Source organism: Xenopus laevis, chromosome 9_10L, assembly GCF_017654675.1.
Source record: "Xenopus laevis strain J_2021 chromosome 9_10L, Xenopus_laevis_v10.1, whole genome shotgun sequence".
NCBI lineage: Eukaryota > Metazoa > Chordata > Amphibia > Anura > Pipidae > Xenopus > Xenopus laevis.
The window spans coordinates 2568434-2710538 of record NC_054387.1 but is presented as its reverse complement, the minus strand read 5'-3'; the positions used below and the strand labels follow the sequence as shown (position 1 = coordinate 2710538).

The 142105-nt window shown below is 42.3% G+C and overlaps 9 protein-coding genes, 2 long non-coding RNA genes and 14 other non-coding genes across 26 annotated transcripts in view; 10 read left to right on the top strand and 15 right to left on the bottom strand.

Moving 5' to 3' along the window:
* The window catches only part of LOC108700788 (importin subunit beta-like), a 13144-nt gene extending 976 nt beyond the window's left edge, over nucleotides 1-12168 (top strand). Inside the window, exons 3-22 of one of the 2 annotated variants that reach the window (XM_041577479.1) lie at nucleotides 2299-2481; nucleotides 2966-3166; nucleotides 3361-3513; nucleotides 3968-4027; nucleotides 4311-4400; nucleotides 4492-4602; nucleotides 4707-4808; nucleotides 4906-5130; nucleotides 5378-5569; nucleotides 5669-5799; nucleotides 6159-6306; nucleotides 6397-6468; nucleotides 7841-7985; nucleotides 8336-8418; nucleotides 9000-9107; nucleotides 9331-9474; nucleotides 9722-9827; nucleotides 10174-10288; nucleotides 10568-10729; nucleotides 10812-12168. In XM_041577479.1, the coding sequence (XP_041433413.1) occupies nucleotides 2299-2481; nucleotides 2966-3166; nucleotides 3361-3513; nucleotides 3968-4027; nucleotides 4311-4400; nucleotides 4492-4602; nucleotides 4707-4808; nucleotides 4906-5130; nucleotides 5378-5569; nucleotides 5669-5799; nucleotides 6159-6306; nucleotides 6397-6468; nucleotides 7841-7985; nucleotides 8336-8418; nucleotides 9000-9107; nucleotides 9331-9474; nucleotides 9722-9827; nucleotides 10174-10288; nucleotides 10568-10729; nucleotide 10812 (2532 nt within the window). In that variant the 3' untranslated portion in view covers nucleotides 10813-12168. Of the gene's footprint in view, nucleotides 1-2298; nucleotides 2482-2965; nucleotides 3167-3360; nucleotides 3514-3967; nucleotides 4028-4310; nucleotides 4401-4491; nucleotides 4603-4706; nucleotides 4809-4905; nucleotides 5131-5377; nucleotides 5570-5668; nucleotides 5800-6158; nucleotides 6307-6396; nucleotides 6469-7840; nucleotides 7986-8335; nucleotides 8419-8999; nucleotides 9108-9330; nucleotides 9475-9681; nucleotides 9828-10173; nucleotides 10289-10567; nucleotides 10730-10811 lie in introns of those variants that run through there. The other variant, XM_041577480.1, reaches the window with a different exon arrangement.
* A 10697-nt stretch (nucleotides 12169-22865) lies between these two features.
* On the top strand, nucleotides 22866-36152 carry tbkbp1.L (TBK1 binding protein 1 L homeolog). Its single transcript, XM_018234738.2, has 9 exons — nucleotides 22866-24274; nucleotides 28524-28619; nucleotides 28804-28908; nucleotides 29763-29913; nucleotides 30234-30430; nucleotides 32505-32566; nucleotides 33049-33158; nucleotides 33829-34454; nucleotides 34584-36152. Exons 1-9 carry the CDS (start codon nucleotides 24047-24049, stop codon nucleotides 34710-34712), a joined length of 1704 nt encoding a protein of 567 aa, XP_018090227.1. The 5' UTR covers nucleotides 22866-24046; the 3' UTR covers nucleotides 34713-36152.
* A 3111-nt stretch (nucleotides 36153-39263) lies between these two features.
* psmb3.L (proteasome subunit beta 3 L homeolog) lies at nucleotides 39264-44122 on the top strand. The gene is made up of 6 exons (XM_018234740.2): nucleotides 39264-39454; nucleotides 40124-40308; nucleotides 40428-40535; nucleotides 41581-41758; nucleotides 42798-42892; nucleotides 43984-44122. The coding sequence occupies exons 1-6, from the start codon at nucleotides 39452-39454 to the stop codon at nucleotides 44030-44032; spliced, it is 618 nt and encodes a 205-aa protein (XP_018090229.1). The 5' UTR covers nucleotides 39264-39451; the 3' UTR covers nucleotides 44033-44122.
* A 345-nt stretch (nucleotides 44123-44467) lies between these two features.
* Nucleotides 44468-56370, bottom strand: pip4k2b.L (phosphatidylinositol-5-phosphate 4-kinase, type II, beta L homeolog; the record flags this gene model as incomplete). The annotated part of the gene is given in 10 exon segments (NM_001090785.1): nucleotides 44468-45768; nucleotides 46619-46722; nucleotides 47946-48198; nucleotides 49506-49619; nucleotides 50312-50350; nucleotides 51835-51981; nucleotides 52102-52254; nucleotides 52893-52989; nucleotides 53249-53346; nucleotides 55881-56370. Coding segments are annotated over 10 exon segments (1251 nt in total). The 3' UTR covers nucleotides 44468-45687.
* A 1510-nt stretch (nucleotides 56371-57880) lies between these two features.
* trnac-gca lies at nucleotides 57881-57952 on the top strand. Its single transcript has one exon. It is a non-coding gene; the product is annotated as a tRNA-Cys (tRNA).
* A 435-nt stretch (nucleotides 57953-58387) lies between these two features.
* On the top strand, nucleotides 58388-64630 carry cwc25.L (CWC25 spliceosome-associated protein homolog L homeolog). The gene is given in 10 exon segments (NM_001087666.1): nucleotides 58388-58455; nucleotides 60199-60371; nucleotides 60475-60711; nucleotides 61022-61091; nucleotides 61522-61649; nucleotides 62031-62100; nucleotides 62342-62433; nucleotides 62588-62683; nucleotides 63106-63264; nucleotides 63969-64630. Coding segments are annotated over 10 exon segments (1158 nt in total). The 5' UTR covers nucleotides 58388-58437; the 3' UTR covers nucleotides 64084-64630.
* Nucleotides 64631-65171: 541 nt separating this feature from the next.
* rbm34.L (RNA binding motif protein 34 L homeolog) lies at nucleotides 65172-73681 on the bottom strand. Its single transcript, NM_001091803.1, is given in 11 exon segments — nucleotides 65172-65461; nucleotides 65934-66052; nucleotides 67214-67256; nucleotides 67340-67403; nucleotides 67785-67868; nucleotides 68293-68336; nucleotides 68790-68849; nucleotides 69524-69731; nucleotides 69841-69971; nucleotides 72386-72554; nucleotides 73518-73681. Coding segments are annotated over 11 exon segments (1245 nt in total). The 5' UTR covers nucleotides 73562-73681; the 3' UTR covers nucleotides 65172-65182.
* A 1664-nt stretch (nucleotides 73682-75345) lies between these two features.
* On the bottom strand, nucleotides 75346-75417 carry trnac-gca. Its single transcript has one exon. It is a non-coding gene; the product is annotated as a tRNA-Cys (tRNA).
* Nucleotides 75418-76472: 1055 nt separating this feature from the next.
* trnac-gca lies at nucleotides 76473-76544 on the bottom strand. Its single transcript has one exon. It is a non-coding gene; the product is annotated as a tRNA-Cys (tRNA).
* A 385-nt stretch (nucleotides 76545-76929) lies between these two features.
* Nucleotides 76930-77001, top strand: trnac-gca. Its single transcript has one exon. It is a non-coding gene; the product is annotated as a tRNA-Cys (tRNA).
* Nucleotides 77002-77450: 449 nt separating this feature from the next.
* trnac-gca lies at nucleotides 77451-77522 on the bottom strand. Its single transcript has one exon. It is a non-coding gene; the product is annotated as a tRNA-Cys (tRNA).
* Nucleotides 77523-77946: 424 nt separating this feature from the next.
* Nucleotides 77947-78018, top strand: trnac-gca. Its single transcript has one exon. It is a non-coding gene; the product is annotated as a tRNA-Cys (tRNA).
* Nucleotides 78019-78468: 450 nt separating this feature from the next.
* Nucleotides 78469-78540, bottom strand: trnac-gca. The gene has a single exon. It is a non-coding gene; the product is annotated as a tRNA-Cys (tRNA).
* A 260-nt stretch (nucleotides 78541-78800) lies between these two features.
* trnac-gca lies at nucleotides 78801-78872 on the top strand. The gene has a single exon. It is a non-coding gene; the product is annotated as a tRNA-Cys (tRNA).
* A 378-nt stretch (nucleotides 78873-79250) lies between these two features.
* On the bottom strand, nucleotides 79251-79322 carry trnac-gca. Its single transcript has one exon. It is a non-coding gene; the product is annotated as a tRNA-Cys (tRNA).
* Nucleotides 79323-79707: 385 nt separating this feature from the next.
* Nucleotides 79708-79779, bottom strand: trnac-gca. Its single transcript has one exon. It is a non-coding gene; the product is annotated as a tRNA-Cys (tRNA).
* A 72-nt stretch (nucleotides 79780-79851) lies between these two features.
* On the bottom strand, nucleotides 79852-83247 carry c17orf98.L (chromosome 17 open reading frame 98 L homeolog). Its single transcript, XM_018234739.2, has 6 exons — nucleotides 82910-83247; nucleotides 81882-81978; nucleotides 81408-81655; nucleotides 81019-81118; nucleotides 80142-80295; nucleotides 79852-79982 (listed from the first exon to the last, which is right to left on the bottom strand). The coding sequence occupies exons 1-5, from the start codon at nucleotides 83045-83047 to the stop codon at nucleotides 80144-80146; spliced, it is 735 nt and encodes a 244-aa protein (XP_018090228.1). The 5' UTR covers nucleotides 83048-83247; the 3' UTR covers nucleotides 79852-79982; nucleotides 80142-80143.
* A 1046-nt stretch (nucleotides 83248-84293) lies between these two features.
* On the bottom strand, nucleotides 84294-89579 carry LOC108700787 (60S ribosomal protein L23). The gene is made up of 5 exons (XM_018234742.2): nucleotides 89428-89579; nucleotides 88592-88675; nucleotides 86957-87085; nucleotides 86653-86766; nucleotides 84294-84416 (listed from the first exon to the last, which is right to left on the bottom strand). Exons 1-5 carry the CDS (start codon nucleotides 89438-89440, stop codon nucleotides 84334-84336), a joined length of 423 nt encoding a protein of 140 aa, XP_018090231.1. The 5' UTR covers nucleotides 89441-89579; the 3' UTR covers nucleotides 84294-84333.
* Nucleotides 86026-86159, bottom strand: LOC121398584. Its single transcript, XR_005964405.1, has one exon. It is a non-coding gene; the product is annotated as a small nucleolar RNA SNORA21 (small nucleolar RNA).
* Nucleotides 87308-87441, bottom strand: LOC121398585. Its single transcript, XR_005964406.1, has one exon. It is a non-coding gene; the product is annotated as a small nucleolar RNA SNORA21 (small nucleolar RNA).
* A 6491-nt stretch (nucleotides 89580-96070) lies between the features above and the next one.
* trnac-gca lies at nucleotides 96071-96142 on the bottom strand. Its single transcript has one exon. It is a non-coding gene; the product is annotated as a tRNA-Cys (tRNA).
* A 257-nt stretch (nucleotides 96143-96399) lies between these two features.
* On the bottom strand, nucleotides 96400-96471 carry trnac-gca. Its single transcript has one exon. It is a non-coding gene; the product is annotated as a tRNA-Cys (tRNA).
* Nucleotides 96472-96820: 349 nt separating this feature from the next.
* Nucleotides 96821-122617, top strand: lasp1.L (LIM and SH3 protein 1 L homeolog). The gene is given in 7 exon segments (NM_001087193.1): nucleotides 96821-97076; nucleotides 111221-111315; nucleotides 117698-117782; nucleotides 119385-119492; nucleotides 120054-120204; nucleotides 121276-121364; nucleotides 121452-122617. Coding segments are annotated over 7 exon segments (771 nt in total). The 5' UTR covers nucleotides 96821-97007; the 3' UTR covers nucleotides 121626-122617.
* Nucleotides 110242-115994, bottom strand: LOC121398314. Its single transcript, XR_005964238.1, has 3 exons — nucleotides 115663-115994; nucleotides 113499-113704; nucleotides 110242-110328 (listed from the first exon to the last, which is right to left on the bottom strand). It is a non-coding gene; the product is annotated as an uncharacterized LOC121398314 (long non-coding RNA).
* Nucleotides 122618-127348: 4731 nt separating the features above from the next.
* On the top strand, nucleotides 127349-132170 carry LOC108700790. The gene is made up of 2 exons (XR_001933045.2): nucleotides 127349-127952; nucleotides 131549-132170. It is a non-coding gene; the product is annotated as an uncharacterized LOC108700790 (long non-coding RNA).
* Nucleotides 132171-142105: the final 9935 nt, after the last annotated feature.

Below are 142105 nucleotides of genomic sequence, written 5' to 3'. Positions count from 1 at the left end.
TTAAATTATTTGCCTTCTTCTTAAGGATCAAGACACACGGTCAGATTCGGGGAGATCAGTGGCCCGGCGAAAAAATCTTCAGGCGACTAATCTCCCCGCCGGCTAAAGCGGAAATCACCGGCGGGACGGCTCTCGAAACGATTCCTTTTTCTGAAATGACCTCACAAGGAAACTTCGGAAAACGAATCGCTCCGAGTGCCGTCCCGCCGGTGATTTACGTTTTAGCCGGCGGGGAGATTAGTCGCCTGAAGAAGAGATTTGTCGCCAGGCCACTAATCTCCTTGAAGCGTTGGATGAAAAAGGCAACTCATTCAAAAACTAAAAATTAATGTCAACGGAGAAACTGCTAAATGGCTAATTCTATGCAACTTTTTAATTGGCCATTTTTTTATATATATATATTTATATTTGTTTGCCATTATCATCTGGCTCTTTCCAGCTTTAAAGCAAGTGTCACTGACCCCATCTATAAGACAAATACTCTTTAAAGCTACAAATGTATTGTTATTACTACTTTTTATTCCTCATCTTTCTATTCAGGCCTCTCCTATTCATATTCCAGTCTCTTATTTAAATCAGTGCATGGTTACTAGGGTGGTTTGGACCCTAGCAACCAGACTGCTAAAATTACAAAGAAGAAAGCTGCCGAATTAAAAACAAAACTCAAACCACAAATAATTAAAAACCAAATGCAGATTGTCTCAGAATATCCCTCTACAACATGCCAAAACAGAATAAAAAGGTCCAATTTGCCATTTTATTACCCTGTCAAAGGGGCTTCCAAACACGTTTTCCGATAATTAACCAGAAATAAAGACTTTTTTTCAATTGCTTTCCATTTTTGATTTGTTACAGTTTTCCAAAATTAAAGCGTAAACTTGAGTTTTTCTGTCTCTGGTGTTTCAGTCTGGCAGCTCAGTGATCCAGGTGTAGATTCTGAACTGTTACATTTAATTGGAACAATTCTTATCATTTGCTACATTTAAATGACACATGCTGCATCTTTGGAATATTAGCAACTATAGTATCACTTATAACAGTTGCCTTTAATGAAACTCCAGGATTCTGCTCAGAAGGGACAAACATAAGAAATGTATCAACTTAATGTAACAGTTTAGAACAGTTTACAGGGTCGGCGACTCCCCCTCTCTCAGAGCATCTTCATAAGGTGAAAAATTAACCTTTTAGATTTATTATAAGAAAAACAGTTTCAAATAGAAAGTCATTGAAAAAATTCTTTATTTCTGGTGAACAATCTGAGATCAACAGAATTGGGGGGGAAAAAGAGTTGGAAGGTGAACGACCCATTCAACAGAAGGCCAACCCTACTGAAATTTTTCCAAAAATTGTCCAGCATGGTGATGTGTTCTCTACAGGCCACACAGAATGAATTTGTGATTGAATCATTGGCCCTTGATCTGATTGGCCAGTTTTGGCCCTGCCTGCGGGTGATCAAATCCACTTGTTTGGCCTGTCTAATGGTCTATGGAAAGTTGGTAGGGATGTGTATGATAAGTGAAAGGTAGGGATTTGAGACTAAAGGTAGCCCTTATATAAACTTATTATTATATAGCTGCAAAATCAATTCAAGAGTGTGCTGCATAGCCAGACTTCTTACTTAGATGGATCTATTCATTAAACCTAGATAGCCTTGCATATAAATGATCATTTGGCCATCCGCATAAGTCTTAATGTGGCGCAAATAATGCGGTTAACCACAGGCCATGCGGTTTTTGCAAATGCAACTTTTCCTTTTGACATGATTTCCAAACTTTTGCTGCCCCCCTTCCCAGAGGCCCTGAGCAGTAGAGAGGGTGTTTAAAGGAACAGTAATACTGAAAACGAGTGCCCCATTCAAGCTGAACAAGTCACAGCTTTACATAGCTGAGAACAGAGAATCTCCATCGGATATAAGTGAATGATACAGAGCTCATATGGCAGCTATGTAACTGTTAATTAAAGATCAAATTGGATAAAATGTGATGGCCAGTGCTTATTATAAGGCAACCTCGATCATATGCGCTTTTAAAAGGGGGCCTCTCTTCTTTTTCCATGGGGGGGAAAAAGCAAGAAATTTGCCTTTTTAGCATAAAGCTAATGTGTTCTGCAGTTCTTTCTTGTGTAATACAGTTCTATATTTTATAGATAGAAATAGAGAGACATAAGGTGCACACCATAGACAGTTGCTTCATCTGGGTGCCTGAGCTAAGCATATATATCTATAGTTTAGTTTACTTTGTTTATTCAGTTTAGTGCACTTTGAAGCCTTACCAATATTCCTGTTCAACTTTGTTTCAGCCTACGTTTGTGGTGGAGCTCTCGAAAGTCCTTGCAAACCCTGCAAACAGTCAGGTGGCCAGAGTTGCAGCCGGCTTACAGATCAAGAACTCCCTGACGTCGAAAGATCCAGATGTAAAAGCACAGTATCAGCAGCGATGGCTAGCGATAGATGCCAATGCCCGTGGAGAAATCAAAACTTATGTAAGATATTTGCAGCCCAACCAATATTTTAATGCTCTGTGTACTAGAGATGATTGTTTTAAAATGTATTAAGTGCTTATAGCGCATGAAATAGTGTGATTAGATTGAGTGACCGCATCAAGTTGGCCTGGTCTACATCCCCTATCTTGATGTATATAGTTTTAGGAGTCTAGCATGTTCCCACCTGAAAAAGTTGAAGCTTTCAACTTGGCTGTTGCAATGCAGATCAGCGTGTGGTTAAATATTATTGATCTGATTGGGCCAGTGATCTAAATTCGGTTCATATCCGACATGAACCAAATTGAAAGGGAGCGGCTTTTGTCTCCAGATATGACCATGTTCCACATTAAAGATGACATATATTGTTATATTGTCCTATAGAAAGGCTAAAGTGTGAAAAGCATTTGTTTTTTAGAATTTATTTAAGGTAGAATGTTGGTCTGTTTGCAGTACTTGAATGGCATGTATTACTTTTTATTTCTAGGTTCTGCGAACACTGGGCACGGAGAGCTACAGGCCAAGTTCAGCATCACAGTGTGTTGCAGGCATAGCATGTGCGGAGGTACCCGTGAACCAATGGCCTCAACTAATACCGCAGCTGGTTGCCAATGTGACCGACCCCAACAGCACAGAGCACATGAAGGAATCCACATTGGAAGCCATAGGATACATCTGTCAGGACATAGTGAGTGTGCTCCCGATTCCTGTAAATCTGTGCTGCAGTAGGGCTAATCTGCTTCATTAAGTATCAATTAACCTGTTTTATATTTCTGTTGAAGGGTAAACTGAGGCAGAAAGATTCTGCAAGCTGTATTTATTTATATCCATCATTTGCATTTGTAGAAAGATTTCAACCTATGTTCTTTATCTTCTGGTTAGGACCCAGAACAGCTCCAGCACAAGTCAAATGAGATCCTGACTGCCATTATACAGGGCATGAGAAAGGAGGAGCCGAGCAATAATGTTCGACTGGCAGCCACCAATGCTCTGCTTAACTCCTTGGAATTTACCAAAGCCAACTTTGACAAAGAGGTAATCAATCGATTTATATATGAGAGGTAGGGTTGTAGAAGAGTCTCCCCTTATTTATATAATGTTTGTATCAAACCTCCTGATGTCTGGGAATTTGTAGAATTTGTTGTGCTGAGCTGACCCCATTCATTTGGGTCTATAAACAGATTCAGAAGTCGATCTACGTGGTTGTTCATGTCCCCTTATCGACCTATGAAGTCACAGCCTTATTCAGCACTTTTGTTGTACAGTTGGTGGCTCAGTCCCAGCTGTAGATGCAAGTTAATCTGTCCCCTGGAGCTCTTTTGAAAAGAGCGATGCCTAAAGCAGAAAAAAAACATGTCCGCTTCAGCTCCAAGGAACTGGTTGGGCATAAGCACAAAAAAACCCTGGAGATACTCTCCTCCTGCTTAATGTTTACTGATATTTTTGCTGTTAATGTGTTTTACCTGAAAAATGCTTTGTTTATTTTCAGTCTGAAAGGCACTATATTATGCAAGTGGTCTGTGAAGCTACTCAGTGCCCTGACACCAGGGTAAGTATTTCCACAGTAAAAATTCTAATTAGTTTTATCTTGAAGGGAGTTGGGAAGCAGCAATAACTAAAGTTTTAAAGCTGAATAAATAAGGTGCATCTTATTTATAATGAAAACAAATAGGCTGGGGTTTTTATTGTGCATTCATTCTAGTCTTGCAAGAGGGTTTTATGGAACTGGATATTTCAGCAGTGTCTTTCTCTGCTGAAACATCTCTCTAAACACTCTGCATGATAATTCTTTGGAAAATGGTTCTCTGTGAAAAGTTATTCTTCTCCTGCAGGTGCGAGTGGCTGCATTGCAAAACCTGGTCAAAATTATGTCTCTGTATTATCAATACATGGAAACCTACATGGGTCCTGCGCTGTTTGCAGTAAGTTCATACACAACAGTGCATTTTCTTGGCTGGTGGAGTGTTTTGACTTCCATTGGCTCATTTTTATTTCCCCTCCTTCACCCCAAAGATCACTGTAGAGGCAATGAAGAATGAGATAGATGAAGTTGCTCTGCAAGGTATTGAGTTTTGGTCCAATGTGTGTGATGAAGAAATGGACCTGGCTATTGAGGCATCGGAGGTAACGTTTTCTACTTTAGGTTACATTGACTCGTTTCCTAATTATGCCTCAAATGTGAAGTGACTTCAGTGCTATTGACCACATTTTTGCACTTTTCATAACAGGCAGCGGAACAAGGGAGGCCTCCAGAGCACACAAGCAAATTCTATGCCAAAGGGGCTTTACAGTATTTGGTTCCTATTCTGACACAAACGCTCACAAAACAGGTAACAATATCAGTCATAACACATTCTGATTCCATCCTGTTTTAGAAGGAAAATGCTCTAAAATAGTACTGACTGGATTGGTTCGATGTTTCCTTAGGATGAAAATGATGATGACGATGACTGGAACCCTTGTAAGGCTGCAGGAGTGTGTCTCATGCTTCTTGCAACCTGCTGCGAGGATGACATTGTCCCCCATGTGCTGCCATTTATCAAGGAGCACATTAAAAATCCAGACTGGCGTTACAGAGATGCAGCAGTCATGGCATTTGGCTGCATTTTGGAAGGGCCAGAGTCGTGTCAGCTAAAGCCTCTTGTTATTCAGGTAAGGAGCCCAGACTTCTTTCCAGCCAGTTTAGAGTTTTAACTGTCTAAGGATGACCTGTTCATGCACCACTCAGAATACTCTGTGTTGATTATGACTCTCTGAAGACTTGGTGGCAAAGCAAGATTGGAGATCATCTTGAACTGTTTGTTTTTGAAAGTTTTCCACTTTGTTTGCATTGGCTGTCTTAAGCCACAGGACTACAGACTGGGTGGATGTAACACCATTGCTAATCTGTTTTCAACAGGCAATGCCTACTTTGATTGAGCTAATGAAGGACCCAAGTGTAGTTGTGAGAGACACTACAGCCTGGACAGTGGGGCGAATATGTGAGCTGTTACCTGAGGCCGCCATCAATGACGTGTATTTGGCGCCCCTTCTTCAGTGCCTCATCGAAGGCCTTGGAGCAGAACCTAGGGTGGCATCAAATGTCTGCTGGGTAAGATCGACGGGTTGCTATTTGCTTGCTTGAGCATGTGGGGACATAAAGATGAGATGTAATGATAGATGTAGAGAATTTGTAATCTTGCTCTTTCAGGCTTTCTCTAGTTTAGCTGAGGCTGCTTATGAAGCTGCTGATGTAACTGACGACCAGGAGGAGCCATCTTCATACTGCCTGTCTTCCTCGTTTGAGGTGATTGTACAGAAACTGCTCGAGACAACAGACAGGTGAGGTGATTGTTTTGAGAGAAAAACACAGGCCCACTCATGACATGAGTGTAAATATACAATGTTTAGGTTACATTTTTTGCACCACACTCCCTTAATGGAATAATATAGAAGATGTACTTGCGGTTGTCTGAGGATGACAAGTTCATGCACCACGCAGAAACTCCTGTGTTGATTATGACTCTCTGAAGGCGCCAAAAACTGCAGATCTGCATACCATATTTGTATGTAACTACAGTTCTTTTTAGATCATGTCCAATGTAGTGACCTTAAAGGGAAGGAGGCTGAACCCATTAACAGTCATATCCATACTGTATTTCAAGTTTGTAACTGTGTATTAATCAGTCTTTAAATCTCAGGCCTGATGGACATCAAAACAACCTGCGAAGCGCTGCCTATGAAGCTCTAATGGAGATAGTTAAGAACAGTGCCAAGGATTGCTACCCCGCAGTACAGAAAACCACTCTAGTAATAATGGAGCGGCTGCAGCAAGTCCTTCAGATGGAGGTAGGAGTTGAAAGCATCTGCTGCGTGAGACTACTTTGTTTTTGTAGCCAGTAGAGCTTTTACATATTCCACCCTCCTTTCTCTCCACAGTCCCACATACAAAGCACTTCGGATAGAATCCAGTTCAATGACTTACAGTCCCTGCTATGTGCTACCCTTCAGGTAAGGACTTTATAGGTGTAAGAGCTTGTAAGTGACTGGGTGGTGAGATGTCGAGGGTGAGACACAAGGCTGGACTTTACCATACTCATGTGCTACAAATGTGCCATACTCATGTGCTACAAATGACTGCTACATTCAGTAAAGTTGCTAATCCTTCTCAGTTTGATAATCTATACCTGTATAATAATTAAAGGCTGGGACCTTTAAGTAGAGGCGTACAATAAGGACATACATTAGGTCTTGGCGTTTTCCTAGCAAGTATGGAACTTAAAAGGGCAATAGAATCTTTAGAAACACTACTATAGTTTTTATAAGTAAGCTGCTGTGCACAGGTTACATTACAGATAACCGTTTATATTTGGTTATCTGCTCTATTACCGTTGCCGTTTCTTCTTTATCATAATGATTGTCTAGAAACACTGCTATAGTATTTCTGAAGCAGTTTTGTTGTGCATGGCAACATGCATTAATTTACTGTAAAAACTCTTTTTGGTGTTACTGTTCCTTTAAGGGGAGTATGCTATCTGCACTTTATGTTCCCTGGCAGCTCCACTTGACAACTTGAAACGCAAGCTGCCTGCAGTTCTGCAGCAAGATCTTGCATGGTGACTCATTCTGTCTGGATCTGTCAGTCCTTCTTAGCATAAATATCCAGCTTTGTGATTAATACGGTTATTTATGCCCTGATTTTTAAAAGGTGTGAAGCAGCCAGATTAGTTTCCTGCAACCTCTGTTGATCCCAACCCCTTCCCATCTAAATTCCACATTTGTATGGAGTTGTAAATGTCATTCTGGCTAGTTTTACATGGACTCAAAAGCACCAAACTACAATACACTTATCTGCAGAATATTTGAATGGCAGTCAATAGAATCTGAGGAAATATGAAAGCATAATATCTTTGTGCACTCAACTACATTCATTGCCCTGGTACCTTTTTGTTCAAGCGGCCTTGAATATTCAGGACAAAACTAAAAATGTCTTCCAAATGCCCATTATGCGATAACCCCAAATCTCACCTGAATACCTAACCTCCAGATTACGTGGAGACGTGGACTCCAACTAATAACTCTCAGGCACCTGGTAACTGTAGAAATTCGAACTCATTCACACTTGGTATTGCTATGAAAAAAGGCCTGTATCAAAATTGTTCTTGATTGTGCATAATCTAAATTAAAGGCAGCTGTTCTAATTGATACAATAGTTGCAAATATTCACAATGTATCACGTGATGTAGCAAATTGTAACCGTTCACAGTGGAAACCCTACAGACAGGAACATTCAACTTCAATTTTGGAAAAGCTGACAGTTTGAAAAAAAGTCTTTCTGGTGAACGATCTGAAAATAAGTTGTTTTTTTTTTTTTTTTTTCTAGAATGTACTGAGGAAGGTTCAACACCAAGATGCCCTACAGATATCGGATGTTGTGATGGCTTCATTGCTCCGCATGTTCCAGAGCACTGCAGGTTCAGGGGGGGTACAGGAAGATGCCCTCATGGCAGTCAGCACCCTAGTGGAAGGTAATTGGATATGATTTGGTTGCATCTCCATATATAGGCCGGCTCTTAGACACCATTCTCTACTGCATTGCAAAGTTTGGCACATTGAAATGACCCAGGGCAATAAAAGAGTTAACTTATTGTATGGTGACATTCTTACAGAATCGAGTCTGTTTTTGTTTGCAAAGGCAAATAATGGCTTCATTGTAGACTTCCCGATTTTGTCTTTATTTAAGGCTGCATCTCCCAAGTGACAGGCTTCCAAAATTCTGTTCTCCCTCTGTATTGTATTAAAAGCCAGGGGGATGCCACAATGACTTGTTCTTAAGGTTATTGTTTCATTAAGTGGGTTTTGTGTTCCTGCTTTTTAGTGCTTGGAGCAGAATTCCTCAAGTACATGGAAGCTTTTAAACCATTCCTTGCCATTGGACTAAAGAATTATGCAGAGTATCAGGTAAAATGGCAATTATTCATTCTTCCACCTATGCCCAGACTGTTAAACTGTAGCCAGAGGCTACTGTAAGAAATCAAACACTCTTTTATTGGGCCTCTGTGTGCTTTAAATACCATGGCCTATTTTAAACTGGCCGCACTCCTTTTTCTTGGCCCCAGAGCTTTAATCCTGCCCTTAAACCATTAGCAGTTTAATATCCCTTCTCCCATCTCTAATATCCCTTCTCCCTTCTGCTGCTGAAGTTAATGAATTTTTTTACTGCCCATGTTTTTAATCTAATTGAGCTCAAAGGGTATATTATGTATATTTTTGCCAATAACTTTCTCTTAGTCATGTACGTGTGTTCTCTGAAGTCCTAAACATGTCTGCTTGCTAAAGAGTCTATGGATGACAAGTTCATGCACCACACAGAATAAATGTTCTGTTGATTATGATTTTCTGAAGACTCATTCCAGACTGCAGTTTGATATCAATCTTCAGCATTTTAGGACCTCCTTTTGTCACACTTAGTGCCCTTTTGCATTACTCCCCCATTGGTTTGTTGCATTTGTGTAATAGGCTTCTGCAAATCCTATTCGCAGGTGTGTCTCGCTGCAGTCGGACTTGTTGGTGACCTGTGCCGTGCTCTACAATCCAATATCTTGCCATTCTGTGATGAAATGATGCAGTTTCTGCTAGAGAATCTAGGGGTAAGTATAAAATGAACAATGAAATTGTGAATATAAAGGAGTATACAGCAATTGCAATTCTGTTAATATGAATAAAGTCTAGGAAAACAAGCCACCATGTCTTATATCTGTTTGTTCGAGCATACTTTGCATCTAGGAAAATTAAAGGATGCTGTTGTAAAGTTTGTGTACTTTTCTTTTCATTAATGCTTAATGTGCATTGTTCTTTGGATTTTATTACCAGAATGAAAATGTTCACCGCTCAGTGAAGCCTCAGATCCTTTCTGTATTTGGGGATGTTGCTCTGGCCATTGGAGGGGAGTTCAAAAAATACCTAGATGTTGTGCTTAATACACTACAACAAGCATCCCAAGCTCAGGTAGACAAGGTAAGCAGCAGCATTGTTCACCAGAAGCAGCAGGAATTATTTCCATAATCCAGAGCAGCACAACGGGCAGAAGCTGTGTCTAATAATGCTGATTATTCCTGTGCTGCTTTGCTGGTTGAGTAATCTAGAGAATAACGTTTTCCACCATGTATTTTTGGCCTCCTCCACACCATAACTCTTTAAAACTGTGTCTGTTATGGGTTCGAGGAGTGACTCTCCCCAACCCTCTGTGTCTCTTCCCCTGCAGTCAGATTACGATATGGTGGATTATCTAAATGAGCTGCGGGAGGGCTGTTTAGAAGCCTATACAGGAATAATCCAGGGGCTCAAGGGAGACCAAGAAAATGTCCACCGTAAGTATTGCAGAACAATCTCTTGTTTACTGTCCAGTCATAATTTGAGTGGAATATTTTAATAGTTGCAGAATACTTCAAGTTTTACCACAACCTAAAGAATTGGTTATTGCTTGTGTGTGCCTGGGTAAACAAAGGGTACATTTCCCAGCCGTTCTATATTGCTTTAGCAACCAGCATGGATACCTCAATATATAGACCAGAGGTTAGTTTTATTTTAAGTTCCACACTATCTGCTCTAGACTTGCAATAGACAAAACAAATTAAAACATTATAGCAGCCATTTTGGATTTGTAAATTCGTATGCTGTATATGGCATAGGATGTCATGGTAACCTCTCTTGCAGCCGATGTGATGTTGGTGCAGCCCCGCGTAGAATTCATCCTGTCGTTTATTGATCACATTGCGGGTGATGAGGATCATACTGATGGCGTGGTGGCCTGTGGAACTGGTCTTGTAGGGTAAGTGGTGGTCTGTTTTCTGCACAGTTGAGTGTGAAGCAGATTAATAGTTAACAAACCATTAAATCTGTCCATTTTTAATATCAAAATAAGTGTGTACTCTATAGAGCTGCGTATGTTTCACAATCGGCGATTGAAATGTTGTAGCTGGTGTAAAGGAATCGAGGGCATGTCATCGTGTTGTGGTGGATTTTTCGTGGGAAACTAAACGTCCAGTTACCCTGGTTTTTGGGAATCTGACTTGGTGACATCAGACTTCTCTTTTTCTGCCTTTAAAAGAGACTTGTGCACAGCCTTCGGAAAGGACGTCCTGAAGTTGGTTGAGGCTCGGCCTATGATCCATGAGCTGCTCACAGAGGGGAGGAGATCAAAGACAAACAAGACAAAAACACTTGCTACCTGGGCGACCAAGGAACTGAGGAAGCTGAAAAACCAAGCCTGGTAAGAATCGTTTGTTTTAGCACTGTGTGTATCCAACGCTGAATGTCTGCTCCTAAACCTCATCTCCTCTCTTCTTCCTCAGACCTCACTGGCTGTATGAGGCCCGAAATCCCACTGGAAATCTCCAATCTATTTGAAAACAAAATTATATCCCGGAAGTGAGGAGTATATGAGCGGATACGTGAATGTTTGGGAATGAGAGGATGAGTGAGTGAGGCTTCAAACATACCGCATGGATGATGCAACCACAGCAGTGCTGTGAGAAGAGCAGACTTCCTGGGAGAGAGAAGGGAGAGCCATAACATTGTCTGCCCCCTCAAGAGGAGCGAGCACAGTGGACCTCCACTTACTGGTGTCTGCTTTCACTGCCTTGGGGCAGAACAGAAGTGACTAGTATAACTTTTTTTTTTTTTTAATTTCATTAACATCTGCCCCTTTACCTACTTTCCACTTTTTATTTTATTTTTTTTGTTAACCAACCCAAGAATGTGGGTGCCCCTTGTCACTTGTGCACACCAGAGAGCAGGGGGGGGCCCCCAAGCGGAAGGATTCTCAGAGTGAGTGTGTGTGAGTGCGGAGGTACAGCAGTGTCTACACAACAGCTTCATTTGCAGTCTATTCTGATCCTGAAAAGTTTTATTGCTCTCTGTGCTTCTGGACTAGTGGAATAAAACTGATCCCGTCACCAGACGCACAGAGCAAGGATCCGAGGTCTTCTCTAGTGTCGCTCTTGGCACTTTTCCTGCCACAGGCCTCTGTTGTTTAATGAGGGATTCAGGAACCTATGGCAGGAAAGTTCAGCAAGAAAAACACTGATCTGGATGTCCAATAGTAAAGTAGTAAGTGAGCTGCCTTTGGCATTTACTTCCTTTTGTTTAATTGCAAGAGGATTAGGAAGAAGTTGGGGAAAGAAAAAATAGCCCGTAATTGTCTCACCCTTTATACAAACCGTTGCTAAATTTAAAGGGTACAATTTGCATATTGGGGGACCAATAGCATCTATACCCCCCCTGTCCCTTTAATGTGCCAAAGAATCAAATCCTTAAGTCTGGAATGTGAATGAACGTTTTCTGCACTGACGGGGCCTCGCAGAGCATTGCTCTGCAGGTGGTGTGTATCTTGCTATGCAGTTCGCAAACAGTGGCCTCCTCCAAGCTGTAAAATGGTTACACCAACAAGATTAAACAAAAAAAAAAAGTGACTCTATGCCAGAGCTACGCTGACTTTTATTTCACTGACTAATGTGATATTCGATCTCCTACTGCACTTAAACTTAAAAAAAAAAAAAAAAAAATTGCAAAAAAAAAAAAGTAAATAGTTTAAAGAAAAGTTTCGAAGTATATTCTAGATACGGACTGGATGCGCGTTGGACCATGGCACTTGTACGAGGTTCTATTTTTTCACTGCAGTTAAAGATAAATAAAATGGTGTCAAACATCCCCAGCCCTTCATCTTGTGTTCTTCATGTTATTAGATGTTGATGATGATGATGATCCCTCCCCAAATTTTTTAGCTGCAGCTAAAATCTTCACGCTTCCCTAATCCTGGCCTTGCCAGAGCCAAGCTTAGGTGGAATGTTTGTAATGTCATTGGGTGGATGACTATGACCGGAATAGGATCAGGCACGGAACCATGGTTCTGGGTCAGCATTTGCCCAGTTACAAGAACCGTTTGATTGTGGACTGGTCAGTTGGGTAAATTAGATTTAGAGTTTTTGGGAGTCAGTCTGAGTCTAATCTACAGTTGGTTTGTAAATGGTAAACTATTGTGAAAATGAATAATATAAGCTTCAGCATACTGAAATAAGACGTTTTCTAAACATAATCAATTAAATAGTCTGTACTGTTTCTGAAATAATCAAGTTTATCTTCAATATCTGTTTCTCTTCATTCTGTCTTCATGCAGCAGTTGGGTGTCAGATATTCACTGACAGTTAGATCCAATATATCTTATAGGGGGGCTCCTTTTGCCTAGAAGATGTATTAGAGGTCACTCTATTAAACTCACCAGACATCATGCCTCTCTACATGCAGGATTTGTGCAAAAGGCAGTTATTTTGTTTTCACTGGAGTCCGTTATATGTGAGCTTGAATACATCTGATAGGAAAGAAAACCTCCATAAAGATATATTGGATCTGTCAATGAATATCTGACACTCAACTGCTTCATGAAGAGAAACGCATAGTGAACATAAACTTAATTATTTCAGAAACAATGCAGAATATTTGATTGTATTTAGAAAGTTTCTTATTTCAGTATGAGGAAGCTTATTACACTTTCATTTTTGCAGTCGTTCCCCTTTAAGTATTGTAACATGCATTGAACAATTGGTTATTAGGTGTGCATGGAATCTAGTGTGAACGACACAGGTTTTAATAGGTTGCAGGTTCTCATTTTAACCCCTATGTATAAAAATAACGGGGGCCTTTTGGTGGTGTTGTGGTGACTAACTCTGCACAAAGAAATTGGCTCAACTTCTATGGCTTTACTCACAGGGATAGAGACTGCATTTATTTTGCTTTCTGTGGTTAATTGAGAGCACCGAGCCATGTGGCCTCCTGGAAGGCACTGACTAACATGGACTAAATGATCCAAATTTGGCAATATACCACAGTTTATTAACGGCCACATGACTAGGGCAGTGTTGATGTTTGAGTTTAGATACAAAACATGTTCTATTGATGCGGCTGCCATCGGACCAGTAACCAATGCTGCCCAGCACTTCTATTCGAATTATTTCAGCGCTTCTGTTGGTTCGAGCAGAAGGTTGTGCTGAGCTTCTTTCCAGTGTTCCATGTGTAGACTGCAAGGAGAATAAACAGTGATTCAGCGATGCAAATGAACTCTTGTGTGTGTGGTGACTGCTTGTAGGCAATTATTAACCACCTCTTCGTTTGTTCTGTGTTGCTCATTAATACTGGGGCCAGATATTAGCAATGCCCTGCTGCTCTTTTTGCCTTTTCAACCTTGGGCAGATTTACATGCAAAATGTCTCATTTCCAGTGCCAAAATCCACCACATGTCCCTGCAGCCGAGCTGAAACCAGCAGCGGAGATCCAACATCGTCTGGCCTAAAGCTGCCCATAGATGTTGAGATTTTTAAAAGATCAGATCCACTTAGTGAGACCATGATCTTCTCAGAACGATCGTACGAATTTACCATCAACTAAAAAGACCAATTTGGCAGGAAAACAAAGGGGAGCTGCAGACATAGATACATTGCACTGGGACCAACAAAGATTTTTTGACTTGGCCGATCAATTTCCTGACAGATGTCGGCCGAAAAATCGTAAGATGTACGATCGTTCCAATCCCACTAAGCGCACGATAATTTCGAAGGATTAGGTCCGGCTTACCTAAAATCGGTCGCGTCTATGGGGAGCTTTACACCTTTTATATAAATCAATAATGGGTTAATTATATCTCAATACTTAACTTTCAAGGACCTGGTTGTTGTCAAATTTGTCTGAATATTTTTCTTCATCCAGGTCATTATATACAGTAACTAGTAGCATTTAAGTTAACTTTTAGTATGTTATAGAATGACCAATTCTAAGCAACCTTTCAATTGGTTGTCACACTTTTTATTTATATTTTAGTTTATTTGCTTTGTTCTTTGGACTCTTTCTAGATTTCATATAGTGGCCACTGACCATCCTAATAACAAATACTCTGTCAGGCTACAAATGTATTGTTATTGCTACTTTGTATTGCTGATCTTACTATTCAGGCCTCTCCTATTCATATTCCAGTCTCTTATTCACATCAATAGAGATATAATAATAAAGGGGATGAGTTCAATCGTGTCCTCTGCCTGTAGGTCTATATAGTGAATGGCCAGCACCCACCGTTGTTAGTGGTATAACAAAAAACTGTTTAGCTGACATTAAACCTATGAAGGGAAGTGTAATCGGTCACCTGTGTGTTTTGAGCATACCAGAGGGTGCAGAGTCCTTAATGTGAGAATCAACATTTCCGTATGCTGTTCATATGAATGGGAGTCTCGTATGGCCTTGCAACTGCCAACTTCAGAGAATCCACAGGCTGGAAAGAGGGAAGAAGGACTTGCTGCATTTAGCCATCAGCCTCCAAATTACAGGGTTTCTTTACATCTTCCTGTGGTCTTAAATCCTGTTCAATTCCTTGTCCTCAATTGTCCCAAGGAGAAATCACTGCTGTATTTGTTAAAGACATCGACTTATCAAGTAGGATTCTCTCCTTACAGTTGTCTTTAAGTTCTGATCTTCTTGCCAACTAACTGGAGGGAGCCGGTGGGACGTAGAACGTGAGGCAGTGAGTCTGTTGAAGCAGATGACTACTTGTTTTCCTTATTGGCTCCCATTCTGCTAACCATGGAACTTGCTCTTTCTCTAGTCGGCCCTACTGTCAGTGCAGACGTTAGGGTATTTGTCTTCATCACCTCTGGAGGCAGGACAGAAGAATTGATGTCTCTTGGCCCCTCCTACTGGTTATATGAGCTGGCTCCACCTCTCATCCTCAGTTCTTTTGTCCTGCCTCGGAGGTGTAGGACAGGCAATATTTTCTCTCTTATTTTTATTTTTTCTCTTCCTTTTGTTTACAGCTTCATTTTTATTACCCTGTACTGTTAGGCACGCAGAGCTGCCGTTTTCAGGGTACAACAGGAACCAGGAGGACGTGGATTGCAGGCTGACACTCAAACTGAACACGCAGAGCTGTTCATGAGCAGCCTAGCAGACATGCAAAATCGTGCATGCGGGACCCAATGACACGCAGAGCTGTCTAAATGGGTTGCCTCACATAGGCTCCAGGCATTTACACGTTTGGGGCACTATAGACGCGTATTTTCACTATATGGAGGGTTCGCACAATGTTCCCCTCTATGCGCCAATAACACTACAGGGCGCGGCTCACGCTCCAGGGGCGCGGATTGCTAGGCAACGCCAGAACGCCGTAGACTCCATGCGCGAGTCTTTCGCGCCATTCCCGGCGCGTGTTAGACGTACTGACGTCAATGTCGGGCGCCATTTTAGTTAACCGCAACTTGATGTACAGCGCCTCCGGAGGCAGCCAACGCTTCCTCCTGCTCATTACACGGCCGTTCTGACTTGGCGACAGACTCTAGCACACTCAGATTACCACAGACGGTTGCAGGCACTGCTGCACTCACGCACACCAGCCTGCTAGAAACGTGAGTCCATTCCATTTACACAATATGGAAAAAGCTGATTCTCTGAGGGAACTCAGGGACGAGTTACTATCCACTAAAAAGGCAAAGAAGCCTGACAAACAGCCTAAATGCAAAACTTGCAAACATTCCTTACGGAAGTCTGAAAAAATATACTGCTCAGACTGTAAGAAACCTAGGACAGAGGAGACACAAGAACCACCTGTGCTTTCCCCACAACCTGCTCAAGCCCTAGCTTTAGAGGGATCCAATTCTGCCCCAAATACCCCTCCACCAGCCATTCCTGGTACTTCACAACCTAGAGTGGAGACTTCTCCAGCCATGCCTTGGGAACAAGTTAATCCATCCCCTGTACATCCACCTGCACCACCACAACTGGGAGAGTTTTTGCAGTGGATCATGCACACTGTTCAGAATCCACAGGTTCAGACAGGAAAACATTCTAAAAAATGTAAAAATCGAGTTCCTGAATCCTCAGCCTCAGAATCTGAGGAGGGGTTAGCCTCAGACTCAGAGGAAGATAAACCCCCCTTTTTGGAATCCAAATTATCTGATCATGCACATTCATCCGACTCTGACTCTGATGATGATACTCCATCTGCAGCAAATCCAGATATGTCCAAAAAATTACTTAGGGAGATGCTACAAACTTTAGAAATCAGAGATGAGACCGTCACTCTGTCTAAGGCTGATAAATTACTGGGAGTCCATAAAAAGCCCAAGCAAACCTTTCCTGTTTTCGGTGCTATTACACAGGCAATTGAGACCGAATGGGCTCAACCAGACAGACGCATTGCTCTCACCCAGAGATTTTTCAAAACGTATCCTGTACCCGAGGATTATCAAAAGAAATGGGATAAAGCCCCTAGGGTAGACTCAGCGGTTGCTCGCCTATCCAGGCAAACCGCACTACCTGCGGAAGAAGCCGCATTCAGAGATCCCCTAGACCGCCGCATGGAATCTACTTTAAAAAGAGCATATGTTCAGGCGGCAGCAATTTTACGCCCGGCCGCAGCATCGGCGGGACTATCTCGCACGGCCAAGCATTGGGCACAGGAACTTACGCTACACCCACCGTCATCTCACCAACAACTTCAATCTGAGGTAGATAGGTTGAGTTCTACTCTAGCATTTTTAGCGGATGCTGCTATGGAGGTAGTAAAGTTGGCGGCCAAATCAACTGCCAACATTGTTGTGGCACGTCGTGCACTCTGGCTACGACATTGGTCGGGGGACACCGCTTCCAAACTAAGACTACTGTCACTTAAATTCGCAGGAGATTCGTTATTCGGCCCAGACTTGAAGCAAATTATTGCAGAGGTCACAGGGGGTAAGAGCACCTTTCTACCCACTGGAAAAAGACAGAAATTTGAGATGTCAAACCGAAAACCAACCCAGACGAAACTGGACCTCTCAAAGTAGGCCCTTTCGGTCCACCTACAGGTCAACACCATCAGATCAGGGTAACAAACGGCCCAGACCCAACTGGCACCAACAAAGCCGCACAAATAAGAAACCAAACACACCTAAACCCAACTCCGCCTGACTCCCAGCAGGGACTCAGTCCACAACAACTAGGGGGCAGACTTCAGAGATACCTAGGAGAATGGCAAACACATGTATCAGATTCTTGGGTACTCAGCATAATTTGTCAGGGTTACAGAATTCCTTTCACTCCTCATCTACCACAAAGAAGGTTTCTTCCGTCTTCCACCGCTCCACACAAAGAACACTTGCTTCAACGAGCAATTACAACACTGTTGAACACTGGGGTCATAGAGCCCGTACCAGAAATCCAAAGGTACAGGGGGTTTTACTCAAACCTTTTTCTAGTACGGAAGAAGGAAGGAACCTTCAGACCAGTTCTAAATCTCAAGCCACTGAACCCTCTAGTTGCAAATCAAAAATTCAAGATGGAATCAGTCCGAACAGTAATTGCAGCCATGGAACCAAATGTGTTCATGACCTCGATAGACTTACAGGACGCATACTTACACATTCCTATTTATCCGGAATCCCGCAGATTCCTACGGTTTGCCGTCAAAGACTCACACTATCAGTTTACGGCATTGCCCTTTGGGCTTTGTACTGCCCCACGGGTATTCACCAAAGTGCTATCACCAATAGTGGCTTACATCAGATCGTTGGGGATCCACATAATCCCTTACCTGGACGACCTTCTCATTCTGTCCCCTTGTGCTTCACAGGCAGCCAACGACACAACAACATGCTTACGAGTCCTTACTCAGCATGGCTGGCTGATAAACTACCGCAAAAGCAATCTCACTCCAAGCCAGAACATTCTTTTTCTAGGCCTCCAATTCAATTCAATCTGCCAGAAGGTGTTTCTTCCATCAAACAAGGTGGAAACTTTGATCTCCACCACTCAAGCTTTCCTGACCGCGACAACGGTTTCGGCAGAGGACTGTCTTCGTCTTTTGGGGTTCATGGTCTCCAGCCTGGAGGCCATTCCATTTGCCAGGTTTCACATCAGACCACTTCAACGCAACTTCCTTGCTTATTGGAACAAGAACCACAGGGATCTACAGCAGCAAATTCCAATCAGTTCGCTCACCAGAACCAGTCTAGTATGGTGGACAGTACCAGACCATCTACGACAAGGTCGAAGCTGGGCAAATCCCTCGTGGGAGATAGTAACTACAGATGCCAGCCTACGGGGCTGGGGGGCAGTCTACAAACATCACACGCTTCAGGGCCTGTGGACGCCAGAAGAAGCGTCCCTACCAATCAATATCTTGGAGCTTAGGGCAGTTGTATTAGCTCTACAGGGATGGACACCCCTACTACAGTCCTTACCGATCAGAATTCAATCGGACAATGCCACAGCAGTAGCCTATATCAACAAACAGGGCGGAACCCACAGCGCAAGAGCTATGCAAGAAGTATCACACATCCTGAGTTGGGCAGAACAGTACGTTCCCAACATATCTGCAGTATTCATCCCAGGAGTCCAAAACTGGGAAGCAGACTACCTCAGCAGAACGACAATAGATCAAGGAGAGTGGTCACTGAACAACGAAGTGTTTGCCCGCTTAACTTACAAATGGGGCATGCCGGATATCGACATGTTGGCTTCCAGGCACAACCACAAAGTCCCCCTTTACTGCGCCAGAACAAGAGATCCGGGGGCAGCCTTTGTGGACGCACTCGTCATTCCGTGGAATTTCAGACTAATATACGCATTTCCACCATTGGCCATCTTACCAAGGGTAATCAGAAAGATCAAACTGAGCGAGGCCACGGTGATTCTCATAGCACCAGACTGGCCCAACAGAGTGTGGTACACAGATCTGATTCGACTGTCCATTGCCAAACCTTGGAGGCTGCCACTCCAACCAGCTTTGCTCTCTCAGGGCCCTCTCAAGCATCCACATCTACCCCTTCTACGTTTAACGGCGTGGCTCTTGAATCCGCATGGTGGACCCAACAGGGGTTCTCACAGACAGCTGTAGACATTTTATTGAAAGCACGCAAACCATCTACAGCCAGAATATACCATAAGGTGTGGAGAACTTTCATTGCTTGGTGTGACCGACATCAGACCCCTTGGCAAAAGGTGTCCACCAATCACATCATCGAATTCCTAACGGATGGTTTTCAGAAAGGCCTCAGCTTACGCACTTTAAAGACTCAGGTGTCGGCCTTGTCAGTGCTCACACATAGTCGTTGGGCGGACGATACCACCATCCAACAATTCTTCAAGGGAGTGATTCGATTCAGACCACCTCTCAGGGAACCGCTACCACCATGGGATCTCCCCTTAGTCTTGGATGCCCTGCAAAAATCACCGTTTGAACCACTCAGTACGTGTGATCTCAAATGGCTTTCGCTCAAGGTTACCTTTCTTATTGCAGTGACGTCAGCTAGACGAGTCTCTGAGATTGCAGCATTCTCATGTAAAGAACCGTGGTTGGTTATACATCAGGATAAGGTGGTTCTGCGCACTACTCCCACGTTTCTATCCAAGGTCGTTTCTGACTTCCATTTGAACCAGGACGTCGTTCTGCCGTCCTTCTGCCCTAATCCACAAAATGATAAAGAGGCAAAATTGCATACATTGGATGTCGTCAGAGCTGTTAAGATTTATTTGAAACGGTCAGCACCGTACCGTTCTTCCGACTCTTTGCTGGTCTCTTACTCGAAGGCTTATAAAGGAAAAGCTATTTCTAAAAGAACTGTGGCACGCTGGCTTGTGGAAACTATCCATTCTGCTTATGATAGACAACAGAGACCTAGACCATTTGCTGTGAAGGCACATTCCACCAGAGCTCAAAGCACATCCTGGGCTCTTTTCAATTTGGCATCACCTGCACAAATCTGCACTGCCGCCACATGGGTTTCACCCAACACTTTCATTAAGTTTTACAAGTTAAATGTTTTTGCTTCACAATCTGCCATTTTTGGCCGAAAAGTTCTTCAAGCTGCAGTAGCTCAATAGCTAGTTCGATCTGCAAAATTCAGTATTGATTACCCACCCAGTTCACGGGACAGCTTTGTTACGTCCCCTAACGTCTGCACTGACAGTAGGGCCGACTAGAGAAAAAGGAATTTTGTACTCACCGAAAAATCCTTTTCTAGTAGGCCCGTACTGTCAGTGCAGTAAGTCCCACCCAGGCTGATTTTAGTATGGGCCACGGGACCTCTTTCTCGCTATCCTTTCTGCCTTTTGTCTCTTGCCCTTCTTTCTACTCTTTCTGTCTCCACCAACTGAGCTTTACAACCGAACTGAGGATGAGAGGTGGAGCCAGCTCATATAACCAGTAGGAGGGGCCAAGAGACATCAATTCTTCTGTCCTGCCTCCAGAGGTGATGAAGACAAATACCCTAACGTCTGCACTGACAGTACGGGCCTACTAGAAAAGGATTTTTCGGTGAGTACAAAATTCCTTTTTTGGTTCTTATGATGGTCTGAGCTGTCCTCTTATAGGTGTGAGTTCTTCAGCATCACAGCACTTTATTTTTAGGTTCTGAGCAGGTAGATCTTGGATAAGAATAAGCTTTAAGTAGAACTTGAGCCGATCTTGGATTAGAATGAGCTTCAATTAGGATATGAGCCAATCTTGGATTAGAATGAGCTTCAAGTAGGATATGAGCCAATCTTGGATTAAAATGAACTTTAAATACAATTTGAGCCAATCTTGGATTAGAGTGAGGTTCAAGTAGGATTTGAGCCGATCTTGGATTAAAATGAGCTTTAAATAGGACTTGAGCCGATTTTGGATTAGAATGAGTGACCGATCTTGGATTGGAATGAGCTTCAAGTAGGATTTGAGATGATCTTTGATTAGAGTGAGCTTCAAGTAGGACTTGAGCCGATCTCGGATTAGAATGAGCTTTAAGTAGGACTTGAGACAATCTTGGATTTGAGCCAATCTTGGATTTAGAGTGAGCTTCACGTAGGACTTGAGCCGATCTTGGACTAGAATAAAATTTAATCTTGGATTAGAATAAGATTTAGAAGAATTTGAGCCAATCTTGGATTAGAGTGAGGTTCAAGTAGGATATGAGCCAATCTTGGATTAGAATGAGCTTTAAGTACAATTTGAGCCGATTTTGGATTAGAGATGAGCTTCAAGTAGGACTTGATCTGATCTTAGCCGATCTTGGATTAGAGTGAGCTTCAAGTAGGATTTGACCTGATCTTGGATTAGAGTGAGCTTCAAGTATAACTTGAGCCGATCTTGGATTAGAATGAACTTCAAGTAGAACTTGAGCTGCTGCTCTACCTTGAGGGTCACTTCCAAAGAGACAACTTCTTCCCCTTTTGAATCAGCTAATCCATCCCCGTCCCTTATACCACTGTTCCCTTTAAACTGATTCTGTTTGAATCCATATTTCCATCCTCCCTTCTCTTTGCGGCTCTTTCATGCATGGTTAGGCCCCCATCTTCTAAAGTAAACCCCAAGGCTGCTGTCTTTGTTCAGGACTTGGTTGTAGAGATGTTGCCTGAATGACTTTAAACAAATGTCTCAACCCTTCTCTTTCTGTATTCATGTTCCCCAGGAACAGCAGTCTAAAAGCAGAAGATGTGGCCTACACCATGTTCTCCCTACTGTTTTTATTAGGGAGACTTGTATGTGCCTCCATGTATCTGTAAAGAAGAAGGCAAATAATTCAAAACTTTAAAAATAAAAAAAAAAGCCCAATTGAAAAGTTGCTTAGAACCACCCCTTTAAATGTGAAGGGGGGTTGCTTCTTCCGCAGTAACCATGTATGGCTTACTCGTCTCTATTCAGGCCTCTCCTATTCATATTCCAGTCTCTTATTCAAATGGTTGCTAGGGGAATGTGGATCATACCAACCAGATGACAAATTACATAAAAAAAGTCAAAAACCACAGATAATAAAAAATGAAAACCATCTGCAAATGATCTCTGAATAACCCTCTCTGCATCCTACTCGTGGTTAATTTAAAGGGGAACAACCCATTTAAAGGCAATGCCCTGTCACTGCTTGCTAAGGCCACATTCTGGCCAAAATCCGATGACAGGCGCTTGCCAAGTCAATGACTGTATTTATAAAGATCAAGGCAAAATAAAATGATAATCTCTACCCCGGTGTTCAACGACCGATGCCCTTAAATAAAAATGTCCCTTTCATTTCCAGCAAGGAAAAGCAGATAAAACGTAGCAACTGTCGCTTGAATGAGTTAAATCTTCTCTCCATAGACGAGTGCAAGACGGGCAGTGCCCCCGCCATCTCCCACCCACACTCTCTCTGTCTTATGAGAATGTATATACACTGGAGAATTATATACTGTATATATTATATATACTCAGCTCTGCACCGGAGCACTCGAGTGGGAGTCACTTCACTACTGCTTCTCTGCACATTTGCAATTAATTAGATATATATAATATAATGTATGACCTGCCCTAGGGCAAGTGCAGATATGTAGAGTAGCACCCATTGCTTTCAAGCTATTGCTGAACTGCAACTCCCAAGTTACTAATGGGAGGAGGGGGTGGCTGCCATTGGGAGTTGCAGTTCAGCAACAGCTGGAGGGCCATTTGGATGCTGTAGGGTGTAAGGAGATCCAGGCAACTTATAGCTGGGATGCACCAAATCCAGGATTCCATTCGGGATCCAGAACCAAACCCTACAAGTCACATGACAATTCTTTTTTTTTTTTTGTTCACCAATAATGTCATTTTTTTTTAAATTATAAATGCAAATTAGGCATTCGCAAAACCTTCCAAGGGTTCTGTGTTGGCTATACATATTTCACATATTTTATTTGACGTTCAGATAAACAAGAGAAACGAATATGACCCCAAATACCTTGCAGGCTCGGAAGGATGTGCTGTAATAGGTACAATGGCATCTTATTTGCAAAAATGAATAGATAAAAACATAGACAAACTGACAAAAGCGAACTAAACCAGTGGATTGGCTGTGTCCCTTTCTGCACTGCCGGTTCTAACTCTTGAAACAATGTAGCTGATTTCAGCCTTGCATGCATCATTACAGGATTATCCCTAATTACATATATCTATATTTATATATATATGTGTGTGTGTGTGTTTCAATGACCTGTGCCCATAAAGTACGGGGAATGATGTGCCTTGGGAGGGCTGTTGTGCACTCGGCAGCCCCTGAAGCAGTGATTCAGAGGAACTGATGTCATTGTATGACGGGGTGTGCGGGTGAATAGAGAAGAGGAGGGCTCTGGGAAGAGGAGGAGGAGGGAGCATGGTGATACAGCAGGACAATACCAGGCAGAGCTCATCATAACAAGGCAAGTGACTGAGCGAGGCGAGTCAGGGAGAGAGGCTGCATTCAGCATCCAGAGCAATGGGAATGGGAGATGTAGCCGGTGACCGGGGCTGGAATGTCAGCTTGTCTGCACATCACCGTGTCTGCTGCACCCCAGGCTTAGAGAGAGGCCTCCAGGCTTTACTGGTGCAATAAGGCATCTGCCCCTGCTAATCATTTTGCATCTGTCTGCAGGCAACCTGGAGTATGATCTCCCTTCCAGACCACAAGTGAGCAGATAAACACCCGCAGGACTCCTGGCTGCAGCACACGGCTGTTGTTGGAGGAAAGTGTCCGGAGGAAAACTGCCGTCCCCACAGGGTGCCGAGCGCAGAGGGCCCCACATTGGCTGGTTCCTCCCCCTGCGCCTGGCCATGGACTCTGTATTCAGCCATGATCTCAGCATCATCACCCATGAGACCTTTGTGCAGGACGATGAGGAGGACTGGGTGGACAGCCCCAACACCGACCAGTCCGGAGACATGTGCTCGGCCTCTCACTTTGCCCTAATCACCGCCTACGGCGACATCAAGGAGCGTCTGAGCTCGCTGGAGAGAGAGAACCTCACGCTGAGAAGGAAACTCAAAGTCTATGAAGTCAAGGTGAGAGCTCATTATACACATATATATAATATATATAGATTATACAAACATATATATATATATATATATATATATATATATATATATATATATATATATATATATAGATTATACACACACACATATATATATATATATATATATTTATTATACAGATACATAATATATACATTATACATAAGCCTTAGTAGGGATAGCAGCCTGTAAAAGGATACCGCATGGTGAATTTCCCTGTATACGAGGAGCAGAAAATGCAGAGGATCTGAAAAATGCATCTACAGGGCAAACATGCAATGGCACCCTAATAATAGCACAATGTAAGGTGGTGCGTGATGGTATTTAAATGTAAGAGCATTGGCATTATGTAAGTGTACTGTAACAGAGAGATGGGGGCAGGCTGCTCATTAAAAGTAACATGGGTATAGGGCGAGGTAAGAAATGCAGGGCATTTATAGGGTAATATTTCCCCTAGCAGGGCACCCATAGATACAGGGCACCCATAGATACAGGACACCAATATATACAGGGCACCCGTAGATACAGGGCACCAATAGATACAGGGCACCCGTAGATAGAGGGCACCCGTAGATACAGGGCACCCACAGATACAGGGCACCCGTAGATACAGGCCAACCATAGATACAGGACACCCGTAGATACAGGGCACTCGTCAATACAGGGCACCCATAGATACAGGGCACCCACGGATACAGGGCAATAGTAGATACAGGGTACTCATAGATACAGGGCACCCATAGATACAGGACACCCGTAGTTAGAATTTCTCATGGCAGTGCAGTGTAAAGTGCTCCTGTGCTTGAGGTAAGGTTAAAGGGTAAGGTTTTTCTGCAATTGTTCATCGATAGATACAAAAGAGGACACTGGGTGAGATGCCCAAGAATGTGCAGGACCATTAAGGACATTGGTTTATTTAAATATTCAGCCATAGAAAGTGCACAGCAAAATGTCCAGACAGGTTAGTTCCCATATTGAACCTAAAACTCAAAATTTGCCTAATTAAGGAAATGTAACCCTAGGCAACTTTCTAATACACATTAATTCCACATTTTCACTGGTTTTAAAGTTGCTTGTAAATATAATTGCTATTGACATCAGCAGCATGTGTCTGTCCCTTTCTGCACTGCTGGTTCTGTCTTTTGAAACAAAGCAGCAGAAGTCATGGCGGGTCCGTTATTCATCTGGCGTCTGCCTTGGCGGTTCTGACTTGTGAGACAATGTAGCTGAGACCAGAAAGGGACAGACAGATACGGCTTTCAATAGCAGTTGTGTTGACAAGTAACTTTAAAACCACTGAAAATGTTCATTGATGAGTGTCCCGGAGTTACGACTACAATTCTCTTTAGGACAATCATAAAGTGACATTTTGTAGGATTAATCAACCATATTCGTGGATTCAGTTCTGCATTCTATAGTGCATAGATGAGTGCAGTTCTTTCATAATGAGATGGATATTATAGAGGAGCAGCAAGAGGTATAGAGCAGTACCATGGAATCTTCTGACATCTTGGGTTTGAGCTCCAACATCAAGTCAGGTTATAAGTGAGCTAGAACTAGAGTAAGAACTAGAGTAAGGCAAGGATATACTTAATAGCAAGTCTTTGCTCCAAATCTCACCCTCATTTTACTTCAGACTGACCTTTTACAGATATCAGGGTGAATGCCAAGTGCCGGTTCCTAATTTTCAGGGTAGTAGGAAGCTGTTAGTTTTTAAAATGTTGGTATTCAAGACAAGTTCAGGGTTTAAGGTGCTGAGAAGATGATATAGAGGGTAATACTGGGGGTACCAGGTGCTGAGAAGATGATATAGAGGGTAATACTGGGGGTACCAGGTGCTGAGAAGATGCTATAGAGGGTAATACTGGGGTATCGGGTGCGGAGAAGATGCTATAGAGGGTAATACTGGGGGTACCAGGTGCTGAGAAGATGCTATAGAGGGTAATACTGGGGTATCGGGTGCGGAGAAGATGCTATAGAGGGTAATACTGGGGTATCGGGTGCGGAGAAGATGCTATAGAGGGTAATACTGGGGTATCAGGTGCTGAGAAGATGCTATAGAGGGTAATACTGGGGTATCAGGTGCTAAGAAGATGCTATGGAGGGTAATACTGGGGGGAAAAGCAATATGTATAATTTACTGGCATATATATGAATTGAGGAGGATGAAACAATACTGGTATGAAGCTGGTGTAGAGGGTATTTAGAGGGTAAGTAGTGTATAATGTAGCGCAGTTCATTAGTATAAGGGGTATGAGTGCTGGACAGAGGGCAGGAGAAAAGGTGTGAGTTTGGTAAGTAAAGAAGGTCAGACTTTTGGGGTCAGGACTGCTCTCAGCTCAAAACATTATTACAGAGATATAAAAGGGATTACAGAGATGACACTGCTCTTGTCCTTCCCTATCCAACTTTTTCTGCTCCTCCTTAATGTGGATCCATATGGGCCCCTAGGAAGGCTCCTGTCTGTACTTCAGATATTATATTATTAAATCTTGTTGAGATTGTCCCTTTAAGCTTATGTATTTGCTTTGGAATGGGAGGCCCGGGATGGGTGCAGAGCCAGGGAGCCCACTCAGACAGCTGCATGTGGGGCTTATCTGTGCGCTGCAAAGCTGGAATAGATCCACCCACCCACTGTGCCAGATACTTGTGGTGGGCTGAAAAGGTGACGAGAAACCCCCACGGTGTATTGCAGAGCAAAATTGGAGTCTGGGAAGAAAACAGGCAGTTGCATCATATACACAGAGGATCATTCAGGAGCAAAGCTGTGATGGAATTCTATTATGTTCTGTAACAGGAATGGGAGAATATTCCCCGTATATGTGACCTCCGACAGGTCAGACCCCACTCAATGACATTTCATACAACACTGTTTCTGGAGAAAAAAATAAATCCTGGGTGAGAAAGTTTTCCAGGTTTTGCTAAATCTCTCCTTTATCATTCCTGAACCCCCCCCCCCCCACATGTACAGCTTTGAGTATAAATAGAAAATCTATATATAGGTATAATATTAAACCCCCCTGAGAACTGTACTGGGACTGACTGACCCAAAATCTGCTTCTGTTCTCAATGAACGTCCTACACATTCTTCACCCGCTAATGGCACCCAGTAGAACATCTCCTCCTCGTGTCTTTTATTTCCTATACATTTCTGCTTCAGGGAATAAACCACCGAGTCCAGTGTCTGAAAATCAAATTCTAATTGCTCAGTATCTAACTGATCTCTTACTGACAATTCCGAATATCCTTAAAACACGATGAAACATCAGCTCTATAGAATTCACCTCTATGAGAGATGGAACCTCCCCTTTTTAATGTTTCAATGATAACCCCATGGTTAGCTTCTGAATCCACACTGAGCATGTGCAGTGCCACTGACACTCAACCCATGGCCTAACAAGGTCTAGGAAAGCCATATTCTTTTTATTAGACATCTTTAAAGGGATACCGTCATGGGAAAAAAAAAATTTTTTTCAAAATGAATCAGTTAATAGCACTGCTCCAGAAGAATTCTGCACTGAAATCCATTTCTCAAAAGAGCAAACAGATTTTTTTATATTCAATTTTGAAATCTGACATGGGGCTAGACATATTGTCAATTTCCCAGCTGCCCCAAGTCATGTGACTTGTGCTCTGATAAACTTCAATCGCTCTTTACTGCTGTACTGCAAGTTGGACTGATATCACCCCCCTCCCTTTTCCCCCCCAGCAGCCAAACAAAAGAACAATGGGAAGGTAACCAGATAACAGATCCCTAACACAAGATAACAGCTGCCTGGTAGATCTAAGAACAACACTCAATAGTAAAAACCCATGTCTCACTGAGACACATTCAGTTACATTGAGAAGGAAAAACAGCAGCCTGCCAGAAAGCATTTCTCTCCTAAAGTGCAGGCACAAGTCACATGACCAGGGGCAGCTAGGAAATTGACAAAATGTCTAGCCCCATGTCAGATTTCAAAATTGAGTATACAAAAATCTGTTTGCTCTTTTGAGAAATGGATTTCAGTGCAGAATTCTGCTGGAACAGAACTATTAACTGATTCATTTTGAAAAAAAACCATTTTTTCCCATGACAGTATCCCTTTAAGGTTAACTTCCCTTTAAGCCCAGTGCTGAAAGATTGAGCGGAGTCCATCAAACAGTCTATGGAAGGATATCAGTGGTCACTATGCCTAGAAAGTGTCACATAGTAACAAGTAACATAGTAACAATGTCTTTCCCTTGTGCCCAGTATCCCATTATATCGGAATTTGATGATGATCAGAACTTCTCTCCCTATGACTCCAAAGAAGATTCGCTGCTGAGGACAAAGACCTCACAACACGAGGTAAGAAGGTTCCTATACATGGGTATCAGTATTTTTAACTGTTAGCTCTTGGGCACGGTCTCTCCAATCACTTTAATCACTTTACCACCACAGCACCCAGTTGATTGGTTCCCAGCAGCACCCATATCTCTGCTCAAGTCAGTTTATGGGTCTCTAATGGACAGAATCGTTTTAATTTTTGCAGCTTCAGAAATGTCAGGAGAACGAGGAGAAGATAGAAGAGATGGTCCGAACATGCGAGAAAATGTGTGCGGAGCGAGGCGATATGCAGGAGGAGCTGAGTGAAATGGTAAGAGGTGCAGGGAGTTGTGACTCTCTTCATTCTGTCTTCATGCAGCAGTTGGGTGTCAGATAATCACTGACAGTTAGATCCAATAGAGCTTATAGGGGGGCTCCTTTCCTAGCAGATGTATTAGAGCTCACTCAGATAACTGATTCCAGTACAAACGACTAAAATCTATCAAAATAACTGCCTTTTGCACAAATTCTGCATGTAGAGAGACATGATGTCTGGTGAGTTTAATAGAGTGAGCTCTAATACATCTTCTAGGCAAAAGGAGCCCCCCTATAAGATATATTGGATCTAACTGGCAATGATTTTCTGACACCCAACTGCTGAATGAAGAGAGAATAAAGAGAAACAGATGCTGAGAGAGGAATAGTGAAGGTGAACTTGATTATTTCAGGAACAGTACAGAATATTAAATTGATTGCATTCAGAAAGTTTCTTATTGTCGTATGCTGAAGCTTATATTAAATGTTCAATTTAAGAAATAGTTCCCCTTTAAACTGGCTCCATGCTGTTTATTCGTCCACTTGCCAAATCCGTACTTGCCCGTCCAATAATGAGAAATCACAAAAGAAGTGGAAATGTTGCACTAGGGTCATAACCTGATATTCATATCATGAGTCATGAACAAAACTGTCAGCTGAAGATCATTGCCGACGGTTAGTCCAGTTGAATTCTCGGCTTTCTCCGGGGCTCATTACTCCAACGTGCTGCATCTAGGGACATTTGCTGTATAGAGACACTTTTTCTTGGCACACAACATAGGATAATGGGGAGATTAGGGGTGTCTGAGGCCTGGTGTGTCTGTATGAAGAGGGTGAGTGTATATCAGTGAGTATTTTCCTCTTTTACAGAAAGGTTTGGTTCTGACCCATGTGGCCCACATCCAGTCTCTGGAGCAGCAGTTACAGATGTGCACAGAACCTCATCCCTTTCCTGGCTCGGCCCTAACGGATCCAGACATGCAGTATCTGTCACTTCATCACGGCCACGACATGTCACACGGTGAGGCACCTCTATTTGTTCATCTTGTGTTGTTCCTTAGGGTTGACCATAACTACAATAACATTATAACATAGGGTAAAGGAAAGATCTAAGTCTGGTCACAGGCTTTTCCATGACATTTTGACTTTATAAATTATTTTAAATATCCTTTATCTCTTACCCCCTACTTATTAAATGTATATTGAATTAGTAGCGTGTTTCAGAAGTCAGCAGCCATTGCCCGGCCCATACTGGAGTCTGACAGTTAGGGAAGGTGGTTCCCAGGCACAGTCATCAGGACCTTTTTACTGAGACGGCTCTCACCCTGTTCCTCCCACCAGTCCTTGACCATGCCATGAGCTGGCATGCCCCCCGTAGCCTGGACCTGCAGCGGGAAGTTGGGGTGCAGAGACGAGATGCCGAACTGGAGGAAGCGCGGAGAGATCTGCAGAATGCACAGCGCAGAGAAAAGCAGCTAAAGGAAGATGTGATGCGTCTGGAGGAAGAACTGAAACAGCTGCAGGAGGCCCGGGACCAGGTCAGAAGAACCCAGATTTCCTTCCAAAAAAACCTCCAGTCATTGTGTTAACATCCTCCACCACAGACAACCTCCACTGCACCCACCATTCCCTTCCAGTCTATCCATAGCCAACTGGATTACTGCACCACGGCCTGTGCACAACTGCATGTTCATTACCTCCTGCTCCATGTTCTGCTTGCCTTATATTCTCATTATTCCATTCTGTTACTAATCACCATTCCTTCTGTGCTGTCATAACGATCTGTGTGAGTTCTTCTCCCATTGGAAACTATTAACGTCTCTAAGACACCCTGCAAGGAATAACCATTCAGATGTTGTGGGTACGGTATATAGGGTAGACGGGATTGAACAGAGAACCACGTTGATGGCACCAAAAAGACCAAGCAGCTCCTCTAGGTTAAAATTCTCAGGGTCACCTTGAACTATGGCCTCCTCAATCTAGAGCTGGATAGGCAAGGTCCAGCCAATATTTTATTTTATTCACATATTCTTCAGATTTGGGCATTTAGAAAGCTCCCAGATGTCCTGGCTGTCTGTTCCTAATGAATGCGCTGGGCTTGTGTGACAGAGCCGGGGCTTTATTTTGACATCAGCTTTGATATTTGGATACAGAAGAGGAAATGACCCTAATCCTTCCAGATTCTATTATATAAATGGGTCTCCTCTCCGGGGTACAGGAAGCGCTAAGTGACAGCTCCTCTTTATTCTCCATGCGCTGGTGTTAGACAGCTGCAATTTGGTATAAAAGAGACACTATTTGCCTTCCTCTTTCAAACACAAAAGCCACTTTCTGACAGACCTAGTGATGCATCAGTCCAAGACTTTATAACATGTCAGCAATGTTCCCTTTGTGAAACAATAAACACCCCGCACTGCCCTTCCTTCCTGGCTGCAAATCCGGCCGACAAAACAAGGAGGGGGTTAAATATAAGCAACGGTCTAGTGGAATGCAAAGCCTGTATCTCTAACAGAGGGTCTCTTCCCAAGGCTGAACTATCAGTTCTACCTACAACTACAGCTGTTGCATACTCAGGGGTGCAGGGAACTGTAATAAACCCAAAGCCAAAATATTTTAGGTTAAACATGATGACCATGAATACTGGTTAGAAATTTTTCCTTGCGGAGGGGCCCGGCCCCCAAGGTTACACCACTAATTAAGCGTTGCTCGTGTGCTGCTGCTCACTCATAACAAACCCTAACTGCTGTTCCTGTCCGTTGCTTTCACAGACAGTCTGCAACTGAGCAGTGAGTCTTCTCATTTTATATACTGTTGGCCATATAGTGCGGGTATATAATAGGGTATATAATAGACCCCCTGTTGCAAAATAAAAGGGTAGTAGGAGGCAATAGGGATTTCCATGACCATATAAATGAGAGGTTTTTCTAGAGGTCATGTATTAGGTGCTAGGAGCCTGAAGAATGGAGCTGTTGTATTCTATATCATCATGTGATATTAACCCAGAACTCTCACTTACATTCAGCTCTTCCTATTAGGTCCGACTGACCTGATACCATGAATAAAGACGTGGGACAACAATATGGGCACCTATGGGTGCTAACCTACAGCTCACTGATCCAAACTTCCCGGCCCTGACCTCTCCCCAAAAATTAACCAGAGCAGCATAAATGTCTTAGTTCTTTACTAAGCCTTAGTTTTTCATTCATATGAAAAAACAAAGGTTTTCTTCCCAGGCTTGAACAGCGGGGTGGCCATAAGGGAAGTCTTGGTGACCCAGATATGAAGCCATTAGCGGCTCTCCCACTGATATTTGTGCTCACAGACAAAACAAGGGTGTCAGTAAGGCACGGCTCGCTTATTTTAATCACTGCAGCCATCATGTTCATCAGTAGAAAGTATATTCAACTGTCAAATGCCATTGAAACTGGTGGAACTGCTGTAATATATTATATATACTGTAAGTTGCCTAACAATTAGCTGTTCCCAGAGTGGCCACGGCAGCTGACACTTAAAAGGTTTAATGAGACACAAAATACAACAATTCTGGAGAGAAGAAGCTCTATTGGCTATTGTCGTTAATAATGACTTGTCTCTATGTTGTTGTTAATGTAGGAGCTGGTCACTGGACAGACCCAGCGGGAGATGGCCTGGCTCAAGGAAGTTGGGGATGACCAGTGAGTTCTCTATATTTCCATAACTTACCTGACATTTTTCACTGGTTGTGTTTTTTTGTTTTTTTTCCATAGGTTGCCAAGTGGCCCCCAAAACTCTCATTTAGTTTTTTATTGCCATTTTAATAACCATAAAACGCCCTAAATTTCTCTGCTGCTAGCAATTCTTTTATTCAGTTGAATTCACAGCCAGTGAAAGAAGAGAAAGGGAAACTAAAACCAGCTAAGGGCTCATTTATTAAATGAGTGCCATGTTTTTACCCACAATGCACCGGCCGCGCCATGTGAATACCAGGCCTCTAGTTGGATAGGGTGGATATAAGGATTAACAAACCCCCCTATCATTAAATATAAGGATAGTCCTAGTGCACACCTGCATTTTATTAACCCCTTAGTTGTAGTAGACTAGTTGTAGTAGACTAGTAGGGAAGGGACAATGGTCTATTGTCGGTGTGTAAATGTTTTATCCTCTTGTCTCCTACCAGGGTAAATCTAGCTCTGGCTTATACTGAACTTACGGAGGAATTGTATCGTCTCAGAGACCTCACTGCTTTACAGAGCCGGATCCTGAGGACACTGCTAGAAGAGCAAGCAGGTAGGAAGATGCAATAGAAAGGTTCAAAATTGCCCTGCTGTATAATAATGAGTTGCAGCATGTATACAAATGTACATTTAAATAGCTCTACATATACACAGCAATGTGCATTTATATTTAGGTATCCATTACTAACTAGCAGGCATCTAGTATGTAGGGTTTGTGTATTTACGCTCCCTCTGAAAGTTGGCGTTTGTACTAAAATTGGGGGCTAGATAGAACATGCTTCATAGTTCCTGAGTATTCATTAAGGCAGGAGAGCCTGGACTATACTAATGCGGGGTCTACTTCTGGTGATGTCCCATTATAATCTACACCCAAAATATCACTGTTCACATTCTGTTCCATGGAAAATATTACTTAAATATTATACTGATCTATAAGAGAATTGATATTGCTATATTTAAGAAACGGAATGAAACAGGAGGGTGATTTAGACAAGCTGTTTGTTGACAATGTCTTGAGATCTACCAACTACTACTGGTAAATCCCGATCTACCTTTTGGACACGCCTGCATTAAGGTTGGACAGTGTTTATTCTTGACTCATATCAGCTGCTTTGATCCGCTGAGCACTAAAAGGAAACACTCAGCACTGACTGTATAGCTGTACAAGTATTGATGTGTCTTCCTTTATTGCAGTGTAATCCTTCTTTCTTCATTCTCATCAGGTCAGAGGCATTCACCTCCACATCATCACTCTCCTTGTTCCCTGCGACATTCCCCTTCCTCCCTCCGGCACTCCCCCTCTTCCCAGCGACGCTCTCCTGCTCCACAATGCCCCTCTCCAATCCTTCAGCGGAGGTCCCCTGTCCCGCAGTCTCCAGCCCACCAGCGACGCTCACCAGTGCCATCTTCTCCATCACGACGGTCTCCTGTCCCAATCTCTTGCCCTTCCCCTGGACCAACTGATGTTTCCTATTCCAAGCCGGCAACCCATGAGGTAAAGGCCTCTTTCCAGGCCCGGCGTAGCTACTCTGAGATCAGTGAGGCTACTCTGTACCCACGAGCACCTCGTTCCCTGTGGATGCCCACTGGCACTGCTACCTTGCCCAAGCAGCGTTCCTACAATGAAGGCTATGCAGGCAGCCCCCCAGCACTCCATTGTTTCCAGGATGCTTCGCAGCAGTCCTCCGATGAAGACGAATGGAGCCCCCCATCACCTCCTAGTCCTGAAACTGGAGCAGTACGCTGTGCATCTTTTTGTGCAGGGTTTCCCATCCCAGACATTGGCAGCAGGAGAATGTCGGCATCATATTCGCGGGCAGAGCATGCACAGTCCTGGCCATCTATCAATGTGAGTGTTAGGCCTTTAGCTTGGGTCCTCTTTCTTTTCAGTTCTAAAAGTCATCCTTACTATTCCCTTAAGTTTTTCTCCCTTATAGAAAATCTTATTTATTTCCTGACAACCTCTCTCCTTCTACAGCTGCTGATGGAAACGGTGGACTCTGAAGTGAGAAGCTGCCCTCTTTGTCAGCTGGCCTTTCCCGTCGGGTACCCAGATGACGTCCTAATCAAACACATAGACTCCCATCTGGAGAACAGCAAGATATAAAGAGGAGGAGGAGGAGGAGGCGTTTTTATCCCAGTCTTGGCCAGTGAGGTGTGACACTAAAACTAGACACTAATTAAAACACGAGACAAAACAGAACACAACCTGGTTAGTTATAAAGATTGCGAGTGGGTACCAAGTATGTAAACACTGCAAATAATCTCACTGCACTCTGTATTTGTCTATAGGCCTATAGTGAACACAAAACCACACTGTCATATACTACTTTGTATCTATACACTGTTATCACTTGCACTGCACAGTATAATGATGCTGAGTATCTTTATACATGAATGATGCAATGTATAAGATGCTGAGTGTCTGCATACTCATTGTGAACACATAACACTGTATTATGATGCTGTTAACAACATAAGAAACTGGAAAAATACCATGATAGCGGAAATACGATACTTTTCAACCAGATACGGGAAATTGTACTTAAGGACTCCCTGCACTTTACACCTTGAACATAGTGGCACCGTGTGCTGTATTCTAAGACCCTTTTAGCCTCCTCCTCTCCTTGAAGGTGGGTCGGAGGAGCCCTTCTTGTGCCTGCTTGAGTTGTCCTGCTTCTGTTCTGTGTCAGGTTGCGAAATATCTCCTTTGGGGGCTCCTGCTGTCACCCATGGGAACGAATGAATCTGACCTTCCTGGGAAAGAGGAGAAACCGACCTTCCAGAAACATTACAATGATATACTGCTGCTCTCACTACCTTGTATTGTGGCGGCCATCTTTACGTCTGGGGGGGGGGGAATACCCTCAGACAAGTAGCAGTGTGAGGAGCAGACGAGGAAGAGACCATATCACTAAATAACGAATGTGCAATTTAAAAGACTAACAAGGCTCTTGTTAACCCTCTCACTGCCAGATCAGCCTGATGAGCACTGCCGTGAGTACTCTCCTTTGCATGCAGAGAAATATCCTGGCCAGGCTATGGCATATAGGGGGTTAAATATTATTAAGCTTCCTGAAGGGAGTGATTTCTCCCTGACATGTTATACCTCAGCCCCAATCCTGTGTGTGATATATGTGTCTGTATATATATATATTTATATTTATATATATATATATATATATATATATATATATATATATATATATATATACATGCACATAACATATATTTGTTTGTATAATATCTACTTGTGTATAATCATCGAGCCTGCATAACAACATCTGTACTTCTGGCTCTGCTGGTCCAACGTCTTCCCACATTGTCAGGTTCGGTGGCGTTTTCGTGAGTGGGGGCGGTTGTGCAGAACATTGTGTGATGTGCTCTGCATGACACCGATGTGACGCGTTGCACTGCTTGTTGTTCCACCGTGAAGTTGCGCTTTGCAGCGTGTGTGCTGCTCTCTGTACGATGCTGCGCTGCAGGTTACTCTGCTGCCCTCACTTCTGTCCTCAATAAATCAATTAAAGTTTTCCTTTTTTTCTAATTCTCAAGCCTCCTTGTCTGTCTGTCTGTCTCTCCTTGGGGATCTCTCCTTGGGGATCCTGCGTAATGTCTGGTGGCACTTTAGTCGTCTGCAATACTTATTGTTGGTTCTATTTGCTGCTGTTGCGGTGAAGCTCTCTCGCCCGTTGTCCATAATGTATGATCTTGCCCCTATTTGTATCTGTCATTCTGATGATTAAATGTGGTTTCCAATGATGAGAGAAACATGAAGCATTTCCCTACAGGCATTTCAATGTGGATTCTGCAATTGCCGGGTAAGTTGGGCATTGGAAACTTACGACTGGAGGTGGACAGGGGCATAAACAATGCTGCACAGAATAAAGAATGACCACAAGAGGGTGGGTTTGAAGGTGGACACAGTAACTTTAACCACATTCACAGGTTGACAGGTCAAATAATTTTTCAGGCCCCCAAAATGTCTAGAGGTTCATCTGTTTTACCAGTTTTTATTAAAGGAGACATTTTGTCTAAAAAATAAGAACGTACCAGTGCATTATACTCATTTAGATATAGAAGAATTGTGCTTAAAAAGTAGTGTTTCAGGCTGATTTATTGAATATTTCTGCAAAAACCCTAATAATCCCTCCCTTCTCTTCCACTTGCTGCTCCCTGAATTCCCAGGTTGTGCACTCAGCTCCCTGCACTGTAGGACAGGAACCAATCAGCTGCTAGCAGGACCTGATAGGGAACTGAAGCCTGTCTGTACTTGAGTGACTGCAGGGCTGTGATTGGCTGTCCCCGCAGGGACCGTTAGGACACGCCCACCCCTCATTTGAAACACAGACAGGGACCAGAGACCATCTATAGGGAGCTCCAATAAAGGAGCTATTTTTTAAAGATAATATTTTTTAGCATCATGTAAAAGCAACACCATATATTACTTATAATTGCCTACAAAGTAGTTTTTTTTTAAATTTATCTTATATGTCTCCTTTAAAATTGGGTATGATCTAGGGCCTTGTGGGGCCCCTATACCTCCCTGGCCCCCCTGCAGCCGCAGGGTCTGTTTTCTTTATAGTTACGCCTCTGCTTCCCTGCCTCCTTCCCATAGTCTGGCCCCCTCTCTCCCCTGCTGTGGACTGTGAGCGCGGGACTATTAGGTGCAGTAAGGTTGCCAAGGGCGCCTGGTCCGGCACTGCATAGGCATGCCGCCAAAACTGTGGGTGTGGCCTGTTGGGATTCCCTGGTGACATCACTGAACGCTCACTGCACATGCGCTCAGTCCTCTCTTAGGGTCGCCACCTTTCCTATTTATTTATCTTTTTTCGCTATTAATAACATTGGGATCAACCATCATTTTTAACGGCCAGGCCAGTAAAATACCAGCCAGGTGGCCCTGTCACCTCATTATAGCTCACTAGACCTTCCTTACTGTCAGCACTGCATTCAACAGGGCCACAAAGTGAGGCTGAGACAAGGGGAACATCACAGGCCTAGCTGTCATAAATATCCCCTGCTTATCTGCAAGTGTCACATTCATTTTACCTCACTGCAGGGCCTGTGCCATAAATGACTAAATTCTGAGGTAAATTTTACCTCACATCATCAGACTGGGCACTGAATCCTAAAGTATAATGGCTTGTCAGATATTGGCAGCTGATTCCTCAAGCTTAAACAAGTAAAAACGATGCAAATATTTCGAGTTATTAACTCTTGTTTCTATGGGCTGTTTGGAATACAAGAAGCAGAGCTGACTAGTTGTGCTGTCTGTGAGGCCTTGCAGGGTGCTGAGCCTAGCTACAAGCATTGATCAGTGTTTCCACATTAGAACTCACTGTTCCACTTACTCTAATTCACTTCAAGTCTTTCACCTCAGTAGAAGCCCGTTCATATCTGGGACAGTCACTGTTATTTACTACAGGCCCTGTCACCTCATTATAGCTCACTAGACCTTCCTTACTGTCAGCACTGCATTCAACAGGGCCACAAAGTGAGGCTGAGACAAGGGGAACATCACAGGCCTAGCTGTCATAAATATCCCCTGCTTATCTACAAGTGTCACATTCATTTTACCTCACTGCAGGGCCTGTGCCATAAATGACTAAATTCTGAGGTAAATTTTACCTCACATCATCAGACTGGGCACTGAATCCTAAAGTATAATGGCTTGTCAGATATTGGCAGCGCATTCCTCAAGCTAAAACAAGTAAAACCTGCAAATAAGGAGATTTTGTGTACTCACCGTTAAATCTCTTTCTCTTCAAAATCTCCTTTTCTCCATTGTCAACTTGGGGGACACAGGAACAGTGGGGATGTAACAAAGCTGTCCCAAAAGATACGGGCGGGAAGAGAGGCCCAGGTGGAACTTGCCACTGCGCTTGAAGAACCTTCCTGCCATAGCGGGTGTCGGATGCCGCAAAAGTGTCGAATTGGTAAAATTGAGCAAATGTATGAATGGATGTCCAGGTGGCAACCCGATGTACAGGCCTGGCAAGTAAAAATGATGGCTGATCCCAATGTTATTAAGAGGGAAACAAATATATAGGAAGGCCGGTATTTTTTCCCTGTTACCCACAAGTCACAGCTCCCAAGTGAGGGAACAAGTGTTTAGTCGCATTGCGACATGTCGGCTCCAATCGCTTTGTCTAGTCCTCATTTATTTAATTATTTAAGAGATTATAATACGGGCCAATTGTTCTTTTGGTCTCCTTTAAACCTGGATGAGGAGAACATTGAAGAGGAAGAAGATTTCAGAGGAGTTTGTAGAGTTTTCTAACAAATATTATCAAGTAGAGATTCTAATGACTGAGGGGCAATTATTATGACAAGAAGCTTCACACAGAGACTGGAGAGGCAAATAAATGGCACTTGTCTGGGCAACTTTACTCTCCTCACAGGGATAAGCCCCTCACACTCAGTCACTAATAAGGTTCTTATTGGCTCCTTTTATTAAAAAAAAACCCACCAGGTTTCAATAAAATCACTAAATCATGACTAAAAGCAGGAGCTCAAATCAGTGTTTTGCTTCACAGATGCGGTTTTTAACATCAACTAATCCGCCAATATCCCACAATGCAACCCGGTTCTCTATGGTCATCCAACATCCCGCCATGCTTTGCGTCTCCCCCATGACTGCGCATTTCCATCTTCCTTGTCTCTTACTTTAGAGCTGCCGGCCAATCTCTGCTGAGGTACGGAAAGCGGTAGCCAATCAACAAGTACTTCCTGTCGCGTTGCCTCCAATCAGCGTCGTAGAGGGCGTAGCGAGCTTTCAGCGTTGCAGGAACCGGCTGCTGCTTTCGGTTTTGTGTCCGGCTGAGGCAGAGAAGCGTCGCAAACATGGTGAGTGGGAGGCTCGGGCAGGTCTGAGAGATTTGTGGGGAGTTAGGGGAGAGAAGTAGAGGCTTCAATAGGCCCCAGTAATGTGAAGTGACCGCTCTCTGTCTCCTCATAATGACTGGGCCCTTGAGCTTCTTTTTAAAGGGAAAATCCACCTCCCTTTTTGACAGGAGTTTATTCAATTCGGTTTATGTAGAAAAGAGGCCTAAACATTTCATTTAATAAATGTATTTCATCCTGCTGGTCTCTAGGCAACTGCCATTTCATTTCTTTGTTTATTTTACACAGACTTCATTCCCCTTAGGCTCACAGAGTCCCCCAACCCCTTTCTCACCTTGTTCCACGGTGAAGTGATGGATTGTGGGATTTGAAGTTTTTCCCTATTGGTTAATACAAAGATTCTCTGGTTGGCGGAGGGACTTCAAGTCCCACAATCCATCACTTCTCCATGGAATAAGGTCGCAGGACACTATGATCTTAAGGCGTATGGGGAAATAGTTCTTCCCACGGGTTTCTTTTTAAACTATGTCTGTGTAAACAAATATATATTGATATAACTTGTGGCTCATCAGTCAGCACAGATAACAGGAAAGTGCAAAAGTATTGGGGCCTCTTGAGTATTTTTGGGCAATATTACCTCTTTTTTTTATTTGTTCTTTTTCTCCTGATCAGTCGATTATGTCGTATAACGGTGGGGCCATCATGGCCATGAAAGGGAAAGACTGCGTGGCCATTGCTGCAGACCGTCGCTTCGGGGTACAGGCGCAGATGGTAACCACAGACTTTCAGAAGATCTTCCCTATGGGGGACCGCTTATACATTGGATTGGCCGGCCTGGCTACAGATGTTCAGACTGTGTAAGTGGAGGTGCAGATGTTACAACCCAATAGAATGTGTGTGTAATGGTCGGGCGCAGTGCAGAACCCAACTCTAATGGCTGTTGTTTTCTTCTGCTGTCCATTAAATCGTCCACCAGGTCCCAGCGCCTCAAGTTCCGACTCAACCTCTATGAGCTGAAGGAAGGACGTCAGATTAAGCCCAAGACCTTCATGAGTATGGTGGCCAATCTGCTTTATGAGAGGAGGTGAGTGATGTTCATGAGTATGGTGGCCAATCTGTTGTATGAGAGGAGGTAAGGGACGTTCATGAGTATGGTGGCCAATCTGTTGTATGAGAGGAGGTGAGTGATGTTCATGAGTATGGTGGCCAATCTGTTGTATGAGAGGAGGTAAGGGACGTTCATGAGTATGGTGGCCAATCTGTTGTATGAGAGGAGGTAAGGGACCTTCATGAGTATGGTGGCCAATCTGCTGTATGAGAGGAGGTAAGGGACCTTCATAAGTATGGTGGCCAATCTGTTGTATGAGAGGAGGTGAGGGACGTTCATGAGTATGGTGGCCAATCTGTTGTATGAGAGGAGGTAAGGGACCTTCATGAGTATGGTGGCCAATCTGTTGTATGAGAGGAGGTAAGGGACGTTCATGAGTATGGTGGCCAATCAGTTGTATGAGAGGAGGTGAGTGATGTTCATGAGTATGGTGGCCAATCTGTTGTATGAGAGGAGGTAAGGGACGTTCATGAGTATGGTGGCCAATCTGTTGTATGAGAGGAGGTAAGGGACCTTCATGAGTATGGTGGCCAATCTGCTGTATGAGAGGAGGTAAGGGACCTTCATAAGTATGGTGGCCAATCTGTTGTATGAGAGGAGGTGAGGGACGTTCATGAGTATGGTGGCCAATCTGTTGTATGAGAGGAGGTAAGGGACCTTCATGAGTATGGTGGCCAATCTGCTGTATGAGAGGAGGTAAGGGACCTTCATGAGTATGGTGGCCAATCTGCTGTATGAGAGGAGGTGAGGGACGTTCATGAGTATGGTGGCCAATCTGTTGTATGAGAGGAGGTGAGGGACGTTCATGAGTATGGTGGCCGATCTGTTGTATGAGAGGAGGTGAGGGATGTTCATGAGTATGGTGGCCAATCTGCTGTATATAATAAAAAAGCAATAGAAAATGAAGACCAACTGAAAAGTTTAATTTAGATGGTTAGAGGAGTATCTCACCCTTTAAATAAAGTGTAACTCTAGGAAGTAGACTGTTTGTCTTTATGTGCAATGTGTCTCTATCCACAAGGTTTGGCCCTTACTACATAGAACCCGTAATTGCTGGCTTGGACCCCAAAACATTCCAGCCCTTCATTTGTTCTCTGGATCTGATTGGCTGTCCCATGGAGACGGAAGACTTTGTGGTGAGCGGAACGTGCTCCGAGCAGATGTATGGAATGTGTGAATCCTTGTGGGAACCAGACATGGTGAGTATTCACTTGAGTTCCATTGCTGCACCCCGAGACTTCTCTTATGCCATGTGCTGTACCCCAGCTTCTACTAGCTTTGTACTAGGGGAATGCTCACAGGGGCATAGTAATAGTACAGGTATGGGATTGGATATCGGGAAACCTGTTATCCAGCAAGCTCCAAATTACAGAAAGGCCGTCTCCCATAGACTCCATTTTATCCAAATAATCCAAATGTCTAAAGATTATTTCCTTGTTCTGTGTAATAATAAAACAGTCGCTTGTACTTGATCCCAACTAAGATATAATTAATCCTTATTGGAGGCAAAACCAGCCTATTGGCTTTATTTCATGTTTATATGATTTTCTAGTAGACTTAAAAGGTTATTCACCTTTAAACAACGAGTTGTTTTCCGATAGATCACCAGAAATAACGACTTTTTCCAATGACTTTCTATTTTCTGTGTGTCATTGTTTTTCTATTATTGAAGTGTAAAGTGTCTATTTTCACCTTCTAAAGCAGCTCTGGGAGGGGGGTCGCTGACCCTGTAAACTGCTCTAAATTGATTCTGCTGAGCAGAATCTCTGGGTTTCATTACAGGCAGCTGTTAGACTTGATACAATAGTTACTGATACTCCAGAGATGCTGCTGAGAAATGGATCAACTAAATGTTATAAAATTGTAACAGTTCAGAATCTGCACCTGAATTACTGAGCTGCCAGACTGAAACACCAGAGACACCAACATTCAACTTTACACTTAGATTTTGGAAAAACTGTAAAAACTGGAAAGTAATTGAAAAAAGTCTTAATTTCTGAAAACAAACTGAAAAAGGTGTTTGGAAGGTGAACAACCCCTTAAAGGTATGCAGATCCAAACTACAGAAAGATCTGTTATCCAGGAACCCCCAGGTCCCAGGCATTCTGGATGACAGGTCCCGTACATGTAGTAGCAGCTCCAGTTACTGCCGGTGGAGCTCCCAGGGTTCCTTTCAGTACAAACATAACCGTTTGGGAGGGGCAAAGACTTTATTCCTTTTTTTTGTGTCCCTTAAAGGAGCCGGAGGACCTGTTTGAAACGATCTCTCAGGCGATGCTGAACGCTGTGGATAGAGACGCGGTGTCAGGAATGGGAGTGGTCGTGCATGTGATGTAAGTAATGCGCCGGAGGAGGGGCCAATATTCTCTATGTTCTGTCTACTGGGGCAACTGAAACATTATAACCGCGTCTCAATTAAGTCCAATGGTTTCATGTTGTGCCTCCCCAGAGCTTACAGTCCTTCTTAGGCTACAACTACAGGGGCCATTTCAGGTCCGACGCCATGCGAAGAAGATACGTTTAGTTGTAGGAATATCAGATGTAGTGGCAGCGTGCATCTCACATGACTGCCGCCGTCGTGTTGTCTCATATACACGCTGCCACTACATCCGATATTTCTTATCTTATTTCCGACGCCATTGTTTTGTCGTGTGGGGTCTATCGGACCTAAATCACCCCTGTAGTTGTAGCCTTATTCCTCTGCATATAAATTCCACAAAATTGCCATCGTCTGTTGAAGGGGATCAGACACGTGGGATTTATAGCCAATGAAATTGATTTAACTCTCATCCCCAGGGATGTTGCCCATAGCAACCAGACCTTTGCTTTAGTGACTGTTAATCTATTTGCTGATTGGTTGCTATGGGCAACATGACTGGTGATGGTTTTTCTCCAATGTTTTTAGGTCCCAATGTATTTTTTTTTATAAATGTGCATCTTATCGCCCAACCCCTTTTTGTGATGTCATCGGCGGGGCTATAAATGGAACATGGAAGTCGCGGGTGGGTTATGGTGTGGGTAAAAACAGACCCGGGCATCACTAATGTGAATATAGTTTATGTAGGTTTGTCAAGAAAAAAGATAAAATCACTTGAAGGTTCCCAATTGTTAGTCCCCCAGTTATTTTAATCACATACCCAGAAACTGCACCAGGTCCGGGTATTTCTATAGGAGCACAGAGCCGCCATCTTTATTTTTCTGTTTCTTTCGCTCCGGGGCCAACGCCCAGTAGTGAAAAAGCTTTTTTTTGTGCTTAAAGTTGAGCTTTTCCCTCTACTGCACTTGTTACACTTGCTCCATGGAACTTGGGGTGTCATTAAGTGATAATGACAATGAGTTCAACATCGCCTTTAAAGGGGAAGTAGCAGAGATATTTAGCATTGAATAGAAACACATGGGACTAAATGACCTGTCATTTTTACAGAGAAAAAGATAAAGTCACAACAAGGACCCTGAAGGCTCGTATGGATTAACTCTCTACTTGCCCCCCTGGATTCTGCCTCTGTTCAATGTCGTTTGCTTTTCTTTTTTGTTTTTTAATTAAACAGCTAAATATCTTCAAACGCCTGCTCTTTGTCTTTAAATAAGTAGGAAAAGCTCTGCCAGTGCTGAGTGTTTCTTCTAGGGATTCACCAAATCCACTATGTTGGATTCGGCCAAACCCCCGAATTTTCTCAAAAGATTCGGCCGAATACCAAACTCGAATCCTAATTTGCAAATACAAATTAGGGGTGGGAAGGGGAAAACATTTTTTACTTCTTTGTTTTGTGACAAAGTAATTTCCCTCCCCTAATTTGCAAATTAGGATTCGGATTCAACCCGGTCAAATCGTGGATTCGGCGCATCGCTAGTTGCTTCTATATTATTATAGATCTGTCGCCTGTAGAAGAAGCTGCACAGAGAGGAAAAACAATATCACTCACTTTATTAAACTGAACATTTTGATTGGATCGGAGGAATGGTAAAACTATTAACCCCTTCACTGCCGCACTGTGCAGTTGGAAGTTGGGCAATAAACTCCGCCCAATCCCGTGTCTCCCCGCCCCATCATGTTTTAAGGATAAATTTGGGAGGGACAAATGGTCAATATTCGCATCCAGTCCACAAGTCATTATTTAAAAATAAAAACCACAGACAACCAGATAAACAATGATTAATATTTCTTAAATACATACAATGTTTCCAAAGTAAAAGATGACCTAAGAGATTTGAACAAAAAAAAAATGCATAAAAATCCCTTTTTCTTACAAAAAAAAAGTTAATAAAACAATACTGTCTAAACAATGAGCATTTGTAACAGACGCTACTTTATATGTAAACAGATTACAGAACACTTACGGTCACGGCTTCCTCTATACAACTCGCTAGTCTGCAGGGGGTTAAACGCACTCGCTTGACTGCACGGCTGGGAGCTGCGCTGGTGGTGGGCGGAGCTACTAAATAAAGATTTGTAGGAGGAATATGTTGTTGGGGGCAGTGTTTAAAAATCCATTATCTCCCAAAAAGTGCACTGGATACACTTTAGTAAGGGCACAAGTCAAAGGTCATGTAAAGGGCAAGACCTGTCACTTATTGGGGGTTTGGATTATTTGGAAGAGCTTTGTCCTTCTATAAATCAAGTAAAATAAGAAACATTTGAAACCAGAAAACGACTTTACAGCTACAAAGCTACGTGTGTGTGTTTGATGGATCTCCCCTCATAGCAGATATTATTCTGGGGGGATATACGTGAAATAGGAGGGGGATCGATCTACTGCCAAACCAGAAAATGTAAGCGGCTTAAAGCCAAATTGTCTTAAAACAACAAGTTGCAGAACTGTAACTCTCAATCCTATACGCAATGGGCTGGCGGTTGCAGTGAATAATAGTTCAGTAACAGGCCAATCCCTACTGAATACATTGTACGTACTGACCTCTCTAGCGGCTGTATCAGAATGACCTTTACTTTCAATATTAAAATCATGTAAAAATGCAGAAGGGATAAGTGACAGGATCCTCCCCAGGGTGCCGGGAGTTGCTGGAAACAGGACATGCGGCTCATTCACACTCATGCAGACTCTCTCACACCGGCTCAAGGCCTCACGCTAATCTCTCTGGGCGAAAGGGTGTGAGGAAGAGGAGGACGGCGCTACATGAGGATGTTGGACATAAACTCAATGAAGCGTTTGGAATACTGCTCCGGATTCACCGTGGAGATTTCTGCTCCGGCCTGAAATGGGAAAATGCAAAGTTTATTCACTTTTAATGTAGCGATTGCCGTGATTATGTTTATCAGACAAATGAGCAAAGGACAGAGACCGAGAGAGAGAGGGCAAAGGGCAGAGAGAGAGAGAGAGGGCAAAGGACAGAGACCGAGAGAGGGCAAAGGGCAGAGAGAGAGGAAAAAGGACAGAGAGAGCAAAGGACAGAGAAAGAGAGAGAGGGCAAAGGACAGAGAATGAGAAAGGGCAAAGGACAGAGTGAGAGAGAGGACAAAGGACAGAAAAGAGAGAGAGGACAGAGAATGAGAGCAAAGGACAGAGAATGAGAGAGAGGGCAAAGGACAGAAAAGAGAGAGAGGGGGCAAAGGACAGAGAATGCGAGAGAGCAAAGGACAGAGAAAGGTCAAAGGACAGAATGAGAGAGAGCAAAGGACAGAGGGTAAAGGACAGTGAATGAGAGAGAGGACAGAGAATGAGAGAGAGGACAAAGGACAGAGAGAATGAGAGAAAGAGGGCAAAGGACAACGAAAGAGAGAGACGGGCAAAGGACAGCAAAAGAGAGAGACGGGCAAAGGACAAAGAATGAGAGAGAGGACAAAGGACAGAGAATGAGAGAGAAGACAAAGGACAGAGAATGAGAGAGAGCAAAGGACAGCGAAAGAGAGAGACAGGGCAAAGAACAAAGAATGAGCGAGAGAGCTCTGTTACATAAGATGGGTGTAATGTGCGTCTCTCTCGTGCCATTAGGAGACTGGGGGTTTGTATTGGGACAGCTGGAAGGCCACACACTGGGCAGTCCCCGTCCAATAGAAGGAAATAAAAGAGTAAGTAATAATAATAATATTGGCTCAAACTCACCCCGTGCTTTACAGTTTTGGCGGCGTGTGCAGCTTTCTTCTTGGCATCATAGGGAGTGAGAATGTCTATAATGGCCATGAAATACACTTCCTTCCTGGGAGCATCTGTACATCATAGAGATAGAAATAATATACAATATGTTCTTATTGGTCCTATCAATGCAGGAGACTCATGTCTGCTCTTCCTGTACCACCTACCTCTTCTTTGTTCCCACAATTTCACCTACACTAGATCCACTCTTCTAATGTTTCTAATTAAAGGGGTTTTTCACCTTCCAACACTTCAGTTCAGTTGCTTTCAGACAGTTCAGCAGAAATGGACGTTGTCCAATTACACCTCAATATCAGGGAAAAAAAAATCAAACATAGAAAATAGAAAGTAAAGGGTCATTTTCACCTTCTAAAGCGCTCTTGGAGAGGGGGTCGCCGACCCTGTAAACTGATCTAAATTGATACATTTAGTTGATACATTTGTTATCTTTGTCCCTGCTGAGCAGAATCCCTGAGTTTCATTAAAGGCAACTGTTAGACTTGATACAATAGTTGCACTTATATTTCCCAGTATTGATACAATAGTTGCACTTATATTCCCCATAGATCCTACTGAGAAATCGATCAACTAAATGTTGCAAAATTGTAACAGTTCAGAGTCTGCACCTGAATTACTGAGCTGCCAGACTCCAACACCAGAGACACAAACATTCAACAGTAAAAAATGGAAAATAATAATTGAAAAAAAAAAAAGTCTTTCTGGTGAACAATCTGAAAACAATTGAACTGAAAATAGTGTTTGGAAGGTGAACGACCCCTTTAAAAAGTGTAATAAAAGAGGACTTATTTATTCTGCGAGACAGAATCACCTGTAAAGATTCTTCTTGAGTTACATACAGTATTAAATAATTCGGGAGGCACAGGCCAATTTAAGGGAAGGTTTTGGTCCTTCTTAAACTCAAACAGCCTTCAGATTGGTGCCAGATGCCCCGGCTCATAAGAAAGAGAAAAGCAGAAAGTTCACCCGTATGATGTCCTAGGCAAGTGTGGGGGTCGTGGGCACATGCATTGTGTGTTTCACCCAGGGTTTAGCAGCGTTTGGGGGGCAGCTAGGGGTTTAGAACGTAATAATGAAAAATGAAAGCAAACATCTGATTGGCTGCTAAACCTGAGCAAATCTTACCGTACCCTGAATTCTACTTGTTTTTGGTTGAAATCATCAACGATTGGACAATGGAGGCTTTATCCAAATAAAGTCACATCTCCTAAACACCCACCTACAATTCCCCCTACTCCCCAGTGCTTTTCAGACAATCCTCCATCTCTGTGCAACTCACTGTCATGGCTCCTCATCGCATACACATCCACGGACGGGTCAAACTCTCCGGGTCCAAAGAACCGCGGAAAGTTGAGGAGGTTTCCAGGACTGTCCGGGGGGGTTCCATAGGAGCAGATGGGGTTCCCTGAGCCGTCCTCACACTCCTCCTCTTCTGCCCTCTCTTCCACCTCCATCTCTTCTTGCTCCGCCCGCTCCACATCATGGAGCCCGACTAACAGGCTGTAATCCATGATCTTCAGCACCGACAAAAACTAACGGGAGAACAAGCACATTTTAAAAAGAGTTCTGTGTGTGATGAGCACTGCTACAGATGGGGGGGGCACTGCTACAGATGGGGGGCACTGCCAGGGTCAAACATGGATACAGGGTCACCCAATCAAAAACCTAGAATAAGTCTACTCAGACTGTTTTTGACTCCCTGCAAAATGCAAAGAAGCTGCTTACACTGCTAGTACAAGATACTTGAGAGACTGCACCTTTAATTGTTCCCTGCCTAAAACAATATTGAAGGGGAAGTTCACTTTTACATTAAAGAGGAACTATTGCGAAAATGAAAATTTAATATAAGCTTCAGCATACTGAAATAAGACATTTTTTAAATGCAATCAATTAAATATTCTGTACTGTTTCTGAAACAATCAAGTTTATGTTCACTATTCCTCTCTCAGCATCTGTTTCTCTTCATTCTCTCTTCATGCAGCAGTTGGGTGTCAGATAGTCAGTAACAGTTAGATCCAATATATCTTATAGGGGGGCTCCTTTTACCTAGAAGATGTATTAGAGGTCACTCTATTAAACTCACCAGACATCATGTCTCTCTACATCCAGAATTTGTGCAAATGGCAGTTATTTTGTTTGTACTGGAATCAGTTATTTGAGTGAGCTCTAATACATCTTCTAGGCAAGGAGCCCCCCTATAAGATATATTGGATCTAACTGTCAGTGAATATCTGACACCCAACTGGTCAGTGAATATTATTTTAGAAATGATGCAGAATATTTGATTGTATTTATATATATATATTTTAATTTCAATATCATGAAGCTTGTATTAATTTTTGTTACGATAGTTCCCCTTTAACTTTTAGTATGATGTAAGCGGTGACAATTTGAAATTGGTCTTCATTTCTTGTGGTTTCCGATTTGGCTTTTTGTTCAGCAGCTATCCAGTTGCTAGGGTCCAATTTACCCAGGCAACTAGGCAGAGATTTAAATGAGAGAATTGGAAGATGAATAGGAGAAGGGCCTGGATAGAATGATAAATAATAACACTGACAATGTAGCCTCGCAGAGCTGCTGGGGTCAGCGACCACCATTTGAGGCAGAAGATGTGAAATTGCACCTTTAATGATAACTGTAGAAAAGGGGATGAGAAATGCATGGCAAGGCCTTCCAGTAGATGTGGTATCAATTGACTGAGTGTAAACAAGCATGAGCTTTAAGAGCTTTAAAATACAAAAAAAAAGTATTTTTGGGCAAACCAGATGAAAAAGTAATCCAAAAAAATAAATATATATTCTGTATGAGACAAGTTTATTATATTCTGCAGAATTCTCACCTCCACATCTCGCTTCAACTTCTCCAGGAAGATCTTCTTGTTCTCCTCCCCAACGTGCAGCTTCTGCCCCTCGTTCAGAAAATCGTTATCTTTTAACGTGGGCAGGTCCTTGGCCTGTAAGTTTCATGCGAGAGATTAGAATAAAGCAACACTGACAAATTAATGACCCTGACATTCAAAGCACTTCATAACTCTGCCCCACCCTACATCTCTGAACTCATCTCTATATACTCACACAACCACTTACTACGCTCCTCCACTGACCTGCTACTCAACTCTTCTCTCATTACCTCCTCACATGCTCACATTCAAGACTTTGCAAGGGCTGCACCCCTCCTCTGGAATTCTTTCCCACGGTCTGTCCCACTTTCTCCCAACCTTTCTGCTTTCAAGAAATCTCTTAAAACGCACTTCTTTCGAGAAGCCTCCCCTCACTCTGCTTAACTACCAAACGCAACACCACATACAGTACCACATTTCTCACCCACTTAATTCAATCTTGCCACTCCCACACCTTGTGTATTACTCCCTTCCCTTTAGAGTGTAAGCTCTTTTGCATAGGGCCTTCCTCACCTTTTGTACCTGTATTGATTGTGATGTATGTAACTCCATATGTTCTATGTATGTAATTCATGTGATGTAGTTGTATAATCACATTTACTTTACAGTGCTACGCAATATGTTGGCGCTATATAAATACATGTTAATAATAATAATGGGACCCTCCAAGAGATCTTTAAGACTCCCCCCAGGCTATGCACAGACATCTCTATATGAACTAGAAGACGACGTGCAACAGAACTCACCTTTTCTTTGTCACTGGCTTCTCTAGAGACAGTAGAGCCCTGAAGAGGAGGGAAAAAGGGCAGGAATATAAGGGCACTTCCCACCAAAATGTTCTTTGTGCTCCCCCAATTAAAGGACAACCCCACTGTGCTGCCCCACCCCAGAGGCCAAAATAGCCCAAACTGATTTCCCAGTGGCTGCCCCCCGTCTCTTGAACCTGGGCTTTAAATTCGGAGACGTACAGACAGTTTGGCGGCTTTCAGATCATATTCAGTGTGGAGGCTCCCTGGTTGTCATTAAAGGGGAACTACCGCAAAAATGAAAATTTAATATAAGCTTCATTGTACTGAAATAGGAAACTTTCTAAATACAATCAATAATAATTTTGTACTGTTTCTAAAATAATCAAGTTCATCTTCACTATTCCTCTCTCAGCATCTGTTTCTCTTCATTCTCTCTTCATGCAGCAGTTGTGTGTCAGATATTCACTGACAGTTAGATCCTATACAGTATATCTTATAGGGGGGCTTCCTTTCCTAGCAGATCTTCGATTCGATCTCATTATATTAAAGGGGTTGTTCACCTTCACACACATTTTCCAGTTCAGTTCACCATAAACAAAGACTTTCTCTAACCACTTTCTATTTGTGACCCTTTTTCTAATAATGAAGTTTAATTTTTCACTCTCTAAAGCAGCTCTGGGAGGGGTGGGTCGCCGACTCTTTAACTGTTTTAAATGGATACATTTAGTTGACACATATTTTTATCTTTGGCTTTACTGAGCAGAATCTCTGAGTTTCATTACAGGCAGCTGTTAGACTTGATACAATAGTTGCTGATATTCCACAGATACTGCTGAGAAATGGATCCACTAAATGTAATAAATTGTAACAATTCAGATCACTGAGCTGCCAGACTAACCACTAGGGACAGGAACATTAAACTTTAAAATTCAATTTTGGGAAAACTGTAAAAAATAAAAGATGGAAAGCAATTTGTCTTTGTTTATGAACAATCTGAAAACAACTGAACTGAAAAAGTGTTTTAAAGGTGAACGACCCCTTTAAAAATCACCAGAAATCCCGTCTCTCTACATGCAGAATTTGTGCAAAAGGCAGTTATTTTGTCTGTACTGGAATCAGTTATTTGAGTGAGCGCTAATACATCTGCTAGGAAAGGAGCCCCCCTATAAGATATATTGGATCTAACTGTCAATGAATATCTGACACCCAACTGCTGCATGAAGAGAGAATGAAGAGAAACAGATGCTGAGAGAGGAATAGTGAAGATAAACTTGATTATTTCAGGAATGATGCAGAATTTTGAATTGATTGTATATAGAAAGTTTCTTTTTTCAGTATGATGATGCTTATATTAAATTTTCATTTTCGCAATAGTTGCCCTTTAACAACTAGAATACCCTGGCCTCCTGTACACACCCCGAAAAAGCCACAGTCCAGCTATGAGCCAGTCAAACATGTCTAACCCTATCCTCGCAGCTGCCTTTCTCACTGTTGCTCCCCAGATATTTTTACAGCGTTACCTTCAGGTCGTACTTGCGATGAACCCCAAGTCGATGACTGAATACATTTCTGGAGACAACCATGTAAGTCTCCACTCCATCCACTGTGAGTCTGTACATCCCCAGGAACTGAGGCAGCAGAGTATTGCCGTGACACTCCACTATAAACTGGGGGAAGAGGAAGAGACAGCAAAGGGATAATTCTGCGTAGATTCAGGGGACATGTTCCTGCACATACAGAATGTAACTGAAATACATCCCCATTATCCCTGGGGAGCGAGTACCCACCTGGTGGTATTTCTTCAGGATATTGTGCATCTCTGCCACATCCTCGCCCGAAATTGTTTTAATGACAAAGCGCCGGTCGTAAGTGGTAAGAAAACGGGAGCCGAATCGGCCTAGATTCTCACTGTTTACTGGAGCACTGCGGGTCAGTGAGTTCTGAAAGAGACAGACAGAAATACACTGGGTGAGACTTACCTTACACCTTAGAAGATCGTGTAGTAAAAGAAAACAAAGCACAGCTACGTTCTGAATGGCAGGAATTGGTTAAAGGGGAACTAAAGCAAAAATCACTGTGGGGTTCCTATTTGTTAGGCACTGCCCCCCTTGCCCCAAACTGTGCTGTTGTGTGTATTATACAGCTGCAAGGAATGCCTGGCAACAGGGTAGAAAAGGGGGAGCAGTGCGGCCAGTGGGGAGCAGGGCGGCCAGTGGGGAGCAGGGCGGCCAGTGGGGAGCAGGGCGGCCAGTGGGGAGCAGGGCGGCCAGTGGGGGAGCAGGGGGGCCAGTGGGGGAGCAGGGGGGCCAGTGGGGGAGCAGGGGGGCCAGTGGGGGGAGCAGGGGGGCCAGTGGGGGAGCAGGGGGGCCAGTGGGGGAGCAGGGGGGCCAGTGGGGGAGCAGGGCGGCAAGTGGGGAGCAGGGCAACAAGTGGGGAGCAGGGCGGCAAGTGAGGAGTAGGGTGGCAACTGGGGAGCAGGGTAGCAAGATCAGGTTGGGAAGTGGGAGCCTTTCATCCCTCCCAGTGAATTTGGCCTTAGTCCTGCTGAACTGCGGGTGCCTCCGGCACGGTCACACACCTGATAATCCTGATCGTCGATACCAAACCTCTCCCGCAGGTTTCTGAAGACCATGGGACAATATTCCTTGAATTTGAAGCGGCTCGGCAGGTTCTCCCTACAGACACAGGAAGGATTTTATTAAATACCTTAAAGAGACAGCTCTCCTTTCTGCTATAGGCTACATTCACCCCGGCAGCTGCGAATATTCATAGTATTACGTGGTTCCAAAAAATGTCCTTAACAGCCCCCCGACAAGCACAGTGAGGGCAAGTTTAGCTCAGGGTCCCCTAAACCAGACTTGTGGGACCAGCATCTCTTTCTGCAATGAATATGGGTTGCTTAGCAACCAAGGGAGCGTTGGCCTAGTAACTTACTTGTTGAAAAGGTGATTGTCCACTTTAATTTTGCTATAGGCTTTAAAGTCATCCGGCATCAGCATGACCGGAACTGGCACGTTACTCAACTCATTGACCTGAAATGGGAAAAAATATATATATATATTTGGGATGTTGCTCATCTCATTACTCACCAATGTTCATCCCCATGTAAATACCTTTCATGTTCAGCTTTCATAATGACATACCCCCCAAAAATCCCTCCCCTTAAATTAACTTTTGGTATGTGAAAGATTATCCTATTCTTAGCAACTTTTCAATTGGCAGCGTTTTATTTTCTTTAATAGTTTTTCCAGCTTTCAAATGGGATGAGGAGGGGGTCACTGACCCCTGATGCCGATAACTATTACTTAGCGAGCCAACGATTTTCACAGTGATTGCTCCTTTGTGTTCCTTATCTTTCTATCCAGGCCCTCTCCTACTCATCACACAAACCACTCAAACAAAAAGGGGTAGTGGGAGCAGTTACTGGTCGCCTCACGATCATCCCATGTGCTTCACTACGATCCCAGCAGTCATCCTTGATTAGTAAAACAGTCCAATGATGGGACCACAGGGGTGTGCTGTCATTTTTTCTATTTTTAATTATGACGGAATAAAACTTCATTTTTTAAAATATTTTCCGGTCTCTCTGGTGCTCCATCATTCGACTGTTTTACTTATCACGCAAACCACTGCCTGGTTGTTAGGGTCAAATCAACCCTAGCAACCTGCTAAAGTGGAGAGATGCTGAACATAAAGCTAATTAAATCAAAAAGCACCAATGTCACATTAAAGGGTAACTATCCCTTTAAGCAGCCGTACTTGGAGACAATATGAAATTGTGGGGAATAGTTTAAAGGGATACTGTCATGGGAAAAAAAATTGTTTTCGAAAATGAATCAGTTAATGGTGCTGCTCCAGCAGAATTCTGCACTGAAATCCATTTCTCAAAAGAGCAAACAGATTTTTTTATATTCAATTTTGAAATCTGACATGGGGCTAGACATATTGTTAATTTCCCAGCTGCCCCAAGTCATGTGACTTGTGCTCTGATAAACTTCAATCACTCTTTACTGCTGTACTGCAAGTTGGACTGATATCACCCTCCTCCCTTTCCCCCCCCCCCCGCAGCAGCCAAACAAAAGAACAATGGGAAGGTAACCAGATAGCAGCTCCCTAACACAAGATAACAGCTGCCTGGTAGATCTAAGAACAACACTCAATAGTAAAATCCAGGTCCCACTGAGACACATTCAGTTACATTGAGAAGGAAAAACAGCAGCCTGCCAGAAAGCATTTCTCTCCTAAAGTGCAGGCACAAGTCACATGACCAGGGGCAGCTGGGAAATTGACAATATGTCTAGCGCCATGTCAGATTTCAAAATTGAATATAAAAAAATCTGTTTGCTCTTTTGAGAAATGGATTTCAGTGCAGAATTCTGCTGGATTATCACTATTAACTGATGCGTTTTGAAAAAAACATGTTTTCCCATGACAGTATCCCTTTAAAGGAGGCAAATAGGACAGAGAGCAGCTGCTCGGTGGTGTAACAGAAACAGATGCCACTGTGTGAATTGGAAAAGCCAAAATGTAGCAAAATGGGTGTCCATGGCCTGTGTTTAAGGCTCCCCTTGCACAACCACTGCCTCTGTACATAATGGGGTAACATGCTTGTAGCCTTATTAATAAATGTTGGGCTGATTCTGGATCTGACATTGGTCTCTACTCCATTCCTCCCATGCAATGATACCAGGGTTGTTCCCCTTTAAATGAACTGTTGATGTAGAGAGGGATATTCTGAGACAATTTGTAATTGGTTTTCATTTTTATGGGTTTTGACTTATTTAGCTTTTTATTCAGCAGCTCTCCAGTTTGCCATTTCAGCAATTTAGTCGCTAGGGTGGAATGTACCCTAGCAACCATGCAGTGATTTGAATAAGAGACTGGAATATGAATAGGAGAGGCCTGAATAGAAAGATGAGGAATAAAAAGTAGCAATAACAATACATTTGTAGCCTTACAGAGCATTTGTTTTTTACATGGGGTCAGTGACCCCCATTTGAAAGCTGGAAAGAGTCAGAAGGCAAATCATTCAGAAACTATAAGGACAGAAACACCTGGCCAGATTCGGGGAGATTAGTTGCCCGGTGACAAATCTCCCCAAACTGCCTTCCCACCGGCTAGAATGTAAATTGCCTCATGAGGAAATTTCGGGCGACTTCGGAAAACAAAGCACTCTGAGTGCCATCCCCCCAGCAATTTACATTGTAGTTGGTGGGAGTCAGTTTGGGGAGATTAGTCGCCCGAAGAAGAGGAGATTTGTCACCGGGCGACTAATCTCCCCGAATCTGACCAGGTGTCTCTTCCCTTAGAAATAAGAAATGAAGACCAATGGAAAAGTTGCTTAGAATGAGCCATTGTACATAGTAAGAGTGAAGTGAAAGGGGAATGACTCTTATGAAGTTGCTCTGGGGACCCAACTGGGCTGAATACAATTCCCATGAGCCTCAGCGAGTAAGTGGAGCTGGGGGAGGGGTTAGAAGACACACACATATATATATATATAATATAATATAATATCCACAGACACAGGCAGATATAAACAGAGTAAGTAGAGGCCCAGACAGACCGTGTGGTTGACCCCCCACATGAGGACACTGAGGAGCGGCTCACTGGCGCGGAACAACTTCACTTTCTGACACACGAAATGTTTCTTCTTGGTTTTCGTTTTACTGGCGCTGCCAATCACACAGATCACTCCGCCTCCGCCGCTGCTGCTGCAGTTCGAGGCCATAATGTAGTCCCGGGAGATGTCCCTCCGCCGCTACCGGCTCCTCAGTCTCGCGCTTCCACTCAACACCGGCCCCTCCTCCCTCCCGGGGAACCGCTCATACCCCCGGTCCCCCGGCCTCTCCTCTGCCGCCTCAATTCCAGTTCGTCTCCTGCCCCGGGCTCCCCGTGTGACGCCTCCTTCCCTCTCTCTCTCTAGCCCCAAAATAATCCCGTTGTCCGTCCGGCGGCTGCTGACAAATTCCCGGCGGATATTTACGTCCCTCCCGTTTGTAGCCGAAGTCTCGGTCCAATGGTTCCGGTGGAGGCGGCCCGGCCCCCAGATCCGGACAAGATGGCGGCCAGCAGAGAGGCGGGACGGGCGGCGGCACCGCACTGAAGAAAGAGGGGTGCTCTGTAATTGCGCGACACACGGACTGAGGCTTTGAGAAGCAGAAGCAGTCTGTATTAAATCAGTCAGAGGCCTCGGACTAGTTAGTGGAGCCCAGAACCAAGTGCTTAAAAACAGTGGCCACAAGAGAGCAGAGTGAGCTCCCCCCGCCCGCTCAGGCGCAATGGAACGGTCCGGAGGAAACTGACAGATTGAGCGAGATGTGGGCGCCTGTGACTGACAGGAATCTTTCCTCTGATCCTCAGTCTCTTCTCAGTCTCCTCATCTCCTCATCTCTCCTCAGTGTTTCTGCAGTAGAAGCACATAATAAATAACAGTTACATCCACAAACCGGCTGCGTCTGTGTCTTCCCTGCAAAACCACTTATAAATAAATAAATAAATAAATCTATACACGTCATGGGAGTCTTCCCTGTCACTGACACCAACAAATCACTGACCCAGCACGACCCCCCCTCCAATGGACCCAAAGCTTAAAAATACCCCCCAACATATTGATTCCTTTCATAATCATTTCCTAATGCTTTTCTCTTCTTTCTCTACTAATGACGCTGCCCCATTAATAAGACTTTACTCACAAAAAGATCTCACATGTTATGTAACGAAGCGGGGGGAATGGACTGGGTTTAGGGGTCGCAGGAGGCAATGGAGTGGGTTGAAGGGGTAATAGACTGAGTTTAGGGGTTGCAGCAGGGAATAGAGTGGGTTTAGGGGTCGCAGGAGGGAATGGAATGGGTTTAGGGGTTGCAGGGGGGAATAGAGTGGGTTTAGGGGTCGCAGGGGTAATACACTGAGTTTAGGGCTTGCAGGGGGGAATAGAGTGGGTTTAGGGGTTGCAGGATGGAATGGGTTTAGGGGGAAATAGACTGAGTTTATGGGTTGCAGGAGGGAATAGAGTGGGTTTAGGGGTTGCAGGATGGAATGGAATGAGTTTAGAGGTTGTAGGGGGGGTGGAGTGGATTTAGGGGTTGCAGGAGGGAATGCAGTGGGTTTCAGGGTTGCATGGGGAAAGGTATTGGGATGAAGAGAAAAGGTGGGGGAGAGGCACAGACAGATGTGTAAGTGAATGTAGGTAAATAATATACACACTAAGATATTGTAGGATTTGTAGAAGAGGATTTGGGATTTGTGGGGTAAAATAGAGATGATTGGGATCTGTAGGGGGAGACAGAGGATTATGGATACAATTGAAATATGTTATTTTATGGATTATTTACATTATATTATTGATCTTTAGCATTATTAGACTTTAAAGTGGGAAATGACTAAGAATTGGGGGTGGGGGAAGTATTTTATTATATCAATTAATTAATTTTAAAGTGACATTTTGGCCTTTCTACTGCATAGAGTCCCAGATAAGTGCAGCCAGACTATGAAACACCCACAGAGTATGTCTATCTTTTATTTCTTTGACATAAATACGTGAAGAGAATGTGAGCTCACATGAGAGGGGGTATAGCTCAGTGGTAGAGCATTCGACTGCAGATCGAGAGGTCCCTGGTTCAAATCCGGGTGCCCCCTCACATGTTTTGCTTTTCTTCCCCCTTAGTTCTCCCTCTTTACTACAATAGATATAAAACGACACTGACAGTACTGTCTGTAATATTTACTCATAATTCTATTATTTTAAAATCGTAGCCGCGTCACGTGACCACAGCCCATCAGCACTGGGGGGAAAAACTAAACACCCTCGTCTCTCCGTGACTCGTTTCATTACACATCGGTATCTACCCGTTATTGTGCAACATTATGCGACCCCCTCTGCATTTCATCTTTTGTTTTTATTTCCTTCACTGAAGATGTTGAAGGCCTTTAAATGCCCACGTGATCCCATTCGGCGTTCCGAGCCTCATTTTCAAGGTCTGTCTTCCGGGCGCGGGGCGATGACGTAGACAATAGCGCGGCCTGTGGTTGGCTGGTGACGGTAAAGGAGGAAGAAGCGACAAGTCCCGTGTTGTGAGTGAGACGGAAGCAGTGAATCAAACCGAGGGAGCTTCGCTGGAGCCATGGGCGGGGGAGATCTGGTAAAGTATAACGGGAACTGATGTTATTAGGGATTGTCTATAGTTCCTTCTCCCCTATAGGGTCATAGCAGGGTTACCTGTCCTGGAATTCCTAGGCCTGAACTGCAACTCCCTGTATCCCTTAACCCTGCCCTATTCTGCAGGCTGCTGGGCTTTACAGTTGCACAACACCCGGGGACATGAGCTTCTACACTGGGCTCTGGCTTTTGTTACACACTTTCCAGTTAGTTATTGGTTCAAGGGATTTGGGACAAGGCCAGGCTGTATCACCAGGGAGCACCCAAAGCTGAAAAAGAGTCAGAACAATGAATGTGTAGCCTTACAGCATTTGTTATTGTTGACATGGGGTCAGTGACCCCCATTGAAAGATGCAAGGAGTCAGAAGAAGGCAAGTAATTCAAAGACTGTAAAAAAAGAAATAATCAAGGTCAATTGAAAAATTGTATAGAAGTGGGGTCGCCAATCCCATAAACTGTTCTAAATCGATACATTTAGTTGATCCATTTGTTATCTTTGTCCCTGCTGAGCAGAATCTCTGAGTTTCATTACAGGCAGTTGTTAGACTTGATACAATAGTTGCACTTATATTCCCCAGAACTGATAATTGCACTTATATTCCCCAGAACTGATACAATAATTGCACTTACAGTATATTCCCCAGAATTGATATAATAGTTGCACTTATATTTCCCAGTATTGATATAATAATTGCACTTATATTCCCCAGAACTGATATAATAATTGCACTTATATTCCCCAGAACTGATATAATAATTGCACTTATATTCCCCAGAACTGATACAATAATTGCACTTACAGTATATTCCCCAGAATTGATATAATAGTTGCACTTATATTTCCCAGTATTGATATAATAATTGCACTTATATTCCCCAGAACTGATATAATAATTGCACTTATATTCCCCAGAACTGATACAATAATTGCACTTACAGTATATTCCCCAGAATTGATATAATAGTTGCACTTATATTTCCCAGTATTGATATAATAATTGCACTTATATTCCCCAGAACTGATATAATAATTGCACTTATATTCCCCAGAACTGATACAATAATTGCACTTATATTCCCCAGAATTGATATAATAGTTGCACTTATTTTCCCAGTATTGATATAATAATTGCACTTATATTCCCCAGAATTGATACAATAGTTGCACTTATATTCCCCAGAATTGATATAATAATTGCACTTATATTCCCCAGAACTGATACAATAGTTGCACTTATATTCCCCAGAATTGATACAATAATTGCACTTATATTCCCCAGAATTGATATAATAATTGCACTTATATTCCCCAGAACTGATACAATAGTTGCACTTATATTTCACAGAACTGATGCAATAGTTGCACTTATATTCCCCATACTGAGAAATAGATCAACTACAATTGTACAGTTCAGAGTCTGCACCTGAATTACTGAGCTGCCAGACTCAAACACCAGAGACAGGGACAGTAAACTTTAAAGTTAGATTTAAAAAAAATGGTAAAAAATGGAAATTAATTGAAAAAAATCTATTTCTGGGGAACAATCTGAAAACAATTGAACTGAAAAAAGTGTTTGGAAGGTGAACAACCATTTAAGGAAGATAAGTCTGATAGCTGTGTGATATAGTGGAATATAACTGCAAAACTCGTCATTTGCTGACACTGCTGCTTCTGCATCTCATTCGCTCCTAGTTGACTTTTTATCTCTTGTTTGTTCATGTTCAGAACCTGAAGAAGAGCTGGCACCCCCAGACCCTGCGCAATGTGGAGAAGGTGTGGAAAGCAGAACAGAAACATGAAGCCGAGAGGAAGAAGATTGAGGAACTCCAAAAGGAGCTGCGGGAGGAGAGAACCAGGGAAGAGATGCAGAGATATGCCGAGGATACAGGAGCTGTTAAGTAAGATGCCTTGAAATGCAGTGATGCTTTAGTTTTGCTGGCAGCTTTAGGGGTCAGTGATTTAGGTGTGACGTATTCCTATGTTCTTTATTGCTCTTCTCAGGAAAAAAGATGAGAAACTGGACTGGATGTACCAAGGCCCAGGGGGCTCAGTGAACCGTGAGGAGTATCTCCTGGGGAGACCCGTGGACAAATACATCCTGGATAAAATGAAGGAACCAGAAACCGGACCCTCTTCTGACACTGGATTGCTCCCCGGCTCCATATTTTCAGGAGCTGGGGGCAATTCCACCCTGGACCTAGCAAACAAGATCCGCGAGGATCCGCTCTTCATGATCAGGTAAACTGCTTTTTTTTTTTTCATTAAAATTCTGAACATTACAAAACTTTCCATTAAGTAGTATAATGGAGACTGATATTCTGCTTAATTTTTTTTGAATTATTTAGCTTTTTGTTCAGCAGCTGTCCAGTTTTGAGATGAGTCTCCATGAGGCAGGTAGAAAACTAGCACTGTAAATTGCCCTCAAGATATAACTCCAGTGTTGACTTAATGCCTGGAATGGCTCAGTTTTTCTTTTAGTAAGTGATATTAGTAAGTGATAAGTCATATGAAAAAAATGTCATGTCTTGTACTCTTTGGAATTTTACAGGAAGAGAGAAGATGAGAAAAAGAGAGAAGTCCTGAAAAATCCTGTAAAGATGAAGAAGATTCGAGAAATGGTGAGTGGGTTCCCTTCCTGCGGGTGCATGGATTCGTTTCTATATTTTATTCCTTATGAACATTTAACCACTCCCTGTCAAAGACAAAATAATATGGAAGTACCTGCAATAGTTAGTAGTATTGCTGCCTTGTAGCTTTGAGGTCCTCTGGGGGGCTTCAGTTAGACTCCTAGACTACATCTTCAGACTTTACTGTCTAACAAGTGAAACAGATAAGATCAAGACCAGTGCTGTATATCATTGGAGCAGGCTTATACAGACAGTGGTGTAACTAGAGTGCAACGGCCCCCCCTGCAAAATAATCTGTGGGGAATGCTTCCTCTATAGTTATGTCACTGCATACAGACATAGGAGATTTAAGTGTAAACAACAGTTCTGCATCATCATAATTAGCCCTTATTAAATATATTTTCACTCTTTAATCACACAGCTGCAGAGCAGCCTGGAGAAAAAGAGCAAGAAAAAGAAGGAGAAAAAGAAGCGGAGAAAGGAGAGAATGGAAACTTCCAGCAGTGAGGAGGACAGCAGCGATGAAGAGGAAGGCCGTAGCAGAAATAAGTAGGTGCTTCTGGCAAGGTTTAGGATTCAACTAGAGAAGACACAGTGGGGCTCGTTTATCAACACTGGACAAGTTTACCCACGGGCGGTAACCCATAGCAACCAATCAAATGGCTGCATTCATTGTTCTACTTGCAGCTGACTTTAAACAGCTCATCACTGATTGGTTGCTATGGGAAGCCAGTGTTGATAAATGAACCCCAATGAATTGAGAGACTTGTGGATTCTGGAAAGAATACGATTGGGCAGTAAGGAATTTCTGGAAGGCTGAAATATTCCCAGAGAAACTGGCGGGGATATGTGGTCAGTAAACATTAAGTGGGTTCATTATATGGTGGTAGATTAAGGATAAATCCTTACAGACTTCTTCTCTTCCCTTAGGTCTCACAAGCACCACAAGCATTCTCCATCCCCTCCGGCTCGGCACAGGGTGCCTGGATACGGCCTGCAGGTCACTAACCTCCAGTTACTACAGATGTTCAGAAATGTGGGAATGTACAGAGGGAAAGTAGTTGAATAAAAGGATGGGGATAAAGCATATTCAATGATTACACAGTGAATAGAACCAGTCTTATTTGCAATAAGCAGCTCCTATGTATAAATGCAGAATAGCAAGGAGTATCATGTACTATCAAACTTTATTTCATGTTTCAACTACCAAACTAAAATAAGTTCCTGTTGGGGTCTTGCAGGTCAGAGATCATAGACAAGGCAGCAGAGAAGAGCACACAAATAAGGACAGAGTCCGGGCACATTCTCGGAGCCCCGACCATGAGAGCAAGGGGCAAGTATCCAACTACCTGGCATAGGGCATATATAGAAACACCGGAACACTAAATGGTCAGCTGTGCAAAACCTGCGGGGAAATATCCTTACTAGTGATGCACGGACAGCAAGGCCCATGTTTTCTAATAAACTGACACTTTATCTTCGTACAGGTCTAAGACTGGCGGCTCATACGGAGGGCGGAAAAGAAGTCCCTCCCCGCGGAAGCAGGAGCCATACAGGAGACAACGGCCGTCAGCTTATACCAAGTAAGAGCTTTGCACCAAACTGCAATTGGAGAGACCCACACTTTATTCCACTTGTCAAGTATATTACCCTCTTGTGAACTATAACTCCCAGCTGGTCAGCCATGTGCCTTCATTTGCTATAGACTGTAGTTTTAAGCAGCTGGAGCAGTTCATAATTTTTTATATGTAATTTAAGATTGCAGAACATACACTTCAACTGTCTTCTGAGTAAAGTAATTCTAGTAGACTAACAAATATAACTAAGATGCTTCTCTTCCATATGCCTTGTTTTCTTATAATATTCACTAAAATACAGGGAGGTAATAGGACAAAGTCCCCTTGTGTTGTGTAGAAGGCAAGTGCTAGACTTTATGCCCCCCCCCCTGTGCTTGCCCTTGTATGGAATAGGGGGTAATGTAACAATACTTCATCTCCCTCTTAAGGAAACTCTCTGCTGAGGAACTTGAACGGCGGAGGCAGGAGATGATGGAAGATGCCCAACAGAGAGAGAAGGAAAGAGAGTGGAATGTCAGAAGGTACAAACAGGAGGAAGAGAAAGATGAGAAGAAGGGGAAACAGAAGAAGGAGAGCAAGTTTATACAGTAAGGAATAAAACTGAATATCATAGTCTTTGCACACTCTCAGCTGATACACAACCAACATTTTCATACAAAGCTGCTTCTCATTAAAAAAAAAAAAAAGGGCCAGGATAATTTTAGGTCGCGCTCCAATCCTCCAACTTTTTTTGCCTCCTTGGTATCCCAAACACACTCGTAACACAAAGAAACAGGTGATTTAGGAGCAACTTGTGCCTACCGATTTACTTAAAATATTTATAGGTTGCATTTGTTGCAGTAAACCAAAAGCGCTTTTATTCCACCTATTTGGTCCTTCAGATCAGCAGTTAAAAAAGGTAATTCATCAAATTAGGCTTCTCCTGTATAATACACTCCTCATCTGTAAACCTGAAACACACACAGGCTGTGGCCGGAAGCAAGCTGCATGGTACTGATCTCATTGGCTTTGTTTATACTAGCTCTCCTTATTACAAGGGGAAAGGTAAACTGGAATATAGATCTGCTATTGCTTTATAATATATTATAAAGGATATTTAAGTAAAAGAATAGGCATATGACAAATGACTCCATTGACTAATGGCAGCTATATCATGTGTCTAGTTTCAAGTAACTTATTTAGGGAGTAAAATTAATGGGTATGCAGCTGATCCCTGGATCATTGATGTTTCTGACTAGATTCAGGGACTTGTTTCCTAATGGAGTGGTTTTTGAATCTGTCTCTCCCACAGTCAAATGAAGCTCGAGAGCGCGGCCTCGTCATCAGTGGAGGACAGAGTCAAACGCAACATTCATGGGATCCAACGGACGTCTGCAGCCCTGGAAAGGAGCTTTATGAAAAGATGATCTCTCAGGGATCCATTCATTCATCTGGTGCCTCCCACCCATCAAAATTGGCTCATATTTTTTCACCATGCTTCCAAAGGTGTTCCTTTTCCTCCTCCAGAAAACATGGGGGAACCTTCTTTCTCATATTTATGCTGGTCACCTCTATGCTGTAACAGGGTGTTGGTATAATTGGATTTTAAAGTGCGATCTTACAAACTTTCTCCAAGTGCATCAGCCAACCAAATTTTGCACCATTCCTCTTCAACTGTTGGGCAGCTGCAGAAAGGCACGGTGTGGTTGGGGTTAAATTCCAGTGCCCATGTTCCTGGACCCTGGCTTTCATTGGGCATGCTCCTGACCAGTCATCCTGCTGGCAAGAGGATATTTCCCCTACTCTTGGAAGCAGATATTGGATTCCACTAAAAATCCATGGCCTGACATGTTGGGATAAGCAATGGCATGCCTTCATGAAATGGAGCGGATCTCACACGTTGTGTACATACATGGTTTTTGCTTTGTTCACAGTGTTTCATTTTTTATTAAAGTATTCTGTTTTAAACTTAAATATTTGCCTTTAATCCTTATAAAAGACTGCATTAATTTACACGGAAACCCAGTTTCACGGGGGAGTGCCAGTATATTAAGCATTTCCCAGTGAATTCCCTGGGTTGGTGCTTTTTTTGGGGGGGGGGGGGGGGGAGAGGGAACACAACACTGGCCCCAATTTCTTTTACTTTCACAGTCACCCCTTGGTTACATTTAGACTTGCACATGTGCAGTATAGTAAAATATTCAGATTTTATGCCACAGAACAAGTTTAACAAGGGGATAGTGGGAAACCAAAGTAAAATAATAGAGCTGCAAGTTTCCTTGAGCCAGTGGTTTTTTTTTTTTTAATAGGCCCAGAGAACAAACCTAACAAATACATCTGTTGAATTCCTTGTTTGGAACAACTATGGCAAATCCAAAGTCTTGAGTCTCAGGGTTAAAGGGACAGGGTTAGATATCTGGTACCAAGAACACTAGAGAAAATACAGCAGAACCTTGCAAAATGTTGGAAAATAATACTAGAACTCCGTCCAATAAACCGTTTCAGAATCGTCACGTGATTTTAATTTCAATTTTTATTCTTTTTCTTAATCCCAACTGATTTTTTCTTTTTATTCTTATTCTTGTGTACTTTATTTTTCACCTTCCCAATATCCGCTGTTTCGCCGACAAAACTGTTGGCCTTAATCGGTTTTGTTTGATTTAATGTGTCCAACTTCTGCTTAAAACTTGTTTTGTTTGTACTTTTTTGGGCGGCCTCTGCCGTAACGCTGCGCTTAACCCGGATCCTTCTTCCCGAGAGCTGAGAGTTGTTCAGCTTCAGCGCTAGTTGGACGGCGTCTGCACTCTGGAGAGGGTAACAAGCAAAGGATTCATTATTCTACTCTTAAGGGAAGACTTTTGTTTAAATTAACACCGACACACAGCACTATTTATATATGTCTGTTGTGTCATTATACAGACAGCTTCTTCTAAATTCTTATAATAATTTTACTTTTGGCATAATGTAAAGTGTGGTATTTGGAGACAATGCACATTTTTGTTTTTATTGTTTGTGGTTATTTTGTGAAATAAAAAGGTCAAGGAAATTTTGCATCTAAGTCTGTAGGTTCACCGCTGTGCTCATAATGAATTCTTTGCTGGTTAAAGGAATACTGGAATCCAATTACCAAGTCTGAGCAGAACTCTACTCAGAAAAAGTGCCAGAAAGCCACACCTCTTATATATACACAATAAGTATCCTCGTCAGTACTATATTTACTGACAGGATACTTATTGCATCTATTCATCCTCCTCATTAATAAAACTCATCCCCATACCTCAAATAAAACGTAGCCGAATCCTTTGCCGATCCCTGTCTTTTGATCTCTGATGATTCGGACGCCTTGTACATCACCACATTGAGAGAAATGTTTTCGGATGGATTCTTCCTCTATGTCTGTGAAGAGAAACAAAACCAGTTGGCTGAAGTAAAGATCGATGAGAATTACAGTTTTGCTACAAGTAATGTATATTTGTATTCTGTTGGTTCAGCATACAGAACATTCTTTAGCCAATGCAATCTGCAGTATTCACTGAATATGATCAGTGAGCCAAACATCCTTCCATCAAAAACAGTTGGGGGTGGTTCACCTTCAAAAAACTAGTTGTTTTCTGATAGATCACCAGAAATAACTACTTTTTCTAATTTCATTCTATTTTCTATGTGTGACCGTTTTTCTAATATTGAAGGGTAAAGTGTCTTTCACCTTCTAAAGCAGCTCTGGGAGGGGGGGTCGCCGACCCTGTAAACTGTTCGAAATTGATACATTTAGTAGATACATTTCTTATCTTTTTCTCTGCTGAGCAGAATCTCTTGGTTTCATTACAGGCAGCTGTTAGACTTGATACAATAGTTTATAATACTGCAGAGATGCTGCTGAGAAATGTATCAACTAAACATTGCAAAATTGTAACATTTTAGAATCTGCACCTGAATTACTGAGCTGCCAGACTCAAATACCAGAGATACGAACATTCAACTTTACACAGATTTTGGAAAAACAGTAAAAAATGGAAAGTAATTGAAAAAAGTCTTTATTCCTGAGGAACAATCTAAAAACAACTGAACTGGAAAAAAGTGTTTGGAAGGTGAACAACCCCTTTCAGGCTTCGTGTTTTCGTTTTGCTTTATAAAAATATTAAAGAGCTGAAATGGTTTATTTTGCTTTATTTCCCCAAGCTTCTTTTAAGAGTATTATTAAGATAATACTCAAGCAGCAGTTCCAGCCATTGTTTCACAGGCAGACTAGCTCCTGCACATTGTCATTTCTGACCGTGCTCCTATGATTAATTGAAAAGCAAAAATGCAAAAGGTAGTGTAACCTAGTAGTACCAGTTCCATGTAGTTTAGGATTCTACCTCCGACTTCAGAACAAAGTAAAACATACTGACAAGAGCATCTGCTTTAATTGGGCATATATTTCAATAATACATGTTGACATAAGGCATTATATTTATTGATTTATGAGAACAGACATTTACATTAGCAAAAAGAAAGAAAGAAAAGGACCCCCCCAACACACTATTTATATAAACAAAAAACAGAAGAAATTCTTACCGTAAGGGAGGTTTCCAACGAATGCTGATCTCTTGTTGTCGTGCTTTAAAACCAAAAATAAGAAACCGTCACTTGGATGCATGCAACAGAACAGACTCGCCTTTAGAACGCTTACAATGAACTTACCGAAGAACTTTTGGAAGCCATGTCAACTCTGATGTGAAATCCACTGCCCACCTCCGCTCCATTTCTATGCGTATAATAAGATGTGGTTAAAATTAAGAACAGCATTTAACCCTCTTGTGGCAAGTTTAGAAGAAAGTGAAGATAAAGGTATGCTTTAAAATGTAGTTAGAAGTTAGTATTATTATACTGCCCATACATATAAATAGGTTGGCCCTCAAGCTACCATAAGCTTATCTGTATTACAAAGGATACTTTTCTATTTGTGCAAAAATATATAGAAGTTCCGAGTCCCCAGGTACACCCTCCTTCATGTATATGACCTTTCATCGACTTACAGCAAGTAGTGCATTATCCCTCGTATATTAGAAATAGCTGGAAACCGTAATAGCAATAGACAAACACTAAGTAGGACACTACTTTCTTTTACACTAAGGAAAAAAATTACCTCATGAGTGCTTTACTAGCACTACTCTCATCCTTAAAAACAACATATGCGTTGATATTATTCCTTTTCGGGTGTACTTTGCGCCTAAAAAAAATAAAGGATAAGAGCTTGAATAAGGAATAGGCTTGTAGGAGTCCAGATGGCAACACAGAAACTAGGAGGCTCACAATACTGCTTATTTATTAAGTTATGAAAACGTTTTTACACAAAAGTACCCCAGGCTATTACAGGGGAACCAGCCCGGAGTATCAGGAAAGCGATTATAAATATATTATATGATTATAAAGAGATGTAACATGCTGCCATAAAAAAGGGAATCATAATAATGATCATTGTTTCCTACGTGTAGGTAAATCATCAGAACATGCAAAACCGGCATTGGAAAGAGTGTTTGTGTGCAAGATTGGCATCCGTTCTAATACTGTGTACTTGCATTGCACAAGCCCTATCGAGTCCATGCCCATTATTCCGTTTATTAATTATAACTAGCAATGCAACTTAGACTTACTGAATAGTTGCCACTTTTCTTGACAAGTTTGCCTCCGCACGAGCCTTTAAAAAAAACACAAAAAAAAAAAAAAGAGTTTGTGATTTCTGAAATCAGATACATCAAATCTTCCTTGTCTTTTATAGAAATGCAGCTCTGGCCTCAGTGATTTCATATTTCTGGGTGAAGTCAGTTTTGTAACTGTTTATTTTTTTTTGGCATGTGGGAGGAAACATTATTACTGACCACTGTGCACTAAGACAATATTTAACACTACTATGATTACTACAAAGAAAAATGATAAACTCAAGATACATTTAATACGGTATTAGAAACAGCACTGGTTTTGCAATCAGAAGTTTATTTCTCAGAAAAGCCCTTTATTCAGGATTAAGCCCATCTTTCAACTGAAAGGAATAAAAGAAAATACCGCAAAGCTGCCAATCTGAGCTGTGCTTAGAAGAATATATGGCTATTTATAACACTTACTGCAATACTGAGTTATGATAAAAACATACCACAGAACGGAAGCGCAGCGATTCAATTGGTCCAAATTCTTTAAATAGAGACGTTAGCGTCTAAAAAATAATAAAGTATATATTATATGTTATATATTAAACCATTCAAGAAAATCAAAAAGCCATTACAACACTTGATCAATGTATGGACACCCCCCCCCCCTTTATCAAGCATGCACTGCCTTAAAGGGTACCTAAATAGGAGGGATTGCAGAAAGTCAACTGGAGGGCCCACGGGGCTTCATCTTTAATTGTGAAGGTATGCTGCTCATAGAAAGTGACAGAGCATCCCTATAGTTATTAGATTGCGACTGTTTAATTGGACATAAACCTGCCCTATAGCTTAAAGGATAAGTAAACCTTAAAAATAAGTGAATGTAAAACTGACGAGGGTGCTATTCTAAGCACTTTTGCATTGTACATTCAATATTTATTTTTAATTCCAAGATATTAAAGGATACATGTACTGTTAATATGAATGAATTTTGTTACAACAGCGCCACCTGCTGGTCAGTTTCCCACCAGTCTGACCAGCAAGTAGTCAAGGAAGTTGTCAGGAGAAAGAAAGAGGCTGCTCTGATGTTCTTCTGCTTAGGAAAATAATTATAAACCTTTCTAAAATCTTTTGCTTGAGCTTGTTTGTCAGGATGTGGCATAGACTTGATTCCACCATAGAAGCATTACGTAGGATAAGTTATTGCCCAGATAAGGTAGAAGGAGTGGGATTTACCTACCTGTTTAGTGCAGTCGGCCGGCAGATTACCAACAAACACTGTTCTTTTATTCTTTATCCTCTCCTCTGCCCTGTTCACTTTTCTTTTCCGTGGCTGTACAACAATGCCGTCCTCATCCAGACTTTGATTCTTTTTAATTTTTAGCTTTTCCTTAGAGAGAACGTTTTTTCTCGTCTCTTCTTCATCTGCATTTGCCAAGGACTGCTCCCTAAGTAAAAATGCATTGGAAACTTTCAAAATGTTTCAAGGAAAGGAATAAAAGAAAAACACACAGACGTATTTTGCAGAGTATCACACTTCAGTATTTCACAATTTACCTGTCTGCTAGTTTTTTTTCTGCAACTGAAAGATCCTTTTCTTTGGTGACTTTGGCTTTTACAGCAATCGCTGTACGTGCTTGTTTTACATCTGTGCCAGCAACATCTGCTTCAGGAAGTTTCCTTTTGGGCTATAAAAATAACGCATACAGGTATTTAATCTCAGTAACATTTTACTGGGTTAGAAAGAGAAAAAAAACAATACCAGCAATATTAAGAGCATTCAGGAAGAATTTACAAGTATCATATAAGTACATGTCATTCCATGGGTTCTAGCCAAAGTATAACACAATTAGGGATGCACCGAATCCACTATTTTGGATTCGGCCGAACCCCCGAATCCTTTGCAAAAGATACCGAATCCTAATTTGCATATGCAAATTAGGGGTGGGAAGGGGGAAACAATTTTTTACTTCCTTGTTTTGTGACCAAAAGTCATGCGATTTTCCTCCCTAATCTGCATTTGCAAATTAGGATTCCGTTTTGGTTCGGCCTGGCAGAAGGATTCGGCCGAATCTAAATCCTGCGGAAAAAGGCAGAATCCTGACCGAATCCCGAAACCTAGGTTCGATGCATCACTGAACACAATATGGGGGTGCCAATAATGGGCATCCCCATCACACAACAGAATCAATAGACTGCATTCCTCACTGTTTGTTTTCTTCTTTATAAATCTGTTTGCTCTTTTGAGAAATGGATTTCAGTGCAGAATTCTGCTGGAGCAACACTATTAACTGATTCATTTTAAAATGTTTTTTTTTCCCATGACCGTATCCCTTTAAGGATTAATTGTGTGTGTGTGGGTGTGTATATGTGTGTGTATATATATATATATATATATATATATATATAGATAGATAGATAGATAGATAGATAGATAGATAGATAGATAGATAGAGATATATATATTTTTATATTCAATTTTGAAATCTGACATGGGGATAGACATATTGTCAATTTCCCAGCTGCCCCAAGTCATGTGACTTGTGCTATAATAAACTTCAATCACTCTTTACTGCTGTACTGCAAGTTGGAGTGATATCACCCCCTCCCTTTCCCCCCCAGCAGCCAAACAAAAGAACAATGGGAAGGTAACCAGAAAGCAGCTCCCTAACACAAGATAACAGCTGCCTGGTAGATCTAAGAACAGCACTCAATAGTAAAATCCCATGTTCCACTGAGACACATTCAGTTACATTGAGAAGGAAAAACAGCAGCCTGCCAGAAAGCATTTCTCTCCTAAAGTGCAGGCACAAGTCACATGACATGGGGCAGCTGGGAAACGGACAAAATGTCTAGCCCCATGTCAGATTTCAAAACTGAATATAAAAAAATCTGTTTGCTCTTTTGAGAAATGGATTTCAGTGCAGAATTCTGCTGGAGCAGCACTATTAACTGATTCATTATGAAAAAAATTTTTTTCCCATGACAGTATCCCTTTAATGGAAGCAAAATACACTTATTTTGGTTTATTTAATGTTTACATAATTTTCTATAAACTTAAGGTATAAAGATCCAAATTACATAAAGATCCCTTATGTGGAAAACCCCAGGGCCCAAGCATTCTGGATAACAGGTCGCACATACCTATATATAATTGTTATGAATGATGTGTTAAAGTTGGGATACAATTGCATGGGCCAATATGGGGGTAAGGAGTTTGCAGTGACACTATAGAGGGAGTGTTTACATAATTACAAATGACGTTTAACAAGGTGAAGTATATTTTCCTAAAAAAAAAAGAAAAAACAGAACTCAAGCCAAACAACCTACATGGATAACCAGCAAAGAGCTATATTTTTTGTGCTAAATATCCACAACATCGCTGAATTGAAACAGAATTTAAAGGGGACCTGTCACCCTAAGAAATAATTTCAAATTCTTTTCTATCATGTTAGTTGAGCAAAATAAATTTTACTTACACTGTATTTATTATTTAAATTTTGTTTCCTTCTGTTTTGGAATTATACAATCACAGCAAGCAGGCAGCTGCCATTTTATGGACACGGTTATTAAGGGAAATTGTGTATCACCCCAAAATCTTGTGTATGAACCAAAATGAGGGACCTAATGTCCATGTGCAGTGCCCTACACAATTATAAAGCCTGAGGAGGGAAGGGGGAATGTGAGGAGAGCAGTGACATGCAGAAAGTGCTGAATGGAAAGTGAAAGTAATTGTCTGCCCCTCCTCTATGCCACGGGCATAGAGGCGGGGCAGGTAATATTTGATTGACAGTTTAGATATTTAAACAGCTTTATAACAGATATGGATGTTTTAATAAAAAAAATTTTTGGGGTTCCATATTTAATTTGGAAAGGACTTTCATTATGCAGTTTTTTATGTGTAGGTGACAGGTCCCCTTTAAGAGCGACATAAACAAACAAACATTTGCTGCATTTCCAGGCGCTTGCACTGTTGATGGTACGACTAAAGCTCCCCATACATGAGCCAGTATAAGCTGCTGACAGATTCAATTGGCCAAACCAGCGAATCTCCCCCTTAAATGGAAAAAAATAAATAAAAAAAAAGAGAGAGTGAACTTACTATTTTAACAGGAACATAAAGTGGCTGGACTGCGGGGCATTTGGTGTGAAACAGAGAGGACAAGAGTGTAGTATTCTTGCTGGCTTTCTGTGGAAACAAGCTGTCGGCAACTTCTCCTGCCACATAGGCTTCCGTTGCAACTACTGCTTCACTGTTCTGTGATTCACACCTGAAAACCGAAAAGAGCAGAAAGACTATTTCCAACACACGTACCTTTCTCTATGGATATTCAACTTTAAAAAGGAACAGAGCAACACTAAACACCAGAGTGGAAAATGCAACACTAAACACTCGCGTGGGCTTTACTTTCCCTTTAAAGAAAAACAAAACCATTGCCAACAGGGCAGAAGATATGGGACCCAATCCCATTTACAGACCAATGTCTGACACATGCATTTTTTTTAACCTGGCCGATCAATTTTCTGACGAAAAATCGTAAGATGCGCGATCGTTCGATTCCCACTAACCTCACGATAATTTGGCCTGAAATCGATCGTTCACCAACGAAAAATCTTTGCGTCTATGGGGACCTTGAGATTGTACAGCACTGCCCTTCCTTATAGCACTTTATTAATAACTTACATACATACAATTAAAGCAAAGACTTGGATTTGGTTGCCATGGGATACTGCCCAAATAAAAAAAATCCCCAGTGTTAAAGGGGTTGTTCCCCTTTGAGTTAGTGTGATGCAGAGAGGGATATTCTGAGACAATTTGCATTTGGTTTTCATTTTTTTTTTTATTTAATTATTTGTGATTTTTATTCAGCAGCTGCAATTTCCGCCATCTGGTTGCTAGGGTCCGAATTCCCCTAGCAACCATGCACTGATTTGAATCAGAGACGGGAATATGAATAGGAGGGGCCTGAATAGAAAGGTGAGGAATAAAAATACATTTGTAGCCTTAGGGAACATTTGTTTTTTGTTTTAGATGGGGTCAGCGACCCCCATTCATTTGAATACTGAAAGAAAGACAGAAGAAACAGGTAACATAGTAAAAGTTAACATTTGAGCCCTCTCTGTGCAAGGAAATGGCAGTGACATGGCTCTGCATTAAAGTCTCCCCTCACATATCCCCAAAGCCAAACTTCTGTCTCCCTCAGTAGCTGCAACACTAAAACACGACAACTCACGCGCTCTTAGTTTTCTTCTTCAGTTTCCCTCCATCTTTAGCCATTTTAATCGGATATATAACGTCCCCACACGCTCTAGACCTGCAACAGAGCCGCTCCACAACTCTCCCTCATGCGCTCACGCAGTAATGGAGAGGCGTGAGGAGACGGCGACGTCACAGCCGTGCGACCAAGCTGAGGCAGGAAGTGACGTTCTTGGAGACGGATGCGTCGCTGCACCACGTGACCGCTCCAGCAAGAGCTGCTGATTGGCCAGCGGGCTACTGTAAACTATGAAATGGTAGGAACGCCTCAGAGGGTGCAAAGTGGTATATAAAGTAAATAATATATGAGCCAGGGAGTCAGGTTTGACTTTAGACTCTGCTCAAACTCACTTATGGTAAAGCATCTGGGTATTCAATCACACACCTCCCAACAACAAAAAAATGTTTTAGCCGCGCCCCTCCCATTTTATGACCACGCCCCTAATTTCCTAATGTCCATTTTAAACAATTTGGCAGGTTATGAAAGTCTGAACACATTTCTGGGCGTTTCCGTGCCATGTTTTAAGTGTTATTCCAGTTTTGCTAATGAAAGTGAATTGCCCTTTAAGCTGCGAGTCTCAGTTCTCCCCCAGAGACCCGCTCATCTTAAATAGTTACCATTGTTTCTTTGCTTATCTTAAAGTGTTACAAAAGTTCAGCTGCTGAGTGTTCTGGGCTCTGCAACAAAAAAGCCTGTTATTTTAATTAAGTTTCAGAAACGTTGTATCTTTTTCTGTCTGTTCAGTGCAGGAGGTGGAAGAGAAAGTCAGGACATGTCAGTAAAAAACCCGGGACTGCGGGCTCAGCTGTCAAAATCGGGACTGTCCTGCAGAAAACGGCACAGCTAGAAGGTAATCAATAAATGCAGGTCTGGACGGGGAGTCAAACTAGGCCCTGGCATTCCAAGTACGCAGAGACCCAAATAGTCCCCCAACAGCCCATTAAACAGTGAGTGTCTATGGCACTTTACAGCAGCCCCTCTGGCATTTGCCACTACCCACAGATTGCCAGTCCAGGCCTGCATTGTTGTTGAAAGTGGAATTATTTTAACAGCTCCTGCTGGAATTCATGGGATATTCATTTTCCAGTTTAAAGGAGAATTCAACCCCCCATATAATAAAACCCACAACCCCCTACCCTACATAGTCCCCCCTCCCTCCTCTGCCCGCACAGATGATAACTCCAGTAATTGCCCCTAATCCTGTACTTACCCCTTGTTGCAGATTAAAGGCAACAGAGCTCACAGTCGCCATCTTCTTCTCTTCGGTAATCTTCGGGTCTTCTTCCGGATCTTCGGCTATTTCTGTCACTTTTGGCGCATCCACAGATTGCTTCAACTGCACATGCGCCGGTGCGGCACTTACTTCAAGTAGATTACCGAAGAGAAGAAGATGGCGCCCGTGAGCTCCACTGCGCTTACTCTGCAACGAGGGGTAATTACAGAATTAGGGGCAATTGCTGGAGTTATCACCTGTGCAGGCGGGAGCAGGGACTATGTAGGGAAGGGGGTAGTGGGTTTTATTATGTGGGGGTTTAGTTCTCCTTTAACAAGGCACACAGACATTAGATTCAGACTGTCAGCATAATTTTATCCTAAGAACAAGGATAATGATATCTGGAAATAAAGCAAGGTCCATCCCCTGATAAAGTTTACAACTTCATTTTCCATTGTAGAGGCACTAACTGATGTAATATTCAGACTACACAATGTATGTGCATCTTACTGATCCATCCACAGATTGTAGATTCTATGATTTGTGCCATGAAACGGTTAAAGCATATTCATAGGTGATATAACTCCAGAAAGGGGGCACCCAGAATTGAACCAGGGACCTCTTGATCTGCAGTCAAATGCTCTACCACTGAGCTATACCCCCTGTTGCAGGTAATGTGTGGAATATAAGGTGAGTGCAAACATTAGGAAAGTTAGTGTGAGCCCTTATTTGTCCATTCTTACAGTATAGGTGTAGGTGAGGTAAAGTTTTTAATCTATCCTTTTCTGCATTGATCTTACTGTCATGTCTGGAATGAATGGAGGGCTCATTGACCATGTTTGCAGTGATCTTACTGGCATGTCTCGGGGGTTCATATGCAGATTATCCATCTTCTGTAGTAATTATACCATTATGTCTGGAGTTATTGTGCTCTTTAACAATTTGATTTCATGATTTCATTGGGCTTAATTTGTCTGTTATCGATTTGATATAGAGATTATACTGGCACGTCTGGAGGTAAAAGGGGCGTGGCATGTAGGGGCGTGGCTAAAAAGACGCCGCTCTACACGTGGCAGATCGTTTTCTCCCCCTTTCTCAAATGTTGGGAACTATGGTGGACTGGTTCTACGAGCAGAGACTCAAGTCTAACAGTAAAGTCAGTATACGCTGCTCAGTGTGTTGTTATTGGGCTCACGTGACTGTTTGCACATAACAGCTGTCACATTGCTTAGGAGCGGGGCAATGATGGAGCGGCTGCATGTAGAGTATACAATACGTCACTTTTACCCACAGATTGTAGATTCTATGATATGTGACACTAAATGGTTAAAGCACTTTCCTAGGTGGTATAAATCCAGGAAGGGGGCACCCAGAGTTGAACCAGGGACCTCTAGATCTGCAGTTAAATGCTCTACCACTGTGTTTGAGTTTGTGATCTGTGTCCAGCTGAGCTGTTGCTAACAACTGGGCCCCAACAATTACAATGTCTGCTTCCTCTATTGTTAACTAATAGGGCTAAGAGGGGAATAGTGAGGATTAACTTGATTATTTCCAACCAAGGAACAGAATTTTAAAAATACCAACTTTAAGGTTATAGTTTCTATTTTCCTTTTGTGCTATTTGTCCAACTACCGTTGCACTATTCTTTGTACACCTCTGGCTCTGCTTCTCTTGATATATTTAATATATTATCATATTAATTTAGTATAAATATGTGAAGGGGGCACCCGGATTTGAACTAGGGACCTCTCGATCTGCAGTCGAATGCTCTACCACTGAGCTATACCCCCCTGACCGGTTCATTTCAGGTTATACACACAGGTGTAGTTATACACACAGGTGTAGTTTGGGTGGAGACCTGAACAAGTTACCTATAAGGCCTCACTTGCATATCTTTACAGTATTTACTTATCATCTGGTTTGGCTGCACATGAAGTGGAAACATTTGCAATGCCCAATACTGCCGGAGCCATAAGAACTGCTGGCTGGGCCCAATGGTCACTTGCTAGGGATGTTCTGCTCCAGCTGGGGCACAGGCACCAGACTACTGGTTACAGAAGCTTCACCTCAGCCAATCGGAGGCAGATATTGGCTACAGACCCACTGAGGTTGGGGTGGTAGAGGAGTGATAAGCCCATCTTTATAATACTTTACCTATAACTAGCCTCCATCAAGGGGGGTATAGCTCAGTGGTAGAGCATTCGACTGCAGATCGAGAGGTCCCTGGTTCAAATCAAGGTGCCCCCTTCTCAACATTATAATAAAAGGAATAAATAAAACCAAGTTAATTACCTCTACTGTAGAGTCCTGCATCGGGGCAGATATATGCAAAGTGGTGGGGTTTTTGGGCAGAATGTCCCTGACAATGCAGTCAGTCCATGGGTCCCAAGTTCAATCATATGCTTTTTATCCCACCTGCCTCCCCCAGTTAAAAGATCATTTTCTCCCCCTGACCGGGTTGATCCACCTCAGGAGTGATGTCATTTCCAGCAATGTTGACATCACTTCCGGTTTCACAGATCCAGAGTTAGGTTAGAAATGAAAAACTTGCTGGTAGGGGCAGGCAGGGATGGGTTTAGCAGGCTGGGTCAGTGGTCTGCTCTGGGACGAGGTCTTCTTCTGTGTCATCACTATGAGCACTACAAGTAAATAGACTTCTATTTATTTTAAATTATTGGTTTACTATAAAAACAGGAAGGGGGCACCCGGATTTGAACCAGGGACCTCTCGATCTGCAGTCGAATGCTCTACCACTGAGCTATACCCCCCTGACCGGTTCATTTCAGGTTATACACACAGGTGTAGTTATACACACAGGTGTAGTTTGGGTGGAGACCTGAACAAGTTACCTATAAGGCCTCGCTTGCATATCTTTACAGTATTTACTTATCATCTGGTTTGGCTGCACATGAACTGGAAACATTTGCAATGCCCAATACTGCCGGAGCCATAAGAACTGCTGGCTGGGCCCAATAGTCACTTGCTAGGGATGTTCTGCTCCAGCTGGGGCACAGGCACCAGACTACTGGTTACAGAAGCTTCACCTCAGCCAATCGGAGGCAGATATTGGCTACAGACCCACTGAGGTTGGGGTGGTAGAGCCAGCAAATTGACTACACGAAAAACTTGACACGCCAGGAGGAGTAATAACCCCATATTTGTAATACTTTACCTATACCTCACTTTTGTCAAGGGGGTATAGCTCAGTGGTGGAGCATTTGACTGCAGATCAAGAGGTCCCTGGTTCAAATCCGGGTGCCCCCTTCTCAACATTATAATAAAAGGAATATTTAAAACTAAGTTAATTACCTCTACTGTAGAGTCCTGCATCGGGGCAGATATATGCAAAGTGGTGGGGTTTTTGGGCAGAATGTCCCTGACAATGCAGTCAGTCCATGGGTCCCAAGTTCAATCATATGCTTTTTATCCCACCTGCCTCCCCCAGTTAAAAGATCATTTTCTCCCCCTGACCGGGTCGATCCACCTCAGGAGTGATGTCATTTCCAGCAATGTTGACATCACTTCCGATTTCACAGATCCAGAGTTAGGTTAGAAATGAAAAAACTTACTGGTAGGGGCAGGCAGGGATGGGTTTAGCAGACTGGGTCAGTGGTCTTCTCTGGGACGAGGTCTTCTTCTGTGTCATCACTATGAGCACTACAAGTAAATAGACTTCTGTTTATTTTAAATTATTGGTTTAATATAAAAACAGGAAGGGGGCACCCGAATTTGAACCAGGGACCTCTCGATCTGCAGTCGAATGCTCTACCACTGAGCTATACCCCCCTGACCTGTTGGTTTGTATTTATACACACAGATGTAGTTATACACACAGGTGTAGTTTGGATGGAGACCTGAACAAGTTACCTATAAGGCCTTTTGGTTACAGAAGCTACACCTCAGCCAATAGGAGGCAGATATCAACTACAGACCCACTGAGTTTGGGGTGGTAGAGCCAGCAAATTGACTACACAAAGAACCTGACACCCCAGGAGAAGTGATAAACCCATCTTTGTAATACTTCACCTATGAATCACCTTTATCAAGGGGGTATAGCTCAGTGGTAGAGCATTCGACTGCAGATCGAGAGGTCCCTGGTTCAAATCCGGGTGCCCCCTTCTCAACATTATAATAAAAGTAATACATAAAACCAAGTTAATTACCTCTACTGTAGGGTCCTGCATCGGGGCAGATATATGCAAAGTGGTGGGGTTTTGGGCAGAATGTCCCTGACAATGCAGTCAGTCCATGGGTCCCAAGTTCAATCATATGCTTTTTATCCCACCTGCCTCCCCCAGTTAAAAGATCATTTTCTCCCCCTGACCGGGTTGATCCACCTCAGGAGTGATGTCATTTCCAGCAATGTTCACATCACTTCCGGTTTCACAGATCCAGAGTCCGGGTCGTGGTCTGCTCGGCGAAGGGGTCTCCTTCTGTGTCATCACTATGAGAACTACAAGTAAACAGACTTCTATTGATTTAATATAAAGGTAGGAAGGGGGCACCCGGATTTGAACCAGGGACCTCTCGATCTGCAGTCGAATGCTCTACCACTGAGCTATACCCCCTTGACCTGTTGGTTTATATTTATGCACACAGGTGTACTTATACACACAGGTGTAGTTTGGGTGGAGACCTGAACAAGTTACCTATAAGGCCTCGCTTGCATATCTTTACAGTATTTACTTATCATCTGGTTTGGCTGCACATGAAGTGGAAACATTTGCAATGCCCAATACTGCCGGAGCCATAAGAACTGCTGGCTGGGCCCAATGGTCACTTGCTAGGGATGTTCTGCTCCAGCTGGGGCACAGGCACCAGACTACTGGTTTCAGAAGCTTCACCTCAGCCAATCGGAGGCAAATATTGGCTACAGACCCACTGAGGTTGGGGTGGTAGAGCCAGCAAATTAAAATATCCACCTGACAAGAGCTGGAAAATAAAACAGTCAGAAGGGGGCACCCGGATTTGAACCAGGGACCTCTCGATCTGCAGTCGAATGCTCTACCACTGAGCTATACCCCCTCTCACTTGCACATATAACCCAACCAACACAGCTGTAAATATAAATTTGTATGAATTTAGACTATGTTTCACTTTGCACTTGATTTTTGGTTTTATTTTGCTCTTTAACCCTTTACTAAATAACAAGGGGTCCATGTTCCTGGTCAGTTGACATGCTGAGCTCTTGATTGGTTCTCCAGGTTTCCAGCAGCGGCATCAGAACCCTTGAAATTAGAGCGGATAAAATGAATTCCATCCAACATACGATCACTCATAGTATTATAACTAATACCCATAGCATGACACTATAACTCCAAATCCTTACGCCAACTGAATTTTCTTCATGAAGCTGGAAAGAGTTTTCATGCAACAATATTACTTACCCTTAGTGAAGGGGGAATGGGGTAATTTCTCTGAATGCAGAGGGTGTCTGACGGAGTGTTGGCAAATTCCTTCTGTAACCATAATGCCCATTGTACCCGAGCATTGGCAGCCATGATGGGGCATTATGCCCAATGTAATGCATCTGGCAATGTCCTAAGAAGGCAGAGAGACAGTAAATGTTAGTAAAGTGATGGAAAGATTGAGTGTTGGACTAGAGACCCAAAGACCCACAGGCAGACCTGACCTCCAGGGCCCCATCACCTCCCACACACTGGGATTTCTCTAAGGAAGGGCAAATCTGTCTGCTGACAAGTCCTATTCCCCAACGCAGACCCTACAGAGTGTGCCAGGCATTGAGGTATTGGGCCTTGAGGGGAGTGGGTTGGTCTGTGGAGGGGGAGGTTGATAGACTTGCCCAGTTATGTACGTGACATTCAAGGGAAGGATAAGGCCACTGGAAGGGTGGAAAATTATATAACCTGGAGCTATAGTACCAGAAAGTAAAAATAGAGGCCACTCTGATGCTGGCAAGTGAAAGGGTCTTGTCTTACTCCAGCTTACATTAAAACAAAAGCATGGAGTTACCCAAATGGCATATTCCCTACTGAGACAGAGCCATTACAGACGACGGGGGAAGTCTCCCGAAACTCCCAGTATCCTCACAGGCTGGAGAGTCAACCAGTACTACTAGAAACCCAAAGACCCACAGGAAGACCTGACCTCCAGGGCCCCATCACCTCCCACCCACTGGGATTTCTCTAAGTGCCCTAGTGGGCCATTCCAAGTATGACATTACCAGCAGACTGGTGAATATGTTATGAAAGTGAGGTGCAACATAAGCAAAGGGTGGGGTGTAGAACCTATTGAAGGCCTTACCTGCTCCACTGCAGTTCCTGAGGTTCACGTATAAGGCCCCATCTCCACGGATATAATACTTGTCTACAATACGGCCATTCAGTGAGGTTCCTCCATTGCTCTGTACGTGGGACACAAATTGAACAATATTTATTATTGTTGTTTACAGGGGTGTTATACCAGTACACAACCCCCTCCTTTAACCTTTTGTTGTGACTACTTTGTTGGTAGGAATCCATTGATAAATTCATGATCTACCTTGCAAGGAGATTGAATGCACCACCCAACAGTGATTGGGATTTAGACCCAACCAAACTAGATTTCTAAGGCTTAAATAAGATTCCTAGAAGAACCATGTTCTAATTTTTAGCACCGTACAGCACAAGACATCCAGTCTCTGGGCAACTTACCTGTCCCGTTCTTCTCAATAAGTTCCTCACGTTTGGACTTTCAAAATAAGCTGCTGCGTGTGGGTCACGTTGGGCATTGTATGGAGGGATCCCTGCCCAAAGCTTGGGAGACCTCTCTTCTCCCGTCAAAGTTCTGACTGCAATGCCATCCAAGATGAAGCCCTTTTCACGGGCAGTCCTTCTCTTCTTCTCCTTATTTACAAACTTGACCAGATCAAAGGTCTCTAGGGAGTGGTCAGTGGCTTGGCCTAGTATTGTGAATAAAGAGAACTGTGAGAGGGAGAACCACAAATACCATAAAGAATGAAGACCAAATTGCAGCTTGTCTTAGAATTCCACTCATTAAAAGCCCATGTTAATGGTCAACTTACAGTCGAATTGTAATGTGACATAGTACAATATTTGCTGCCTTTACTACAGTCTCACAGGCAGATTGAGTCTGAAAGAGATAGAAGTAATAGTGGTGCAACTTACTATATTGGATTGATGTTCCATGAAGGCTCCCAAGCTTTTTCTCCTCTTGGTCAACTCTCCTCTGTACCCTGCTCTTATCTGCCGCCTTTAGTTTTCCCTATTTACCAGATCAGAATGGTGACAGTGTCACTCAGAATAGAGTTATTCATTATGAGGGGGCATATACCCCTAGGCAGTGGTTACACCTTAACAGGACCCTAAAACTTTCCTGGAGTTCAACTGTTTGATATAGTTAATAACCCGACAGAAGCAATGAATTCAATGAGGAGGACTGTCACACAATTAGTATTTATGAGTCAAGGCTGTGGGTCCATTCTGAGCCCCTTGGGTTCTGCTGATACATAGTCATGCTGCTGCCAGTCCAACTGCTATAGCAGGAACCTGGGAAGGAAAAATCTGGCTGCTGACAAGTCCTATTCCCCAACGCAGACCCTACAGAGTGTGCCAGGCATTGAGGGATTGAGCCTTGAGAGGAGTGGGTTGGTCTTTGGAGGGGGAGGTAGATAGACTTGCCCAGTTACTGTATGACCTTGACATTCAAGGGAAGAAGGCGACTGGAAGGGTGAAAAATGATATAAACCAGGAGCTATAGTACCAGAAAGTAAAAATAGAGGCCACTCTGATACTGGCAAGTGAAAGGGCCTTGTCCTACTTCAGCTTACATTGAAACAAAAGCATGGAGTTACCCAAATGGCATATTCTCTACTGAGACAGAGCCATTACAGACGACGGGGGAAGTCTCCCGTATCTCCCAGTATCCTCACAGGCTGGAGAGTCAACCAGTACTACTATTATACTAATACTACTACTACTACTACTACTACACACCTTCTCTAAAACTCCTTTCCTCTTGCACAGCAGCCCCTGCCCTCTCATTGCTACTTACTGGCTGACTGGGCTTGGGAGGTGGGATTGTGCCCAGCAGATAGGGCCGGGTAGGTGACTAAGTAGAGGCTCAGGCTGTGGTTTGAAAGAAGGTAAAAATGGGGGTTGTATTGAGAACAGAGACTGGGGCACATTAGACTAACCTTCTGTCTCTGGACTTGCTCCATTGCTCGAGCGAGGATGATCGTTTGCTGCGTTCGGGTGACTGGGTTACAGTTGACTGCCAGTGCCATTGTGGGTGGGGGGTGGCACCTAATACAAACGTTACTACCGTATAACATTTCTATAGCAGTGCCTTAAATAGCTGGAGGGGCTGCATTGTGCCACTTACAGGACTGCCCACATTAATCCAGGTCATGTTGAGGGGGGTCTTTGGGGGAATGAAGTTGATAGTGGGCTGAATTTCATTCCAGGGACTGTACAACAGCTTGGAAGGCCCCATGCACAATAATGGTTTAGTCTGTGTTGCTTCTCAGTCACCAAGACGCAATAAAACAAAAAAAAAAAAAAACTACACTGTGGCCGTGCAACTAAAGGGTGAATGCCATGCCATGACAACAGCTTATATCCCCATGAGCTGTTGGAGGTGCATATTTCACCCAATATGCCTGGGACATTTAAGGCCCCCAAAAGGAGTGATATGCCGCCCCTACCAGGAAGGGTCGCTGCCATGTTGTTAACGCTAAGCAAAGTGCCACAGATCTTAAAGGACATGTAAAGCCTACATTTTCCTACTATGTGTATTAGTTGGGCACATCTCCCCCACCAAAATGGCACTTTTTACTGCATACATCCCCTCCATTTGCCAGCGCCATCACATTTTTCTAAAACAGCAGCTTTCACCTGGGTGCCATTTTCCCTCCGACACATCATCAGTGCCACAGCACATATATGATGCAAAGTTCTTGCAATTGAAGAATGCAGGCTACCACAGGCATCATTTACTATGATGACAAATCCTGCTTGGATTGAGCACTGTAATGGTTAAGCCAAGCTCAGGATTTAAACATAGAATCAGACAGCTAGAGCAAAGTTTCTATGGGAAACAGCAATGCCATCTCTTCATTGGCTGCTAGACTGGAGGGTGTGTATTAATCGGAGTTGAGAAGAACTGAGCATGCTCATGAGCCAACAGCCAAAGGAAATTCCTGAGGGAGGGGGAGGAGTGGGTTAGAGGAGGAGAAGGAATCTTAGGTGATGCTGCATTCTTACTGTTAACCTTTGAACAACCAGAGAGGTAGGTATTTAGAGATTTCAAAGAGGCTCTTCAGTGATTAAATTTTTGTGTTAATTGTGATGTGCATGTGTGGGCTAGAACATGGCTCCCTCCCAGTGCGGGTGTCAGACTTTGTATTAGCCTGCATCTCTGGTGGTGGACAAATTTGACAATAAATGTCCTTTAAATGACATGTTCAAGACTGCAGGTTTCCATGAACTATGAGATTGTATATAGCTACTGTCTATTTGTTACAGTTTCCATCTAAGTTTGACCTTCATAAATGAACCCAAAAACCAACAGACTCCATGTTTACTTTTTTTTTTTTTATTTTACAAAGGGAGGAGGAGTTCATGCGATGCTGCCTGCGTTTGATGCAATCCTGGGCCACAGATCTGCGCATTCCTTTGCCACGGGGCCTGTGATAGCCGAGCCTAAAGCAGAGGAAATAAACATTGATTAGTATTAGAGCTGAAATAAACCCCCATGATTTTTATTGGATCCACCTGGAAACATCACATAAGGATCAAATTCTCCTTTAATTCTCAGCATTACCGTGTCCCTATAGTTTCATATACATTCATTTATACTTGAAAGGCAACTGCCACACTCCTTGCCCAAAATGAATATAAAATAAAAATATCTGTTATACAAACACACACGTGGCACATGCTACAGTAGATTTGCAGAAACGCTATACAAGCCTCACTGTAGCTTATAGCAGCTGGGTAGTGTTTTTGCCATTACCGGTATAGGATCAATTATCTGGAAACCCGTTATCCAGAAGGCCAAAGGCCGTCTCCCATAGATTCCATTTTATCCAAATAATCCACATTTTTAAAAACGATTTCCTTTCTCTGTGTAATAATAAAACAGTCGCTTGTACTTGATCCCAACTAAGATATAATTAATCCTTATTGGAGGCAAAACCAGTCTATTGGCTTTATTTCATGTTTATATGATTTTCTAGTAGACAAGTTATGAAGATCCGTTATCCAAGAAACCCTAGGTCCCAAGCATTCTGGATAACAGGTCCCGTACCTATACTAGCCAATAAAGAATCCATCGGACAAGCAATACGGCAGCTGCCACAAGTACTAAACTTTACTGGAATAATACAAATGGAATAAAATTCTTAAAATATATTAAAATCAAATATATAAAAAGAAATCAAATATTATTATTATTATATCTTGGAGCAAAGGACATGGAGATTTTAGCATCAGTCCATCACATTAGACATGGACGAAGGAAGGGGATATTTTGATTTCTTACAGATCTGGGTAGAAAAAAAAAAAAAAAAAAGATACAGCAGCTGAAATCTCCCATTGGAAAGGTCTTTTATTGAACCTTCAAATGTTAAAAGAATCCAAGTCTTGAGCCATCATTCCTTAACGTGGGATATTCCAATAACACTTATTTTAGTGCTGATGGTCAGCTCTTTGATCTAGGCCAGTGATCCCCAACCAGTAGCTCGCGAGCAACATGTTGCTCTCCATCCCCTTGGATGTTGCTCTCTGTGTCCTCAAAGCAGAAGCTTATTTTTGAATTCCAGGCTTGGAAGCAAGTTTTAATTGCATAAAAACTAAGTATAGTACCAAGTAGAGCCACATAGGGGCAACCAAAGAGCCAATCACAGCCCTTATTTGGCACCCCAAGGGACTATTTTATGCTTGTGTTGCTCTCCAACTCTTTTTACATTTGAATGTGGCTCACGGGTAAAAAAGGTTGGGGACCCCTGATCTAGGCTGTGCATTTCTATGTAAACATTGGTGTGGCATAGATTTAGGATGACCAGAATCAGCAAACCCATGGCATTTGTAGAATAAGTCACCTACAGTCCATCTATGACATTAAAAGGGTTAATCTTTATCAATGGCCGATTTTGCTTTGTCGACCAACATTTTGGCACCAATGTTATAGAACCAACCTCTGGCAATGGACATTCCCACTAGCATATGTAACATCTAAACTCCTCTCTCCTCCTCCAAGAGACACAAATTTAAAACCCAGAACTCCTTCAGAGCCAATAGTATGAGATCCACTTGTCACATCACTGATTGAAGTAGAACAGCACATGTAGCTGCGTCTTCACCCAAAAGCAATGTCTTCCCTATCCTCTTCCACGACAACTCATCGTGCCACCGAGCAGACACTGCAAGTGCTTTAAGAAGAGGGATCGCTTCAAAGCAGGGTGCCCCTTTAATTACTATTTCAGTTGAGTATTCTCACTCACATACTAAATCATTCGGTCTTCTGTTTAGGAAAGGAAACTGCCCTTTAATTAGTTGAAATTGTAAAAATGTATGTCTTTATAATACACAAAAGCCATGAATATCTTGTAAACGATATCCTTATAAACGGTGAGTTCTGATGTCATCAGTTATAAACGGTGAGTTCTGATGTCATTTCTGTCACATGACTCACTGAAATTTGTGTATTATAATAAATAAAGTACCCCCAGTTGCAAAATATGAGGATATTAGAAGTTACCTCGGAGTTCCATGACCTGTATAAAAACACTCAGCCTTCGGCCTTGTACTTTTATATGGTCATGAAACTCCTCGGTAACTTATAATATCCTTATATTTTACAAGAGGGGGTACTTTATTCACTATATCACTGCCAGTTATAAATTAATTGGATATACAGCTAAATCTCTTCTCTTACCTTTCATCTCCCCTTTGTTGTTTACTATCACCCCCGCATTGTCTTCAAAATACAGGAACACCCCGTCTTTTCTCCGGTACGACTTCCGTTGCCGTATAACCACCGCCGGATGCACTGCAGACAAGAACAAACTCACTGTTACTGAAGCAGAGTTAAGTATCAAACCATATCCCCTAACCATAGGTCAGTTGGCTGCAGATGGGAATACAAGGAAAGCTCCTCCCACAGTAGCAGATTCAAAGTATCCCCTTTTAAAACAAACCGTTCCCTGAAATTATGATCCCCGTGTGTACAGTCTACCTACCCTTTTTCCTCAGCTCGGGTTTTCCTTTCTTCACTGTGGCCATCACCATGTCTCCAACACCAGCGGCTGGCAGTCTGTTCAGACGTCCCTTGATGCCTTTCACTGAGATTATGTACAGGTTCTTTCCACCTAGAAGGAAGGGGACGCCATTAGGAAAGGCTGCGCCACATTTACAGAAATGCGAGTTGTGTTCATGTAAATAAAACGATAGCAAATTGCTTTAAACTTTGAATAGTAAGATCCTTGGTTTAAAAAGCACCAACCACCGTTATTTAAGTGTTCCTTCGTAAAGGGGAAGTGCAGTCTATTATAGAGACAGTGCTGAAAAAAATATTTCAAGAGACAAAGAAATTGTGTCACATCACTGATTGAAGCAGAACAGCACGTGTAGCTGCCTCTTCACCCAAAAGCAATGTCTTCCCTATCCTCTTCCACGACAACTCATCGAGCCACCGAGCAGACACTGCAAGTGCTTTAAGAAGAGGGATTTCCTTTCTCTTTCCTCTGAATCACCACACAGGCTCGGTGAAAGCAAACTAAACTCCTAATTAAAATAACTTTTCACAGAGTCTGTGGAGTGTAGGAATATATATCAAGAGAGACCAGCAAGTACTCCAGAGAGCAATACAAAATGAGCACGAATGGGAAACATGGGAGATTTAGCAGCATGGGCAGTTTTGCACAAGCCCAGGAACCCATAACAACCAATCAGGGATTTCCTTAAAGCTTGTAAAGGAGCAGTAACATAAGAAAATGTACTATAAGTGTTTTAAAGTAATACAAATATAATGTAGTGTTGCCCTGCACTGGCAAAACTGGCGTGTTTGCTTCAGAAACACTACTATTTATATAATCAGCAGGGTAGCTATGGGACAGCCATTCAAGCACAGGATACACAGTAGATAACAGATAAGTACTACTATAGTTTATATAAACAAGCTGCTGTGTAGCCATGTGGACAGTCGTTCAAGCACAGGATACACAGAAGATAACAGATAAGCCATGGGGGCAGCCATTCAAAGGAGGAAAGGCAGCTCTGTAGAACATAATGGTGTTATCAGTTAGCCACTATTCATTCTGTGCCATATAGCCTTTTTTCAATTTCCACCATGGCTACATAGCAGTTTGTTTCTGTTATCTACTGTGTATTCTGTGCTTGAATGGCTGCCCCCATGGCTACACAGCAGCTTGTTTATATAAACTATAGTAGTACTTATCTGTTATCTACTGTGTATCCTGTGCTTGAATGGCTGCCCCCATGGCTACACAGCAGCTTGTTTATATAAACTATAGTAGTACTTATCTGTTATCTACTGTGTATCCTGTGCTTGAATGGCTGCCCCCATGGCTACACAGCAGCTTGTTTATATAAACTATAGTAGTACTTATCCGTTATCTATTGTGTATCCTGTGCTTGAATGGCTGCCCCCATGGCTACACAGCAGCCTGTTTATATAAACTATAGCAGTGTTTCTGAAGCAAACACAATCAGTTTTAACAGTACATGATATTTTCATTCCTTTAATTTGCAGACTTTTCAAATGAAGATTAGAAATTAGCAAATAACAGAAAACGTTAGCACACTAGCTAGGAACCGGATGTCCCGTGGAATAAAACGAATATCACAGCCCTTACCTGTGTTGTCAGCGCAGTTTATGACGGCTCCCACGGGGAGACCAAGGGAGATGCGAAACTTCGCACCGGACGAACCTCCGCGTCCTAAAGGCGACAAAACCTGAGTCAGAGATTACAGAGAATATGAAACGTTACTACTCGGCCTGCCCCAATGCACCGCGCCAGCCTTCATGCCTGTCAGCACCTCACTGCCACCCGCAGACTAGTTACAACCAGTGTGTGTGTGTGTGTGTCTCTACAACCAGTGTGTGTCTCTACAACCAGTGTGTGTCTCTACAACCAGTGTATAACCAGTTACAGCTTCTGGGGGCACTTCCAAAATCTACTGAACAGGAATCTGAGTAAATTCCACAGAGATAGAAATGAAGTGCAGGTGGAAGAAGCAGAGATGCGATGAGCTTGGCACAGAGACATGGCACCTCCTTATTTATAATATATACACAAGATAAACATGGGGAATATCCAAGCCTGTCCTACAATATTATTATTAATTACAGGCCTCACTGCTCTCTATATGAATATGGAACAGGAAATAAACATATAACTACAGTAAATACAAAGCCAATATTCCCTAATTCTGCACATGAAGGAGAAAACTGTACTGACAGAAGTGTAAGGAGAAGTCTACAGTAAACATGGCGTCTCAGGACGTCAGCTACAGCTTCCCGGAGCTTTTAAAGCATCTCCACAGCCCCCTGGCTTCCCACCAAGCTCCATATCAGCAAAAGAGACAAGAGCAGGGATTCATAAAGAGCCCTCCGCCAATTGCAGGCAGCGGAAGCGTCAACAACCCGGTAGATGGCAACGGATTTAAGTCACAGGTCCCCAGCCCTCACCTCTCTTGGACATCTTGGTTACCGGAAAGAGAAAGAAGCGACCGCAAGGGTTGCCGGGATATAGCAGCTAATCGGGCCAGGGAGGAAGAAGGAGGGGATACCACGTGATCCGTCAGATTGGACGCGTCGGAATAGATGCGTACGTTTGACGGCGCAGCCATGTGACCAGGAAGTGGGAGGGAAGGCGTGAAATGAAGTAGAGTGGCCTGCCTAGTGCCTACACTGTTGGGAGTATTTTATATATTATTATTATTATTATCATTTTATAACTTTTCATTATAGAGTTAGAAACAGCTAGGAAGGCTCCTATTCTGAGACCGTTTGCAATTGGTTTTCATTTTTTGTTGAGTTATTTAGCTTTTTATCCAGCAGCTCCTCAGTTTGCAATTTCCTCCCGTATCTGGTTGCCTGGTTCCAAATTCCCCTAGCAACCATGCCCTGATTTAAATAAGAGACTGGAATATGAATAGGAGAGGGACTGGCTAGAAAAGTAATAAGAAATAGCAATAGAAATACAGTTATAGCCTTACAGAGCATTTGCTTTTGTTTTATGGGGACTGGAACTGAAAGATGGAAACAGTCAGAAGAAGAAGGCAAATAACTCAAAAACTATATATATATATATATATATATATATATATATATATATATATATAATATATATATATATAAAAAAGCAATAATGAAGGCCGATGGAAAAGTTGCTTAGAATTAGCCATTCTATAACACACTAAAAGTATGAACAACCCTTTAAACACCAGACCCAATACACGTCCCTTTGTAATAACATCAATGCCTTCCCCGGGGTACACCAACTCTTTAGGGATGCACTGAATCCACACAAATCCTTTGTAAAATATTCGGCCGAAATACTGAATCCAAACCATGGCTGAATCTTGGATTCCGTGCATCCCTAGTTTTTGCTCTTTTATATACAAACAACAGGGGATTTACATAAATAAATAAATATTTTCCCAAACTGTTTATTGTTTTGCAGGATAAGCCATTTTTTTAAAATCTGATTTTTTTTTTTTTTACCCTTGCATGTTTAAACCTTTCTCATTTGTATGTGGCAGCCCTTTTTGTTTCAGGTAATTTTAATGTAATTTGCAATTATTTGTAATTATTTTCTCTAATAACTCCTCAAAGAAAACTTCAAGAAAGCTCCACTGCATTTTGCTGATAGAATTCATTTGTGGGCACGATCCTTTTTATTCTCATTAACCGATCTATTGGGAGTCCTTTTGTGACCCCTGGTGGATAAAAGCTGCATGAAAATAAAATATTGTTCCTTTCCATTGGCTGATGATCAATTAGTCTCCAATGTATTATCCACCTGTTCATCTAATTCACTGTTGTTCACCTTGTGTAGCTGCTTCATGAATAAATAATGGTTATATGCGCACTTGCTGAATTTATAGTCACCAGGGACACTTATGGACTAATATAAAGAATGATTTACATAATTTTGGCACCATCTTTACCTACTCAGTATTATCCTTAAAACCCTGGTAAGCCCCATAATGCTGGACACTGTGTAGTATGTTTAAATAAATATGTCTTCACATTGAGGTAAGGGAATGCTCCTTCCCTGGACAATATAAATTAATATATATATTTATAGAGTTATAGAAAAGGCAGAATAATACATTTAAAAAGTCATATATATCCCTCACAGGTGACAACACCTTGCTATTGGGAGCCATGGAAATCGCTTTATATAAAACAAATCACATAATTGTGCTTTATCCTCTGTGCAGGAACCATGGGCAATTGATTGTGCCATCGCCCTAAGGCCTACCTTGTATTTAATAAAGAGTATTACTTATTTTTCCTGAATGTGTGGCCCCATACCTTCTTCCACCTCCCAGCATGATCTCTGATGTAAGTGCAGGCCCTGAGCCCAATAAAAAAGACAGGGACGTGCTGAATGCTTCACATGTTCCAGTTCTCGGATACTAAAAAGGAAGCAGAGGTAAATATAGTGAGAGATCCAAGCCCAGATACGGGAAGTGTGAACTTTTAATCGGGAACAATATGGATGAGAGCTCTATAGTATCCAGGAAAACAAAAAACATTCAATTTAATATTGTCAGAGAGCCAGGAAAGTTGCGGAACCATTAGCTTGGCTGCATTATGGAATCAGCTGTGAGGAAGGCAAATGTTAAAGTGATACTATTTCAGTATATTAATGCAATGTTCCAGCATCACTTTAGATGTATTACCAGCATTACCGTGTAAGTAAGTGGAGGCTTTACCGAATTTTATTCATAGGAGTTGCCTGTAATGGCAAGATTTATAAAAAAGGAAAACAAATTCACTGTCCTGTCTAATTTGAGACAAGGTGATTCTCTTTGGGAGCAGTTGCCGAACAGTCTTTGCGCAATTTGCATGTTTTATGGAGGTGGCGGATTTGGAATCAGCCGAGTAACATTTGTGTTGTGATAGCGCATCAAAGCTTCTGTCAAAACAAAGGCCTTGTGTTGGTTTTTTTTTAGCCCGGTTGTATTTTTCTTCAAACAGATTGTTAAATGTATTTCAAGCCGTAAGTACAACACAATGCTGTGTGTCTGGAAAGATCTATGGAGACCAACCCAAGCCTTAGCAACAGCTTCCACCTGCCTAGTGACAAATATGCAATATTCAGTGCACACCAGTAAAGTATGTTTGTTTAATATGTTGTTTTTTCAGACCTGTATGTTGTCTAGTTGCCAGGCCCAAACATGCCTGGATTGTGGCAAATGCCAGAGGAACTGCTGTACGATGCCATTGAACCTGAAAGGGAAAGGAAAGCCACTACATCAACTTTTCACCATGGCGCAACCCAGGTCCCCCAACCGCAACAGCTATACATTAAAAACATGAGTAGTTTTCATTTTAAAAACCTGGTGGAGCAAAGAAAGTGTTTGGAGAGGTGTCTGAATTGCCACTATCTTTGGACATGTCAGTGGAAAAAGATGGAGATTATTGGTAACTTAGTGGAATGGGGAACTGCTTATTTGCATGCTCTTCTTCAGCTCCAGTCGTATCCATGCCAGGCTTTACTACTCATGGGTTTGACCAGGAGATTGTAAAGGGGGGGGGGGGGGTGACCTATTGAAACCATCCAAGGAAGCATAGATTCAAGTCAACATTACAAGAGGAATGGGGACCATGCTTGGGTTATAGGTACAACAGCCTTCAGTTGGGTAGAAGGTTGAAAATTGGCTTTCATTCCCCCTTTAATCTGAAATGCTGACTAAGCCTACTGTTGAGCAAGAGCACACAACCAACCAGTAAAACCTGGTGACATGGACAGCTAAACCAGGAAAGAAATGTGGCAAAAGTAAATGTTAAATGGATACAGCCCCGTCTAGCAGACCTGGAAAGGGTCAGATGTCCAGTGTGTGAATCTGTCAGCTCTGGTTTTCTGTCAGTTTTCAGACTAACAACACCTGTCGGTAAATGCTGGCAGTTGCTGTAGAACTGTACATAGCTGTACCGCTACAGGCTTAGACTCCCGTCCTAGAGAATAACTTGCAGAATTCTTGAAAAAAATCAAGCCTTCTCAATTGTCTGTATTCTTTGACATTGCTTTTATGGTTCAGTCTTCTGCATCGTGCTTTTGTTTTCCATTTACGGTAAACCCAGGCGCCGCTCAGCGAGCATAACCTGCATTTGAAGAGACAGTGATGTGCAAATTGAGGCAGGCGTGACTGTCGGCTTTTGTGTCCTTGCTCTTATGTGACAGACAGCCTTAGCCATCTCCATATACAATTAGTCTTGTGTGACACTGACTGCAGCAGCCATGTCTCTTTCTGTCTCACTGGGGAAAGAGGACAACAAACAATTGGGCAAAACAATAAAACAAAAACATCAGTAAGCTCTGTGATAACACCCACACCATCGGGCAAGAGGGATATCACTGTACCTTATCATCTCACAGGGCCATTACTGATATTATACTGACCCGCCACGGTTTTAGACAAAGAATTTTTATCTGGAATGCTTTGGATATGGGGATTTTCCAGAGTGAATAACATATAGGGCTGCCATACTGCTAATCTATATATCCACCCAAGTGAATAAAGTTTTCCTTGTGCTTTACTGAGGACACTCTATAGGTAATATCTTTGCCTTATTTCAGAGCTTTCTGGATAACAGGCATCCAGATAATACTCCTGTAGGAAATGTTCAAACCTGCCCGATCCCTCAACCAACTGCCATCCATTGTACATATGAGATATGTATGTAATATAAAGTAGAATCCCCATTTTACATTTTTCAGGGGACCAGAAAAAAATGGTGTACAATCCAGGAAAATGCTAAATCAGGGAAATGTATTATGCATAATATATAGGTGGGACCACAAAACAACAATGTAAAATGAGGGGAAACTTAAAATCAGGGGATGTAAAATAGGAGTTCTACTGTACATACATGTCATAGAGCCATTGACACTCCAGGGTGGCAGTTGGGCTAATGACATATTTAGAATACAGTGGTATTGGTACTGGATGGAGATAGGAGGTGCTCTACACTCACTTCATGGTGTTACTTGCCCTTTACATTGTACGTTGTTCTGCTTCTTCTTGTAAATTACTTTCCACCATATTAATAATCCCCTTTAAATCCTGGCGTGGGTTTTACCTTTCAGTTCTCCATTGCTAATAGGAAGCATCATTGTCCTGTCTACTAAATATTTGCATGAGAGATAACAGATCACCTTTGGCCAAGGCCCAAGCCCATAACATCAACTGGTGATAGGAGAAAGGCAGAATGCAAGGGAAAAGTGTATAGCAAAGAGCCCACCAATGGAGATCTCAAGGCAAAGTAACTGTGAATAACATAAAGAGACACATTATAACTGGCCATATAGGAATCTTTTTCCCTATTAATAACATTGGGATCAACCAACATTTTTACCGGCCAGGTGGCAACTCTAGCTGTAACTAACGTTGCCACCTGGCCGGTAAAAATATTGCATGATTGCAGTGTTAAGTGTAGGGAAAATGCTGTTTGAATTTTGAAGATGAGTCGCAGGTGGGGGGCTTGCCCCTTTTATTGTCACACCATGTGCATGAACGTTTCGGGGGGTTTTTCACCCTCCCTTCATCAGGATAAAAACACAAGTGCTACAAAGGCATTCTTATTGCAGGTCCACAGTCCCAAAGCTTATAGTCCTTATACAGTCATATCTTTAACTAATAAATTCAATAAAACCAAATTATTTGTGTCCTTATTCTAAACTTAGTCCATTGTTTCATGTTTTATTGTGTATGTTTAAAAGTATAGTACAATTAGAATATGGTTACTTACAGCCGGCAGGGTTTATTATCATTAACTCTATCAATCTTTATCACCCAGATTATCTGCGAAAAAAATGATAAAATATTAGTGTCACCTTAAAAAATACTTACAGTTTAGGCTGAAGTGCTTGTTAAGGCCTTTTGCATGTACAGTTCCCAGGGAAAAACCATAAAAACATAGGGAGGCCAGTATTTTTTTTCTAGAAAAGGTGGCAACCCTAGCTGTAACACCAAGGACCCTCCTCTCCTATGTCCGACCACCACATCCGTCGTATCACTTACCTTCTTTATTCTTCTCAACTAAAATCGGCGGCTGTTTGGAGGAGCGGGCCTAGGCTTACAGAACTCATTTTAGGATGTCCTGTGGCGAAATACCCTTCCTTCCTGCGATGTCCTATGCCCAGGGCCGGAACTAGGGGTAGGCAGAAGAGGCACGTGCCTAGGGCGCAAAGGCAGAGAGGCGCCAGGCACTTACCTCTTCTGAGCCCTTCCCCTAGTCCGGACCCTTGTTTCAGTTTAGTTGTTTTTTAATGCGTGTGCGTCCTTCCACGCATGCGCACTGGCTGGTGTTTTGAAATGGCATATACGCTCTAGCGCACATGCGTACTGGCGCAGCATTGCTGCTTCCGTGCATGTGCGGCTTTTCCTTTTCTGTGCATGCTCACTAGTGCCGCCTCACCGATTCCGCTCTTCTGCGCATGCGTCGGACAGTGGGGGGCGACGTAGTCGGCCAGGTTGCCTAGGGTGCCCGGCCAACTTGGGCCGGCACTGCCTATGTCTTCTGAATGGCGCATTGGGTGCTTTTACCATCACTCATCGTCCAAGTTTGCAGTCAAACCTCCGTCCTCCCTTCTCAGCCGTCAGTCATGCTAACTCTGCCCTCATCCTTCGCCCTTCAGCCCTCAGCCTTCGGCCTTTAGCCCTCATCCTTCAGCCTTTAGCCCTCAGCCTTCGGCCTTTAGCCCTCAGCCTTCGGCCCTCAGGTTTGACTGCAGATTTGGACGATGAGTGACGGTAAAAGCACCCGATGCGCATTCAGAAGGCATAGGACATCGCAGGAAGGAAGGATGACCTAAAATGCGTTCTGTATAGGCTGTTGGGGCCCATTAAGGGTCCGGGGCCGACCGTTTTTTCCCCCAGCGTCCGTCTGGCCTTTCCTGACCCTGGGACACACGAGTACATATGGGCTGCTTCAGAACAGGGCGGGGCAAAACCGTGCCGGGGGAAGTGGGCATTGATAATAATACACGAGCCAGAGCCCAAATGAACAATTTTATGAGGAGAAACACAACAAAGAGATGCTATAAAATAACATAGACCAACTGCAAAGGCATTTACCACAGGAAAACAGGCGAAGGGGGCACCCGGATTTGAACCAGGGACCTCTCGATCTGCAGTCGAATGCTCTACCACTGAGCTATACCCCCTCACGCTGCCTATAACACCATCTCTATTGTGGGCAATGTATTTTTATATATTTTTCTAATAATTTCCTGCAAAAAGACATGGAATATTCCAGTCACAAGTACTGAGGTGGGCGGAGCCAGGGAGTCCCTCCATTCAGTACAGCGAGAGAAAACGCCGCTGCAAGTTGTTATATGGAAAGGAATAGTCCATGTGTAAGCTGCGGGAGGGGGGGGGTTGAAGTATCCACCTGACAAGAAGCGGAAAATAAAACATGTGAAGGGGGCACCCGGATTTGAACCAGGGACCTCTCGATCTGCAGTCGAATGCTCTACCACTGAGCTATACCCCCGTGCACTTTATTCGCCTGCCGTAGTGTTTCTAATAGAAAGTTGCCCCCTACAGGTCACACTGACGCTTCCCAATAGAGGGCGCTCTCCGCCCATTCGCTCCTCGGTGGCTCAGGCTTTACGCTATTGACGGGTTACCTAGGCAACGCACTCGGCCATGGGTGTATAAAGAACACGTTTAGATTTCTATTGCGCCTCAGTAAAAGGCAAATGAGGATTGAGGCGCAACGGTACAGCGCCTGTGACAATGTGTGCGCGTCCCCGCTAGGCCTCGCCCCCTCTCTCTCCGTGACTTGCGCGTCGCCGCGGCCCCGCCCCTCCTGTGTTTGTCACCCGACAGCGCGGCAAAGAGACTGCCAGAGACACCGAGAGGGACGTGTGAGAGACTCGGAGACCTTCAGTCACTCACAGACAGAGGCGGGGGTCGGACAGCTGAAGAACTGCTGCTGCTGCTTCACCCAAGTGCTGACACTCACACAGGAGAGACACACAGAGACACAGAGAGACACAGAGAGACAGACAGAGACTCACAGGCAACATGAACCCGAGCTGCGCCAGGTGCGGCAAGATCGTGTATCCTACTGAGAAAGTCAACTGTCTGGACAAGGTAATGTGGGGCCAATGCTGCAGCTCCCCCTGTATCTCCCCCTGTATCTCCCTCTGTATATACCTCTGTCTCCATATATATATACCCCTATATACCTCTATATAAATACCCCCTGTATATACCTCTCTCTCTCTCTCTCTCTCTCTCTCTCTCTATAACTAAATACCCCCTGTATATACCTCTCTCTCTCTCTCTCTCTCTCTCTATATATCTAAATACCCCCTGTATATACCTCTCTCTCTATATATACCCTCTCTTTCTCTATATACCCTCTCTCTCTCTCTCTCTCTCTCTCTCTCTCTCTCTCTCTCTCTCTCTATATATATATATACCTCCCATATATATCCCTGTATAAACCTCTGTGTGTCTCTCTCTCTCTCTCTCTCTCTCTCTCTCTCTCTCTCTCTCTCTCTCTCTATATATATACCTCCTATATATCACCCTGTATATACCCCTGTCTCACCTTCCCCCCCCTCTCTATATACCCCTGTATATACTTCTCTCTCCCCCCCTATATATACCTCTATATAAATACCGTGTATATACCTCTCTCCCCCTGTAAATACCCCTGTCAGTCCCACCTTTCCCATCTATATACCCCTGTATATCACCCTGTCTATACCCCTGTCAGTCCCACCTTCCCCCTGTGCTGTCACCCAACATCTCACTGCCGCACTCTCTCACCATCTATTACACCTACTGTTCCCGCCCCCATCTGCCATGCTGCTCGCCCGAGCACCCACACACACATCAATCTCCCCTGGGACAGTGGGGCTCATTTATAAACACTGGGCAAATTTGCACCTGGGCAGTAACCCATAGCAACCAATCAGTAATAAGCTCTTTTCAACCCACTGTAGGTTGAACACTGGAAGCAATCACCTGACTGGTTGCCATGGGTTACTGCCCAGGTGCAAATTTGCCCAGTGTTTATAAAGTGTCTCTAGCAGCTCTTCCCTTTTGTACCTAAATGCCCCCACCCTTCCTCTTTCTTACTCCTCTCCCATAGGGACACTTGCACCTCTGCTAATTGTGCTCTCATCCCACTCATTGAGTGCAACTACTCTGTGTGCGACTAGAAGTTTCTGGGCCCCGCTGTAAAATCACTTAAAGAGGTTGTTCCTCTTTAAATGAACTGTTAGTATGATGTACAGAGGGATATTCTGAGACGATTTCTAATTGGTTTTCATTTTTTATTATTTGTGGCTTTTGACTTATTTAGCTTTTTATTCAGCAGCTCTCCAGTTTGCAATTGCAGCTATCTGGTTGCCAGGGTCCAAATCCCCCTAGCAACCATGCACTGATTTGAATAAGAGACTGGAATATGAATAGGAGAGGCCTGAATAGAAAGATGAGGAATAAAAATAGTAATAACAATAGCATTGGTAGCCTTACAGAGCTTTCACATTTTAGATGGGGTCAGTGACCCCCGTTTGAAAGCTGGAAAGAGTCAGAAGAAGAAGGCAAATAATTAAAAAATAAACAATGAAGACCAACTGAAAAGTTGCCTAGATTTGGCCATACTATTATCAACTAGAATCCCCTTACACCTCCTGGGCCCTTAGCAGTGTCACCCTGTAGTTACACCCTTGCTTGCAAATCTATTGCAACCCGCCCAAAAAAAGGGAACATATCCAAATATCAGTTGCTTCCGTTGCCTGTGCCAGCACCGCTTCAGCTGATGTTGTACTATAGCTCCCAGCACCCCCCCAGGAACTCCACCTGTTTTATAGTCACCGTATGTATCAACACTGGATCCCAATATAATCACACAATTCAGCTGTATAACTTTGGCAATATTGTAACCCAACCCCGAAACTGTGCTTCAATGTTACAGGAAATATATCGAAATGTAAAAACTTGCCCTATTAGCAGCATCTCTAGCGCCATTCCTTTTCCATGCAGATGAATGGGGATGTGGTTAGATGACTTACCATGATGCATTAAAATTGGGGAAGGCCACAGCTATTACTAACTGTCAGATTACTGTGACCAGATCCATAGAGGTCAGATATGTAAGACCCAATGGACTGTCTGTCTGTTCGTAATCTGCGTAAGTTTTACATGCAACATTGTATATATATTTGTGTGTATGTATATGTAATATATATATATATATATATATATATATATATATATATATATATATATATATATATATATATATATATATATATATATATATATATATATTATAATCCATGCCTATACTACTGGTGAAATGTATCATTGCAATGGTTCATAGTGGTGTCACATGACTGGTGAAACGTATGGATTATAAAATGTAGTGAAATACATCAGTGAGATTTAAATACATGGCAATAATAATAATGTATTATTCTATTGTAATATTAGAAGCCACTTTGCAGTTTAATAGAGCTTGGCCCATGGCTTTGTGCTTGGTGACTTCTAATATCCTCATTTAATAACCGGTTCGGAATTATCCTAGGTAGATAGATGGATACATTGATTTGATGTGCTGCTGGGGGACCCCCTAACTTGCCTATATCACCCCTTCCCAGCTCAAATACTTTGAGTAGGGTTGCCACCTGGCTGTTATTTTACGGGCCTGGTCGGTAAAAATGATGTTTGAGCCCAATGTTATTAATAGGGAAAAAATATAAATATATAGGAAGGCCAGTGATATGATCCCAATGTTATTAATAGGGAATAAAGATAAATATATAGGAAGGTCAGTGATCCCAATGTTATTAATAGGGAATAAAGATAAATATATAGGAAGGCCAGTGATCCCAATGTTATTAATGGGGAATAAAGATAAATATATAGGAAGGTCAGTGATCCCAATGTTAATAGGGAATAAAGATAAATATATCGGAAGGCCAATGATCCCAATGTTATTAATAGGGAATAAAGATAGATATATAGGAAGGTCAGTGATCCCAATGTTATTAATAGGGAATAAAGATAAATATATAGGAAGGTCAGTGATCCCAGTGTTATTAATAGGGAATAAAGATAAATATATAGGAAGGTCAGTGATCCCAATGTTATTAATAGGGAATAAAGATAAATATATAGGAAGGTCAGTGATCCCAATGTTATTAATAGGGAATAAAGATAAATATATAGGAAGGTATTTTTCTCCAGAAAAGGTGGCAACCCTAACTAGGAGGCACCCTGGTACCTTTCATGTCAGTTGAGTGGCAGATACTTTATGGCTAGATGAACTAATAAAGAAAAGCACCCCTAGATATTCCAGAATTATTTAGCAGGGGGTGCCCCTTATGTCAGTTACTGCAAACGCAAAGTTATTGAGCTGACTTTTGCCTTAAAGTAACTCATCCAATTGTTTACCCAAGTAAGTGTTAAAGCCTGTCTGGAAAACGAATCCATAAAACTGAATACGGCTGAAATGCCATGTTTTCTATAGTGAACTTATTGCACGAGGCTAAAGTTTGAGCTTGTCAATAGCAGCAATGATCCAGGACATCAAACTTGTCACAGGGGGTCACCATCTTGGAAAGTGTCTGTGACTTGCACATGCTCAGTGGGCTCTGATTGGCTGTTGAGAAGCTAAGCTTAGGGCTCGTCACTAATTATCCAGCAGAAAATGACCTTCCCTGGCTGTAATATAAGCTGATGCTACAGGTTTGCTGATTATTCAATTCTGATGCTAATTGCACTGGTTTCTGTGCTGCCATGTAGTAATTATGTGTATTAATTACTAATCAGCCTTATATTGTGACATTTCTATTCTATGTGTACTGTATATTGTGAGTGGCTCCCTAAGCTCGGTAAGTGACGGCAGCACAGAGCATGTGAATCAGTGAATCAGCAGAAAAGAAGATGGGGAGCTACTGGGGCATCTTTGGAGACACAGATCTTTACTGCTAAAGGCTGTGGTTGCCTTGGGCTGGTACAGAAGCACAAAACATAATGTACAACAAATTTAAGCCTACTTATTTAGTTAAGCTTTAGTTCTCCTTTAACACATGCTTGGGTAAATAACTGGGTCCTGTATAAAATATAATTCATAGGAGTCTCTTGGTGATCCACTCCATTTGGACAGAACCATTTGTATCACATTCCCACGTAGCCTGGGTTTATTACAGAGGAGCAGCAATTCAGGCACAAATGAAGAATGATTTTATTGGGGGGACACGGTATTTATACATCTCTAGAATCCTATGAAATAGATCCCATGCCTGTAGAGTGTATGTATAGATTCTGTACGGCTTAGGGTAAGGCCACACGAGGAGATTCGGGGAGATTTTGTCACCTGGCGACTAATCGCCTCGTCTTTTGAGCGACTATCTCCCCGAACTGCCTCACCGTTTTTTCCCCATTTGTTGCAATGAAAAGGCGACTTTTTATTGCAACCTATGGGGAAAAACGCTGAGCCAGTTCGGGGAGATAGTCGCTCAAAAGACGAGGCGATTAGTCGCAGGCGACAAAAGCTCCCTGAATCTCCTCGTGTGGACTAGCCCTTAGGGTTTATCCTTGATAAAGGCCGAAACGTTGGATGCACGAGTGATGGATTAATAAAAATTCTTTGACACAAGATTTTTGGAGTGCGGGTCCCTCTATAAGCATTATACAATTAAGATTGACATATATATATATATATATATATATATATATATATATATATATATATATATATATATATATATATATATTTATGTGTGTGTTTGTTGTATAGAATATAGAATGATGCAAACTGCTGTTATAATGCCACGGGGACGCCATTGAAATGGTTGAGCCGAATACAAAGCAAAGAGGAATGCCTTATAGCTGCTGCTGATTGATATTTCGGGGAGGTAGTGTTCCTTTATGTGCATGTAAGCGGCACCTTTGATAACAATGTGAACGAGTCACACCCCTCTTTTTCTTTCTCTCTCTCTCCTGCGCTTTATTGTCCCTTTAGTGCTGGTCTTGTATCGTACCCCTTGTGGTGGGTGGTGCCCAGTCTCTGTGCCATGTTGCAGCCAAATCTTGAGTAGTGTTCCCCTTCATGCCTGTAGATTTGTTCCTAGTGCCCCCCTCCCATTCAATCCGCCATGTATGCGGAAGTCCATCAGTCCTGCCATCTACTGCACAACATTATTTTCCCAAGATTAACTCCTCGTCTCCCTCCTTGTTTTAACGTCTTGTGTCCATGCTCTGGAATTCATTCCACCCCTCCTTCTCCGAATACAACGACTGAAACATAACGTCCTCCTCAGGCAGGGCAATAAGCTAAGGAATGCCGACACCTCTGACTGGTTAGGGACCCCTAAAAGCTGCCAACAGACCGATTCAGCAGCTTATTGGCCATGTGTTTGGGGCTATCCAACGGGCTTCCCTGATTGATATATGGGCGAAAGTCGGGCAGATCTCAATCGGGCAGGTTAAAAAATCGCGGCCGCATCTATGCATGTATCCGACCGTCTGTATCGGATCCATTATGATCCGATTGTTAGACCCTATGGCCCGCGATCAGATCAATTGGATATCGTCCGCTTTAATGTGGGCATATCGGGGAGAGATCCGCTCATTCGGTGCCAAACGAGCGTATCTCTACGTCTATGGCGTGCATGTAAAATCCTTTACTCTAATGTAACAATATACAAAGGTCAGTCTGGGGGTGGTAGAGGAAATGGTTAATAGTGCTGAGAGACCCCACCCTGCCTGAGTTTGACCCCTGAAGTTCATTTTCCCAGGGCTTAAAAATCTTAATAGAAACTCTTTCCCCCCCCCACTCCCCTCCTCTGCTAAATGGTCTCTTTTGTGCAGTGGCTTCCGCTCTGAGTGTCTGTCGTTGTGCAAACGTCTGTGTGTCTGTGCATGGCTGTCAGTGTGTCCAGTGCTTTCTGCAGTATTTTGCTTCCCCAGCACAAGCATTTGTACGTATCCCTGAAGACATGACAAACATCTGGGAGGCTCTTTCCAGCATGTCGGGGCCCTGTTCCTCCCCGTGTAACCATGGATTCCTCTCTAAGTCAGTGTGAGAATTCACATCACTTTTCCTCCTCATTAAGCTCAGGCTTCCGCCCCAACTGGCCTTGTTTTCTAGTTCCTTGAGTCTTGATACAGCCCCCTTTTTTTGTGCCTTACCAGCAAGGGTGGAGATTGCTATAGATGGAGCAAGAGCTGACGCTCTCTGCCAGCACATTAACTGTCACAACATCAACTTCCTTCATTGCAGCAGCATGGTTTCTTCTTTTTCCCTCGCTGCTACTTTTATTACTAGTCTAGTAGTGACACCCTGGTGGAGGGTTAGGGCTCATCTTTCTATTTGCAGAATAGATTGAATGAATTCTATCCGTTTTAGCCATTTTCCACTATCACTCTTATCCGGCATCTAAATGACTCCAGCAGAAGGTCTCTTATGCCTGGCGACTGATACCTGGAATAAAGGATTCTCTCAGGTTCTGAAGTAGAGGTTGCCCAGCTCCTTAATGTGTTGGCCTTTTATTTATAGTTTTTGAATTATGTGCCTTCTTCTTCTTCTGACTCTTTCCAGCTTTCAAATGGGGGTCACTGACCCCATCTAGAAAGCAAATGCTCTGTAAGGCTACAAATCTACTTTTTATTACGGAACTTTCCTCTCCTATTCATATTCCAGTCTCTTATTCAAATCAGTGCATTATTGCTAGGGTATTTTGGACCCTAGCAACCAGATGGTGGAAATAGCAAACCGGAGAGCTGTTGAATAAAAAAATAACCTAAAAACCACAAATAATAAAAAATAAATAAAACCAATTGCAAATTGTCTCAGAATATCACTCTCTACATCAGTGTTCCATAGCCAGTGGCTCAGGAGTAACATGTTGCTCCCAATGGCCTCAAAGCAGGTGCCTTATTTTAAATTGCAGGCTTGGAGGCAAGTTTTAATTGCATAAAAACTAATTATACTGTAAAGTAGAGCCTCCTGTAGGCTGCCAGTCCACATAGGGTCTACAAAATAGCCAATCAAAGCCCCTATTTGGCACCCCCAAGTCTTTCATCATGCTTGTGTTGCTCACCATCTTTTTTTTACATTTGAATGTGGCTCACGGGGTAAGAAAAGTTTGGAGACCCCTGCTCTTCATCATACTAAAAGTTCATTTAGAAGTGAACAACCCCTTTAAGGTCTGGCCACAGGATCAGATTCGGGGAGATTAGTCGCCACCAGCGACAAATCTCCTCTTCTTCGCGACAATCTTCCCGAACTGGCTTCACCTCCGCCTAAAATGAAAATTGTCTGCAGCAATACACATGCGGCACTTCGTTTTCTGAAGTCGCCCAAAGCTTCCTCATGAGGCCAATTTGGGCGACTTAGGAAAACGAATCGCCATGTATGGATTGCCGCAGGCGATTTTTATTTTAGCCTGGCGGAAGGCAGTTTGGGAGATTGTCGCCCCGAAGAAGAGGAGATTTGTCGCTGGGGCGAATTATCTCCATGAATCTACTCGAGTGGCCAGACCCTAAAGTGGGAATGTGGGTGCTTTGAACAAGAATACAGGTTCTACAGGTTCCTCATCTCACCTTGATAGTGTATCTGCTAGTGGATAGTTTTCAAGTCCCACTATAGAGCAAGAAAACCTCCAGGCTATTTTGCATTCTTTGCAGTTCCGATTATTCCAGTCGGAAAGCTTTGGGAGAGAGAACAATGGCTTTTGTAGGCAAGGCAGAATCTGCACTCAATTGATATAATTAGATATTTTGACAACATTTGTTGTCTTATCTCGTATACCTTTCTGAAGTTTACAAACACCTTTATAGAATCAGTGGACTGTAATCAAACATTCCTTTGTGTGTGTGTGTGTGTTTAATAAATACAAGGAGAAATAATGGAAGGTTTAGCGAGACTTTGTTTTGACAATGGTTGAACGATCTCTGTGCAGGTGACTCATTGGTGTCCTTCCTTGTAGTAGGGTCATGTTTCACCGTAAAGCTCTCTCTTTGCCGGTTCATTCATTTCTATGAGACGCATGCATTTTTATCGTTGGCAGTAGCCTTGGCATAATTGTGCCACATGAGATCAGGTGAATTTATGCAACCGCTCATGTCAAATACAAATTCATTGGTGCTAAAGGTAATATAAATATTTATCATGTTTGGTGTGAGTGCGTTTTTTCCTGGTCCTGGTACAATTACTGGCAGTTTATGATCTTCCAGCTGACGGACTGCAATTCCCAGCATCCCTCATGCCCCGACAAGGGAGATCTAATCTATATTTAGGTAACTTGACTCTCACTGGGCCTCAGGCTTCTAACCTACTCCCCTCCCCCCGGGCATTGTGTAATTTATCTACCTTATTCATTAACATAGCTGCACACCTATGGGGGTAGGTTTACCTGGGCCTCGCTTATCTGCTGCTCCTCTGCCCAAGGTATTCAGTGTAACCTATCTTGTTTATTAATTAACAAAGGTACACACCTGTTTCCCTGAGCTGCCTAATATCACCCTGCCCCTATCTCATGGGATAAAGTGTACCCCTTTTTAGCTTTTGCTTTGCATTATGGGCAAAGGAATGGAATTTAGATTGGTGCCTGGGCACACAATAATGCTGGGTGAACCAAACAGAGAACAGTTTTGTGATGTTTATGGTTAGGGCTTAAAGCGTTCAGAGTAGGTGGGGGTTTAACATATATTTAATCTATCAACAATAGTAATTTACTAGAGATGCATCATCAAAGGGGTTGTGCAGGCTAATGAAAGACTATAATTACTAGCAACTTTCCAATGCACATTCGCCCTACCGATAGCCGTATCTCTCTCCTCCCCTTCTGTACTGCTGGTTCTGGCTAATGGAAAAAAAAAAAAATAAATAATGGATAGCACACCCGATTTGAAAAGCAAATGAATTTATTACAAAAAAGAAAAAATTATCCAAAAATAATATACAGAGAAATGAAAAAATAAGCTGAACCCAACGCGTTTCGACCTTAAGGGTCTTCCTCAGGGGCACAAAATAAACAAAAAATCAAAAAATGCTGCCTTGTTGATTTTTTGTTTGTTTTGTTTAGTTTGTGCCCCTGAGGAAGACCCTTAAGGTTGAAACGCGTTGGGCTCACCTTATTTTTTCATTTCCATGGGCGTTGCTTCACATGCAGTTTCCATGCGACTACAGAGAAAAGGGAATAATGGCCAGTGCAGCTAATGTGACCAAGGTTAGGATATGGGGCAGCTCCCCGCTGGCATTTAGTCAGGTCACATGGTGTGTGTGTGAAGGCAATCGACTGTCTGGCAGTTTGATCGGCCAACTAGTAGCACCTCCTGGTCAGATTTCAACCAGTTTGATCTGAATCATGGTGAATTGCAGACCATTCTGGAGCAAAATAGTCCCGAAACTACAGGTATGGGCCGTCTCCCATAGACTCCATTTAATACAAATAATCCACATTTTTAAACCTGATTTTTCTATGGAATAATAAAACAGTAGCCTGTACTTGATCCCAACTGAGATATAATTAATCCTTATTGGAAGCCTATTTGCTTCATTTAACGTTTAAATGTTTTTCTTGTAGACTTAGGGTCAGGGCACACAGGCAGATTTATGGAGATTAGTTGTCAGGCGACTAATCTCCCCGAACTGCCTTCCCGCCCGCTAAAATGTAAATTGCCGGCGGGATGACACTTGGCGCGATTCGTTTTCAGAAGTTGCCCGAAGTTTTGAGGCAAAAATGTAAATCGCCGGCGGGGAGGCAGTTTGGGGAGATTAGTTCCCCCGAAGAAGAGTTTTGTCGCTGGGCACCCTGAATAAAGCACTGCGTATCTTGACAGCGCTATATAAATAAATGATGATGATGATGATGATCTGCCTGTGTGCCCTGACCCTTAAGGTATGAAGATCCAAACTTCGGAAAGATCCATTATCCCCTGGTCCAGAGCATTCTGGATAACAGGTCCCATACCTGAACCAGGAAATAAGCAGCATTGAAGCATCTTTTCAGGGCTACTCCTAGGTATAACTCTTATAGAAAATAGGGGTGTATTGTTTGTTGATTCATGGAGCACCCCTTTTAAGTGCAAGCAATATCCGACAGGTAGTGTCTCGCATAGTCTTCTTGTCTGGTGCCCTTACATAGACCCGAGACAGCCAGAGGCATTTACTGTTCTGCACAATCACTAGTGATAATTGTACACCATGAATAGGAGAACACGTTGGTCCCCTTAGAAACAATAAATAGCAGCTCAGATAATAGCCGATAATTTGCGAAAAGTCAGCTTTAACCGTGGTTAGAAAAGTCACGCGGAACAGCCACATTCTCATTGGCTCTCGCACAATATTTGGCAAATTGTGCAGCTCAAGAGATAAAGGAGTGTTTGAATTGGAGTGTCAAAAAGAGACACCCTGAAAAGAAACCCTTTGTCATGGGGAGGGAAGCAAGCTTGATGGTTTATACCACATGGAGTAGTGCTAGTCAAGGGATATATTGCCTATATTACTGTAGCTGGACCCCCCTGGGACCCTCTCATTTCTGTCTCTATCTGTCTGAATTGCTTCGTATGTGAGAAAAGGAAATTGCTTCAGCCGCTTTCTGTTAAATGCCCTGCGTTCTTGCTAAACACTTTAGAAATGTAGTGACCTGGCCGGGACCATCCCACCGCCACTTCTCTGGGGGATATTTTGGTATCTGTTGCCTTTAAAAAGAAGCTCTCTATAATGACTGCTATTATGATTTTACCTTCCTATTCACTCTTTCCCTTTGTTCTTCCCTTTCCACTGGTGACATAACTAAGTACCAACCATTTACAGTGAGTATCAAACCCCCAAATTACCTTCCTGCAATTTACTCTTCTTAAAGGGGGTGTTCGTACATTTTTTTTTTCAGTTCAGGTGGTTTCCGATTGTTCACCTGAAATAAAGACTTTTTTCCAATTACTTTCTATTTTCTATTTGTGACCGTTTTTATAATATTGAAGTGTTTTTCACCTTCTAAAGCGGCTCTGGGGAGGGGGGTCGCCGACTCTTTGACTGTTTTAAATTGATACATTTAGTTGATACATTTGTCCCTGCAGAGCAGAATCCCTGAGTTTCATTACAGGCAGCTGTTAGAATTGATACAATAGTTACTAATATTCCAGAAATGTATCAACTAATTGTATCAATTAAATGCACTAATTGTAGCAAACAGTTCAGATGCTCCCGGATCACTGAGCTGCCAGACGGAGACACTAGAGACCGAAACTTTAAACTTAAATTTTGGGAAAACCGTAAAAGATGGAATGCAATTGAAAAATCCTTTGTTTATGGTAATCTGAAAACAACTGAACTGAAAAAGTCGACAACGTACCAAAGAAGAAAGGAACTGCTAAAGAGAGTTAATATGTCGCACAATCTATAACAGATTGAGTGTGAATTAAATTGTATTTTGCTGGGAACTGAAAAAGTATTTGGAAGGTGAACAACCCCTTTAAAGGATCAGTAACATCAGTAGAACGAAAAAAAAAAAAAAAACCCCAGACAAATTAAGCTTTTAAAGTCTTTAGAAAAGGCTACGATCCATCATGCGGCGCTTGATTTCTCCTCCTTGGCTATCTCCTATAACAAAAGCAGGGAGGAGAAATCGAGCTCCGCACGATGGATCGCCTTTTCTGAAGAGGAGTGCAAGCAGAGTTTCGGTAAATTATTTCTTAATAAAGACTTGGCGACTTAAAAGTTTAATTTGTCTTTGTGGGGTTTTTTTCGCTCTAAACTAACATTTTTTTTTTAAATTGATGTTACTGGTCCTTTAAGGCCCTTTCTGATCTCTGTCTATTTCAGCCGAACCTCTTACTGTTAATTATATTATTGTTCCCATCATATACCCCCCCGAGTTAGATCAGATTCCGAAGGAATCCTCAGTTGAACTAATTTATGCAGATTCGTTGTTGGGGTTGTTCTATTGCAGATGATACTCGGCACTTCTGTTTTGCCGCTCACAGGACTGCAGAACTTATGTGAGCATTTTATTGAAATAAAACGATAAATGATAAACCTTCTGCATCAAGCTCTCGCCAAGCACAATGAGCCCTGTAGTGCATTCACTATAATGGTTGTAGCCTACTCTGGGATTACAATGGGAAGGTTCACTATAATGGTTGTAGCCTACTCTGGGATTACAATGGGAAGGTTAAGAGGCCGCACATGCTATACATATGCACAGAGAACAATCTGTTAATGACACTATAAAACACAAGGCCTCCTTATCTTGATGTAGTCACCAACCACATGAAGTTCACAATGATAATAAAAGAGCGGCCAGTCCCTGTGGACTCTAGTTGTCAGTTTATAGCGCTGGGGCTGACACTGAATACTGAAGCACATGCTAATTGCAATACTGAGTGTCAATGACTTTTACTAAGTACCATGCACTTGTTTGTATGCTTCCCTTTATAACGGAGAGCTCTATCATAACAATATTGTGCCTCCCATTCCAAACACAGAGCCTTAGTGATGAGCCTCCTTGTGTAGAAAAAGCCAGAAACGGTTAAAGGGGTAGTTTTAGTATGTTATAGAGTTGCCCATTCTATGCAGCTTTTCATTTGGTCTTCATTATGTATTTTCTATAGTTTTTTTTAATTATTTGCCTTCTTCTTCTGACTTTTTCCAGCATTCAAATGGGGGTCACTGACCCCATGTAAAAAACAAATGCTCTGCAAGGCTACACATTTATTATAATTGCTTATTACTCATTTTCAGGCCCTCTCTATTGTTTTCCAGTCTCTTTATTATTATTATTAACATGTATTTATATAGCGCCAACATATTGCGTAGCACTGTAAAGTAAATGTGATTATACAACTAAATCACATGAATTCTATACATAGAACATATGGAGTTACATACATCACAATCAATACCGGTACAAAAGATGAGGAAGGTCCTATGCAGAAAGAGCTTACACTCTAAAGAAATCAGTGCATGGTTGCTAGTTTAATTTGTACCCTTGCAACCAGACTGCTGAAATTGCAAACTGGAGGGATGCTAAATAACTCAAAAACAACAAATAATAAAACATGAAAGCATATTATAAATAGTCTTAGAATGTCACTCTCGACATCATTTAAAGGTGAACAGCCCCTTAAAAGGAACATTTGACACCAGTGTTCATAAGCTAAATAAATAAGCCTTGCATTATTTTGGTTTTTTTTTTAAATTATTTTAATAAAAATCCATTACTTTATCAAATCATTGTAGTCAGCGTTATTACACTTACTCCTTGCTCCTCCCACCCTCTGGAATCAGGAGAGTGTAAAGATCATGTCTTGGTAATTCATTAGACAGGGCTTTTAACTGACGAAGAACATTTTCTTCCTCCAGAAATACCAAGGTGGTCTGAAAAGTAAAATGAAAGTGCTTTCAGTTTCACTGTTCTGCGTTGTTCAGTACAACATGTACCATGCATCTATTGAAGCTGGATGCAAGTGATTTAATAAAACTTGACACCGGAACAAGATGGCATCATGGTAATCCTGAAAATTTACCTGCTGGGGTAGAAGGAAAGCCACTAGAATTGCATTGATTTTCTCCTTTAAATACCAACAAATTGAAATAACACATTTGATGCCTTAATACTAGTCAAGGGACAAAAACAGACATAAAGGAAAGGCACAGTCCAGGCCTGCTTCTTCACAAGAGCACCGGTACCTTTATAAGGCCAATATCCCCTTGTGAGTGGGGTATATATATATATATATATATATATATATATATATATATATATATATATATATATATATATATATATATATATATATATATATATATATATATATATATAATAGCAGAAAGGATACTCAATTTTTGACCGAGCACCCGGCTGAGTGAGATGTGAAGGAGTGCGGGTATTATTTGCAATAATCGTTATATATATATATATATATATATCTCCAGTCCTGTCTGGTGCACTCTCAACCGATAATACAGCTGCTTGGGTGCTGGTAAAAAGGTATCATACAATTCGAGCAGAAACCGTACTCCACGGACGTAATAAATAATAAACGCATTTTTTGCTTTTTATTGCAAAGTCCTTGGAGTGCGGTTTCTGCTTGAATTGTATGATACCTTTTTACCAGCACCCAAGCAGCTGTATTATCGGTTGAGAGTGCACCAGACAGGACTGGAGATATATATAACATTTATGTTAAGTCTAGGTAACTGTTCACATGACTATTTCCCCATCCCAGTAACCGTGGAATAACCTGTATGTGTATCTGTTCCTTTTTAGTTCTGGCACAAAGCATGCTTCCACTGTGAGATCTGCAAGATGACTCTGAACATGAAGAACTACAAGGGATATGACAAAAAACCATACTGCAATGCGTAAGTACAAACTGCCATATTAGCCAGTGTCTCTGCCCCATAATATGTTTAACTAGCACATGAACTTACTTTCATCCTCCAATCAATCACATGAGTTGCAAATCCAGCAGATCCAGTTGTGTATTTCTGATTAGTTATGATCTATTTTTTTTTTCTTTTTCATTGGTTAGTTTCCCTTTAAAAAACATTGGTTTAAAAGAAAACTATACCCCTGAACAATGTAGGTCTCTATAAAAAGATATTGCATAAAACCGCTCATATGTAAAACCCTGCTTTATGTAAATAAACCATTTTCATAATAATATACTTTTTTAGTAGTATATGGGTTATCATTAATAGAAAATTGGCATTTAAAAAAAACAAGGGCCATCCCCTGGGATCGCAGGATTCACGGTGCACACAAACATACCAAACAAACATAAATGTTAGGTCACAGGAGCCAATTAATATTTCATTTAATATGTCACTTAATATGATATAAACTACCTGTTGCTTAAATATTCATTATGGCGGTAAATTTTACCTTTTGATGTAGGCTTTCATTATGGTGTTGTTCGTGGTGCAAAATGCATAAGGCATTTTTTTGAGATTACCTTTTTTTTTTTTTAAAGGGGAACTCCACACAAACTTAAGCTTTTTGAAAAGTAAACCTCATTTCAAGCAACTTTGCAATATACATCCATTAAAAAATATGCAGACTTTTCATGATTTTTAATGGTTTGGAACAGTTCCCTAAGCCTAGCCCCCTGTTCTCCTGCTGATGTGTCTGACTACTTTGCTGAGCTGTCTGACTACTGTTACTTTGTATCAACAACCATCTGTCCTCAGCCTGCAGCCTCCAAACCCCACAATTCCCTGCACATGTGATTTCAATAAGGAAAGGAACATCCCAGTGCAATGCATTGTGGGTTATGTAGTTCCTGCATGCTGGCTGTAAGCTGTGGACAAGTTGTTATAATGTGTAACATCAGTGTTTAGTCCCTCCTTCCCTGCCAGGAATTCAAATGTTGCAGAAAGAGAAGAACTGTTACACAGCTGGATTTCAGCAAAGAAAATGGCATTAATTCAGACTTTTTGAAGCAACGGGTAACCGTGATGGGTATATTAGGGGTTTCTGTGTTATGTGGGACCTCTTTATCAAATTTTGGTTTGGATGTCAGAGTTCCCCTTTAAATAAATTCCATTTTTTAGCCTATATTGTTTGTAAGAGGGGTAGTTTGTGTGTCTTAAAACATTTGGATTATTTTAGTACTTCTAATACTGGAGTATGTCCAACACACCCAGTTTCCATCAGACCTTTGTTTCCACCATAAGTCTATGTAATGCCTATACTAGTGATGTGTGGGCCAGCCCGATACCCGTGGGTCGGTGGGTTCGGGCCAACCTTGCTGCAATGTTTGCGGGTCACATGCAGGTTCTGGGTTCTGCCCAGATGGGGGCCCTGAAATGGTGGGCCCCCCAGTCCCCTGAGCCCCTTTTGTGACATCTTAGTCAGGTCTGCGCTATAAATAGAGGAGGGAAGTTGGGCAGGGTCGGGTCAGGTGCTGGTCGAGCTTTTATTGACCTGCACATCACTAATATCTACATCTAATTGTTGAGAGACTGTACTCTGGATTCCAGGTCCTCTCTTGTGCCCTGGAGGCTCAGACGGTCCACATACACAAATGCTATCCAGAATCTGAATTGTCCTCTGTCACACCTCCTTCTGTCTAGGCCTGCCCTTTGTATTGTCTATAAATAGCATGGGGCAATACTCTGTTGCCTTTTCGGCAGAGGTAGGACTATAAGCCCCATGGGAAAACAAGAGACTGCGAACTGAACCTTCTCCCTTCAGCTGAGAGTTCTGCTGCCGAGAAATGTCCCAACAGCCAGTACTTCCCCTTTAACACTTCTAAGCTCAACAACTCTCATTATTGTTTCAGGTTTTTTTTTAGGCAAAGAAAGCGGCTGTATAAGTGCTCTGATTGCAGAAGTTCTAGAAGTATATATATATATATATTTATATAGTAGTAGTGGGAGGCAGGAGTGGTGTAGGCAGCAGTTGCCTTGTGATATCTGTGCAGACCACTGAGCTGTGTGTAGGAGGGACTGCTCTTGTGGAACGGAAGAGCTTGCTTGTGTAAAATATCCATTCTTCTCTTAAAGGGCCAGCAGGAATCAGTAGTGTTAATAAAATGATATACCCGTTTGTACTGGACACGCTGCACACACTCTCCGACACAGGATTTCTGCTTAGAAATGCTAGATGTTGACATGTATAGTATAAGCTTTAGAAGAAATGTTTTCATTTGCTGGTGTTACTGGTTTTTCAGTCTGCCGCTGCAGTTTATTTAATGCGACGACGTCATCACGGCTGGGTTGTCTTTCTTTGCATGCTTTCTGCAGGGGCCTTGTAAGGAAAGGAGAGCAGGGCGGAGAGGTTAATGAACCGACAGATTCCAGACATTCCACAAACATGACACGACATCTCACACAGCTTATTGGGGTCAAAATCTGCTCCCGGGTCACTAAATTGTCCTGACTGAGACCTGTAGAATGTTTGCAGGCCCTATAAGGAAAGGGCATGCCAAATATCCATGGCTTGCAGGCATGCATAGTTCCCTTCAGATTCCCACTGTTCCCTCTTCTTCCCCACTCTTGTTTGTATATAGAAGAAAATGTATATACATATATATTCCTACTTCCTTATGCACATTTTCTTACCTGTATCTCTTGGTTCCACTACCTGATGGGTAAACCATATTGCTCTCTTCTATTGCACCGTCTGTAGCCTCTACACCTTCATTATGTCAAGCCATCTCCTGACTTGTCCCCATGTACAGCCACTCTTAAAGGGATACTGTCATGGTAAAAAAAATTTTTTCAAAATGAATCAGTTAATAGTGCTGCTCCAGCAGAATTCTGCACTGAAATCCATTTCTCAAAATAGCAAACAGATTTTTTTATATTCAATTTTGAAATCTGACATGGGGCTAGACATTTTGTCAATTTCCCAGCTGCCCCATGTCATGTGACTTGTGCCTGCACTTCAGGAGAGAAATGCTTTCTGGCAGGCTGCTGTTTTTCCTTCTCAATGTAACTGAATGTGTCTCAGTGAGACATGGGTTTTTACTATTGAGTGTTGTTCTTAGATCTACCAGGCAGCTGTTATCTTGTGTTAGGGAGCTGCTATCTGGTTACCTCCCATTGTTCTTTTGTTTGGCTGCTGTGGGGGAAAAGGGAGGGGGTGATATCACTCCAACTTGCAGTACAGCAGTAAAGAGTGATTGAAGTTTATCAGAGCACAAGTCACATGACTTGGGGCAGCTGGGAAATAGACAAAATGTCTAGCCCCATGTCAGATTTCAAAATTGAATATAAAAAAATCTGTTTGCTCTTTTGAGAAATGGATTTCAGTGCAGAATTCTGCTGGAGCAGCACTATTAACTGATTCATTTTGAAAAAAATGTTTTTTCCCATGACAGTATCCCTTTAACGACTAACCTATCGACCACTCTTAACGACTAACCTATCGACCACTCTTAACGACTAACCTATCGACCACTCTTAACGACTAACCTATCGACCACTCTTAACGACTAACCTATCGACCACTCTTAACGACTAACCTATCGACCACTCTTAACGACTAACGTATGGACCACTCTAACGACTAACGTATGGACCACTCTTAACGACTAACCTATCGACCACTCTTAACGACTAACGTATCGACCACTCTAACGACTGACGTATCGACCACTCTAACGACTAACGTGTCGACCACTCTTAACGACTAACGTATCGACCACTCTTAATGATTAACGTATCGACCACTCTTAACGACTAACGTATCGACCACTCTTAACGACTAACGTATCGACCACTCTTAACGACTAACGTATCGACCACTCTTAACGACTAACGTATCGACCACTCTTAACGACTAACGTATCGACCACTCTTAACGACTAACGTATCGACCACTCTTAACGACTAACGTATCGACCACTCTTAACGACTAACGTATCGACCACTCTTAACGACTAACGTATCGACCACTCTTAACGACTAACGTATCGACCACTCTTAACGACTAACGTATCGACTACTCTAACGACTAACGCATCGAACACTCTTAACGACTAACGCATCGAACACTCTTAACGACTAACGCATCGACCACTCTTATCGACTAACGTATCGACTACTCTATCAACTTACTTATCCACTACTCTATCGACTTACGTATCGACTACTCTATCGGCGAACGTTACAAAACCGGAAGGGGTGGAAAAAGACTTTCTGGTGAACGATCTGAAAATAACTGAATTGGAAAAAAAGTTCTGGAAAGTAAAAAACACTTACTGCTACTTTTTGCAATGCTTGCACGATGAGATCTGTCTGTCTGCACCCTATATCTCATGTCAGATGGGCTCATTTTTTAAACTATATTAATGCCCCTTAAGCTAAAAACCTTCTAGATGGCAAGTTCTCCTTGCCGTTCTTCGACCCATATTTCTCTCGCTACCTGCCTGCCTTGCTCACCGGATGTGCATCGCTTGTGGGCTGTGACTGGTGCAGTGACTAAGCATCCACTGTGCACAATTGCCTATAAATAGGCCTAAAAGTCTGGAGAGGATATGCTTGTGGTCACAAAGGAACCGCTCTCATACTGAAGCCTTGAAAGAGAAGCACTAACTTGTGGCCCGTTCTTGCTGCTCTCGCACATATACAAAGTAGGCACATGGGTGGTCTCTGCACCTACCGCAGAGTATCTCTCCCTTGAGCGTTAGGGGTACGTGATCATGTGCTGGGCTTGGGTGTATTATATGTGTCTTTAGCAGTGAACCGTTATTTTCCTCCCCCAGTGCCTTGCAGGGATTAAAAGGGATTTAACCCAGTTTCTTCTATTATTTGATTCGATTTTTAAAGGGATTCTGTCATGATTTTTATGATGTAGTTTTTATTTCTAAATAACACTGTTTACACTGCAAATAATTGACTCTACAATATAAAATGTCATTCCTGAACCAGAAAGTGTATTTAGTTGTAATATTGGTGTGTAGGTGCATCTCGGGTCATTTTGCCTGGTCATGTGATTTCAGAAAGAGTCAGCACTTTAGGATGGAACTGCTTTCTGGCAGGCTGTTGTTTCTCCTACTCAATGTAACTGAATGTGTCTCAGTGGGACCTGGATTTTACTATTGAGTGTTGTTCTTAGATCTACCAGGCAGCTGTTATCTTGTGTTAGGGAGCTGCTATCTGGTTACCTTCCCATTGTTCTGTTGTTTGGCTGCTGGGGGGAAAAGGGTGAAATCACTCCAACTTGCAGTACAGCAGTAAAGAGTGACTGAAGTTGATCAGGGAAATTGACAATATGTCTAGCCCCATGTCAGATTTCAAAATTAAATATAAAAAAAATCAGTTTGCTCTTTTGAGAAACGGATTTCAGTGCAGAATTGTGCTGGAGGTGCACTATTAACTGATGGGTTTAGAATTTTTTTTTTTTCCATTTTTTTTTTTTTTTACAATCCAGTAAAAATAATCAGGTTATTGGTGCTGCTTGCAACCAGAGGCCCAATGATTATGAGCTTATGATGCATGCCTAGGGAGAAATGACTAGAGGAAATTTACAATCTCACTGTTTCCTATACTCAAGCACTTTCTAGCACTAGGCAATCTCTGCCACTGTTAATCTGATTGTAAGACCCAGTTTGGGTTGTACAACACTGCGTAACTTGCAGCCGCTGCAAATACTGATAATGTTTCGTAGCCAGAAGCATTTGACATGTTGCAAGGATGGCTGATCTCCGAGCCCCAACTTAATGCCTTTACCGCAGTGTAGTAAAGCTCAGCAGCCGCTGAAAAACCAGCGGTGTTGTCCTTTCTGAGTGTCCTATATACTGCCTAGCAGCACAATTACAAAACTATAAATAAGGGAGGAAAGCCTGATACCCAGGGGAAAGCCATGCAGATGCGGGAAGAACAACTCTGTGGTTGGCTTTAGAAGGGTTAAATGAAATTGCACTATTGCAAATGCATCTGTAAGTCAGAGATCTCATACCGATAAAGTATTTTTAGAAGATTTATTGCTTCCTTTCAGCCATGGAAAAGCTGTGTAGCAGCAAATTGGGTGAGGTCAGAGATCCTTATCAACATAACTTACTATTTCTTTGCACCCTGGGCAGGTAAGGATTAGTTCTATAATATGTGCAAAGAGGACAAATGGATCTCTGAACACTAGCCCTCTTGGCTAAAACTTAGCTAAAATCACATGACCAATAGGTAGAATCGTTTTTGCCATATCACAGTACACACAAAGCAGCCAACACATGTACAAGATGAGGGAAATGTAGGTTATCTTCCAGATACGTATTATTCCTGTACTTTTCTATTTCAGTCATTACCCCAAGCAGTCTTTCACCACGGTGGCCGATACCCCAGAAAACCTTCGCCTGAGACAGCAAAGTGAGCTACAGAGCCAGGTAATGAGCTCCCTGCTCACAAAATATTATATTCTTGGCATTTTTCTCTGTGTATTATTTGGTACATACATGGGTATAAATGTGTGTCTCCTGAGTGCATAAGCACTATTGTTTCAGGCTGTGAAGGCATCAGGGGTATGTTTGGGTGTTCCAGTCTGACAGGGAGTGCCCAGTTGGAGAATTCCTGAAAGGTGGTTTGGAGTAGGTCTGGGATGCAGCAGGCTTGGGAGTACCTGTAGGGGAAGGTGGGAGCAGGCTGCAGCATACCTATAGGAGTAATGGGAGCAGACCTAGGGCTGCCTGTAGGGGTGGCAGTGGCCACCCCTACAGGCAGCCTCACTGTAAAGAGTGACTGAAGTTTATCAGAGCACAAGTCACATGACTGGGGACAGCTGGGAAACTGACAATATGTCTAGCCCCATGTCAGATTTCAAAATTAAATATAAAGAAAATCTGTTTGCTCCTTTGAGAAACAGATTTCATGGCAGAATTCTGCTAGAGCAGCTCAATTAACTGATACATTTTGGGGAAAAAAACATTTTTCTCATGACCGTATCATTTTCAACAAAAAAACAGCCATGTTGCTCCAATAGAAGAACCAGTTTTTTGCTAAAAGAAGCATCAGCCTTGGGTATCAGGCAAGTGATTAAATTCACTGGGTTTGGGGTGTCTTAACGCTTGGCACCCTCCAGGGGTTTTAACTTCCTTCTACTTTAGGGTATTTTTTTGAGTGGTACAGTATAGAGAGCAAAAATTACTCTGCTTCAAGGCCTGGGTTTCATTGTGGGTAATCCAAAGCAAAACAAAAATGATTAGCTGTGTGCATTTCAGTCCTTAGTTCTATGAGCTATAGATTTGCTGGTCCTCCATCCAAGGCCAAACAGTAAGTGCAAAGAAAAGAAAACAACATTTGCTTAGTTTTACATGTTTTTGTGACCGCTAGTTTACCCAAGGGTTCCATTGACTTATTTTGTCATATCAAAATCTTGCCTCCAAATATACTTTATGGTGGTGTATTTGTCAGCGCTGCACAATATGTCGGCGCTCTAAAAATACATAATAATAATAATAATAATTTGTCCCAATGTGTGGAATTAGGCAGCACTAATTTATGGCAAAGTATTTAAGAAGTTTGCGTTTTTTTAAAAACCACAAAATGATTATGGAACTCTGGGCAATGCATAATATTGTATTCAAGATTTTGTATATTTATTTATATTACATAGTTGATGCTCAACTCTGTAACAGCACATCATTCCCCTGTATTGCAAAAATATACAAAGTGCCAGGGTTATTGCATATGTAGCTTATCAATCTTATGATCATAATTTTGTAACTAAAAAACCCATCTTTGTAAATACACTCATCTGCATAAATTACTTGTATGATGGGACCAGGAAATGTGCATTGATCAATCTCTCTTCTTTTTCTCTATGTCTGTAGTTAATTTGGCCAGCCCAGTGGCACATACATTGTATTTTAGTATATTTTTATTTAGCCATGGAGTGCTCCCACAACCTTTCCCTTTTGCTTATTGTAAATGTATGAAAGAGCAATTATTGGTTGCTAACTGTGTATCTGTTCCTTTCCTATAATCACCAGGTCCGTTACAAGGAAGACTTTGAAAAGAATAAGGGCAAGGGATTCAGTGTAGTGGCTGACACCCCTGAACTGCAGAGGATTAAGAAAACCCAGGATCAGATCAGCAATGTGAGTGTTTCGGTTACAAGGATTCAAACGTTCAATCCGAGAGATTGGCACAATAATTCAATGGAAATGCAGAATGTAAAGCTTCTGTAAGGGGTAACATATCTAGAGGATATATAGAATACTGCAGGGAGCCCCACAATTACAGATTACAAGTTTAGAGTAACCACAGGAGTGTCATGCTCTCTACAACTATATCCAGTGTTTTCCAGCTGTTTAGCCATGTTGCATTTGGCTCTGTAACTCACAGGCATGCTAGAAAAATATTTACTGCCCCTCCCTCAACATAAGCAACATCTATGTGTTATTGTAAACATTTTGTGTACAAAGTGTGTGTGTGTTTCAGCTGTGTGCAGGCAGACACAGCTGTGATAGTGGCACAGGAATACAAGGACAGGTTGTTGTCCTATGGCGGAGAGCTCTTCCAATGCACAAGCAAGGGTTACCTTATAAAGGGGTAGAAGCGGGGTCACAACAAAGTGGAGCCCACAGTGGTTTGTTTTGTGTTCTCTTCAGTTATTTTTTCTAGTCCCTTAACTCTTCCTTTGTTTCTGTTCCTCATAGATTAAATATCATGAAGAATTCGATAAGGGCCGGATGGGGAACCCATTGGTGGACGGTGATGATTTTGACCGTCGAGGATCCGATGATGTTGCTAATTACCGTAGATCTTCACAGAGTTCACAGCAGCACCAACCCCCAGCCAGCAGCTCAGGTAACTGCAACAGGAGAGAGACACTTTTCTCTTCTCACATTTCCATTCACACAAACAGATACCTGTTGGTAGTGCTTCAGTGTCTCCAAGATGACCTTGGTATTTACGTTACTGCTTAATGAAGGGCATGCGAGAGACTAGGAGATTAATTATGCACTCTTTCACTTAAATAATTCATAATCATAAATACACAAGAATTGAAAATGGTAGCAAAAGCTCCAGCTGCTTCACCTGAGGGTAGAGCAACATGGGACATTTTTGTGGGTCAGACGTTACCTTCTAAATGGAAGATAAACCCATGTGAACTTTTGGTCAGTGGAAGTTTATGGAGAACACTGCCCTCCAGTGGCAACCGACATGTTGGACCTTTTTTCATCTGGAAATTATTGTGCAAGGGAGCGATTCCACAGTGATTATACGAAAGTGCCTTTTTTGTGTTGTAATAACTGTTCCAGCTTGGAGGATTTTAGTCTTTTTAATGTAATTATTCAGGGCCAGATGTATGCTGGTCATCAGGTTGTCATGGCTGAATTTGGGAAGCATATGGGCAGCAAGTGATGCTGGTCAATTCGGCATAAGACCTGACATAAATGTGCACCAGTCTCTCTGCAGAGGCTTATGTGGATTGGATCTGTGTGTATGTATACAAATGCACACAAACCCACACACACACACCAATAGACACAGATCCAATCTACACAAGCCTATATATATATATATATATATATATATATATATATATATATATATATATATATATATATATATATATATATATATATATATATATTATATATATATATATATATATATATATATATATATATATATATATATATATATATATTGTTTTACATATTTTATAGAATTTTATTTTCTCCCGTGTCCATTGCTCTTTGTTTCCTTCGGCATACATTATTCAAGATAACATTATGCTCTTTAAAAGCAGGTTTGTTTTCATGCCAACGATATTCTGCAAAGTGTGCCTAATTTAAAAACCTATACTGAGCAAGGCTTTCAGACACAAGGCTTTGCCTAATCTCTGCCTCTTTGTTGCTTTTCCTCCTTTAGCCTATCCACAGCATCCACCGCAACCAAAGTATGGCTACCAAGAACCCGCTGCTCCAGTGTCATCCCAACGCGGCCCCCCAGCAGGAGGGGTGAGTGCTGTTTTTTTGCACCAGTTATAGGCATATTGTATCCTGCTGCCCAATCCATCACTCACTCGTACTTTTGTTCCTCCTCAGAAGCGATACAGAGCTGTGTACGACTACAATGCAGCCGATGAAGATGAGGTGTCTTTCCAAGACGGCGACACCATCGTAAATGTTCAGCAGATTGACGACGGCTGGATGTACGGGACCGTGGAACGCACGGGGGACACGGGCATGCTTCCTGCAAATTACGTGGAAGCCATCTGACCTGGAGAGCCGGTCTCATCTCCTTCTCTCTCCCAAAATCATGAAGCATTCCAGTGCAGCCCTCTCCTGCGTATTTTGGGACGGATGGGCTCCATCTCTGTATTTCGGCAATCTCCTCATCCTCTCTGCTGCCCCATTGGCTGTAGAGCGGCTAATTACCTCTTGCTTCAATCTATTTTCCGAAGGGATCGAGTTGGGAAATATCTCTGTTCCCACAAGCAGTTTCCCCACTCCTGTAATGTCCGATTGACATTTCTCCCTATGCGCTTTGCACTGACATTGGCATATTATATATAATACATTGAAATAACATTTATTATATATAATGAAACTAAATCATCATAAAGTGGAGGCAAAGGGAACCAAATAATCCTGGATGTGTCAATCTCTCTCCATCCTTTCAAGCCAGAATTGCACAACGTATATTCAGGCAGCAGCTTCATTTAAAGGTATCGCTGCCCAATCTGCTCATCCTAAATACTCTTTCTACATATTTTTATTCTTCTTTTTCAATCCCCCCCACCCCTCCCACTTTATCCGGGTAAATAACACTTAGTTCTATTTACTATCAGAAGATTTAGGAATTTTAGTATTCAGAAAAGCTGTGATGACCTTGCTGTGACTGTGTGTGGCCCTTGTTACTGTAACCGGGGCCACACTCTACAGCACAGTCCAGCTCCAGAGTCATAGAAGCAGGACGGTATTGTGACAATCCCTCGGCAGAAATGAATGACTAAGGGAACCATGCGTGATTTAACGGTTTCGATTAATTTGATTATGATTATTAAACGGTTTCCTTTACCAGTGGGGGCCTCGTCGTCCCGCCCTGTGTCAGTCTCCTAGATACAGAGTAATCCTGTCATGGCATGTGCCATCCAATGACATTAACATCTACCCCAAAACATTAAAAAGAAAACCACAAAACAAAAAAAAATATATAAATAGGTAGGTAGATAGAGTAGTTAATTAGTAAACAACATACAAAAAAAAAACAGATTTAATTGTAATATTTTTACATTGGAGAATTTTCCCCGTGGTATATTTTATATATATATATTTTCTCTCCCATTTTTGTTAGTGCTTAAAAAAAAAAAAAAAAACAGTGAGGGTGTAGGGGGAAAATATGACACAAATGCTTTTTTTGGGAGTTGATGTCAGTAGTTTTATACATGTGTTGCCTATACCCTTTGCTTGTGACCTCCACCTTCTGCTGCCCATCACATTGTTAGGGCTGTTCCAGGCTGACCGCAATTCTAGCATCCCCTCCATGGCAAGCTCCGGGGGGTCCCTTCAGACCCCCATTGCCCAGCAAGTCCTGGGTACAATCGGTAGCTATGCCGTTTGCCTAAACTGTGCCAATGCATTGCCTAACATTTAGGCAGCTCAAAGTGCTTGTTGGCTATTTACAAGAGTCATAGGCGTATGCCGTGGTGCAGACAGCTCTTGTACATCGCTACAGTTGCAGATGCCTTATGTGTCCGAGTTTTCGCCGTCTCTCTGTGCCAATCCCCAGCTCCTGAACTAACACTGCCCATGCAAACAGTCTCCTGCTGGCACTACCCATAGCATACATATTGCTTATGTTTTTCCCAGCATGCAGTTGGTACAGGGAAAGAAATTCCCTTTTGGGAGTATGAGGGCAAAGTTTATTGGGCATAGCAAACATTTCTGGTATCAGCAGTACCTGGAGCTGCCATGTTGCTTATTCATGGGCACCATAATCAGCAGGTGCTTTCCTTATAGGCCACTATTGCACGTCTGGGTACATTCTGCCCATTGGCTACTTCTCGACACCGCAAGGTTTAACACAAAATACTGTCTTTATGTTTTTGAGCAGGTGTATTGCCCTTCTGGAATATGCAGACACCTGTTCTGTTCTAGATACAGGGACTATGCTTAGATCTGTCACCGGTTGAGGTTGAACCACTACTACTCTAAAGCTGTCCATAGATGTTCAGATTTTTAAAAGATCTTTTCGTTATCATAAGACCAAGCTCCTCTTGAAACGACCGTTTAAATGTACATTTAAACTATCGTTTCAAGAGGAGCTTGGTCTTACGATTTGTCAACTAAAAATACCGTTTCAAGCGATGTTGTCTGGTTGAAGCCGGGAAAACTGAGGGGAGCTGCCTGCTTGGCCCTGCAAACAATTGGACAATAGATTTCACTGTGACCAATGAAAAGTTTCTAACCTGGCCCATCAATTTTATGACCGATGTAGGACGAAAAATCGTTAGATGCACGATCGTTCAATTCCCACTAACCTCGGGACAGATCTGTCAGATCACACAAGAACTGGTCGTTCGGGAAAGAAAAATCTTAAGTCTATGACCAGTTTAAGGGGGTTATTTATCAAAATCCGAACATTTTAATTTTTTTTCTGAAATCTACACGGGTTATTTCCCCTTATTTATCAATACATTTTTCTGAAAATGTCCTGTGTGGGAAAAAAAACGTTAAAAAAAATTGTGAAAGTCGCATGAAAATTCGAATTGTACCCATTTTTCAGATTTCCCGCTGACAACTCAGATTTTTGCCCCAAAAAACATGAAATCTTCGGATTATTGCACAAAACCCAGAGCAGATCAGGATATCTTCGGGACTTCGCCTATTGACTTATATACAACCTCTGCAGGTTTGACTGAGATTTCAGATTCTGGCTTTTTCCATCCTGGTGGTATAATAAATCCGGAAAAATTCTAGTTTTTTTTTTTTTCCCCCACTAAAAATTCAGATTTTATAGTTCAAAAAAACTCAAATTGTTTTTAGTTTTTGGCATTCGGACTTTAATAAATAACCCTTTGTATTGTCTCCAAGCTGTCGGGAGTTGTAGCATGCAACAGTTGCAGTGAAGCAGCAGTTCCTGCTTGTGGTGTAGGCGTGGGAACGAGGGGATTGATAATATTTAGTAGTAGTCAGAGGAGTAGTCGGAAGAGGAGTAGTAGAAGTAGGAGGAGGAGTAGTCAGAGGAGTAGTAGGAGGAGGAGAGGGCTGAGATATGTTTAGCAAGCACAAGGGATTGGCAAAACACTGCGTCACACACAAAGCACAATTAAGAGTAGAAAGCTGTGGACGTCACACAATCCTTTCAGATACTTAATACATTCCTAAATGAAGCAGCATGCTCCCCTTAACCACAGGGACCAGGCAAGAGAAGGGCCGGAGTTAATATTCCTAAAGACATTCCATAGGGCCAAGGAGAATGGGCTTGAGTCGGATCCCAAACCTACTGGACCAAACATTTCATCCTCTGCTGTTTCCTCAATCAATGCACTTTGTCCTCTCCAGGGAAGGGGTGAAACGTAAGATTTACTGTCTTTTGGGCCGTACCCATCCAATCGCTCTCCTGCTCCCCAAACCATGCTCTTCTTTTGCCTTTTAACGTTTATTTTATTAAAACCCTTCCGCCCCCAGCTGGAAAGCCTTTGTATTAATTGCTTGGGCCTATAATGAGCCACTTAAAAATGGAAAGAAAGAATAAATCTCAATCATGCGCTACCAAGAAACGCTTTCTCGGTTACTCAAATTTAAAATAAAAATATAATTTTTAATCCGTGCAGTCAGAGTGTTTCATTCGGCCGATTTCCAAAGCGACTTCCCACTATACCTGCCTTACAGGTTTTTTTTTAAAAATTAACTTTTATTATATTATAGGCTACTTTTCAACTGGTCTTCATTTTAAATGATTTCCCTTCTCCTGACTCTTTCCAGCTTTCAAATGGGGGTCACTGACCCCATGTAAAATACAAATGCTCTGTAAGGGCAGAGACACACGTGGAGATTCAGGGAAATTAGTCGCCTCGGCGTCCGAGGAAACTTCGGGTGACTTCTGAAAACGAAGTGCCATCCCGCCAGTGGTTTAGATTCAAGCCGGCGGGAAGGCAGTTCGGAGAGATTAGTCGCCCCGAAGAATAGGCGATTTGTCACCGGGCGACTAAATCTCGCCAAGCTCCATGTGTGTCTCTGCCCTAAGGTTACAAATGTATTGTTATTGCTACTTTTTATTCCTCATCTTTCTATTCGGGCCTCTCCTATTCATATTCCAGTCTCTTATTCAAGTCAATGCATGGTTGCTACGGTAATTTGCACCCTAGCAACCCGATTGCTGCAATTGCAAACTGGAGAGCTGCTGAGTAAAAAGCTAAATAAGTCAAAAACCACAAATAATAAAAAATGAGGACCAATTGCAAATTGTCTCAGAATATGTCTCTACATCATGCTAATAATTTAAAGGGAAACAACCCCTTTAAAAGCAATGTGCTTCTGACTGCTGAGACAATGAAGCAGCCTTCTGCTACGCCGTTTCAAGAGTCAGAACCAAAAGTGCATCGACTATAAACATTTTCAAATAACTTGAGAACCATTGAAAATACTTTGTACCAAATGTCTTTGGGGACTTGACTTAGAATGAGAAAACCCTCCTTTATTTAGGAAGTTTGTGGTCTTGAGTGACATGGGTGTGAATTTAAGGTGCTTCTCGGCAGGAGAAAGGGGTGTTCTGCTTTCATTTTTGAGATTCGTAAATCTGGAAATACCCCTGAAATGTTAATGGTCCCTCTCAGTGTAGAGAGTAGCTGTGATGTTGTTTGAGCCACTTGTATTTATATAGAGAATAAAGTACCCCCTCTTGTAAATTATAAGGATATTATAAGTTACCAAGGCTTGTGTTTTTATAAAGGTCATGGAACTTCAAGGTGACTTCTAATAGCCTCGTATTTTGCAACAAGGGAAAGTATTTTATTTATTATAATACACCCGTTTCAGTGAGTCAAGTAACAAAAATGATATCACTAAGCTCCGATTCTAACAAATGACATCACTAAGCACTGTTTATAAGGATATAATTTACAGGATATGCACGGCTCTTGTTTATTATATGCCATTACATTACAGAAGAGCATAAGTAATCGCCCCCTCTGTGACGTCACATGACACAGCTGGGCCTCCAGTAAAAATGTTTTTGTGCCCCAACACCTACACTACCCCCCCAGGCTGGCTTTTGCTCAGAAAATGGGTACCGGGGGAAGCCATACCCATAATGCAATTTATACTGCCCACTGTTGGCCATCACTATTCACTGAGCTTCAATCTCTAGGTGCAAAAGTTTGAGACATACAATGAATGGGGCAGAATGTGGGCACAGCTATTCTAATTATAAATCTTGAATTGGCGCCCCTCTTTTCTGAAAGCCAGGGTGCTGCTGTGGGTGCTATTGCGAGGCCCAGGAATTATGAATTGCAGCATGTGTATATATGCAAGGAGAATAGAATTCTATGGGAGACAGGAGTGTGGCGGATACTATAAATGAATATGAATTCATATAAATGAGGCTGATAAATGAATATAAATTGCTATAAATAAGCCTGATGCTATAAGAGACTGCCGGTATAAATGGGGCTGATGCTATAAATGAGGCTTATGGAATAAATAGTGTATAAAGTACCCCCTCTTGTAAAATATAAGGATATTATAAGTTACCGAGGAGTTTCATGACCATATAAAAGTACGAGGCCGAAGGCCGAGTGTTTTTATACAGGTCATGGAACTCCGAGGTAACTTCTAATATCCTCATATTTTACAACTGGGGGTACTTTATTTATTATAATACACAAATTTTAGTGAGTCATGTGACAGAAATTACATTACTACTCACCGTTTATAACTGATGACATCAGAACTCACCGTTTATAAGGATATAATTTACAAGATATTCAAGTCTTTTGTGTATTATATGAATATAAATTCCTATAAATGAGTCTTATGATATAAATGAATATAAATTCCTATAAATGAGGCTGATGGTATAAGAGGCTGCCGGTATAAATGAGGCTGATAAATTCCTATAAATGCATATAAATGAGGCTGATAAATGATTATAAATTCATATAAATGAGGTTGATGCTATAAATGAGGCTTATGATATAAATGAATATAAATTCCTATAAATGAGGCTGATAAATGATATAAATGAATATTAATGAGGCTGCTGGTGTACAATACTCCCTGTGCAGCAGCAGCAGCGCCGGCTCATTCTAATGGTCCCCAGCCCTGTATTTGGCTCCTATTATTGAGAAAGGCATTTGATTGGCTACACAAGGAGGAGGGGCAGTAGAAGCAGCAGCTGTTTCCCCTTCTCCTTTCAGCATCAGTCACATCCCAGTCCCCCCACCTTCCTTCACAAGCCCCTCCATCCCTCTGTCTCCCAGGGCCGCAACATGCTAGACATTTTCCTCCTGATGTTCTTTTCCATCATAGGCCTGGTCCTGCTCTCCTACATCATCTACATATTATGAGCCCCGCCCCTCGGGTATTAACCCTTGATCACAGGTGAGTCTTTTTTTTATATAGATACAACGAGACTGAGAGATGCTCCTTATAGAGACTGATGCTACTGCCCCTTTAACACTAGACAGGAAGTAGGTCCTTTCATCTGCTTCCTTATTATAGTGTGTAATAATATACTGTACATACGTATATATATCAATATCTGCAGCCTTAGGACTTGTTCTTCCTCTATATAGCGCTGATATTATAATATAATAATGTTATTATATTATCACTCATTTATTAGATCTGTCCAAATTGTCCCTATCTACGTTGTAGTACAAGGCTGGACTACAGCTCCCAGCATCCTCTAAAAAAAAAAAAGCTATTTGATCAATCCTTTAATTTAAAGGGATGCACAGTCTGATATGGAAAGTCACCAGAATCCTGCAGGTTCTCTTAACTGCTCAAGTTTATGATAAATATACTGCGGACATAGGTGCCCTTTAATTCTACTAATTCCACTGTAGCTGTGTTAATCCTGGGGCTGCTCTTTATTGCCTGTATACAATGCCCATTGATGAATGATGCCAGGGATCCAATGAAATCCCGTGACCCGAATGGAATATGTCTCCATGGAATCCAGTGTGGCAGCGGCAGCTCTGGGAAATGGGCCAGATAGAGGGTAAGAGAGAATTCCTGGCCCAGTTCTGAGAATCCTGCAGCTCCCGCAGGGCAAACAAATGTGCTGAATATATATATATATATATATGTATAAATTATTAAAGCTGGAGGAGAAAAGGTTAGAACTGATAGATGGAGACAGGAGAACAGAACTTGCTCTTCCTTTGCATTATTTAATTCCCTTTGTATCCCAGTTATTAACAGTCAAACATTGCTAATGTCATGAATGTGTACCATGAGTGCCACCTGCTGTTCTGGATGGGAATAGGCCAAACCCTCAACAGCTGCTGTTACTGATGCAGGAAGTGCTTTCTGATGCTTCTCTGCTCAGTTCTGTATATATAACACTGAGCAGAGAAGCGTCCAGAGATGCCTCCGGTATCAGTTATGCCATTCTGTCTGAAGAAAACTGTTGATGGTAGACTTTGACCTGTGTGCTGATCTGACCCAGGCCTAGACCTGGAGTTAATCTATCCGTAACCCTTTTATTACCTTGTCTTGGACTTTCTTTATTTTCCTGGTTCAGTATCAGGAGCAAGAACACATCGTTATTAATCATTAATAAAGTATATGTTGTACGAGACCTTGTGATAAAGATGCTGCCCATGGGTAACCCTGCAATGTCTTTTCCACCAGGACAATCCCCAGTGTTCCTTCCCCAGAACAAGCAGATTTTGCCCGAAATTTCACAAATTGTTGTTAATTCTTAATCTTCTGCTCATAGCGCTAGGGGTGCTTCACCTTTAAGTTAACCGTTATTATGTTATAGAATGACTAATTCTAAGCAACTTTCACTTGGCCTTATTTTTTTATAGTTTCTTGAATGATTTTCCTTCTTCTTCTGACTCTTTCCAGCTTTCAAAATGCTCCGTAAGGCTACAAATGTATTGTTATTGCTACGTTTTATTCCTCATCTTTCTATTCAGGCCTCTCCTATTCATATTCCAGTCTCTTATTCAAATCAATGCATGGTTGCTAGGGTAATGTGAAACCTAGCAACCAGATGGCTGAAACTGGAGAGCTGCTGAATAAAAAGCTAAATAACTCAAAAACCACCTATTTTTTTTTAAATATAATTGTATAATAAAGTATGGCCACTCCTGCTCTACGTCATACGGAAAGCTCATTATGGATAAGGGCAATTTTTAGGGAGATTAGTCGCCCAGCGTCAAATCGCTTCTTCTTTGGGCGACTAATCTCCCCAAACTGCCTCCCTGCCAGCTAGATTCTTCGTTTTCCGAAGTTGGTTTCACAAGGAAACTTCGGGCAATTCAGAAAGCTGAAGCAATTCAACTGCCATCCCGACGGCGATTTACATTCTAGACAGCGGGATGGCAGTTCGGGGAGATTAGTTGCCCGAAGAAGAAACGATTTTTTGCTGGGGGACTAATCTCCCGAAATAGCAACGTTTGTCTCTGCCCTTAAACGGGGAAACTTCGGGCGACTTTGGAAAGCCGAAGCGATCCGACTGCCATCCCGACGGCGATTTATATTCTAGATGGCGGGATGGCAGTTCGGGGAGATTAGTTGCCCGAAGAAGAAACGATTTTTCGCTGGGGACTAATCTCCCGAAATAGCAACGTGTGTCTCTGCCCTTAAACGAGAAAACTTCTGGCGACTTCGGAAAGTTGAAGTGATCCGACTGCCTCACGTGGAAACTTCGGGCAACTTTTGAAAGCCAAAGCGATCCAACTGCCATCCCTATGGCGATTTACATTCTAGCCTGCGGGAAGGCAGTTCGGGGAGATTAGTCGCCCAAAGAAGAAGCGATTTGTCTCTGGGCGACTAATCTCGAGAAATAGCAGCGTGTGTCTCTGCCCTTAAACTAGGAAACTTCGGACGACTTTGGAAAGTTAAAGTGATCCGACTGCCTCACGTGGAAACTTCGGGCGACTTCGGAAAGCCGAAGCAATCCGACTGCCATCCCGATGGCGATTTACATTCTAGCCTGTAGGAAGGCTGTTTGGGGAGATTAGTCATCCGTCGAAGAAGCGATTTGTCTCTGGGTGACTAATCTCCAGAAATAGCAGCGTGTGTCTCTGCCCTTAAACTAGGAAACTTCGGGCGACTTCGGAAAGCCGAAGCGATCCGACTGCCATCCCGACGGCAATTTACATTCTAGCCGGCGGGAAGGCTGTTTGGGGAGATTAGTCGCCCGACAAAGAAGCGATTTGTATCTGGGCCACTAATCTCTTGAAATAGCAGCGTGTGTCTCTGCCCTTAAACGAGGAAACTTCGGGCGACTTTGGAAAGCCGAAACGATCCGACTGCCATCCCGACGGTGATTTACATTCTAGCCTGCGGGAAGGCTGCTTGGGGAGATTAGTCGCCCGACGAAGAAGCGATTTGTCTCTGGGCGACTAGTCTCCCGAAATAGCAGCGTGTGTCTCTGCCCTTAAACTAGGAAACTTCGGGTGACTTCGGAAAGTTGAAGCGATCCGACTGCCTCACGTGGAAACTTCGGGCGACTTCGGAAAGCCGAAGCGATCCAACTGCCATCCCGACGGCGATTTACATTCTAGCCTGCGGGAAGGCAGTTTGGGGAGATTAGTCGCCCAAAGAAGAAGCGATTTGTCTCTGGGCCACTAATCTCGAGAAATAGCAGCGTGTCTCTCCCCTAAAACTAGGAAACTTCAGGCGACTTCGGAAAGTTGAAGCGATCCGACTGCCTCATGTGGAAACTTCGGGCGACTTCGGAAAGCCTAAGCGATCCGACTGCCATCCCGATGTCGATTTACATTCTAGCCTGCGGGAAGTTAGTTTGGGGAGATTAGTCGCTCGAAGAAGAAACGATTTGTCGCTGGGCGACGAATCTCCTGAAACAGCAGCCTGTGTCTCTGCCCTTAAAGGTGAACAACCCCTTTAATTAGTAGGAATGAGAACAATTTTAAAAGTATGTTTGATAGCTTTTTTGCCCAATTAATGCAAAGTTTGGGGTTACAGTGACTTATTCTGTTCATGTTTTTATTTTTCAGACAGACGGATATTGAGCACCTGAACCATGAAACCTCCATTGAATGTAAAGGGTCATTACAGGGGTGTAACTACAGAGGAAGCAGACCCTGCGGCTGCAGGGGGCCCAGGAAGAATAGGGGGCCCCATGAGGCCCTAACTCATATATTAATTCAAAAATAATTAGCCGTGGGGCTCAGTAATATCTAGTTACTCCACTGGATCATTATGAGAATTTCCTAAAGAGAAGAAGATCTCTGAACGCTGGCTCCGTACGATGCACAACAAGATTGCGGCCAAACTCGTGATCCATTTCTTTATATGTTCTGGCGAATGCATTAGAATCGTGTCGACCGATATTTACTAATACTATGATAAAACAACAAGAAGCAAGATCTTATTTTGCTCCTCGTCCGGACAGAAACATAACAAGTAACTGTTGGAGACGGTAACCCTGAGTGTCCTGCTTCTTTCCTACATCTCCACCAAGTGGCAGCAAAACGATAGATTTCTCCAGCCGCCAGTTTGGTCGTCGTGTTCTCCCCAAACCAAAGGGATTTCAAAATTTGTTTCTGCAGTTTTAGCAAATAGAACAACAAGGAGTTGTGTACATGAAAATAAATAAATAAACGCAGCTCAATCGGATCTTTAAAGAGTATCAGATGTATTTGCGCAGAGGGAAATTGTTAACAGATTTTGTTTTGGTTTTTTTTTTTGGCTTTTTTAGGATGTTTGATGCAGAACTTTAAGCTGCCTGCCCTTTAGCTCTGAACTCTTTTAATGGGGACAAAGACAAAATTATGACTTTTTAACTACTTTCCAACTGCTTTCTGAATACGATTGTCTAGGAAGGCCATATTTAAAGGGATGGTTCACCTTTAAAGGGATACGGTCATGGGGAAAACTTTTTCAAAATGAATCAGTTAATAGTGCTGCTCCAGCAAAATTCTGCACGGAAATCCATTTCTCAAAAGAGCAAACAGATTTTGTTATATTCAATTTTGAAATCTGACATGGGGCTAGACATATTGCCAATTTCCCAGCTGCCCCCAGTCATGTGACTTGTGCTCTGATAAACTTCAATCACTCTTTACTGCTGTACTGCAAGTTGGAGTGATATCGCCCCCCTCCCTTTCCCCCCCACAGTCAAACAACAGAACAATGGGAAGGTAACCAGATAGAAGCTCCCTAACACAAGATAACAGCTGCCTGGTAGATCTAAGAACAACACTCAATAGTAAAAACCCATGTCCCACTGAGATACATTCAGTTACATTGAGAAGGAAAAACAGCAGCCTGCCAGAAAGCATTTCTCTCCTAAAGTGCAGGCACAAGCCACATGACTGGGGGCAGCTGGGAAATTGACAAAATGTCTAGCCCCATGTCAGATTTCAAAATTGAATATAAAAAAATCTGTTTGCTCTTTTGAGAAATGGATTTCAGTGCAGAATTCTGCTGGAGTAGCACTATTAACTGATGTGTTTTGAAAAAAACATGTTTTCCGATCCCTTTAAGTTAACTTTTAGAATGGCTAATTCTGAGCAACTTTTCTATTTTTTTAATCTGCCTTTCCGTCTTTCAAATGGGAGTCAACGACCCCATCTTATAAACAAATGCTCTGTAAGGCTACAAATGTATTGTTATTTCTACTTTTTATTATTCAGGCCTCTCCTATTCATATTCCAGTCTCTTATTCAAATGAGTGCATGGTTGCTAGGGGAATTTGGACGAGGGATACACCAAATCCAGGATTTGGTTCGGGATTTGGCCAGGAATCTGCCTTTTTCAGCAGGATTCAGATTCGGCCAAATCCTTCTGCCTGGCTGAACCGAATCCAAATCCTAATTTGCATATGAAAATTAGGGCGGGGAGGGAAATTGCGTGACTTTTTGTCACAAAACAAGGAAGTAAAAAATGTTTCCCCCTTCCCATCCCTAATTTGCATATGCAAATTAGAATTTGGTTTGGTATAATTGGATTCGGTGCATCCCTAATTTGGACATTGCAGCTACTGAATAAAAAGCTAAATAACAAAAAACATAGATAATAAAAAATGAAAACCAATTGGAAATTGTCTCAAATTATCAGTTAACTCAATTGCAAACAACCCCAAACTTCAACTTTTTATCTCTCTATACAATGGTTCAGGCCATTTACCTTCCAACAAATGACATTTAAAGAATCCAAATTATGGGGATCTAACACATATGAGACATAAAATAGGAGACGAGGCCTCATTCTTAAACCTGGAAGGTGAAAAATCTCCCACCGCTGGAAACAACGTCAAAAAGCATTTAAATCCAAAAATAATAACATCGTAAGATATCGTGAATTTTCCTCTTGAATAAGAAGAATCCTGTTGGGAAAGAATTGGAGACCTAGATCGGTGCCTGGCTTGGGGTGCCATTCATTTTCTTGGGGTGTCATTTCTTTTTCAACATCTTTTATGGATTGACAGGGCGTGACCTCTTGAAGAGGCCTATTGAATGTTAGGTGCCAAGTTTCCTTCGGAATTGAGTTTTGTGAAGTGTTTGGAAGCAGAGGAAGTTGGATTTGATTCAAGGTATTGACAAATTGTGAAGCCTCCTGTGCATTGTTGACCAGTATCCAAATATATCTTCAATTTCACTGGGAACGTTTTATGTTTAGATTAAAGCGATCCTGGCATACGCTGGAGAACGTCTTCCTTTTTCCGAAACAGGAAGTAAGAGTAAACTTGAAAAATCTGAATACTTTGACCATCCAGCTCCAAGTTATTATGTTTTTTTTCGTATGCTTGGAACAATCTATTATTTCCCCGTATAGTCCAAGAACTTTGCAATAACAATTCTTGGTCTCTCTGTAGATGGGTCTTTCCATGTTCCTATTTTTGTTTTTTCCAATTTTGGCTCCATTGAAGTCACTTCCAAGTCCAAGTTACTCTGGAAAAGTGAGATCAAGGGTTCGTTTTTGGGATTCCAATAAATCTGAGGTTATTTCTAACTAATCTCGTCAATCTTTTCCTGCAAGTCTTTACGATAAAACATGTTGCCTTTCATTTCAACATTAGAAACTGTACATTTTTTTTTCCCCTCGTTCAAGTGTTCAGAGATCTCTTAACATTTTGGAATGGATTTTGTCCAAAGAAGCTTTGATTGTTGGATTTATTCATTTGGTCACCTCTTCTTCTCATCATTGTGTTGACCCTTGAAAGTAGAAACTTAAAATAATGGCTGTGCAAAATAATATTTTTGGCCAATTCCTACTTGGGACAATGAATTGTGGATGGTTAAATGAGGTCTCCTGCATGTGCCAGTTATAAACTGTATCTCACGTACGGGTTTGAAACATTGAACAAGGGTAATTGCAATGTTGATGCTAAAGAGACAGATAATTAAAAGCATATTTCATCGGTTTAGGCATCTTAGTACTTTAGGTCTGTTGGAGCCTAGTCCTCTGAGAAGCCCATCCCTATGGCATGTTCCTTGCAGCTGTGGGTGCATATTAGGACAATCTGCCTGTGCAATTTCTTACCGTTGAACTGAAGCAGCTTGAGAAAGTCAGGAACACAATATAGTGAGATATCATTAGCATGACACAGGTAATAACAACCCCGCCCGGGAAGAAACAAGTAGAAATAACACTGCCCAAAACGATGCTATGATTGCCGTTCCAGCACTTAAGAGCTTATAAAAAGATAAATATTGGAAATATTCCCAGGCTCTTGTTCAGTTCTGTTTTTGCTAGCTGAAGGCCAATCGGATTTGAAGCCTAAAGTGGAAGCAGAGATTCATGTTTTGAGTCAAAAGGGAAATTCTGAGCAACTGTATCACTGCTCTTGCAACTGAAGGTCTAATTGAATGTGTAGGTGGTGTTTCCAAAGTGAGGTTTCAGGATTCAGTTGTATCCTTTCAGCCAATTCAGTTTTTTGTGCATCCTCCATTGCTAAACATAAGGTCCTTCGATCTTTCATGGACTCCATGGTCTCATTCTCATACCTCTGGAATAAGAGCTTTTCTGGAAAGTGAGAACCTTGGCAACCAGATTATTCAATTAACCTTCAGACCACCATCACAGCACATCTGAAATTGAGCTGAGATATACAATCCCTTGGGATGCAAGTGCTAAGGGGTGCAAGACCGCACTTGAGTCTCCATGGTTGCTTCTTTCTGCACCAATTGTTGGATCAGAGCAGACCCCTTACTGTAGGGCAGGCAGAAAAGACATTCCACCTAAAAAGGTAAAATAGCCCTCAAAGTGCTCAGGCTTTGAAGGATAACAATCCCTAAAAATTTATAGTTGTCCACAAAAGTTCACCTTCTTCAACCGTAGGCCATATTTTGAGTGTCAGTGGCATTGCACATGCTCAGTGAACTCAGGGCTGCTTTTAGGACCTAAGCTTAGTTGCTTGGAAATCATCAAGCAGAATGCTTGGTTCTTCTGTCATCAAAGCCGATGCTACAGGGCTGATGATTCCATTTGGATACACAGTGCTGCTGTGAAATGTTCATATGAATTGGGCCTTAAGCTCAGGTAAGTGACAGCAGCCAAGAACATATGTTGTGAATCAGCAAAAAAGAGTTGCTGGGGGCATCTTCTGAGGCTGAGATCTTCATTGCTACTGTGGTCACCTTGGATCAGTACAGAAACCCAAAACATCTTTGTTAAGCTTCGCTTTCTCTTTGTGATGCAAGGTATGAATCCAAGTTCCAGGTTCCAAGTCTTCTTTTGAGCTTCCATGCCTGTTATGTTGCTTAGTAGTGCTAAAACCCTGATGACTAGATCAGCTAGAATAGAGGCCCCACTTTTCCTTTTTATGCTGTTTACAAAAATGCTTTCCCAAGCCACGTGAGAAGTCCCAGCAAAAAAAAATTAGAACAAGGACCTCGCTTTGCCTTCAAACACACAGCTGTGAGCAATATTCAGAGGAGCGAAAACAGTTTGGAAAGACCTCAAAATGGGTTGGTTAAATCTCGTTTATCCATGAAATCTTGGAAGAGGCCGCTTCTCTTGAGCACTTCAGCAAAAACACATGCACAAAAAAGGACACCATAAGCACCACTAATGTGGAACATGGTCAGGATGTTGAAGGGATGCAATGTAATGCAGGCCTGGCCAATTGACAAACATGTCCGATTAATTTATCTTGGGTTTTTTTCCCAAGCCATGCGTATGACGGGCGACAGTTGCAATCTTAACAACTGGCAGATCTTGAGCTTCCCAAGATCCTGGTTTCTGTTCCCTGGGTACAAATTTCACAATTTCGGTGAGACTTATCAACCTTAACTTAATCTTCAGTCCGTCTTCTACACTGTCCTTTTTTAAAACATCATCGTAATTATGTTGACCAAGGATGTCATATATCAACCATGACAGCTGCCATTGTTCTCCTCAAAGGTGTCCAGTTGATAAAGTCTATTATTTTTCTTGAGGATGAATATGATTTTAAAAAGACCTACAGTCAGGCACCGAACCTGGGTCTCTTTTAGTTCAAGCTTTGCACCAAGTTGAAGAGCAAAGATGTGACACATGGGGAGTCATCCAGAGGCTCTATAGGCCTGGTACAGAGCCTGGGCACCGCCATATTGTAGGACAAGATCCCACCAGGGGACACCCCAACTGGAGCTCCTTACAGGTCACTTGCAACTCATAAAACAAGATTAGGAACGGTAACGAGGGGTCTTCACTGCCACCTAAAAAATAAGATTATGAACGGTAACGAGGGGGGATCTTGACTGCCGCCTAAATTTAGGCCGTGTTTTTTCCTTATTTTCAGTTCTGCTCTTTGGAGCTAACAATCTATTGTGACAATATGAGATCTAGAGTGTTGCAGCTGGCAAGACACTTTTAAAAGTGTATTTGTGCTTTTTTTTTTTGCACACTTTCTGTTCTTTCCATTCGAGTGGGAGGCACATCTGCCGGCCACATGCAGTTTCCTCTTGAACTGTGACACAGGTGTGTCAGGCGCAGAGGATTATGGGTACTGGCATGCAAATGAGAACATTTTGTCCGGCGCTAACTTCCAGGCATCCGTTTTAATGCCAAGAACTAATAATTAGGCAAAAGTTCAGTGGTTATTTTTATTGATTGTGTTGGAAAGAGGCTTCAGGGGAATTATTCGGGGAAGGCAGAGCCAATGTGATTGTCAGGCAGTTACAGTACAGTCACAATGGAGGGAAGGATTTATTTACGAACATGAAGGCTTAACTGCCAGGATTACTGTAGGAATGAATTAAAAAACTGCCTCCTTTATGGATTCCATTTTTTTCAAACAATGATCTACTTATCTTAATATAGAGGGGAATGCAAAAACGTTGGTGGTTTTGAGGGCATCATCACTACCACCCTTGGGCAGCAGAAGACTGTGTAACTAACATAAATCAAAATCTACAAAACTAGTACCTGAACCGGTTACTCTGCATTTGACAGGTTCTAGGCTCTAAGTCCTTCCAACTCATATCAGATGCCCATGACAATGTGTTCGCCAAGTATGGAGTCTCATCTGTCAGCTGGGAATTGGTCAGATGCTCCTCAGACGTTTTTACATGATGAGATCCGTTCACTTGAAATTGATCTTGGCCTGATCTGGCCACCCATCTTTCCAGTTGGTCAGATTGTTGACCTGTGGAGAAGCGATGGACGAGGACTACAACAATGAGCTCATGAGGTCCTTGACTGATGAAAACTGGATCAAATATTTCTAAATAGAGGGGTTCCTATGATACATCTACCAGTCATATACAATTATGCTCTAACAGTTTCACAGCAGTTCATACCTCCAGTTATGGGGCTTAAACCATTAACACCAGTCCTAATGGGCTTCATGGCACCGTGGTGATTGGCTTATGGTCCACTTGCACCTCCAGTCACTTGAACACCAGCCTTGATAAATGTCATGGCCCCATGGTGATTGGATTAGGGTGATTGTATTAATGTAAAGGTTTAATGCCTTGGAATTCCCCATCAATGAGTTGAAGGCACATGGATGAGCGGTGAAACATTTGTTGTTTTAACTCAAGTAGAAGCAACAGAACAGATGTCTTCTCTCCAAACTGGACCCTATCTCATTTCCTCATTCCACCGATCCAATAATTCTAAATGGGTCCGTCAGTGCAACTAATGTGGACTCTCCCTATAGACCTAAATCACTATTTTGTTTACACTGTCATTTACGACTTACAGTAATAGCCGATCCCCCCTTTTTGCCATTTTCCACATAAAAAGATCAGTTAAATATAACAAAACAGCACTACCCCCCCCCCTCCAAGCGTGGTTTTATTTCCACAGCTGACACAGACACCACTCCGCTGTCAAGGTTTCCAAAACACAACTGAAAAAGAAAGAGAGAAAAAAAAAGAATATCTTCAGTAATTTAGGCCAGTTGCAAAGGAAGGAGGAACATTTAACTGCCCGTCCTGACCCAATTCCAAATTAATTAGGATTCCATGTTTCTGAGAGCATTGTTTGGCGTGGGGATATCAGAAAACTGTTGGCAATAGTGAGCAGATTCAGTGTGTGTGTGTGTGTGTGTGTGTGTGTGTGTGTGTGTTAACTGTATCAGCACTAAAGCCTTTAACACATGGACTGAGTGTTATACGGGGAACTCATGGCAGAAGCAGCCTAATAAACGTGCTTCATTTGTGTCCTAAAGCATTAGTAGCGTATGGTGTTACATAAGTGGGTGTAGGGTGTGATATAAGTAAGTATAGGTCCTGCAGGTATAGGAGTTGGCACAGGATGTGATATAAGTAGATATAGGAGTTGGCACAGGTTGTGATATAAGTAGGTATAGGTCCTGAAGCATAAGTAGCGTAGGGTGTTACATAAGTGGTTGTAGGGTGTGATATAAGTAAGTATAGGTCCTGAAAGTTTAGGAGTTGGCACAAGATGTTATATAAGTAGGTATAGGAGTTGGCACATGATGTTATATAAGTAGGTATAGGAGTTGGCACATGATGTGATATAAGTAGGTATAGGAGTTGGCACAGGATGTTATATAAGTAGATATAGGAGTTGGCACAGGATGTGATATAAGTAGATATAGGAGTTGGCACAGGATGTGATATAAGTAGATATAGGAGTTGGCACAGGATGTTATATAAGTAGATATAGGAGTTGGCACAGGATGTGATATAAGTAGATATAGGAGTTGGCACAGGATGTGATATAAGTAGATATAGGAGTTGGCACAGGATGTGATATAAGTAGATATAGGAGTTGGCACAGGATGTGATATAAGTAGGTATAGGAGTTGGCACAGGATGTTATATAAGTAGATATAGGAGTTGGCACAGGATGTGATATAAGTAGATATAGGAGTTGGCACAGGATGTGATATAAGTAGATATAGGAGTTGGCACAGGATGTTATATAAGTAGATATAGGAGTTGGCACAGGATGTGATATAAGTAGGTATAGGAGTTGGCACAGGATGTGATATAAGTAGATATAGGAGTTGGCACAGGATGTGATATAAGTAGATATAGGAGTTGGCACAGGATGTGATATAAGTAGGTATAGGAGTTGGCACAGGATGTGATATAAGTAGGTATAGGAGTTGGCACAGGATGTTATATAAGTAGATATAGGAGTTGGCACAGGATGTGATATAAGTAGATATAGGAGTTGGCACAGGATGTGATATAAGTAGATATAGGAGTTGGCACAGGATGTGATATAAGTAGATATAGGAGTTGGCACAGGATGTGATATAAGTAGATATAGGAGTTGGCACAGGATGTAATATAAGTAGGTATAGGAGTTGGCACAGGATGTTATATAAGTAGATATAGGAGTTGGCACAGGATGTTATATAAGTAGATATAGGAGTTGGCACAGGTTGTGATATAAGTAGGTATAGGTCCTGAAGGTATATGAGTTGGCACATGATGTGATATAAGTAGGTATAGGAGTTGACAAAGGATGTTATATAAGTAGGTATAGGTCCTGAAGGTATATGAGTTGGCACAAGATGGGATATAATTAGTTATAGGAGTTGGCACAGAATGCTATATAAGTAGGTATAGATTATATCATTAGGGATAGGTCTATGGGCGTCATTTCCTCTGCGAAACAAGGCAAAAAAATTCTTCCATCCCTATTTATCAAAGGATAAGTGGCAAGGTACTTTCTGGTTGCATAGGGTAAGTGGCAAGGAAACACAGGAAACAAAACAAATGTGTGTCATTGCCCTTTACCATTCAGTTTGCTTCACAGGCTTGAATATAGTTTATACAAACGCTACTGATACGCAGATTCCCTTTCCCTTCAGTTTTTTCTTGGCACCTTTGCAAATGGCAACGCTGTATGTTTCTCCATTTGCCTTTGATTATTTTGTCACTTGTTTGGGATTTTTTTTTTGTCACACGATTTTATTCAGCTATTTCCCTGTCCCTGTGTGGAACACTTTGCTTTATATCTTGCGCCTCTTGAGCTTTGGTGCTGGGTCCAAAATCCTAGAGGAAGTCTCTGAGGCCTGCCATAGTCTGTCTCAGAATTTCCACAGTCTTTTTAGCATGTGTCTCTTCTCCAAAATATAGATATGACCCAGCCCTGTCCCAAAGCCATGCAATGTTTTTGGCAAAAAAAAAAAAAAGGAAAATTCAGCTTCAGCTTCAGCAGGCAGCATTATCATCTATGGGCATGTCAATATTATCCTTCAAATATTGGTTTAATGGTGATGCTGAAGCTATGGAGATGCACTGTACAGATTGATGGTGCCACCATGTAATATTCTTCTGTGCGATATAGAAAAAATATTTGGCCTTCTGGTCTAATACTTTTGATATCCCTGGTCTAATATTGGGTTGGGTTAGGTAAAAGGTTGACAGAATAGTTGACATTTCAGGGGCACATCTAGAAAATCCAGCTTGAGAGGCTGCATGGTCTTTATTAGGAGATGTAGCACATGGTCTCATCTATTTGGACTCCACAGATTGGAAGGGCTGAATGCTGCTGGAGAGCCTAAGTCAGGAGGTCTCACTAAAAAGATTTACCTAAAGCAAAGTAGGGGATAAGGGACCCCATGGATGGGGGGCTGGGGCAAAGTTACTGGCAGGATGGCACCTGTTACAGGACAGCGTAGGCCTGCTAGACAGCAACTTTGGGCTCCGTTGAGGAGGCTTAATCTGAGGTAGTTCCCCAGGTAACACTCACCAAGTGTATGAACTCATGTAGGTAGGACAACTTAGAGGACTCACTTTGAGGAATTTGCTACTCTGGAAACTAATACCTGTTGTGCGAATAATATCCATAGTCAATAAGATGTATGATGGGATGGTATGCCCTTATGTAGCCGCTGTACAAAGGATGTACCTTCATTTTGTTATTTCAATCATAAATATATGATATAAGACCTACTGGTGCCCAGGTTTGGGAGAGTGCATGTCTGGACAGTTATAGTTCAACATGGACACCCTTCCTATAATACTCCTGCTAGTTGCCGTATACTTTAACAGTGTTCTACCCATGAGAGCAGCCGGAGATTGTTAATATAGCTGGAAAAAAAGTTATTTGTCCAGGAAACCCTAAGCATTGGCCTACATTCCTGTGCAACCTGAGATAGGTCCCTTATTGGAAAAGGTCTGCCGTCCCATATGTTT

Coding starts and splice junctions, on each gene's coding strand:
- tbkbp1.L (XM_018234738.2), top strand. CDS start 24,047: ATGGACTCTGTATTCAGCCATGATCTCAGCATCATCACCCATGAGACC. Junction 24,275..28,523: donor TCAAAGTCTATGAAGTCAAG/GTGAGAGCTCAT, acceptor CCTTGTGCCCAG/TATCCCATTATATCGGAATT. Junction 29,914..30,233: donor CGGCCACGACATGTCACACG/GTGAGGCACCTC, acceptor TCCTCCCACCAG/TCCTTGACCATGCCATGAGC.
- psmb3.L (XM_018234740.2), top strand. Junction 40,536..41,580: donor AATCTGCTTTATGAGAGGAG/GTGAGTGATGTT, acceptor TCTATCCACAAG/GTTTGGCCCTTACTACATAG. Junction 42,893..43,983: donor GGAGTGGTCGTGCATGTGAT/GTAAGTAATGCG, acceptor TCATTTTTACAG/AGAAAAAGATAAAGTCACAA.
- c17orf98.L (XM_018234739.2), bottom strand. CDS start 83,047: ATGTTATACGGTAGTAACGTTTGTATTAGGTGCCACCCCCCACCCACA. Junction 81,979..82,909: donor AGCAAGTCCAGAGACAGAAG/GTTAGTCTAATG, acceptor TCTGGTAAATAG/GGAAAACTAAAGGCGGCAGA. Junction 81,119..81,407: donor TATTGAGAAGAACGGGACAG/GTAAGTTGCCCA, acceptor TCCCACGTACAG/AGCAATGGAGGAACCTCACT.
- LOC108700787 (XM_018234742.2), bottom strand. Junction 86,767..86,956: donor ACCCGAGCTGAGGAAAAAGG/GTAGGTAGACTG, acceptor TCTTGTCTGCAG/TGCATCCGGCGGTGGTTATA. Junction 84,417..86,652: donor CAACAAAGGGGAGATGAAAG/GTAAGAGAAGAG, acceptor CCTCTGCTTTAG/GCTCGGCTATCACAGGCCCC.